General features: G+C 39.6%; 3 protein-coding genes across 3 annotated transcripts; 1 reads left to right on the top strand and 2 right to left on the bottom strand.

Moving 5' to 3' along the window:
- The first annotated feature begins 52,067 nt into the window (after positions 1 to 52,067).
- Positions 52,068 to 89,776, top strand: tmem121aa (transmembrane protein 121Aa). The gene is made up of 2 exons (XM_017708785.2): positions 52,068 to 52,374; positions 87,080 to 89,776. The coding sequence occupies exon 2, from the start codon at positions 87,723 to 87,725 to the stop codon at positions 88,671 to 88,673; it is 951 nt and encodes a 316-aa protein (XP_017564274.1). The 5' UTR covers positions 52,068 to 52,374; positions 87,080 to 87,722; the 3' UTR covers positions 88,674 to 89,776.
- A 3,334-nt stretch (positions 89,777 to 93,110) lies between these two features.
- pth2 (parathyroid hormone 2) lies at positions 93,111 to 96,752 on the bottom strand. The gene is made up of 3 exons (XM_017708786.2): positions 94,400 to 96,752; positions 93,775 to 93,884; positions 93,111 to 93,676 (listed from the first exon to the last, which is right to left on the bottom strand). The coding sequence occupies exons 1-3, from the start codon at positions 94,526 to 94,528 to the stop codon at positions 93,310 to 93,312; spliced, it is 606 nt and encodes a 201-aa protein (XP_017564275.1). The 5' UTR covers positions 94,529 to 96,752; the 3' UTR covers positions 93,111 to 93,309.
- A 3,353-nt stretch (positions 96,753 to 100,105) lies between these two features.
- Positions 100,106 to 118,983, bottom strand: rin3 (Ras and Rab interactor 3). The gene is made up of 10 exons (XM_017708794.2): positions 118,376 to 118,983; positions 116,891 to 117,555; positions 113,036 to 113,150; positions 112,450 to 112,522; positions 112,268 to 112,359; positions 110,229 to 111,683; positions 108,470 to 108,778; positions 103,949 to 104,080; positions 103,143 to 103,306; positions 100,106 to 101,448 (listed from the first exon to the last, which is right to left on the bottom strand). The coding sequence occupies exons 2-10, from the start codon at positions 117,491 to 117,493 to the stop codon at positions 101,110 to 101,112; spliced, it is 3,282 nt and encodes a 1,093-aa protein (XP_017564283.1). The 5' UTR covers positions 117,494 to 117,555; positions 118,376 to 118,983; the 3' UTR covers positions 100,106 to 101,109.
- Between the last annotated feature and the right edge of the window lie 4,223 nt (positions 118,984 to 123,206).

Here is a 123,206-nt window from a genome sequence, read left to right as displayed (position 1 = left end):
AATTTGTATGACATTTTATTTTACTTTCTATTTATTTTTTTCATAAATTTTTATTTGCTTTCCCTGCCTGCTCTAGTTCATCTTTTTCACAATTGACAGGTCAGGCTACCAGCCAGAAATCCTCCTGGTACTCCAGAAGGCAGTCTGCAGTACAAGGACAACATCTATGCAAATGATTGCTGATGTAAAGATGTCATGGCAATGTTAAAATCATACACTTCTCATCTAGAGTCACTTTTCATCCTCTACAAACCATTCTTCTCTCCCAGAGAGCTTTCTTCTTTCATTTTGGTCTCCATCCATCCATGCATCCATCCATGCATCCATCCATTGTCTTCCGCTTTTCCGGGGATCGGGTCGTGGGGGCAGCATCCTAAACAATGAGGCCCAGACCTCCCTTTCCCCAACCACTTCCACTAGGTTCCACTAGGGGATTCTGAGGCACTCCCAGGCCAGCTGGGCAATATAGTCACGCCAGCGTGTCCTGGGTCTTCCCCGGGGTCTCCTGTGGACTTGCCTGTGACACCTCCCGAGGGAGATGCCTGAACCACCTCAGCTGGCTCCTCTCGATGTGGAGAAGCAGCGGCTCTACTCCGAGTCCTTCCCGGATCACCGAACTTCTCATCCTATCTCTAAGGGAGAGTCCAGACACCCTGCGAAGGAAACTCATTTCGGCCGCTTGTATTCGCAATCTCATTCTTTCGGTCATTACCCAAAGCTCATGACCATAGGTGAGGGTGGGAACGTAGATCGACCAGTAAATCGAGAGCCTTACCTTATGGCTCAGTTCTTTCTTTACCACAGCAGACCGGTAAAGAGCCCGCATCAGTGCTGACCCAGCAACAATCCGCCTGTCAATCTCCTGCTCCCTTTTACCATCACTCATGAACAAGACCCCAAGATACTTAAACTCCTCCACTTGAGGCAAGAGCTTATCCCCGACCCAGAGAGAGCTCTCCACCCTTTTCTGCCTGAGAACCATGGCCTCGGATTTAGAGGTACTGATTCTCATCCCGGCCGATTCACACTTGGCTGCAAACCGATCCAGCAAAAGCTAAAGTTCACAGCCTGATGTCCCCAGTAGGACCACATCATCTGCAAACAGCAGCGATCCTTGAAAATTGTGAATAGAATCTGTGACAAAGGTGTCCAGCTGTCACTGGGAATGAGTCTGACTTACTGCCGGCCATGTGAACCAAACTCCTGCTTTGTTTGTACAGGGCCTGAATGGCTCGTAGCAAAGAGCCATGTACCCTGTACTCCCGAAGCACCTCCCACAGAATACCCTGGGGAACACAGTTGAATGCCTTCTCCAAATCCACAAAGCACAGGTGGACTGAGCAGAATCCTGGAGAGGGTGAAGAGTTGGTCCAGTGTTCCACGACCAGGGCGGAACCCGCACTGCTCCTCCTGAATCCGAGGTTCGACTATAAGCCGGACTCCCTTCTCCAGTACCCCTGCATAGACCTTACCAGGGAGGCTGAGGAATGTGATTCCCCTGTAGTTCCCCTGTAGTTGGAACACACCTGGTCCCCCTTTTTAAAAAGAGGCACCACCACCCCAGTCTGCCAATCCAGTGGCACAGCCCCCGATGTCCACGCAATGTTGAAAAGGGTTAGGGTTAGGGTTAGGACGGATCTCATCCACCGCTGGAGCCTTGCCACCAAGGAGCTTTTTAACTATCTTAGCGAATTTGGCCTCAGTAATGGACAAGCCTATTCCCATGTCTCCAGACTCTGCCTCCTCACTGGAGAATGTGTCGGTGGGATTGAGAAGGTCCTTAAAGTATTCCTTCCACCACCCAATGATGTCTTCAGTCGAAGTCAGCAGCACACCATCTCCACTATATACAGTGCTAGTGGCACACTGCTTTCCCTTCTGAGTTGCCTGACGGTTTGCCAGAATCTTTTTGGAGCCAACTTAAAGTCACTTTCCAAGGCCTCACCAAACTCCTCCCACACCTGGGTTTTTGCCTTGGCGACTAATGAAGCCGCAGATCGCTTGGCTTGTCGATACCTGCCAGCTGCCTCTGGTGTCCTACATCAAATCAAATCAAATCAAATTTATTTGTATAGCGCTTTTTACAACGGATGTTGTCACAAAGCAGCTTTACAGAATTTCAGAAAAGACAAAGTTTCAACAGTACTGTAAGAATGTACAGAATGTACAGAAACCCCCCAGTGGGCAAGCCGGGGGCAACAGTGGCAAGGAAAAACTCCCTCAGAACTGAGGAAGAAACCTTGGGAGGAACCAGGCTCACCAGGGGGGACCCATCCTCCTCTGGTCAAACTACCTACAAGTGATTATACTACTAATATTAACAGCAGTAATATTGATATTAGGAATATCTGTGAGTCTATGAGAACATCAGCGTAGGGTGGGCAGCTCATCCAAGGTAGTTGGTGGTAGCTGGGGCGTGGGCAGCTGGTCTGAAGTGGGTAGCAGGAGGGCTCGGCAGTCAGTCGTCCTTCAGTGTCCAGCCGGACATGTGGGCGGTTGTATACTCGGAAAAAAAAAGCAGGTAAATGGAATTAGTTTTGTTCTATCCGTTTGTACATAAACAGGGAATGTAAACATTTACAGAGTGTGGCTAATGACTCCGGCAGATCTGACTATGACATCTTAACTAAAAGGAGAGAACCAGAAGGACACACAGACACGGCAGCACTCTGAAACAGTTCGGCATCCCTCCACTCCACTGTCCACAAACTTGAGTGACCGCGTGCGAGCAGCGGGACGACAGCACCAGTGTCTCAGTTTACTGTAATTCCCTGTGTCCATGGACCCCTGGATCTGCAGCCTTTATCTAAGGGGGAACATTACCTACCAAAAACTAAACTGAACAAGTGTGTTTTCAGCCTAGTCTTAAAGATTGAGACTGTGTCTGAGTCCCGAACAGTTTCTGGAAGATCATTCCAGAGTTTGGGGGCTTTATAAGAAAAAGCTCTTCCCCCAGCTGAAACCTTCTGAATTCTGGGGACTATTAATAAGCCAGCGCTCTGGGATCTGAGTGGTCGTGATGGCTCATAATAAGAAATAAGGTCTTGCAGGTATTCAGGAGCAAGACCATGTAGGGCTTTATAAGTCAGTAAAAGGATTTTATAATCAATACGGAATTTAATAGGTAGCCAATGAAGTGATGATAGCACTGGACTAATATGCTCAAATTTTCTAGTTTTAGTGAGGACCCTAGCTGCGGCGTTTTGGACTAGTTGGAGTTTGTTTAAATTCCTGCTCGTACATCCTGACAGTAGCGCATTACAGTAGTCTAGCCTAGAAGTAATAAAGGCATGTACTAGTGTTTCTGCATCACGCAGGGATAGGGCATTTCTGATCTTGGCAATGTTGCGAAGATGTAGAAAAGCTGTCCTAGTGATGCTGCCTATGTGTTGATCGAATGATAAATCTGAATCTATTATAACGCCAAGATTTTTTGCTGCTAATCCAGGTGCGGCTGGAAAGTCGGCGAGATTTAGGATTAAATCTGGTGATTTACTTCTTGCTAATTTTGGACCCAGAAGGAGAACCTCTGTTTTGTTACTGTTTAATAGGAGGAAGTTGCGTGACATCCAGCCTTTCACATCTTTTACACAGTCCTCCATTTTCTTTAACCTGTGTTGGTCATCAGGCTTGGCTGATATGTACAGTTGAGTATCGTCTGCATAACAAGTTTACGCCATGATTACTTATAACTGTGCCTAACGGTAACATGTATAGTGTAAATAGTAATGGTCCTAATATAGACCCCTGCGGAATTCCAAATCTCACTTTTGAATAACTGGAAGATAAATTGTTTACCCTAACAAACTGATAACGTTCTGATAGGTAAGATCTGAACCATGATAGGGCCGTCCCTGTGACTCCAACCATGTTTTCTAACCTTTCTAGGAGAATATTGTGGTCTATTGTATCAAAAGCCGCACTAAGGTCAAGTAGCACTAAGAGAGATATGTAGCCTTGATCAGAGGCAAGAAGAAGATCATTTGTTATCTTAACTAGAGCCGTCTCAGTGCTATGGTGTGGCCTGAATCCAGACTGAAATTTTTCATATATATGGTTCTTGTGTAGATATGAACTAAGTTGTTGGGCCACAGCTTTTTCTAAGATCTTAGATATAAACGGTAAGTTAGAAACAGGCCTGTAATTAGACAAAACGGTGACATCAAGATTTGGTTTCTTGATCAGAGGTTTGATAACTGCTAGTTTAAAAGCTTTGGGTACATGGCCCAGACTAAGGGATGAGTTTACAATAGTTGAGATAGGGTTTATAATAACTGGCAGTACTTCTTTGAGTAATTTTGATGGAATTGCATCGAGTGTGCAGGTTGTGCAATTTGCAGAAGAGATAATCTTCTCTAGCTCCAGCTGTGGGAGGGGTAAAAGGTTTCCAGACTCTTTTCTACAGCTGTGTTTTGTTCTATATCAGCCAAGTCAGATGGCAGCCAAGCTGGATTTGAATTTGATACTGTGGGTTGAATTTGTTGTCTAATATTATCAATTTTATTATTAAAGAAGTCCATAAAAACTTCACTGGTGAGAGTTGCTGGGATTTCTGGTTCATTACCTGCCTGATTTTGTGTGATTTGGGAAATCACATTAAACAGAACTCTAGGATTATACTTATTATTCTCGATCAGCGAGGCCAGATATGCTGAGCGAGCTTCTGTGAGAGCATTTCTATACTCTATAAGGCTGTCCTTCCAGGCAGTGTGGAACACTTCTAGTTTGGTATGACGCCATTTCCGCTCTAATTTCCGAGCTGTTTGTTTTAAGGTCCGGGTTTTATCGTTGTACCAGGGGGCGAACTTTTTCTGCCTTGTTCTTTTTATTTTAAGTGGGGCCACATTTTCTAAGGTGGATCGTAAGGTATTTTCTAAATAATCGGTTAGTAAATCTAGTTCAATTGGATCTGATGGAGTGGAGACTGGGGTTGATAGTGCTGGGAGATTTTCTATAAATTGTAGGGCGGTAGAAGATTTTATTGTGCGCTTTGTTGAATAACGAGGAGACGTATATATGTTATGGCTAAATCGTAGCTCATATGAAATTAAGTAATGGTCGGAGATCGCTGTGGTTTGCGGTAAGATATTAAGCTTGTCTATGTTAAGACCTAGTGTCAAAACTAAATCTAACGTAGGACTACAGTAGTGTGTCGGCCCTGTTACATTTTGGGTAAAACCAACAGAGTCTAGGATTGAGGTAAATGCCCTTTTTAATGGGTCGTCTACCTTCTCAAAGTGAATATTAAAATCCCCTACAATTATTACTTTATCATTACACACAGCCAGGTTTGCAGCGAAGTCACTAAATTCTTTTATAAATTCAGAGTATGGCCCTGGTGGTCTGTAAATGTTAAATAATGAGAACGCCTTCTTTTTTGTGACCGGATTTGTGACGTGAATAGAGAGGACCTCAAAGGAAGTACTCCACCTCCCTTGCCTGTTAGTCTTGGCCTATGTGCATAATTATAGCCTACAGGCGTGGCTTCATTTAAAGCTAAATATTCATTTGGTCTAACCCACGTTTCAGTAAGACAAAAAAAGTCAAATTTATGATCGCTTAGAATTTCATTTACGATGACTGCTTTAGAGTTTAATGATCTTATATTAAGTAGTCCAAGTTTTAGATCTAAGGTGTTAGTGCCATCATCAGAACATGGATATATGTTGATAAGGTTATTTAAGCGGACTGATTGAGTTTTTCTGTGATTAAATTTAGTTTTAAATTTAAATTAAATTAATTTAAATTTATATTAGTTCCTACAGGCCAACCATGCCCGGTAGGACTCCTTCTTCAGCTTGACGGCATCTCTCACCTGGGGTGTCCACCACCGGGTTCGAGGATTACCGCCCTGACAGGCACCAACTACCTTGCGGCCACAGCTACAGTCAGCCACTTCAATAATGGAGGAGCGGAACATGGCCCATTCTGAGTCAATATCCCTCACCTCCCCCTATATCTGGTCAAAGTTCTGATGGAGGTGTGAGTTGAAGATAAATCTGACAGGTTCTTCTGCCAGATGTTCCCTCACTATATGTTTGGGTTTGCCTGGTCTGACCGGTATCTTCCCCCACCACCTGATCCAACTCACCACCAGGTGGTGATCAGTTGACAGCTCAGCTACTCTCTTTACCTGATTGTCCAAAACACATGGCTGCAAGTCCAATGACATGACTACAAAGTCAATCATTGAACTGCGGCCTAGGGTGTCCTGGTGCCATGTGCACTTATGGACATCCTTTTGTTCAAACATGGTGTTCGTGATGGACAAACTGTGGTTTGCACAGAAGTCCAAAAACTGAACACCACTCGGGTTCAGATCAGAGAGGCCATTCCTCTCAATCACACCCCTCCAGGTCTCACTGTCATTGCCCACGTGAGCGTTGAAGTCCCCCAGTAGGACAATTGAGTCTCCAGGAGGAGCACTTTGAAGCACCCTTCCCAAGGACTCTAAGAAGGCTTGGTACGCTGAACTACTGTTTGGTGCATAAGCACAGACAACAGTCAGGACCTGTTCCCCAACCCGAAGGCGTAGGGAAGCTACCCTCTCGTCCCCTGGAGAAAACCCCAACATACAGGCGCCAAGTCGAGGGGCTATGAGAAAGCCCACACTTGCCTGCCGCCTCTCACCATGGGCAACTCCAGCCCCACTCAAGGAAATTGGACCCAGAGCCCAAGCTGTGTGTTAAGGTGAGCCTGACTATATCTAGCTAGCTGACTATATCTGACTATATCTCTCAACCTCGCGCTCCAACTCAGGCTCCTTCCCCACCAGTGAGGTAACATTCCAAGTTCCAAAAGCCAGTTTCAGCAACCAGGGATCAGAACGCCAAGGCCCACACCTTTGGATACTGCCCAATCCACAAAGCACCAAACCCCTACTACTGTCCCTCCCATCGGTGGTGGGCCCGGCCGGGTACCATGAGTAAATGCCTGGCCACCAGACGCTTGCTGGCAAGCCCCTCCCCCAGGCCAGGCTCCAGGGTGAGGCCCTGGTAGCACTGATCCGGGCAGGGTACACAAGTCCTGATTTGATTTTGTTTTCATTAGGGTAATTATGGATCACACTTTGTCTGACCTGTCACCTAGGAGCAGTTTGCCCTTGGAGACCCTACCAGGAGCTTTTGCTCCAGACAACATAGCTCCTAGGATCATTCAAGCACGCAAACCCCTCCACCACGATAAGGTGGTGATCCATGGAGGGTGTGGACCTAACTGAATGCATGTATATCAGCACACAATTAAACCAATCAATCGTGAAGAAGTAAAGGTCAAGTAAAATTGTTTTATTGTGTTGACTGCGATACAGACAAATTCAGTAGGCTATTAAGTTAAATTTGATGAATTTGACTTCATTGTATAGCCATAGTGTGAGAACAGATTGTGTAATTGTAAGATGGGGAAGAATGCTGAGAACTTGTGCTGGAATTGTGGGTGACTTCTGCATTGAGCTAGAAAGCTGCATCCCTTCTTTTGAGGAATAGAAGTAGGACTGAGAGATAGGACTGAGAAACAGGAGGAAGAGAGGTAATGGTGGCGTTGGTCTCATGCATTCATCATGAACAGTCAAGCCACTGATTTAGTGTCTAGGAATTTTACAGGGTTGAGGTGGCAATGCTAGGTAGCGGTTGGATGTGAAAACTTCATCACAGGAAACAGTAGATTGGAGGAGGAGCTCCATTACATTTATGTATTTTCATGAAACAGAATGGCTTGGAATATAAGTGCATATCAAGAACATTGGTGTGGAATAGACTTTTAGTCCAAAGAAAAAAAATAGTCAAGCCTCTGCAGATGCGGAGCACTCATTGTAACATTTAAAAAATTCGGCAAAGCACTGCAATGCTGCCGTCAGTTTACTCAAAATAAGCTGTGACAAGCAGAGCAAACTGATTGAAACTGCAAGTGCAAATGAAATGCCTTTAATTGATTCATAATTGACTACTGTCTAAGAGAAAGCTCCTCAGCAAGTTTGAGACATAATCAATTCTTTCGATTGGAAATGGGTGGCGGGAAAATGCGTCAGCAATAATTTGAATCGCTGTTGGTTTCAACCAGACCCATAGTTCAGCTCTCTTCACTAGCCTCTTATTCCTCTTCCTTACATCAAAGAAGTGGGATTGTTTTTCATCACTGAGGCACCTGGCTGCCTTTCTTCACTCCTGCCATTCATTTGTAGTCTCCTCTCCCCTTTCCTCTGTAAAGCCATTAATCTGCAAGCATCATCCAGGATCTCAGATGCTTAAAACGTACTACCGTGCAGGTGACTCTCTGGAACCAGAGACTGATCAGTTGCTTTACAAAAGCTTAAGCAGTGTAGCTGCGTTTTAAGCATCTGAGGTCCTGAATGATAATTGGAATTAAAAACATCTCTCTTACTCCTGATTATTTCCATTTCTCAGTTATAAAAATATAATTAAATATATGCATATAGATGAAGCTAGCAGCATGGCTGATTTCAGTGCCAGACAATTTGTTACCATTTATTTTCACATTGCTGAATAAAGCTGCATGATTCTGACATGAAATGCGATGTTCAACAAAACTGTTGGATATACAACATTACGGTACAAAAGAAGCAGAAGATTAGCAGTAGATTCCATATCTTATACTAATGTTAAAACCTTATTGTCTGTTCATATTGCTCTTGTGTTATTGTTTTGGTATCCTTTGTCTACCAGAGGAGGATAGGTTCACTTCTATTACAATAAGTGTTAACTATTGTGCAAAGTGTGCAAAATGAAAATAATGCAATGATTACAGTTAGTTACAGGTTAATTTGTGCTTGCAATATTGCAATATAGCAGTTTGTAAACAGAATTGTTATTCCCTCTACGGCTTTTTTGTTCAGCCCTAAAAAAATAAATAAATAATTTCAATTTATGTCTATTCATGAAATGTTTCGATAAAGTAAAGGGCAATGGAGATACGGAGATACCTACTGCTACCTATAGTGTAAAGTTAAGAAGAACCTATATCAGAAACTCCCAGGCTTCAAAAAAGGAAACAATAATACCTCAAATTTTTCCAAATTAGCCTAGCACACAGGCACTGATTAGATTACAAGGAATGAAAGTTGAGGGAAGATTTTCATTAAGAGTGGAGCTGTATTGTCTGAGCATGGTAGCAAAGACTTTGGAGGACAGCAGAAGCTGTGTGTGTATTAATGTGTCATATGCACACTGCCCGCTGAAGATTTATGACTGCTGCAGACTCAGGAGGCAGGAAATCAGCCCTGGCACAAAAGCTGACAAATGCTCACCTGAGAACAAACAATAAATAAGCTCCAACAGATATGGACAACACGCCAGAGAATTTACAGTGTTTATTGTCTAATTTGTCCAGCCTGGAGCGCACGCTGGGCAACATTAACAAGATTTTGGTGACAGTTAGAGCCAGACCCCTGCACCTTCCATGAAGAGGAGATTTTAGTGTATTGCTTCATTAACATCTGTGACCTTCAGTCACTCCACATTAGCTGAGACACAATCAAAGGCGCTTTTGGTGTGTGGGTGTGCCTATTCCGAACACTTCTATTTTTGTGTGAGGTCATGCCAGAGCTGAGATGCTGTCTGGTTCTGCAGGCAGAATGCAGATGACAAGAGCAGATTGGCAGCGTGCTGGGAAACAATGTCGCCAAAGCAACTTGCACAGCCAGCACGAGGACCTTCACGCTGCTCTTTTGAAATTACACAGATGTTTCCCCTGTCAAAAGAGATTACGATTCATCTCATGAAAGCTGATTAACAAGCCATCATGGCCCAGATTGTTTTAATCTCGCCCACTTCCCCACCTTGGGGCCAAGAAATTAATGGTGAATTATGCTGAGTTATTGACAATCAGTACAATGCTGCTGAGTGTTACTGGATGAGCACTGATAAGATGATCGGACATCCGGTTGCATGCTGGCATAGAGCCTTGTTGACCACTGTTTAAAAAGTACAGCGTTTTTTTTTCTGAGCCAATTTGAGGGGCTGTGTTAAAAGTATCATAATTGAAAGGCAGGACAATGACACAGTGTTTGCTTATTTGTTGATGCGTAGGAAATAAACAGATACGGCAGGCATATTCTAATATTAAATACAAAAGCATAATTCATGGGTCCACTTACCCACCATTACATCATAGCAGTTAATGTTTTAGTCCGACCACAACTTTTTCTCTCACTTCTCCTTAAAGTCAGTCAGTGGCTTTGGCCATGCTGTCTTCCAGTTATTACAGCCCTTCATAAAAATGATTTTGCTGTTTGTTTCCTTAAATGCTGCTCTGTTTGGGCTGGCATGCTGCGCTCAGAACCTTGTGTTACCAATGGGGGGTGGGGGGCAGGTTGTCTGAAGAATGAATGCAGGCATGCCAAGCTAACCATCTGTGTGGGCATTGCTTTTCTCGTCCACCAGCACCAGACGGACAGCCAGTAGGCACAGAGTGGGTCTTTCTCGCACTTAGAACCCAGCCTTCACTTCAAACCTATCATAGCTGGCACATAAAGACAACAGTACAGCCAAGCCAATAGTTTTCTCCAGGGCATGGGTCACAGGTCTGAGCAAGAAAGACAGAGGCTAGACTGATCTTTGTCTTCAAGCTATCAATCCATCTTCAGTCCTGGGAGAGCAGCTGGAGCTTGTTTGAAGCTTGTTTTCTGAATGAGCCTCACATTCTGACTTAGCTTTCCCCCTTTTGCAATGTCCCCCATGACCCAGACGAAAGGAAGGTACTGGCCTGATTCTGTCAGAGAGAGAAGTGGGCCAGGAAGCTTAGCAGGGAGCTCAGAGACAAGACCAAATAGGAAAGGGGAGGAGGCTATACTTGTCCCATCACCTCCAAAATGTAAGCAGGTCTGGAAGTCTTCATTGGGTTTAGATTGGTAGAGCTGAAGTTTTGTCCAAGCACTGAAGAAAAATGTGAAAGACAATTATTCTTCATAAGTGACCTCACCTCTCAAATAAACCAGAGAGGCCTTTTATACATCTTTTTAATGAGGTCTTCAAAATGTCAGAGGTGATCACTGTGCAAAGAAAATGGGGATTTGTTGAAAAAAGAGGCTTGACAGGAAATCTACCACAAGGTGCTGGAAAGGGTTAATGAAATCTTTGTATTTGGGTCAGAGAGTGTTCAGCTAGGGAAAAGCTATTTCATATGGCCACTGTAGCTAAACCACTGATGGAGTTGGAGGGCAAAAGGCCAGAGAGGGGCATTTATTCAGACTGCCTTCCTTCACATGGCAATGAGCAGAATATAACAAGAAAACAACTGCCACTGCAGCAAAATAATGTTACAGGTCAAGCAGACTGATTTCTGAAAGGCTTGGTGAATTCCAGTTTTGGAATTAATCTGTTGCAGTGTTAGTGCTTGTATATTTAAGTCTATAAAAAAACTGTGGCCAAATATACAGTTTTCTTGAAATAGTGCATCCCTACTAGTAAAAATAATTGCTTACTAGTGAGTTGTGTTATTAATTTCTAGCAGTACCTCTAGACTTTGTTTGGACATGAGTTGGTGCTTATGGCCCAACCATTACTGCTAGTGGCTCCTATTGGCTTATGTTAGGGGGCAGTCATGGGCTGGAGGTTAGCTAACTAGCCTTGTGGCCCTTATTAGGAAGGTTACTTGATCCCCTGAGCCGACAGTACTAGTCTGAGGTGCCCTGGAGCAAGGCACCTAACCCCCAACTGCTCCCCAGGCACCATGAATAGGGCAGCCCACCGCTCCAGGCAACTCACTGCCCCCTAGTGTGTGTATTCACTAGTGTGTATGTGGTGCTTCACTGCACGGATGGGTTAGCTTGCAGAGGTGAAATTTCCCCACTGTGGGACTAATAAGGGTCTCTTAATCTTAGTGTTTTCTGAGTCATGTTGCATGACTTATAACTTGATCTAACCACCAGTCATGAGAGACATTGAAAGCAGTATTAGAATTAAATTAAAATGGACTCTGTAATTGTCATTACCATAAAAAAAATGTATTTCCAGAGACATTGAGTATTTTCTCCTAGGTTGTTGGCTAGTTTATTTAGTAGAGGCACATATCTACTCCCACACAAATGCTAAATATACATTGAAGAATATTTCCAGCTGTACAAAAAGACTGCAGGGACAACATCATACAAAAATGTACAGGGATTGCTAGATAGGCTATGAAATGATAATGTGCGTTGAAACCAACCCCATCTCTAACAATATCCACAGGTTGATACTTATAGAGTTAATTTAATATGACAAGATGAACATGCAGTCAGTGTAACTTAAGAACAACTACAGGCTGCTTGAATACACAAACAAATTCTATCCTACTCTGTCTGAGGTCTCTAAACTTTCCTACCTGGCATCAAATCATATAGGTAATATGAATATCATATGTTACCTATATGATTATTGTTTACAGGCCTAGTTACATTTAGGGCTTAAGCTAACAGTTTTCACACTACCATAAGCACACAGAACTTGGGTGTTAAGACAAGGACAACGTACACCTGCAGTTTCTTTTGACAATACAATATATTTATTGATATATTTATTTGTTACCAATTGCTATCTGCTACACATTTTTTCAAGCTTGTAGCTTTGGTAGTAAATATACTACAAACTAGAAAAAAGATCTAATTTCCCAGAACTGTCAGTGGATTACTTCAATATGTATTAAGAGATAACAAATAAGTTTTTCCAGATCCAAGACTGCACTAGCAAGACAGATAACATGCACTAGTTTGGTGACATTACCTGATGCATTGTGTTTGTAACTGTTAACACACTTAGTAACAGTGGGGAACTTGCATCGCCAGTGATTTCTTGGAACAAAACATTACATGTATGTAATTATTCATTTTTATTTATTAGAATCATCAGCCTCACTGCTTTTAAACTTTGCAAGTACTGTATTAATAGCCATATTTACATGATATGAAACAAAAGGATTAAAATCTTGAAAGAGCCAGTGGAAATGTTCCCGTCAGAATTCCAGAAGGACCAAGAAATTGACCAATTGTGTTTTTATTTACAATGAATGTAATTTTTTTTTATTAGAAAAATCATCACTGAGTTTCCTGGAAGTTGTAGATTCATCACTGACCGCACCGTACGACATAAGTGATGGCTGCAGCAGAGGTAAGAGAGACCTTACATGCAGACCTGGTATACAAAAGCTCCTGTTCAGTGCTCACTCATGTACATTCAAGATGGCCTGTGCACGTTGTAGATTTCTGACTTAAGCAATGTAAAATTACATAATGGCCGAGAAATTCGTCGTGTTCATCGACTGCAGCTTGGAAACATGACTAGGCCCAGCACCCAGTAGTTCCAGTGAAGGGTTATGTCAATGCTATAGCATACAAATAAAAAAATGCATATGTCTTTTAAAGCTTCAATTGTTCATGTTTAATTTAGAGCAACCATTATGTGTATTATCTTAGGGCTAGCATACTATTAGAAATTTTATAAGGGCATGGTAGCAGAAATTAGCAGCATCAGTTTTCTACAACAGGGTAAAATTCAAATGTTTGCAAATGTAACTAATATATAAATGTAAAAAAACACCTAGAGAGTGCAAGGAGACATTCTTACCCATCATAAGCCTTTATATGTGTCTGTTTAATTATATTGTTTATGATCATCTAAACAAAATATGCATTGCTCAGAACATATTTGTTTTCTCATTCAACAAGACTGCAGACTTAATCTAAGGATTTTACAACAAGGAGGCAAAAAGGAGTGTGTAGTGTATGCCTAGATTAAGCCTTAAATTTGGCTTTTGATTTTTTTCCTTAAAGAGCTCAAAAATGCCAGTGGAGTACGCATGGGTGTGGTTGAATGCACTGTGAAATTAAGAGCTCAGCTCCCTCAGTAATAGGATTTTAATAAAAATATAAGGCTATGATTCTCTGTTGAGGAAATCACAAGTTACTATATATCACACCGAGCCTCACAGTTACCATCACTGCAGTGCTTCATGCTTTGTGTGATTGCTACATATCTCTCCCTTTATCACATAATTAAAAAATAAGATGGACCTGACCTGTTTATGCTCTTAAGCACCCACAAGAAGAAAATGCAAACTAGGGATGGGTAGAGAATGCTCTTACAAACACCTTTAAGGTCGGGGAGGCACATTATACCACTCTCAATTGAGCTCACTCTCGTCACAACACTACCAGATCATCTGTGCTATGAATCGTTTCTGATTGTGCTTCAGTCCTGGAAAATCCTTCAGATTATGAGATTTGTCGAAAGGCGTTGAGAAAAGCAGATATCATTCAGTTCTACAGTAAGAGCTTGGAAAACATTTAACTACAATCTATTAAATTATGTGCCTTGAGTGCCTTAACATCTGTGGCCATACGTTATAAAAATTATAAAGGCTCTTACTTGCCTGTGTTCAGTAAGCAGCTCTTTCATTCCTGCAGTCTACGGAATACATACATGTCTCTTTGACTTTTTTCTCTGTCCTAGCTCTTTCATTGGTTACTGCCTGAACCATTTTAAAAAACAGGATTTGTCAATATTCTGAAAATCAAACATTCTTCACAAATATGTGTAGGCCTCTGATCACTGTGAAGCTAGATCAGAAGATTAAAGACTGTCTCGTTTCTACATCTACACTGTAAAAAGCACCTGTAAAACCCCATACTATACTATTAAAATACATGCTACAGAAACCTAGCTTAATGGGTCCCACAGAGAATGCTCTTACAAACACCTTTAAGGTAGGGGCGGCACATTATACCACTCTCAATTGAGCTCACTCTCGTCACAATGCTACCAGACCATCTGTGCTATGAATCGTTTCTGATTGTGCTTCAGTCCTGGAAAATCCTTCAGATTATGGGATTTGTTGAAAGGGGTGAATCTGGGTTAAAATTATATTTACTCATTAAACGAGTAAAATCTGCAGAGGTGAAACTGTTAAGTCACTGTCTCATCTATGTAAATTTTTCTGAATATTCCTTAACACAAGAGTAGCTATGAAGCTATGATACAATGTCATTTGTATGCATTGTATTGCATGAAACACAGGGCCAGGAATTTCCCTCTGAACCCATGTACCACATGCATCAGCGTCTTATACCCAGGAGACACACATGTGCACATACACCCACTTTTCCTGATGCTGAGGCAAGCCAGACACACTGGGGGATAATTAACTTAATTACTCAGCATACCTCATTAATCCAGTGGACTCTGGCAGCCTCTCCTATGTCTCAGGGACCCTGAAGTCCATTACAAGCTTTCAGAGGGGTTTCCCATACAGTCCAGACTGCCCACTCCACACCCACACATACATAATACACTCTCAAACTACCACCTATATGTACCACCCAAGATTTATGAAATTCTTATTTTAATTCTACATGAAAGCATTACATTTCCCCCAATTTTTTATCTACCAAACTGAATATATATATATATATATATATATATATATATATATATATATATATATATACACTACTCACAATAACACATCCTAGATCTGAATGAATGAAATATTCTCATTGAATACTTTGTTCTGTACAAAGTTGAATGTGCTGACAACAAAATCACACAAAAATCATCAATGGAAATCAAATTTATTAACCAATGGGGGCCTGGATTTGGAGTCACACACAAAATTACAGTGGAAAAACACACTACAGGCTGATCCAACTTTGATGTAATGTCCTTAATTATGCATTAGGAGAAACCCAGGGCCAACCACACCAGCATATGGTCTCACAAGAGGTCTGAGGATCTCATTTTGGTACCTAATGGCAGTCAGGCTACCTCTGGCGAGCACATGGAGGGCTGTGTGGCCCTCCAATGAAATGCCACCCCACACCATTACTGACCCATTGCCAAACCGATCATGCTGAAGGATGTTACAGGCAGCAGATCGCTCTCCACGGCGTCTCCAGACTCTGTCACGTCTGTCACATGTGCTCAGTGTGAACCTGCTTTCATCTGTGAAGAGCACAGGGCGCCAGTGGCGAATTTGCCAATCCTGCTGTTCTCTGGCAAATGCCAAGCGTCCTGCACGGTGTTGGGCTGTGAGCACAACCCCCACCTGTGGACGTCGGGCCCTCATACCATCCTCATGATGATCCTCACATAACCGTTTGTGCAGACACATGCACATTTGTAGCCTGCTGGAGGTCCTTTTGCAGGGCTCTGGCAGTGCTCCTCCTGTTCCTCCTTGCACAAAGGCGGAGGTAGCAGTCCTGCTGCTGGGTTGTTGCCCTCCTACGTCCTCCTCCACGTCTCCTGGTGTACTGGCCTGTCTCCTGGTAGCGCCTCCAGCCTCTGGACACTACGTTGACAGACACAGCAAACCTTCTTGCCACAGCTCGCATTGATGTGCCATCCTGGATGAGCTGCACTACCTGAGCCACTTGTGTGGGTTGTAGAGTCCGTCTCATTCTACCACGAGTGTGAAAGCACCACCAACATTCAAAAGTGACCAAAACATCAGCCAGAAAGCATAGGTACTGAGCATAGGTAGGCTATTCCATTTGCACAACAGCATGTTAAATTGATTGTCAATCAGTGTTGCTTAAGTGTTCCCTTTATTTTTTTGAGCAGTGTATATATAGACATGAGGAGAATTTGATGTCATCCCTGCTCCAACTCTCCAATGAAACCTAGCAAACCTAGACTTCTGTTTTTCATAATGTTTACATAATTATATCATTAATAAAATAATTCTGGGTGGTTTGATATGAAATGCTCACCTTCTAGAGAAACCGACAGAGTCAGAGTTGTTCACAATGGTGATAGGAACCACGTTTTGGAGACATAAAACCAGGGGTGTACAATCTTGGCCACAGAGGGCTCAATTGGCTAAGGTTTATTAAGTAATACTTTGTTACTGTACTTAAGTTTTTTTTGTAGGCATCTGTATTTTACTCACCTTTTGCTTTAGAATATTAGTAGTTTAATCATTTCTACTAAAGATGATGCTTCAAATGAACTTACAGCAACTTTACATAACAAGCAGTGGTGCTTCTAGGACTGTATAAATTGAGTGGCCATTGGGTGCCTATAGTAACTTTAGGGCTTCCAAAGCCTATAAACCCAAAACTATATGTAAAAATTAAAAATGGCCAAGAAAACAAGATAAAGTCTTTTTGCATTTCTTCTTTTTAATGTAACCCAAAACTGTTACACTGACTTCGGATGAAGGGGTATCTCAACAATAGCACATTTTATCAAGTCCTGTTATATTTCATTTTATTTTTATTATAACTTACTTTGTTAAAGACATGAATGCAATTTCCTGAATGCAATGTGAAGTATAAATACCTGACTTAAAATCATAGCTGAGTTTTAAATAAATCTCCAGGGTCAGAGTTGCAGTACCTCTAATGATTCAGATTAACTGAAATAAGAAATCTTGATAATAGCAATAGAAATCACCAGGAGAAATATAAAACACTTGCTCTCATTTAATTAACTACATTCATATATTATATAGAATATATTCCCATGTTCCCTGTCCACAAAAGGTAAATTCAAGCTTTGAAAGCATTCTAATCAGCCAGTTACTTTTGGGATGGCACCCAAGGTGGCCAGTCAGATTTGAGGCGTCACCATTTCCACCTTGACCACTTCTCTGGCTTTGCCCCAGGAAATAAGTCATTTGAACCTGATGGTTATTGTTGTTCAAAATAAATATTGTACATGTACAATATTGTACATGTACATATACAAAATGTAAATGCATTATATGTTCATGTCTGAAAAATATTTTTTTTTCTTTACATATTAATTCTTTTTACCTTAATTCTTTCATTAAAGTAGGAAGTTGCCAGCTGGGCAATATAGTCATGCCAGCATGTCCTGGGTCTTCCCCAAGGTCTCCTCCCGGGTGGACTTGCCTGTGACACCTCCCGAGTGAGGCATCCAGGAGGAATCCTAATAAGATGCCTGAACCACCTCAGCTGGCTCCTCTCAACGTGGAGAAGCAGCGGATCTACTCCTGGATGACCGAACCTCTCACCCTATCTCTAAGGGAGAGTCCAGACACCCTGCGAAGGAAACTCATTTCGGCCGCTTGTATTCGCGATCTCATTCTTTCGGTCATTACCCAAAGCTCATGACCATAGGTAAAGGTGGGAATGTAGATTGGCCGGTAAATCGAGAGCCTTGCCTTATGGCTCAGCTCTATCTTTGCCACAACAGACCTCGCATCACTGCTGACCCAGCACCAATCCGCCTGTCAATCTCCTGCTCCCTTTTACTGTCACTTGTGAACAAGACCCAGAGATACTTAAACTCCTCCACTTGAGAGAAGAGCTTATCCCTGACCCAGAGAGGGCTCTCCACCCTTTTCCGCCTGAGAACCATGGCCTCGGATTTGGAGGTACTGATTCTCATCATGACCGCTTCACACTCGGCTGCAAACCAATCCAGCAAAAGCTGAAGTTCACGGCCTGATGTCCCAAATAGTTGTTCTTCTCCCTGTGAGCAGGTTGATGGTCTGCCATGCCTTCCGACTACAGTGGTTGAAGTCGATAGATTCCACTACTTCAGTCCACCTGGTCCTTCGGGTGTCGTCCAGCTTCTGCAGTAAGGTTGTTGCTGTGTTCCATTTCTTCCCTGGAGCTCACCTGCTGGTGTTGGCGCAACAGACAGTTGCACTCCTCATCCCAGCCCGGAATGTAGTTCTTATTGTAGCCATGCGGAATGTTGTGCTTTGATGACTTTACAATAGGCAGTGTAGGTAACATCCACATCAGCTACTTCTGGGTCCGGCATGCCAGCAGATCTTCTATCTATTTCTGCCATAAAGAACTGCCAGGTCACCTTTCTGAAGTTCCATCTCCTGACCAGTTTGCCAACTACTGGCTCTACCAGTGATGGTACTTTGATGATGGATGGCTGGTGGTGTGAATGAGAGAACCTGTCCAAGACACGTCTCTCTGGTTTCAGGTCATTACTGTGGCATGTGGCAAAGGCCAGGTCTGGATTGGTGTAAGAGTTCCAGCGTGCAGAAAAGAAGCTTGGGGACTCTTCTGGGTCAAAGAGCAACAGTGCTTCGCTGTTAGATGCCCACTCACTCAGTGCTACACCATCGTGTGATGTGTGGTTGTAACCCCAATCTGTATGTTGGAAGTTGAAGTCACCTGCATAGATGGCGGGAGCAGGTACAAGTGGAAGTGATGCATTAGTCAGTGCTGTTAGTGGGGGCTTATATACATTCACAACAGATGTTTCTTGGATTTTGGTGACCAGCCACACAATGTTGCAGCCAGGTAGAGATTGGCTGGTGGCTGACCAGCTTAATCCTTCCTGGACAAAGGTTGCCATTCCGTCTGATGACTGGTAAGGCCCTCAATGTTGAGTTGGAACACTGACAGTCCTTGGTTTTCGACGGTGGGGGTATCCGCCCATCCTGAGGAGGATGTTTTCTGCCTTGGTCTTGACCTTGGCTTGTACCTTGGTCTGCCAGCATGATGATTCTTTGGCAACATTAGTTTCATGAGTTGGTCTTGCACTATTTCTGACTACTATCAGGGGAGGTCACATGGAGGCTGTCGTCTTCTCCCCTAAATAGTTAGATATGACTCTCAGTCTAAACAAAATAAAAAAGTGATTTTTTTAAGTGAGAGCCCAGAAGGCAGAGTGCCAAGCAATGACACACTACGGCAACAATGTTGTTTATCAGTGTTTTTTATCAGCTGGTTCTGTCATTCTGTCACAACCCCTTTAAACCTTAAAAAAATATATACCCTCGATGGACTTGACGTTGCTTTGCTGGAGTGATGACAGAGCAGTTTGTGTGTGTGTGTGTGTGTGTGTGTGTGTGTGTGTGTGTGTGTGTGTGTGTGGTGACAGCTGGTTGTGCTCTGACTCAGCGAACACGCCTGTCTGCTCATATGTCTTCTTCAGGCTACAGAGCTGATGGGAACAGTTGTATAGTACAAGTTCAGCTCATCCACCTGCCAGCTCCTTCGCTCGCTCATCCACTCACAAACTCTGAAAAGGCACATGAGGTGAGTCTTGCTGTATTAGAAGAGCGATGTGGCAAATGGATAATATGATAGGCTTTTATCTCAACTTACTTGCTCCATTTGGATAAACATTTGCCAATTAATACTGAGCAATTTAGACAAGATTGCATAGTCTTAGCCTGTGCTTAGGGTTTTTCATTCCCAGTGAAATGTACACAGCATTACAGTAAAATGAATTGGATTACATGACAAAATAGACTTTAACCATAAAAGAGATTTAGTGAGTTAGATTTAGAGGTTTAATTATTTTTAAATACTTTACTCTAAATGTACTCTTTCTCTTACTTGGAATAAAAGCAAGACCGGTCGAGTTAGAGTAGTTGCCAAACTAAGTTGCCTTAGCTTCTGCTACTGCCCAGAACATTCTTAATAAGCCCACATAATTACCTTTTGTTTACTTGCTGCAGTGCCCAAGTTTTGTTTACTTGGTGCAGTTTGATTCATTTCAGTATCTGAAGTAAAATCAAATCGCTAATTAGTGCTCACAACATATATTAGACCAGTATTTGATGCTGCAAAAATTAGGGCTTAAGATTACTTCTGCTGGAGAATGTTTATAGAGTTTGCAATGACACACAGCTGGAGTGCCGTGGCACAATTCTGGCAGAATTTTTGATTGTCCATAAATGTTAACTGTGATTTAGGGCTAACACTGATTCATAATGGCATACACATAGTGGCATACACAACAGTACTTTGCAACAGATCCTTTTTTTCTGAATTTTAATCCCTGCAGTGACGTTTATATGGTATTTTGTGAGGGCAGACCACACCAGTCAAGGTTGAAATATGAAGAGTGATTGTAGCACTACAGGAGGGAGTGAACTCTGAGAACTCTTACATCTGTTTTACCCCCTGAAAGACTGAGAGACAGCCATAAAGGTCAGAAGAAATAGGGACACAGGAACATGGTGGGGTGTGAAAATTTTGTCCAAGGGAAGAAACAGATGGAAACCCTAAGTTATCAGTTTATCAGGTACACCTAAGTTGCACCTGCAATCACTGACCATTTTATCAGTTACACCTACCATACAGGTACACTTTGTAAGCTTTCAGAAACTGAATGCAGCCCGTCTGTTGCTGCACAATGTGTCTACTGTGCTTTGTCTATCAATGGAAAGGGGCCCCCACAGCACCACCATGGACCAAATATTATCTGGATGGGGGTCATTCTAGCATAGCAATAACACCAACATTATAGTGTATATTCAGAGTTGGGTATTAAGCACAGTAGTAGAAGAGTTCTGTTTACTCTGATAACCCCTATTCAAGCTGGATTCATTTTTAATAATGTTATTTGTACTGGATTAAATATCTGTGTCATTTCCTCAAGCTACCTTAGGCCAGATCAAAACATCATAAGCCAGTTGCTTACTTAAGCTTTAGATTTAGAGTTGTTCATTAAGCTATTTAATTAGACATAAATAGATCAAAACAAGCAACAAAAACAAACTCCCAGTTAATGTCAGATATATGGTGGCCAAGAAGAACCAACAAACTGCAAATAAATAGACGAGATGCAAAACACATAAAGCAATTTCATTATTCACTACACTAATGCTACATTTCATAAATATGCTGCAAATATAGGAAACACATGCAACTTCTGATAAGCCAGTCACAACACAACGGAAATGAACCACAACCAGGGTTGGGATAGCTACAAAAGCTGAAAACTGAATAGTTACTTTGTAGCTACTTTCCCAAAAATGGTAGCTAGCTACAATTTAGCTACTTTTTCCAGAAAGAGTAGTGGCTACTTTTTAGCTACTTTTTGAGCAGTAGTGCACTATTTTTAGCTACTGTGAATCTCCACCTGACACACAAAACAAGCCCAACTGAAAATATGAACAAGACATTGCATTTAATCCTGTGCCAGAAAGAAACATACAGTTGAAAAGCTGCAAATATACAAAAAGTGTAACCAACATTCAAACTCACACACCCAAAGGCGTGATATCCAGCAAAAATTTAGACTAAAGGCAAAGTCAGTCATTCCAGGTTTTTCCTAACAAAAGTCAACAAAAATAAAAGTATACAAACCAATTTTGTGCAAAGCATTGTTAACTTTTGAAATTAAACTGCTCCAATTTAAACATTTCAGCAAGATGTGTACAGACGTGACATTCAGATTCCTTTGTTAAACCTCAGTACCACTTTAGCCTCAAACATCTCAGTGACCCTGACACTGTTTGGGGTGAGAATCAGGCCTGCACAGATGAATATTCTCTCCACAGCTTCAGAGCTGCTGCGGCTCCACAGTAGATCTAGATTTTTAGGTAAAATAACATAATCGTTATAACACTCAGTTCTGACACAGTTTTCACAATAAATGGTCTTAAACATTAACGCATGGAGTTAACGCATAACTGCTAATTCACCCTTTAACGCTCAAGACTGATGCGCAGACTGCTGGTCACACAGCAACACATGTAACAAAAGGGCACAGAGAAGGATTTAACATTAACATCGATAATTTGGATATGAATGGATGTATTTGCATTTATAAGTAGTCAGCTGGTTTCTTAATACCTTTAATCTGCAACAACTCGCAAAGCTGAAGTCAGTTTCTCATCTTTCTCATTTTCTCATCTAAAATTTTCTCATAAAATTTTCCCATTCCACCTTAAATGGCGCAGCAGCCTCTGGCACCATTTAAGGAGAAACCTGATAATTCAAATGAGAAGCAGGAGAATGGGAAATGACCTCAGCCTCATAAAAAGTAAAACATTCAGAGACATTTTACAAGTTTCCTGAGATGCAAGAAAAGCGGCTACAGCTGACCTAAAGCTTAAAGCAGAGCAAAGTGAGTCGCGTTTTCATTTATTAAATTTTTACATCAGCACATACTGAGACTGAGACTGAGGCAAGAGGCAAATCTAACCACTACCAACCTCATCTCCTTCTTGCCCTCCTTACCTTCTCTACCCCGCTATTACCCCTTGGCCTCCTTTAAGGCCTGACTATGTTTGTTCTATGTACCACATTATTTGTAAGTCGCTTTGGATAAAAGCGTCTGCTAAATGTAAATGTAATGTTAATGTAATGTAATGTAATGAGACATACTTACACCTAAGATAGTAAAACGGACAGAAAATGTTGTGCCTCCCAAGGTGGTTTCATTTTTGTTGAAAGGACAAAGTGGCTCTTCTTAACATTTTGGTTGTGACCCCTGAGCTAAGCCTGCTAGTAAGGGGTGATCAGCATGTGACCGTTTGCTCAAACTGTCTGCGGCTCAGTCAGGATTGCAGTCGCCACCAGCCCAGTTAACAACCGCATTCTATGGTTAGCTGTAGCAAAATTATCATTATAGCTACACAAAAATTTGTAGGTGCTATTAGCTACATTTCTGTACACAGCTGTAGTGGCTACAGCTATTCATCCATCCATCCATTTTCTAAGCCGCTTCTCCGTCAGGGTGGCTACAGCTATTAACTACTAAAATTTGTAGTTAGCTAAAAAAAGTAGCGTGCTACTTAACTACTCCCCTATCTCTGGCCACAACACAACGGAAAGTTGTGTGTCACAACAAACAGGCATTGTCATTGCAGAATCAGGGTCATTATCGAACCACAGGCTGCAGTGACATCTTTTGTTCTGTCTTCTCCATCCTCTATCTATAGATTTGGAGTTCTGCTTAGCATAAATAAGACAGCACCCATGCTTACTTGTTGTCGGGATGTAATTGGATATCAGCTGTTTAATTGGCAAACGCTTAGGCTTCACTCTCACTAATTGCAAAGCCCTAATAGACCCTCCAGCACAGCCACAAGCTTCTGTGTTAGTACTATTGACAAAGAGCGTGGTGAACAGAAAATTGTGCTTGCATCATCTGACTTGCGCCAATGGCTCTTCTGCTGTTGCCACACTATGCTTTCTTTGTCCTTCAATCACATGAAGGATTCCATTGCACATGAAGAAGAACCCAGGAAATATATATCAGGTTGGAAGGGAAAAAAGAACATGCTAGCATTTTTGACCTTGTTTCTCATGGGTTTTATTGTGTGTACAAAGATCCAGGAAAAGCTCACAGAGAAAAAAATTACTTCACAATGCTAGGTCTCCTTGTAATCTTAAAGTGGCACTGAAATTGCAGAGCTACAATAAGGAAAGCGAGGGACAAAGCCAGGCTTGGAGGCTCTTGCATGACACTTGAAATAGAGTGCACAAATGGTAGTCAAATGGTAAGAGGTGTATTTCTCTCAGTTAGGGCTGGGATTTCTTTCTTATAGAGTTCATGCAGTTCGGTTCATTTGAAAGCATCTTTCATTTGGCATATGTGCGCAAGTCTTAGCATGCATGAACCAAATGTGCACTCAGTTGGCACATTCTTCAAAGATGAGTAGAAAACAAATTTTCTGAAGGGTCTCCTAAGGGAAAATGGCTGCATAATTGGAAGTACCAAGATTAGCCTTCATGCATTTAACTACAATTAAAAATCCTCATTACTTCGTGTCCAGTCTAGAGGAAAAGGGATTTTATAATGCTATTCCATGACACTCACTAAGCTGTAAAAAGCCCCTGATCTGCGACACTTTATTCATCTGTTTCCTCATTATGCTTGACTTTTTTCCCTCTTCTCTCTTTTTTAGTCCTAATAGAAGAGCCACAATTAAATTAGTGGAAAAAAGTATGACACTTGTGGGCATTTACCTCTTTACAACAAGGAAATAAATAAATATATGTGTTGCTGTCTTATCAAAACATTTATCTGCTGCACAGTTTGAAAATACCAACTGCCCTTTACCTTGCGAATAGAACAACAGAATTTTTTTTAAATGCTTAAATACTTAAAGGGGTATTCCATTGAATTTAACAAAAAACACCAATTCAATGTGTTACAGGATAGCTGAGTGGAGGTTTAGAAAAACTGGAAAACTGGAAGTTCCGATGCAGGAAGGTTTATTAAGTCCACAGTAAAAAGTGCACGGTGTTCCAAAATCCCAAAAATAATTAAGTAGAAAAAGAAAAATGAAAATAAAGGGAAAACAAAACAAAATAAACTGATCAACTTGATACAAACTCATATCAAAAAATGCCTTCAACCATGGCCTTACAAACAGATCTGCACGCCAAGCCAGCTTTCCCCTGACTAACAAAACATGCAGAGTTCTCCATTTTACAAACCCCTTAACCTATTGGATTCAACCAACCACAGGTAAGTTTGCAGGTAAGTTTTAAAATGTAATTTCAAAAACTCATTTCAAAACAAAGTTATTTCAAATAAATAGGGTCATAGATAAATTGGTCATTATCTACACCATCAGTTGGCCACCCTGAAGAGTGCAAGATAATCACCATTGTTTTTATTTGTTTTGCACAGTCTCAAAAAGGTCCGACTGGTGTTTGCCACGGCAGCCATGTGGGTAACAATAAAAGAGTCTTTAAAACTTTGAGGTTGTCTTGAGTTTTTGTCCATTACACTAGCTCACCGCATGGAACGGACGAGAGCTCCGTTACACAATGATTCAGTAATTAATCATTCAATGATTAATAGTGGAATAATTCAATGATTTAAATATAAGCAAACTTCATTCAAGCTCCATACTAGAAAACCTTACCGTGTCATAATTGTTCACAACAGAAGTAGTAGAAGGAATTAGAAGTCTGAAGTGTTTAATGCCTCTGCAAGCTCCCACTGAAAGCTATTACAATAAATGGTGGAAAATACATTGCCTGATACCTGAAACTTTATCTAACAATAGCGGTAATCTAACCCTTTGAATTGAAATGGTTTTTTAATCCATTCATGGCAGAGAAGTACATGCAGGGAAATTCAAGGTAAAAAAACTATTTTGGGATTTACCATTATTTTACCATTATCAACAGTACACTACCATATGCCCATTTTGAATTTCATGCCAACAGCACATTCCAAAAAGTTAGCACAGGGACAACAAAAGGGTGGTAAAGTTGTGTAATGCTTAAAAAATATCTTGTGGTTAACTGGAAACAGGTGCATAACATGATTTACTTATCAAGTGAGTCTTTCAGAAGTAAAGATGAGGAGGGTTCACCACGATCAAATCAGACAAACAATTCAAGAATATTTCATGCTTTTCATTATCTACGGTACATAATATCACTAAAAGATTTCTGTAAGCAAGGGACAAGGCCTAAAACCAGTATTTGCTGGCCATGATCTTTGGACCCTCCGATGGGACTACATTAAAAATGGCAATGATTCTATAGTGGAAATCATTGCATGGGCCCAGAATCACTTCTGAAAAACACTGTCTATGAAAACACTTTGGTGCTACATTCACAAATGCTAATTAATTAAATTAATTAAATTAATTAAATGCTAAACTCTTAAATGCAAAGAAGAAAGCATGTAAAAACAGGATCCAGAAATGTCGCCACCTTCTCTGGGCCTGAGGTCATTTAAAATGGACTGAAGTGAAATAGAAACTTCTTTGGTCTGACAAATCAACATTTAAATTTCATTTTGGAAATCATGGACACTGTGTCCTCCAAGCTTGTCTTTAGGGCACAGTTAAAAAGCTAGTATTCATGATGGTATGGGGGTGTATGAGTGCACATGACATGGGTGGTTGGCATCTGTGAAGGCACCATTAATACTGAAAAATAGATACATGTTTTGGTAACATATGCTGCCATATAGACAATGTCTTTTTCAGGGAAAGCCTTGATTATTTCAGCAAGACAATGTTAAACCACATTCTGCAAGTATTACAACAGCATGACTCTGTAATAAAAAAAGTCTGGGTGCTAAACTATTAGTTGTCTTAGTACTATTTTCAGTTAAATATTGGGTTTAAATTATTTGCACATCACTGAATTTTGCTTTTATTTACATTTTGCACAGTGTCCCAACTTTTTTGAAAATGGGTTGTAAAACTGTGAAGAAATGTGTAGGTTCAGATGTCATTTTGGATAGTAAAAATGGCAATATCTGTATTGTAGGCATGTGTGACCCCTGGTTCCTATCACCAAACTGTAAAGGAAATCTGATCTTATAATTGTTTTGCAATGTACCATTTCACATCAAACTACTCTGAATGACTGTTTACATCTGAAATTTTAAATTATCCAGAAATTCATCTTTCTCTCAATAAATTACTCAAATATATGTTAAAGTATATTTTAAGATATATTAAAGTTAGAATATTTTTTAATCATAAAATAACAATTCCAGAAGTAGGGGTTTTAGTAGCGTAGGAATCACATAATTTTTTATATGATTCAGAACTCAGCACTCAAACACAACAGAATGAGAAAGGGCGAGTGAGAAGTATGGAACAGAGCAAAGCACATCAATATCCAAAACTCTGGCAATCCATCACCACTCTGAGGCAAAAAATGCCATGCGATGTTTACAGGCGAGTTGTGAGAAATTCAATGCGAAAATGTAAAAGGAACACAAGGAATCGTATGCCATTGTGTACAAATAGCCTCTTTAGCGTTGCTTTCATGCCAGTAAGCCATTGTCTTCTGCCAGATTGTTAGCATGTTAGCACATTTAATTAAAGCTGAGGGGCAATAAGAGGCAAAGATTTGGAACTGCAGCAGAAGATAATTTTTCAATATTTGCCATATTTCCATATGCTGCATTTAGCTAATGAGATTTAAAGGGCATTGGCTCTGACAAATAAGACCAGATATGTTGTGTCCATCTAAGCTATACAGGAGGGTGTATTTGAGAGTACAGTCTGAAAATAAGACTGTGCTTCATACAGATCCAGGAGGTAATTTTCTTATAATGGTTTGGATAAGAAAACTGGTAATAGGATAAGGTAAAAGAGCTAATACATTTTCTTCTTAAACTATGCCATCATGAATTCAAACCAGTACATTTTCAGGATTTATTTGTTAAGATTGTGGCCTGTGAATTGGAATGCATGCAAGCACCTATTCTTTGCTCTGTTATTTGTAACGGATGCTCTAATTTTGCCTTTTTTATTTTATTTTATTTTTTCCTCACCTGCCATGTGGCTTAAAAGTTAACAAATTATACGACTTTAAAAATCGCTCGCCATTTAACGACTTTAGAGTATAACGTCATCTGAACTGAGTAAACATTCTCTCTGCTTTGTTATCAGGCTGTCTCATTATCCTCGTTCTCACATCCTCTAAGCTTTGCATATTGGTCCCTCCTCATTGTTTTCTTTGGAGGAAGAAAATGAAGCATAGATTACCAAAACAGGAAAATAGAGACACCACTTTGTGTTTATGTACTCTAGTACACTGCTTATATCCACAATGTGTAATTATAATTGATCCCCTAAACCGACAGTATGCAACTGAAGTGCCCTTGAAACATTTCAAGGCACCTAACCTCCCAACTGCTTCAAGGGCTGCTGCGGATAGGGCTGCCCCCACTCCATGCAAATGTGCTCACCACCACCTAGTGTGTGTGTGTGTGTTCACTAGTGTGTAGGTGGTGTTTCACTGTTAAATACAGATGTGAAATTTCACTGTTGTGGGACTTATAAGGGTCACTTAATCTCAAACTTGTAGCTTGAATAAAAACCAGTAATACATTGATTCAGTAACACATGATATTGCTAAAAAAAGATAGCTTTGTTTCTTTACTAGGTGCTTCTTGATTTGAGACAAATAAATGCAGAATTTGGTTATTGTATTCTAAAGATCATGGGTGGTGGTGATGTGATGTTGTGTGGGGGGGGGGTTGTCATTGCATCATAAATATGTCTGATAATTTAAGAGAGACTGATATTATAAGGCTAAATGTCTTACATATGCATTATGGCAATATGTGAGCATGTATGCACAAGAAGGGGTACCCAGCAGGGTATGTCAGAAGGGCTACAGGACTGTAAAAAGTTTGGGAACCATTGTTCTAATAAATAACTTCTGCACAATGCCACAATCTGATCTGATCAATGTGAGATTCGGCATCTATAACATTGTGCCATTCCAGATGGTCTTAGGCTTTTATGTAGGCGCCTTTTGTACAGGAGTACTCCTGATCTGTTTTTATCTAGAACATAAAAATCCAGCTGATTTGTTGTTCCACCATGGAATTTCACCACGGCTTTCACTTTGCCTTTGAAGACACCTGCTATTGTGACTGTTTCTTTTTCTGGTGCATTGGGCACATTTATAGTTTTGCAGAGGCTATTTTTCAGTCCTTTTCATTCTGACTTTGTTTTTGCATTCTCATTCTGTGTGCCCATGCCTGTGACATTTCCTCCAGTATTTTCCCTGAATCAACAGCCATTTGCATTATCGGACGCCTTGCCACGATTTGTCCTTCTTCCTGTTTCAGTGACATTTTGTTTGTCTGATTTCCAAGTCTTTTGTCAAGTCTTTGTTGTAATTCAGATGTGTTCTTTGTAGCTGCTACCACTGATATTGTGCTGGAGTTCAATCATGAACTTTCAGCTACTCCTGGCAGTTATGGGCTCAAAGCAGCCTATGAAATGTCATGACTTTTTTGTTCTTTTGCATCCAAATAGCCAAGCGCTATCCTCAGCAGAATTCACAACAACAATACAGTACAAGGTTATACCTTGTATATTTCCCTCTGTTTTTTTAGCATGACCAAAGAGTGACCTATGTGCATTAGAAATGTTGATTTGACTTTTTCCAATGTTGTCTATTCAGGTTCAGTTACACTGGAAAACACAGATTGAATTTTTTTACATAGGTCCATAAATATTTGAACATTTACAAAGTTACTGTATCCCTCAGCATGTTCAAGGTGAAACTGAATAATGAATATGAACTAAAGCTACAGACTTTCGGCTTTAATTTTAGGGTTTTTACATCCAAATCAGGTAAGCACAGTAAGTATTACAGCCATTTTTCATACTTTGCCCCTCCCCCCTCACCTTTAACAAATCAAAAGTATTTAAGCAGTTGGCTGCATAGCTGTTCCATAACCAGATGTGCTATTCACGTATAAGTAAGTAAGTAAGTGAAATAATGCACTTACAAGTAAGCAGACAAAAGGTCTAAAGTTAATTTCAAATGGTATTTGCATTTGGAATCTGTTGCTATTATCTCTCAATATAGCAATAACTTAGTCAATACTCAAATATTTTTGGAACCCATGACTGATGGGTGAATGGCAGAAGTGGTTGCTTACCTGTTTAAGGTACTTTATTCTAAATTTGGATGCCTTGGGAGGTCCCAGGAGAATTTAAAATTTTGAGAACATTTACTAAATCTTCTACAAGTACACCAGTCTTCTCAGTTCATTGCCAGGTGAATTCACAACACATGTAAAGTTTCAATTGTCAGACTTAATCTATTAAACCTAGTCATGCCTCTTGCTTATTTGCTTTACAGTTTCAAACATGTGTGCACAATACGTTGAAACTATACTATATCATTTGTAAGTATTCTATTGACTCAATTGCCTAACCTTCAGTTCAAAAAAGAAAATCTGCATGAATGCAAGATTGTAATTTAGCTATAACCAATATAGTTATCATTCTAATATAGACTGATATTAATTAAATCTGCTTTTGCAGAATAATTCATGACAATGAAGCAAGTCTTAATGAAAAATGGATTAATGAATTAATGAATTAGATCTTTTGATTTTGCATACCTTCTCTTTGTAGTACATAGCCTGTAGCTTTCTGAAATGTGTTTGTGCAATGTGCATGCAACTATTAGGTGCTCCCTTTTAGAGAGAATCTCTAAACTGACTCAGATTCACAAAGCCATTAGAACCAAAAATGTGTTAATGAGCCCAGAGACACAGTACCAGTTCTCAAACATGTATACCTCAATATATCCTATTGAGTAAGTCAAAACAAGACATTTCCTGTCATTTTTAACTGTACATGAACCAAGAATTCAAAAGCGTTGATCCCACAGAACAGTGGTTCCCAACTTTAGGCCTGTTTACCCAGCTCTATACATTGTGGTGTTTTCCCTGCTCCCATCACACCTGAACCAACCAATTAGTTCCAACAGGGTGCATTTTTGGAATGAAAATACAAAAATGTGCAAAAAAGTAGGTACTCTAGGAGAGAGTGCCAGAACACTGTGCCAGAGCACTGTGACCTTTTGAATTAGATAACAGACACATGCAAACATACGATTTTCCAGCCATTTCATTAGCTTTGTTTATCCAGTTCTGTTATGTTAGCACCAAGCTTACTTGTTAACATTAACATTTAAGCTCTGATCTAAACACAGATATTTAATGCTTTGAAAAGAAACTGAAGTAATGTTTTTGATGTTTTCTATTGGGGATTTACAATGTTAGTTATCGGTCAGCCGATAATGTAGTCAGTTACAGAGAATATGAAATATAGACCAGAAAAAGAGAGCTTTAAAAAGTACTTTGGGTTTACTTTTGCAACATAAACTCTGTAAGTGTAATTTTTACATTAGCTTTGATTTTCTCTGTTAAGTAGCCCTGTATTCAGAGAATATTACCCCACATCTACCCCACAGCAACACCCAACTCTCCTACTCTGAGCATGAAAATCAGTTGGAGCTTTGATACATGATAATAAACAGTTACAACAGTTTACAACCACTACTACTACTACTACTACTACTACACACACACACATATATTTTATAAGCCGCTTATCCTTTGCAGGTCGTGGGGGGAGCTGGAGCCTATCCCAGCAGTCACTGGGTAGAAGTTGGGACAGTTTTTTAAACTTTATGTTTATTCCTGACTCCCTCGACCACTTGGAAAGTGGCTCCCAGGTAATTTGAGTTTGAGACCCCTGCTTTAGTTCATTGCGTGCAGTAATGTATAGTAACATTGGATAAATACTTGTAAAAACTAGGTGTTATTTAGTAATCCTAGATAGTTTTCATGTGAATCTACAATGTCTCTGCATACCCTTAGAAAAAAAGATGCCTTTAAAGGTTTGCATATCAGTTTGTCTTTTAAAACCAGCTGTGAAATTTGATGGACTGATCTTATTATATATATCAAAATTGTGTATCAAAATTTTTTTAAATAAAAAGTGTGGTTGGCCTTCATAGTCTGTATCAAAGAGCATTCACTGCATATTCCTAGATGAGACATGTGCATATTTCTCCCAGCATCTAAGATAAGTGCATATTGGACAGACGAGCATGAAGGGAACATTTTTTTTAAGGGGTCATGAGTTTTGGCTGATAGGAAGAAAAGTGTGGAGTGTGGAAGTGTCAACTCTGAGGCACATCGAGAAAAGCCTTGAGGAATGTAGAGAAGGCTTTAGCTTCCACATCTACAGAAGCGATGCATGACTGACTCCTCTCATTACACTTCTGAGTGACAGTTTCTCAAGAATCTCCATCCTCAGCATCTCTGTCAAATTAGATCTGAATCCTGCTAATATGAGCCATTCACTAGTACCCCATCCATCAGATGCAGCCATTTATCAATTAGCCCTCTTTACTGGCCCATCTTTGTCCCTGGCTAGCGGGCTAATCAGCCTGACTAATTCTCCCCATGTAGCCACCAGAGCCTTTCCAGATTGGACAGATAACGTTCTGCCGAGTGTGCATGTTGCCCCAGAGACATCAGCCCTGTGTTCAAGCCTGTCAGGGTGTCTCTTTTTCCCTTTCTCTCCAACTCTTTCCATTCTGTCTTTTCCCTGCCTCTGTCTGCCCTTGCCATACCCTCTCTCTATCGCAAATTATATCTCTATGCTTCAGACAGAGCCAAAGAGAGACTAATGAGTGGCTGCACAGAGGCAGAGTGCTCTCTGCTAGCTGGGAGCCCTGAACACTCTGGTGGAGCATGACTCTGAATCAGTCATGTTCTCTCTCTCTCTCTCTCTCTCTCTCTCTCTCTCTCTCTCTCTCTCTCTTTCTCCCATTCAATTCTCCCTTTCAGCAATGGGAACAGCACAGCTGAATAGGGACTAGGATGTGTCTGGGCATTGACCCCTCCAGGCTAATCAACACGAAGACAGCCAACAAACAAGCTCTTAGAAGCAGTCACAGTAGCAGTCACTGATATGCTACCTCCATTTCATCTTGGCTTCATATAGTTGTGTCATGTTACCATTATTGGTTATTTACCGTATTTGATTACGTCATTAAGAAGACCAAGCAAAATAAACCAGGATGACCACGAGAAAAAGACGAAAAAATATGTCGACAATTTAGGTGGAGTCTCCAGAAAACACTACAAGAAGAATAGCTAGATTGGCGGACTGCACTGTATAGCACGCATTTCTTCAGAGTTCTGAAAATTTCAGTCTGTGAGATTTTACAAAAAACTAATGAAAGTGGCTACCAACACTGCCAGAGCTCTTAAACAGTACACGCACACACATGCATACAGTTTAAGTTTGGTTGTTATTCGCCACCTTCTCATTAGAATTATTAGCAGTTATACTGAAGTGCCTTAAACGTAGAATAATTTACAAAAGTTGGTGAATATGAAGCCAACATTAGCTTACTTCATTAAATACATTACTTTACCTCAATATACTTTTTACTCAGTTTACCTCAGTAAATGCTCCTTAAAAGTGCTGATTGACTAATGGCACCATCTTCTATTCTGCAATCATGATACCAGCATGTTATCATGATCACACAGTGTCGATTTTGTGCTTATACACAAATATGTCATAAAACCGATGAGGAAAAAGAAAGTATAAAATAGATTTTCTGTGTAATGCTTTATAAAAGTGAGTGTGTGCGTGATTGTGTATGTCTGTCTGTCTGCCCTGTGATGGACCTGTCCAGGGTGTATCCTGCCTTCCGCCCAATGACCGCTGGGATGGGCTCCAGCACCCCCCGCGACCCTTAGAAAATGTGTGTGTGTGTATGTGTGTGGTGTGTGTGCTTTATAAAATAAATGAGCAGCGGAAAAAGCATCAGTATAATAACGTGAAGATGTTGAGGCTAAAATATAATTTATAAAAATGTTAATGTTTGTCAGAAAATGAAGGTGATTTCCTTGGAGTATATGAAAAAACGTGTTTTTGGCACAAGAGAGGATTTATACTGTTTGGCCTCTAGGGGTAAAGTTAAGCAGCCAAACTCTGCCCTCTTGTTTCAGAGAACTGGAGCAGCTGTAAGAATGTGTCTGGAAACAGTACAACCTTTATAGGTTAGCAACCATCCAGCAGAATGACTTCCTTTGCCGCAGGCCTTGCCAGACTGAAAGGTCAGCGCTTTTGCAGCTCTGTAAATCCGTCACAGAGCTACTCACCCTCCCTCAAGGCATGGGGTAGAGTATGGGGGGCTGCTATGTACATGTAAAGAAAGGGGTCCTCAAGGGAAGACAGTCATTGCTTCTGCTACAATGCTAGCACTATAGAACTATTCATCATTAACAGCTCCATTCCCACCGCCCAGCTAGACAGAGGGGGAAAAGGAGTGTGAATACATTAACACAGGCAAAAAGACACATAATAAAGTGCTCTCCTGTTAATGCTTCATTACCAAAGACTATGTATTTATTCAGCAGTGTGCACGAGATACGTCAGTATAATGGCTCATTTGTCAGCTCACAGACTGAGATGCAAACGAGAACTGTATCAGCAGGAGTAGGCCACTGCCTTCAAGACCTTAGCTGACCTTAGCACCACCCATTCACTCAAGATGGCATGACATGTTCCACATGCTGAAATTATGAAACTCTCCATCAAATAACTGTAACAGATGGAATTTTATATCTAGCTGCACATCACTAGTCAATTATACTGATGTACAGAAATCTACATTATTAAAGATCAAATTACATGTGCAACCATTATGTTACTGCCAATACTGTTTCTGCTGATTGTTAGGTATATGGTCAACAGCTTTCGTTATCATTCTTGAGAGCAGGTCTTGAGCTCAGAACTGCTGGATTCATGAAGCACTCTGTCACTGCTGAAGTAAAGGTCATCAAGCTATTCTGCAGGAAACAGTGTTGCCTGTAATGCAGCTCCTGAATCAATATCTGAAGTTGTTTTCAGCATGATACAGTCAGCAAATATGAGGAACAGAAACTGGCCTTGTAAAAAGACAATGCCATGCAATAAGTCCTACTGCCGCTTCAAAAGGTCTAGATATGTTACCTGCATTAGCACTGAACTCTGGGAATTGAAGTACAGCACTCTGGAGGCCTTAACCACTAGCACTTTGATTTTGTAAGTGCATAACACATCAAAAGGGACTTCCTTTTTAAGGGAATTAAAAGCCTTGTTGCAATCAATAAAATTCGCTTCATGAGAGAGCTACACTGCATTAATGATCTAAATAGCTAATGTATCTATTTAGCTAATTTATTAAATTAACATTAGCAAGACAATAGCTAGCTGTCTTCATGTTGCTGCTAAATGCAAGATATAACCAAAACAATTACTGCTGAATGTAGCTGAGTGCCAAAATAAATAAAATGCACTATATTTGAAGGGCTTCATTCCAAAATTTGCTTCAAGACATTTCTTTTTTCTCATGGTATACATTGGTGGGAGTGGGCTTTATACACAAGACATATCAATACTATATTATTATTAATGGCCCTAGAGAAAAGCAATTTTAAAGCAGTTCTAGAAAAACGATGTTTTACAGGATGTGATGAAAAATGTGCTTTTGCCAGTAAAAGTCCCATAAAATGTTACACAGTTAAACATTAAACATACATGTAAAAATCAGTTAATAAAGTTATTGAGAGCTTTGTTAGAAGAATGCAGTTTGAAGAACACCAGCTTGTTTCTTAACTTCTCATTGCACTCTAGCAATAGCATGGATTTATTACCCGCTTAAATAGCCAGGGCTTCAAGTATTAATTAAACACTTCTATGACCTTGGAATACCTCAGCCAGTCTGCATTGAAGTCTGTGCACTTACTGAATAACTACAGGTTATTACTTCAACATAGTTATTAGTATGTAATAAGTTTACCAGTTTAATTATTTCATTATTTTTGTTAATATTTTTATTATTCATATTCTTATTCTTATTTATGTATCTTGATATATATTAATTATGCGTATTTATTATTATTTCTCATTTTAATAAATTCATTTATTCTCACCTTGTTTTATTTTGATTAGATTTTAATAACCTTTGCATTTTTTTACATTTTAATTACTGTTTTATTATTTTTATTATATTTTTATTATTAATGTTTTGCTTTTTTATACTTGATTATAAAACCGAGTATAAAAGACCTGATTTGAGTCTTTATTTATTAAATTTACTTTTATGATTTGTTATGTTCTTACACATTATCAAACCCTGGCTCTGTATTAACTCTGCATCATTGTAAATGAGGGCCACCCACAATGTTCTCCAAGATTAAATAAAGGTTGATTGGTTTTTTTGGAGGCGTTAAAGGAACACTCTGACCAAAAAGGTTATCCATCACAACATCTGTTGTAAACATCCATACTTGTCTCATTTATTGGTACCATAGTAGTTTCTAGAGTAAGATTTTATGGTGTAAAGTCTAGGAAAACCCTCTTTAGATTATATTTATTGAAGGTGGGAAGAACCTTTTTAAAAAATACAGGGGCCCTGGGGTGGCATGTAAAGAGTGGGCTATTTGAAAGCCAGACAACTAATAGCACTGGTAGGAAACCAAATATAAGCTCTGTATTTATTAGCCTCTAAATGATTGGCTATGCTAGCAGTCAGCAATGTTATTATTGCTGCAAGAAGATTCCCAATGGTTGTATGATTTGCAGAGTGCATGCTGGGTACTGAGAGAGCACACAAAATCATAAATTCTGTCAAACAGATGAGGTAGAGGGAAATAATGCTGTGCTAAGAATATTATTAAATAACAACATATTAAACGTTAGTTTTAGACTGAAATTTCCCTTCAAATTCCACCATCAGCACATCTGACTTAATTGAATTAATGAAGGATTGATTACTCAAACTAGATATTGGATGGCAACTGTAAATAATGGGCTTTCTCAAAGACAAAATTGAGTTTATTATTAATAGTTTACAACCCCAATTCCAATGAAGCTGGGACGTTGTGTAAAACATAAATAAAAACAGAATACGATGATTTGCAAATCCTTTTCAACCTATATTCAATTGAATACACTACAAAGACAATATATTTAATGTTTAAATGGATAAACTTTATTGTTTTTTGCAAACATTCACTCATTTTGAATTTGATGCCTGCAACACGTTCCAAAAAAGCGTTTGGGAACTGAGGACACTAATTGTTGAAGCTTTGTAGGTGGAATTCTTTCCCATTCTTCTGTGGTGTACAACTTCAGTTGCTCAACAGTCCGGGGTCTCCATTGTCGTATTTTGCACTTCATAATGCGCCACACATTTTCAATGGGAGACAGGTCTGGACTGCAGGCAGGCCAGTCTAGTACCTGCACTCTTTTACTACGAAGCCATGCTGAAATAAGCAGGGACGTCCTTGAAAAAGACGTTGTTTGGATGGCAGCATATGTTGCTCCGAAACCTGTATGTACCTTTCAGCATTAATGGTGCTAAGATGTGCTAAGATAAGATGTGCAAGTTACCTATGCCATGGGCACTAACACACCCCCACACCATCAGAGATGCTGGCTTTTGAACTTTGCGCCTTTTCCTCTTTGGCCCAGAGGACATGACAACCATGATTTCCAAAAACAATTTGAAATGTGGAGTCGTCAGACCACAGGACACTTTTCCATTTTGCGTCAATCCATCTCATTTAAGCCCGGGCCCAGAGAAGCCGGCGGCGTTTCTGGGTGTTGTTGATATATGGCTTTCACTTTGCATGACAGAGTTTTACCTTGCACTTGTAGATGGAGTGATGAACTGTGTTCACTGACAATGTTTTTTTGAAGTGTTCCTGAGCCCATGTGGTAATATCCATTACAGAATGATGTCGGTTTTTAATGCAGTGCCACCTGAGACATTGAAGGTTATGGGCATTCAATGTTGGTTTTCTGCCTTGCTGCTTACTTGCAGAGATTTCTCCAGATTCTCTAAATCTTTTGATGATATTATGGACTGTAGATGAAGAAATCCCTAAATTCCTTGCAATTGCACATTGAGAAACGTTGTTGTACTATTTGCTCACGCAGTTGTTCACAAAGTGGTGATCTTCGCCCCATCCTTGCTTGTGAATGAAAGAGCCTTTCAGGGATGCTCCCTTTATACCCATTCATGACACTCACCTGTTTCCAATTAACCTGTTCACCTGTGGAATGTTCCAAACAGTTGTTTTTTTGAGCATTCCTCAACTTTCCCAGTCTTTTGTTGCCCCTGTCCCAACTTCTTTGGAACATGTTGCAGGCATCAAATTCAAAATGAGTGAATATTTGCAAAAAACAATATACTTTATCTGTTTGAACATTAAATATCTTATCTTTGCAGTGTATTCAATTGAATATAGGTTGAAAAGGATTTGCAAATCATCGTACTCTGGTTTTACATATGTTTTACACAACATCCCAACATCATTGGAATTGAGGTTGTAGTTTTTTTTGGAACAAAAATGTCTAGACTAATAGCTTTATATAATATAATATAATATAATATAATATAATATAATATAATATAATATAATATAATATAATATCCATCCATCCATCCATCCATCCATCCATCCATTATCTAAGCCGCTTCTCCGTCAGGGTCGCGGGGGGATGCTGGAGCCTATCCCAGCAGTCTTCGGGCGGAAGGCAGGATACACCCTGGACAGGTCGCCAGTCCATCGAAGGGCAGACATAATATAATATAATATTATATAATATAGAGGCCACAAAATGAGCTTTAAACCGGGTGAACATTTGTAGAAGAGTCAAAGCAAAGTTTACAAAGTCATGTAGGCCAATCTATTTTAAGACCTTTGCGGGTTGTAACCTAGTTTTGGTAGCACAGGCCCACCTCATGGCTGGTGTTATGCTGAAAGCTGCTGTACCCAAGATAATTACACAAGGATTACAATGTTTATTTTAAGATTTATTTGAATTAGTAATTTATGAAGATTGAGGGAATGTTCAACACAGTATTTCTACCAGAATGGTGTCACACTCAGGCTCTGGATGGCCACTGAGCCATGAAGAGATGAATATTTTCCCTCTTCTATCACACCTAGTTCAACTCAGGAAGGTCTCGGCCATTAGCTGATGTGTTGAATCAGTTATGTTTAATGAGATAGAAGCTAAACTCTGAAGTGCTGTGGCTTTCCAGGACTGGAATCTGACACCTCTGCTCTAGGAACTCATATAACTGAATCTGAAGGCCCTTTCGACAACTATACATTTTTCAGCTTTTTTCAGCTGTTTTGAAAGTTTAACAGAGAAATATTTAAAAACTTTACCTCTATTTCATCTCCACTGCCTAGCTTTTGCTTATATATTTATTTTCAAAGCACTGACGTTATAGACTGAAGAGTCAAGACTGAAGACAGAAATTCCAGAAATCTGTTAGGTATGGGTTAAATTAGAAAACTTAGAAATTAAGAAAATATTCAGGGGTATTATAAACTTTATTGTTTTTTGCAAATATTCACTCATTTTGAATTTGATGCCTGCAATACGTTCCATACGTTCCAAAGAATTTGGGACAGGGGCATGTTTACAACTGTGTTACATCACCTTTCTTTTTAACAACACTCAATAAGCGTTTGGGAACTGAGGACACTAATTGTTGAAGCTTTGTAGGTGGAATTCTTTCCGATTCTTGCTTGATGAAGAACTTCAGTTGCTCAACAGTCCGGGGTCTCCGTTGCCATATTTTGCGCTTCACAATGCGCCACACATTTTCAATGGGAGACAGGTCTGGACTGCAGGCAGGCGAGTCTAGTACCCGCACTCTTTTACTACGAAGCCAGTTCCAAACAGGTGTTTTTTTTTAGCATTCCTCAACTTTCCCAGTCTTTTTTTGCCCCTGTCCCAACTTCTTTGGACACGTGTTGCAGGCATCAAATTCAAAATGAGTGAATATTTGCAAAAAACAATAAAGTTTATCCATTCGAAAATTAAATATCTTGTCTTTGTAGTGTATTCAACTGATTATAGGTTAAAAAGGATTTGCAAATCATCGTATTCAGTTTTTATTTATGTTTTACACAATGTCCCAACTTCATTGGAATAGGGGTTGTAGTTGTGAACCTCTACAGACAGTAAATGCATTCACAGCCTTCAAACTGTATATTTTCACTGATATCCGTTCAGGACATTTTTATCATTAAAATCAGCAGCAACATTAGCAATTTACCCAGCTTTGACTGTTGCTGTAATATATTTCACTGATAATCATGCTGATTACTTCATACAGAATCAGACATTATTACTGCATTTCACAGTTAAACAGCTACACAACCTCTCACAGTTAAAGACAAACACCAAGACAGAGAGAGAGAGAGAGAGAGAGAGAGAGAGAGAGAGAGAGAGAGAGAGAAGGGGTGAGGATAAGATAGAGAGAGAAAGAGAGAGAGAGACAAAAGAAGAGAGAGATAGACAGAGAAAGAGAGGAAGAGAGAGAGAGAGAGAGACAGACAGAGAGAGAGGATAGGGAGATGGGGAGGGATCAGACCTGGCAAGTCAACAGGGCGACAGAATCGATGTCCAGAGTTTATGAAGAACCTGTAATAGACTAGATTTCTTTTAGCCATTCATGACCATTTGTCTTCAAAACAACTAAACTAGGCTGTATTTTAAATGGGTTAACTATAGACTGTGAGCGACAACTATCAACTTAAATCAGTTGACAGACCATTGTAGATGCACATGCAGATTTTAAGTTTCATAAACAGAAGCATTATAAAAGATAGAAGAAACCCGACATTACAGTACCTTTAGCTTGGATCAGCTAGCTCGGCTAATAGTGCCAGAGGCTGGAGCAAAGTTGTCAGGTTTTATGTTTTCTTTAGTTCATGTTGAATGAATACAGATGACCGTTTGGATGTGGCCTGTTCCTCGTGTGTGCTGGTTAAGTTCTCCTCTGTTCTTTTCCACTAAACTGGAAATCTCTGTAGTGTTTTTGCTGCCAGAGCTGCCCTTTTTTGATTGGTGATCTTTTACATTTAACCACGTGTCATTCGTATTGATACGCTATTATGATCATAATTTATTTTTATATTATTATAAATGTTCTAGAAAAATTAAAGTAGTGAAGTAGTTCAAGTAGTTCAAAAGTATAAAATGAACTCAAGTAAAGTAAAAGTACTACTATTTTATTCTGCTCCAAAAAGTACCATTACAAGGAAAACTGTACTCAAGTTCAGTAATTAGAGTAAATGTAATTTGATACTTATACCTCTGCTTAGTGCTAACAAACTATTAGAAATCTCAGCAGCTAGCATAATTTTTGCATTGTCAAAGGGATGCTTTTTTCTGAAGTTTATGGCCTGAACTCTGAGCCTAACTCCCATAGGCACAATTCACCACTATAATTAACTCACCATTTCTGAAAGCATTAAATATCTGTAAAAATGCAGAAGTTGCAGAGTAACTAGAAAAAAAAATACAACTTCTGTTATTTTAATGTTATATATTATTAAAAAATTTGAATGACTTTTTTTCTTCGCAATTTTGCTTCCACAGATTCAAGCTCAAACTTATCTCTAAAAAGAGGTGTGTGCCTGTGTGTATGTACACTGCTACACATGTGAGCATTGCTTGATCATTGCTGCCAGTAGGTATGCATATGCCTAAGCCAAGGACTTTTCTTCTTTACCTTTCATCTCTTTCTCAAGCCTGTCACTGCAATGCCTGAAATGTACTTATAATGTACTTATGGTGCCTATGTGAATGTCTGTGTGCATGTGTGAATTTGTGTGCTGGGTTTTCAGTTCCCGCCAGCCATTCATTATTTGTGTTATCACTTCTGGCCTGAACACAAACCTTTATCACACAGATGATGTGGGAGTCGATGAAAGAAGGATCTAGAAGAAACAGAATGGAGGAAATCGGAATAGTGAAAAGGAAACATATTAGAACTACGGTTTTCTTGCTCTCATTTCTGTGCTCTATTTTTTAATAATAAAACATATTTTCAAAAGTTTACCTCTTGTGCTATTGTCTAAAAAGTCAGCCTTCAGCACTACGTCAATTTTGGCTGAAGTTAATTGTTTTTTTGTTGTTGCTTTTTCCTTTTGTGTGGTTAACTGGATATCTCCTAACCCTTATGAATATTCAGATGTGTATACTTTTTACTTTTATTTTTTCCCTGCAATTGAGTCATGTCATATTCCTTCCCACTAGTTAAATCTCCCCATCTTCCCATCCTGATTGTACTAAACTGGGAGGGAAAAAGCTTTCATGTGCTTTTTCTGAGACATTTGAAGCCAATCATCACGTAGAGAAGTCAAAAGACTTGACTTCATATGTCTCAGAGAAAACAAATGCTACCAAGCTGGGAGGTTAAAAGATGGCATATCAGAGACATACAAAGCCAATCACCACATCAAAAGGGCAATACATTTGAAGGAGAACACAAACTGCCATTTCTGTTACCTGAACTAACAGACATCATAAACAAATAAATAAATAAACAAATACTGCATTTTTATGCAAATTTTAAGGCACAATTTCTAGTTATTTGCTGAACTTAAAATATAAAAAACTCATATTAAATGTGCCCATTTACGTTTGATGAATTTGTTGCATTAATACAGAATCCAGCCGATGTGTACGGCCATATATCTGTATATTGAACATTTTGCAATGGATTAACATGTGGCTCTGCAAACCAGAATTAGTTGGCTGAGCCACTAAGTATTAAGCCAGCATTGGAACAGTCAGTTTTATATAGCAAATCCCATCACAGGACGACATGCAGTAGATTGGGCACTTAGGCAAGAAACTAGCATATTTGCGGCTATGTACAATTCATATTCACCTTCCTGTAACACTGACGATTCTCTACCTAGCAGTGACAACAATCTGAATCAGAATCAGAATCTTCATTTGCTAAGTACAAAGAATTTATCTTGGTGCAGGTGTCCACATAAAATTAAACTCAACGATGAATATAAGTACTGATATATATAAACATACAATAGACAGTACACAAACAAACTGCAAGTAAATGATGTACAATGGGATATAAGTATGCATATATATATATATATATATATATATATATATATATATATATATATATATATATATATATACAATATGTACAGCTAAGTGAATTAGGCAGCAAATATACATGCAAATGTAAACATTAATAAGATATGTATATTGCAACAAGTTAAAGTACATATATGCACTGACAACAGTAAAGGATAGTGGGAAATATTTTTATTCAGAAGGATTATGGTGAAAGATAAACAGTAGTTATAATGTGCACATTTGTGCATTACAATGTTAAGGTGCATGTGCAGAAGTTTAAAGCAGAGGCATATGAAAATGGTCTTTTCTCAGGAAGATGATGGCCAAAGAAAAGCAGCTGTGGAAAGGGCAGTTGGTCTGAGTCTTTAGGGCTCTCACTATTGGTCTCCACCAAGATGGAAACCGCTAGAAGAATAAGGGACCAGGGTGGGTGATTTTCCTCATCCTCTTCCTCCTCTTAGACGAGTAAAAGGTCCTTGAGGGTGTATAGCTGACAGCTGATGATTTCTCTGTATATCGCATCATTTGCTGCACCTTATGCTTGGCATGCAAAGATGCAGAGCTGAAGCAGACAAAGGTGGAGGATGTGATGATGGATTTTATTATGCCAGTGTAGAACTGGATCAGGCGTGCTTCAGTCAGTCCAAATTTCTTCAGTTGTTGCTGGAAATACAAGCTCTGCTGGGCCTTCTTCATACCTGCACTGTGTGTGTCTAATTTGAGATTCTGCTGAACGGTGATGCCCAGGAATTGGTACAGAAAAGGCATTGGGATGAGTTTCATTCTGAACTCAGTGATCATCCCCACAATTGTGTGTTTAGCTCCAGGTTGTTAGCTCTGCACCAAGACACCAGCCTTGCTACTTCCTCCCGGTATGTGGACTCATCATTGAGTGCCTTTACATGCTCAATAGTCCGATCATAATCAGATTTCTACAGTTATTGGATTATTAAGTGCATGTGAACACACTCATTGTTTGAGATGAGCCTGACCAGGGTAATGTTGTCTGAAATTTTAATAGGTTTCACAGAGTGACTGTTAGAATTGCAGTCATTGGTGTAGACAGAGTAGAGCAGGGGAGAGAGTACACAGCCTATGGAGCACCAGTGCTGCGGCAGAAGGTTGAAATGTGGTCGCCCACCCTGACATACTGTTTCCTATTAGATAAGAAGTTGGACCCAGTAGCAGACAGATGTGGGGACATTGAACTGTCACAGTTTATCCAGTAGGAGGTCATGATGGTGTTGAAAGCAGAGCTGAAGTCTACAAACAACTGGCAGGCACAAGTATTAAGTTCCTCCCGGTGTTTAGGGCTGTAGTAGAGCCAAATAATGCATAGATCTGTTAGCTCTATAAACAAACTGCAGAGGGTCCTGAAACCATCAGTCATGACTTTAAGGTGCTGATGTAAAAGTCTCTCAAAACACATAATGACTACATACTGTATGTTAGCATAGGGGTGCACAAGACAGTGTGTAGCAGACAGATTTAAGGTAGACTGAGGCGAAGGGAGAGATGTCTTTTGTATTTCAAAATTTCAAATTGTTTGATGCAGCAGGAGAACCACTGCTCCAGTTCTTCCCTGTATTTTGTTTGGCAGTTTTGACTGCTTTTTTCACTGCATACTTTGCCCTTTTGTATGTATCATGGTGACCACTCCTATAAGCCTCTTCCTTGTCTGTGCACAGTTCTCTCACCTCATTGGAAAAGCAAGGTTTGTTATTGTTGTACATATAAATAATCTTTTGATGGGATTCAAGTCTCCTCACATAAGCTTATGTAAGACATGTTTGCATAGTCATCCAGATTGTTATTTGCAGATTTGAGTCCTACTTAGTCCAGACATTCACTCAAATCCAAGAACATCAGACTTGTGGTTTTAAGCTTTTGCCTTAATAAGGGGATGATATGGGCGGCACGGTGGCGTGGTGGGTAGCGCTGTCGCCTCACAGTGAGGAGGGCCTGGGTTCGATTCCCCGGCCGGGCAACCAGGGTCCTCTCTGTGTGGAGTTTGCGTGTTCTCCCCGTGTCTGCGTGGGTTTCCTCCGGGTTCTCCGGTTTCCTCCCACAGTCCAAAGACATGCAGTCATGTTCTAAATTGCCCCTAGTTGTGAGTGTGTGAGTGACTGTCTGTGTCTGTCTGTCTGCCCTGCAATGGACTGGCGACCTGTCCAGGGTGTATCCTGCCTTCCGCCCGAAGACTGCTGGGATAGGCTCCAGCACCCCCCCGCGACCCTGACGGAGAAGCGGCTTAGAAAATGGATGGAAGGGGATGATATGGAGAAGGGAATAGAAAGAGTTTCCAAGGGAGGCACGCAAGGTAGCCTGGGATGTGTCGTTGATGGTGCTGTTGCAGTGGTCAAGTGTTTAGTCTTCTCTGGTATTTTAGTAATTTACTCAGGTTAGTGGGGTTGAAGTCTTCCATGATAATGATAGGAGAGTCTGAGTGTTCATGTTCAACTTCTATAACCTGGTCAGCCAGTTGTTGTTGTGCTAACTTGGCTTTTGGAATTATATTAATTAATGAAAAATTATTAATTCTATTCTTATATTATATTATATTATATTATATTATATTATATTATATTATATTATATTATATTATATTATATTCAGAGTTAAATTCCTGAGTTAAGTGGAATGGTTTGCAACTGATGATGAGAGTTTCCAGCTCAGGAGAGCACATTCTATAGCCAGAAAAGTTATGTCCCTGCATCATCTCTGGTTAAAGTGAAAAAAAACTCTCTCCTGCCTCAGACTTTTTCTGACTGAGACTGGGGTCAGTGTCTGCACTATGCAGTGAAAAACCAGGGAGTTTAACCACAGCACCACGACTAGTTTCATTTAACCATGTCTCACTGAAGCAGAAAGCAGTTGTAGTTAATGTTTGTATAAACCCCAGGAATGCTGTATCAACAGACTCTCATGTAGTGTCACTGCTGTGTTGAGAATAGTCTACCAAACAGATAATGTCTGGTCAATAGTTGTCCTGTGGTCAGTAATGAGCAGAACAGAAGAGGGCCAACAAATTGTACAGCATCAGATGCACACCTACAATAATGTGCAAAAATAGGGGACCACCCTTCATTTATTTAATTTCCAGTCAAAATTACCATTAAGTACAAATTATTCATTTTTCCATGTCAGGAAAAATGCAAAACCATATAGTACACAGAAGTCTCTACAACGAAATGAAAGTATTTTGTGTGCCCACCCATTGCCTTTTTTACAGCTTCCTTTTTTTCAGAAGACTTGCTTTCAGTTGTCTGGAAAAGAAATCTAAAGCAGGGGTAATTTTACACACCTCCAAAAGTTCTGTCTTAGAAGTTGGTTGTATTTTCTGCTTTTCACAGCCCAAGTAATCCCTATTACATATTTACACCTGTAGCATTGAATTGTCAGATCTGAAGCAAGACTGGGTGTTAATTCTCTTATATCCCTTTGAAAAATCATTAAACATAGTTAATGTCCTTCAGTGTGAATCTAGAGCATAAAACTATACACTATACCTCAAGAGTCACCCCATCATGGCCAGTGAACCCTTACAAAAGGGTCTACTTTATTTTACAGGGTCTGAAACATATAAAATAGTACATGTGGCCAATGGCTGCACTGTTCAGGATGTAGGAAAATCTGGAGGAGCTTAGAATATGAGTCTGTTCAATTATAGTAATAAACTCTCATCTACCCCAGTTCCTCTTACTTAGTTTCTTACTTACTTACTTACTTACTTAGTTTCTCCCTCCTGCCACTGCAATAGGCCAATAAAGACCAATGGATACTATTTACAACACATTTCCAAAAAAGAATATCCTTTTAAAATGTTTTTTGTATTGTTTATCATTAATATTAAGGTACATCAGTCACATAATAAAGACTGCATGTCTTGTTTGTGTTTGTGTCTGTGAGTGTTGTCTTTTATAACGTGTGCTTCAGTAATAGCCCCCAGGTGATAAAAAAAAAGAGAGAGAGAGAGAGAGAGAGAGAGAGAGAGAGAGAGAGAGAGAGAGAGAGAGAGAGAGATGTCATACTCTGTATCTCTGTGAATTTGCTGATTTCTTCTATTATAATTTCACTAGACAAATAGTGAACAGGGAAAATTAGAGCATTCTCCAGTTGAAAATGAATCACAGACCACATAAACTTTCTTTCATGATCTCAGCCAGTTTTCTAAAATGCAGATTTTCACCCATTCCCTTTCAGACCTCTCCTCAGTCATGAACAGTTCATGGTTTTTCAAAGTGAGAATACACAAGAATGAATAAAAGAAAATGGGCATCACAAATAAATAAGTAAGTTAGTAAGTAAATAAATAAATAAGCCATTAATTAATGCTGCATAAGACTTATATGGATTGATAAAACAGGGCAACCAAATGACTTACTAAATGATTTAACCAAATGAATCAATTCAACTCTGATTCAGCATTGTATTTGAATACAATCATGTTATATGAATTAATGTATTTGAATCATATTATTCACATCATTGCTTTTAAATCATGGCATTTGAATTATAGTATCTTAATCATGGTATTTTAAATGCGGCATTTGAAACATTGTGTAAATTGTAATATTTAAGTTATGGTATTTGAATCACATTATCTGAATTGTGATATTTGAGTCATGGTATTTGAATCACATTATCTGAATTGTGATATTTGAGTCATGGTATTTGAATCACATTATCTGAATTGTGATATTTGAGTCATGGTATTCTGATCATAAGTATAAGCGGTTTAGAAAATGTGTGCATGTGTTTATTTGGATCAAATATTGATATGTGAATCATCAGAATAACGTTATTTGAGTGATGTTATTCAAACCATGATATTTAAGTCAAGTGGTATGTGAACCATTCTTTGAATCATTCTATTTGAATAATGTCTTTGAATATAATGCACAAGTAGAACTACAGCTTCCACCAATCAGACAGTGCTATCTGTGTTTGTTGTGCCTAGTCTTTGGACTGCGTGACAAATTACCTAATTATTCAACATAATCTATTAACTGAATAACCCAATTACCTGAACTTTGCAGATAATAGAGATACTTTTGCAACCCCTTGACACGCACAGGATGAATACAAACAGAAAAAAAAAGTTTTCAGCAGCAAATGAAGATGTTAAGATCCACACATACACAACTACTGCTAATGAGTTTTGCCTGTGCTGTGGCAGGCAGAGGCTAATGAGAGGCAGTGTGTGTGTGTGTGTGTGTGTGTGTGTGTGTGTGTGTGTGTGTGTGTGTGTGTATGAGCCCAGCGGAGGGAAGCAGAGCGTGTGAAATCGGAGTGATGTGTAATTAAATCTACATGTCAGTCCGCGCCCTAAATGCTGCCTCCCAGAGTCCAACAGCAGTCACAACTGCTTGCAACAAATGTCCATGGTCCATGCAGCTGCTCGAGAAGGGCCAGTGGGCCACCTAGATACTAGAGTGTGATGTGTTATCCTGTCCCAATTAAAAGTCACAGACTGCACACATGCGTTGATTTAACTGTCATCAGATGTAGGAATCACTGGAGAGTTGGGTGTACTTTAAATTGTTGTGGCCTGCTGAATAATTACATAGAATGTAGACACACTTCATGACATTCAAACACATTCAAAACTTAATTTTCCCTACTTTTTGATATAAAACAGTTTATTATAGTATATAAACATTGCTAAAGTTTCAAAAAAGATATAATTTAATCCTCAGTCTGACACTAAGCTGCAAAAACATCCTGTTTTTAATTAGTTGTTTCTGTGATTTCATAAAAATCAAAACATTTACATATCCATCTATTTAGCCTACAGCAGTTTAGCCTCATGCATTCATGCTGAAGTAATAAGCAATGTTTCAGCCTGGCCTGTTTTTTGAATGAGACACAATACAGTGCATCTAATCAGAACAAAGCTCATTTATGTAGAGCACAGTAACAAAAACATTCAAAAGCCTGTTGAATTCTGAGGGACAGAGATTGGTTGGAAAGTGTCCATGTACATGAAACCCTACTTCATATTATGAGTGGAGAATTTGTGATCCCATTCCTTTAATTTATTCAATTTTCATTCTGCTCTTATCTTACCATTCTTTTACAATTGGACTACAATTGGAATAAGACTTGTGATTGTACTGTGATTGTATTCTTGAAAATGTACACTAAATGTCTAAATGTTTGTTCAACCTCCATTCCTTCTAAATCATGGGAGTTTGTCTTTCTCTTCTGAGGTTTTACACTAGATGTCCAAACATTGCTGTGAAGATGTGATTGCATTTGGCTACAATAGCATTAGTGAGGTCAGGTACTGATGTTGGAAGGTCGGTTCTGGATCCTAAACACCACTCCAGCTCATCCCAGAGGTGAAGGATGGAGCTTCCTCTTTCCAAATAACACAATTTATTTGGTGTCAGAAAAAAAAGCAAAAGGCATATTTCTAACCACAATCCCCCAGTTTTTATCACAAAAACTAAATAAAAATTAAAATATTTGTTATTTATTGTGTCTACCCCTTGCCTTTGTTGCATATTCTATTATTTTTGGGAGACTTATTTTCAGTTTTTCAAAGAAATCTGCAAGGATATTTTTCACACCTTTGAAGTTCAGTCTTAGAAGTTGCATTTTCTTATTCTCATGATTCTCAAGTAATGCTAAATACTTTCAGTGATGTTAAGGTCTGGGCTCTGGGCCTGCCAGTCTATTGTTCTGAGAACACCAGTGGCTTCATTGTTTAATTTACAAATTTCCTTCTTTTTTTCTGTTTCCTGTTTTCATTAATGGCTTCTTGACAACTGTCTTTACAGACTCCCAGTGTTAAGATGTTTTCTCACAGTGGAGAGGAACACCTTTCTGATCTGAAGCAAGAATGAAAATCTTTGATTTTCTCAAAGATGAAAACTTCAAATATTAATCTGATAGTGATGTCTGTCAACAGTCCCATTTTCTCTTGTCTTAAAATAATGTTTGGAAAGTTTTGTTTTTTCACCCATGTTCCTTCTTGGACTGTTTCCTGAAAAATGAATCAGTTGTACTTAATGGCCATTTTGAGTGGAAACGAAATAAAGAGTGGCTTCTGACATCTACACAGTACTGTATCTGACTATATGTTCATAAAATAACCACCAATCAGGCATACCATTATGGTCGCCTCATTTCTATGCTCATTGTCACTTTTGTCAGCTGTGCTTACTATATAGGTGCACTTTGTAGTTCTACAAATAATCCATCTGTTTCTCTGCATACTTTGTTAGACCCCTTTTTCCTTGTTCTTCAAGCAAAGCAGGTACTATTTGGGTTGTGGATCATTCTCAACACTGAAGTGTTAGGTACAAGTGGATCAGACACAGCAGTGCTGCTGGTGTATTTAAACACCTCAGTGTCACTGCTGGACTGAGAATAGTCCACCAACCAAAAATATCCAGCCAACAGCATCCTGTGGGCAGCATCCTGTGACCATTGATGAAGGACTAGAGGATGACCAACATCCAGCAGCACATGAGATACCGTCTCTGACTTTACAACTTTAAGGTGGTCTGACAAGGTAGGAGTGTCTAAAAGATTGGACAATGAACAGTGTTTAAAAACTCCAGTAGCACTGCTGTGTCTGATCCACTCGTACCAGTACAACACACACTTAAACACCACCACCACATCAGTGTTACTGCAGTGCTGAGAATGATCCACCACCCAAATAGTACCTGCTCTGTGAGGATCCATGGGGGTCCTGACCACTGAAAAACAGGGTAAAAGGGGCCTAACAAAGTATCAGAGAAACAGATGGACTACATCCTGCAATTGTAGAACTACAAAGTGCATCTATCTATCTATCTATCTATCTATCTATCTATCTATCTATCTATCTATCTATCTATCTATCTATCTATCTATCTATCTATCTCTATAATGTTTCTAGTCATGCACACATTTAAAGGGAGGATCTAGCATGCCTTCAGGCCACTTGAGAATCCTGCATCTGAGACAAAGTGTGATGTATTATTAATTTAGGACATTGGTGTGAGCACTGCAGAGGTTAGCATTCCAACTCATTTAGCACACCTGATTCAACTCATCAGCTAATGAGGCCTTAAATACATGCAGTGACCATCTAGAACCTGAATATGTAACTCCTGAGTTAAAAGTTGAGAGTTCTCCGGAATGTTCACACTGTCCATATGTGAGGCTCTTTGGGTAACCAAGAGTGTTTATGAGACTGATATATGTAAATGAGCTTGATTTTGACTGGCTTCCTCATTTAAAAAAGCAATCTTGGCATTGAAATATTATTTATAACTTCACTGTGAATGGATGGGGCTAAATACATGGATATGTGTAATTGTGTTGGTTTTGGTGTCTCATGACAAAGACAATTAACATAATCTGGTGTGATTTTTTTTTTTTTAATTTATGAATTTGTCTTGTGATAGCAAAGTATGTTGGAGATTCTCAGCATCCCTTGTGGCTTTATTATTTTCTATTTATTAACTTTTATTTTTTCATCTACAGTTTATTTAGTTCATTTTACAGAATTTGTCTATCAACTCCAAAGATAAGTTTGAATGCAATTTACATGTTTTGTTTTTCCAACCACAATGACATTTACTACTGGAAGCTATTAAGCTATATTTGTCATGCTTGCCTATATCTTTACATGTTGTACTACATGATGTATACAAAAGAGGGCCCTCAGACAGCTGTGGATGCCCAATACAGCACATATGAGCTGTGTTAGAAATACAGGAGTAGATGGGAAAAAACTGTACAAATACAGTAATCAGTTGATTTTTTAGTAAACATTGGGAAACCACTGGAGAAATTGCAGCTGTTTCACTGTATATTACTTGCATGTATATGTCAGTTTAGATAACGTTTGAATCACAAATATGCGTAAGTTTATACTGTAAAGCGGGGGGAAGCAAACGCTGTGCTTTAAACTAATGGAAGCATCCTTTCGTGTAATCGCTGCGCTGTCACTGTGTCCAGTTTCGAAGAGAAATAGCGCCAAACTAACCGCAAGAAACTGATGATCCTTCCAGTTAATTCCAGTTCACACACACACGAATATTGGCGAGTATTTTTTTTCAGTTAGCTGTTGCACTGACCATTGCAAAAGGGCGGAGAGGCAGAGGGCTGACGGTCTCCCGACATAAGCAAATTGCCAATAAATTATGCTCTCTGCCGAGAGGGTGAGGGGAGACTGAAACACTGAATCAGGAGAGAGAGCGAGAGAGAGAGAGAGAGAGAGAGAGAGATTGGACTGGCGGAGACCCGTCCGCTGATGAGCGCCTGTTTCCTCTTTGCCTCTAAACGCAGTGCATAAGGGTTTTAGCACTTTTTAGAGAGATGAGCTGCTGTTTTGTTTTCTATAAGCAGTGTAACTGAGTCGTGCTTCCGTCGTCTCTTCCTCGCAACCCCCAATGCGGATTTAATCATCCTGAAAACGTCAATCTCTCCTCAGAGAGGTTCAGCACATCGGACAGCGGCAGCGGCGAGGTATAGTAGCGCGTGCTGGGTTGAGTGCTCGTGCAGGAGGGTGTTTTTGGCAGGACTGTGCGTTATGTATGTTCTTGGATAGAAAAGTGATGGGAACACTTTAGTAAAGCATGCGCGGTTCGAAACGTGACTTTGACGCAAAAGTGCCAGAAGACGCGTGAGCCATGCAGTTTCTAAAGCTAAAACGTAGTCCACTGAATGTTATTCCAATTACAACAGTGTTTGTTTTACACGTGAAGTAAAATACAGGCACACACACACCAGAGTGATAGACTGATTGTCACCGATTTGGTTACGGAGGCGTGGTACGAGGTGGATCGCTGCGTGGACGTTGGAGCGGAAGCGTTTTGAAAGTATTTAGCCACGCTCCCTTCTTTGGCAAAGCGCGAGCGGGCACACTTTCTCATTCATTTTAACAGTCCGCCACTGACTGAGAGACTATTTCCCAAAACACGCTTAAACCCATTTCCATTTGCACATGCCAGAAGAAGACTTGTGGCCGTCAGAAGTCTAAGAGGAAGGGTGGCAAACGATTCGACCATTCATTCCCATTTACTGCACTGGCTTGCATCCCCCAATCATTTTTCAAGCCTGCTCGCCACACTGCTGCAGTGTGTTCAGAAATATAGATAGAGTACAAGAGCCCCAGGGCTCTGTTCTTCAGGGGCATAAACAATCTGAGAGACCTTCAAGCCCTTTTAGTTTCAGAATGCCTTCCTGTATTTATTGGCACTTTGTCCCTGACCTGTCCTTTAACCTTCCAGACCCTCTCTGTAGGCCACAGACATAAAACTGAGTACTAAATATATATTGGACCACTAAATATACATTTCACAGCACTTAGGATTCGAGTTTCAGGTAATCTGTTGTGGTATACTTTAGCATACTACTTATACTTTATGCCAATACTTGTCTTATTTGGTGTTATCAGTTGCTTTTATTTTATACCTCTTTTGTGTTTCCATTTCCCTGAAGTAGCTTTTGCTGCTTGCTAGATTGTCATTGTATAGAAGAATAAATGTCCTTAATGAATTGGCTGGTTAAATTAAAGGTTAATTTCTGCTAAATAAACTATTGAAACGTAAACAGTCATTCAGAGTGGTTTGATGCGAAATGCTCCATTCTAGAGAAACTTACTTAACCTGAACTGTTTGCAGTTGTGGTAAGAGGCGCTGTCATGGGTTGAAGGTTAGGGAACCAGCTCTGTGACCGAAAGGCTGCTGGCTTGATCCCCTTGGCTGACAGTCCGTGACTGAAGTGCCCTTGAGGCAAGGCACCTCTTTGTTGAAATAGTATTTATAACTTCACTGTGAATGGATGGGGCTAAATACATGCATATGTAGAATTGTGTGGGTTTTGGTGTCTCATGACAAAGACAATTAACATAATCTGGTGTGATTTTTTTTTAAATTCATGAATTTGTCTTGTGATAGCAAAGTATGTTGGAGATTCTCAGCATCCATTGTGGCTTTATTATTTTCTGTTTATTAACTTTTATCTTTTCATTTACAGTTTATTTAGTTAATTTCACAGATTTTTTTTCAACTCCAAAGATAAGTTTGAATGCAATTTACATGTTTTGTTTTTCCAACCACAATGACATTTACTACTGGAAGCTATTAAGCTATATTTGTCATGCTTGCCTATATCTTTACATGTTGTACTACATGATGTATACAAAATACAAAACTTGCCAAGTCTGAACTGTTTGCAGTTGTAGTAAGAGGGGCAGTCATGGGCTGGAGGTTAGGGAACAAGCCGTGTGGTCTAAAGGTTGCCGGTTCAATCCCCTTGGCTCACAATCCATGACTGAAGTGTCCTTGAGAAAGGCACCTAACCCCCAAATCCTGGGCTCTGTGGGTAGGGCTGCCCATTGTTCTGGGCATGTGTGCTCAATGGTGTGTATGTGGGTGTTTCACTGCACGGATGGGTTAAGTGCAGAGGTCTAATTCCACAGTGTGCAAACACAGTTGGCTGATGGTTCTACCTCACAGATAGACACTACACAGTTTTTAAAGTTTGGGCCTAAATGTATTTTTTCAATTTAGGTAGATCTGAGGAGCCATTTTTTACAGTGTAACAGAAATACCTGATCTGCCATTCAGTAAAATATAGTGTAAACCAGAACAATATTTTAATTGATGGTCTACAGAACTCTGCTTATATGTCCATATAGGAAAACTTCATTGTATATTGAATAAGAATGTGTAAACAAGGTAAGCTATTCTCAAACATGCACATTCTTATTATCTCCTCATCCCTTCGTCTGTCTGTGGGACCAAACAGGTTCTGCTCTGCTGCAGGTGCTGAAAATATCTCTCCTAGCTGGGTTATGTAGTTCTAGAAAAAAAAACTTTAAGTAGGTATAAAACTTTTACATGGTTCCTTCAATTTTAAAAAGGCTCTCTCATTTACAAACATGTTTCATCCACTAAAATCTGCTTTTGCAAGCCAAAAGTTGAGTGTAGATAGTGATCTGGATTCACACTGAGATTTTCACCATCCACCGCTCTCTTTTATCACAGCAGCAGAGTGAACCCAGAACTTCCTGCTGGTAACTAGGCATGGCTGTACTGCCCACAGTGCCTGCCAACACCCCCTCACCTCAGCCTTTAGCATATGTGACATGCTACTTTCAGATGCAGGCTGCTGCTGTCCACTTTCCTGCCAGCCCTTAAACCCCTGCTGGCTAATTACTGTCACAAAGTCAGTACAGACAGCTGGAGAGGGCATGCTGTGAAGCAGAGCATTTGACTGTAGCAAACTGGACATAGGCCCTTGCCCCATGACTGCAGTCTGCATATTTGAAGAGTTCAGGATGACTAAACGTCTTGCCTCCAAAATTTGGTGAAGTTATAAAGTTGAGCCCAAAAGCCAATTACAGTAACAATGTTTTCAGGGTCTGTGCTATGTGTATTTTTAAAAATAATGGTGCCAGAAAGAGTTCTTTGGACTGATGCCATAGAGGAACCACTTGTGGTCCTCTAATGAATGATTATTAAAATAACATCCTTTGATTCCCTATAGCACTCTTCAACTGACTTTTGTACATGAGCTGTGTGTGAAGAACCTTTTTAAAACGTAAAGCATCTTCACATAATGTACAATTTCAATAGCCAACTAACGTTTTTTTTTCATACTCTTAAAAAGAACCCTTTGAAGCAGGCTCTCAAAAAAGCAAGGAACGTGTTTTTGTTTCTGTTTCTGTTTTTGTTTTAAAGCAATAGTTCTCAAATCAGTCCACATCTTTCTCAATTCATAGGTGCTGCAAGTTAAAGAGCAAAAATTTGGACTATCTGGAGGTTTCTGGGGACTGGACTGGCTGAGAATCTCTGCCAAAAATGGTTTATGGTGGTGAGAAAAAGGTTCTTTAATGGCATCATGCAAAGAACCCTTTTGACACCTTTATTTTTAACAATATTTATTTACAGAAGAACCATTTAGGAACTTTTACTATAAAGTACTATAAAGTAGTAGCACTAACAACCATCCATCCATCCATTTTCTAAGCCACTTCTCCGTCAGGGTCGCGGGGGGGTTCTGGAGCCTATCCCAGCAGTCTTCGGGCGGAAGGCAGGATACACCCTGGACAGGTCGCCAGTCCATCGCAGGGCAGACAGACAGTCACAGACAGTCACTCACACCTAGGGGCAATTTAGCATATCCAATTGGCCTGACTGCATGTCTTTGGACTGTGGGAGGAAACCGGAGAACCCGGAGGAAACGCATGCAGACACAGGGAGAACATGCAAACTCCACACAGAGAGGACCCTGATAGTAGTACTAACATAATGCTGTAAATGTAAATGTAAAATGACATGCCAGTACTATTACTTAACACACCAAAAGGAGTGTGGCTTCATTTCATAACAAATGAGGACACATCCTTAAAAAAGAAGATCTTTTACAAATAGGGTTTTCTAAATCGTTATCCACTGAAAGGTTTTTTAGAGATCTAAAAGTGGTTCCACTGTGGCAAAAGAACCCTTTTTGATTTAAGACATAGAACTTTTTATCCAGGCCATGGCATTTTTGTACAACATTTTAGTAAATGAGATGTGTGAGCATGGAGAACATTTTTAAGGTTCACACAATATAAAGTTCCATACTTATTTAAGGGTTCGTCCTAGAACCTTTCCTTAAACTTTAAAATGGTTCTTCACACTTACACATCTCATTTACAAAAATGTTTCTTTAAAGAACTGTCCATTGAAAGATTCTTTATCAAACCAAAAATGATTCTTCTATGGCATCACTCAAAGAACATTTTCTGGCATCTGCTTTTAAGAATGCAAGGAAAGACAACCCCCCCCCAAAAAATCTCTTGAATGTGCCAAAAAATATTCTTTGCAATGTATAGAACTACTTCTTTTTCTCTAAAGAATGTTTCAGGACATGTCTCACAGAGTATTTTTTGTAAATGTCACATGCAAGTGTGAAGAACCTTTGTAAACCCCTGCATAATGTAGAAGTTCAGTAAACGTTTTAGGCCTAGGTTTAGGCCTGTTCTTGAACTATATGTCCAAGTGAACAACCATGAGGAACCTTTACTTTAAAGCTCTAGAATTGACACCACACACTAATCATCTCAAGTTACTATAGAATAACCACTTCTGGTTCCCTAAAAATATTTCAGTGCATTCTTCAGATAATAATGTTTGTAAATTAATCACGTGAGTGTGTGCACCCTTTCAAAATAACATCTATATAAAGTCCTACAATCAATTGCTTTTTCTAGAACCATTCAAACCAGGAACCATCAATTTTCTTTACTATAGACTATTAGCACTGGTGTCACATACACTTATTGCCAAAAATATTCACTTACCCATCCAAATAATTGAATTCAAGTGTTCCAATCACTTCCATGGTTACATGTGTATAAAACGAAGCACCTAGGCATGAGGCAGACTACATATATAAACATTTGTGAAAGAATTGGTCGCTCTCAGGAGCTCAGTGAATTCCATTGTGGTACCATGATACAAGCCAACCTGTGCAACAATTCCAGTCGTGAAATTTCCTCACTACTAAATATTCCACAGTATACAGTATTATAACAAAGTGTAAGCGATTGGGAACAACAGCATCTCAGCCATGAAGTGATAGGCCACATAAAATGACAGCAGGGTCAGCGGATGCTGAAGTGCATAGTGTGCAGAGGTTGCCAACTTTTTGAGTCAATCGCTACAGACCTCCAAACTTCATGTGGCCTTCAGATTAGCTTAAGAACAGTGCATATAGAGGTTCCTGGAATGGGTTTCCATGGCCGAGCAGCTTCATCTAAGCCTTACATCACCAAACGCAGTGCACAGTGTCAAATGTAGTGGTGTAAAACGCTGCCACTGAACTCTAGAGCAGTTTGGTGGAGGGGGTTTATGGTGTGGGGTCGTTTTTCAGAGGTTGGGCTGGCCCCTTAGTTCCAGTGAAAGGAACTCTTAATGCTTCAGCAGACCAAGAGATTTTGGACAAGTTCATGCTCCCAACTATGTGAGAACAGTTCGGGGATGGCAAGTTTGGTGTGGAAGAACTTGACTAGCCTGCACAGAGTCCTGACCTCAACCCAATAGGTCAGGGATGAATTAGAATTAGAATTTGGGATGAATTAGAGCGGAGACTGTGAGCGAGGCCTTCTCGTCCAACGTCAGTGTCTGACCTCACAAATGCGCTTCTTGAAGAATGGTCAAAAATTCCCATAAACACACAACTAAACCTTGTGGAAAGCCTTCCCACAAGAGTCGAAGCTGTTATACCTGCAAAGGATGGGCCGACATCACATTAAACCCCGTGGATTAAAAATGGGATGTCACTCAAGTTCATTTGCATGTGAAGGCAGATGAGCGAATACTTTTGGCAATGTACACTCATCAGCAACTTTATTAGGTACACCTGTTCAATTAGTTGTTAACACAAATAGCTAATCAGCCAATCACATGGCCACAACTCAATGCATTTAGGCATGCAGAGGTGGTCAGGACAACTTGCTGAAGTGCAAACTGAGCATCAGAATGGGGAAGAAAGGTGATTTAAGTGACTATGAACATGGCGTGGTTGTTGGTGCCAGACGGGCTGGTCTGAGTATTTAAGAAACTGCTGATCTACTGGGATTTTCACGCACAACCGTCTCTAAGGTTTACAGAGAATGGTCCCAAAAAGAAAATATCCAGTGACGAAAATGCCTTGTTGATTTGAGAGGTGAAGGCAAAAGGGGGTCCAACCGTTTACTAGCAAGGTGTACCTAATAAAGTGGCCTGTGAGTGTAGTGTACAAGGCATCACATGCAAACCTTTTAATAGATAGTTTAGAGAATAATTAACAATGAAGAGCCTCAGTTTTAAAGGTCATGCAAATATTTTATATATGTGAGTGCAAAAAACCTTTTTAAAGAACCTCCACATAATGTTCACTAAATAGATAAAGGCTTGTCCTTGAAGTATATGACCAAGAACCAATTAGGAACCTTTATAAACCTGTACATTCCTCTTGACAAGAAAAGGGCTTTCAAAGCTGTTGATGCAGATTAGAGATAGTGAAAGCAAAACTGGATGCATGCAAATATATTACTTTGTACAGAGATTTGAAGCAAACATTCAGGATTTAAAAGTGCAATACAGTAGTGAGAATAGAAACAGGTGAACTGCCTGACCTCATCACTTGCTTTGAACTGTTATAGCTGATCCACCAACCCCCACCACCATGCCGTTCTGAGTCACACATGTGAATTCATCAGCACTGTCATCGAGTGATTTACAACATTGTTAACAATGCTGCCTTATCCTCATTCTTTAAAACTCTGGCTTCCAGGTTGTTCTTAGCTGATATGCAAGAAAAGTGTTATTAAAAAGCTTGTAAATAGAGTCTATGTGGGCATGTTGAGTTTATTTACATAATGCAATGTATCCAAGCCTGCTTGGGGTCCAAGGTCTGGTTACCATTACACTTTGTCAAACAGCACAATTTCTTTGGCCTGAGAGTGTACACTTTCAATCAGTGGTTGTGACTGAACCACAAAGTCATTTTCAGTAACAGCTTGTTTCAGGGTCGGAACAATGAAGACATTTGCTTGTATACCAGTGCTAGCACTTTATCCAACAACTGGAAAAAAAGTCATAACAAATGTAGCCAAGAAAGTACAACATGTTTCGTTAATGGGTTTTGTACACTAAGCATTGTACTGTGTTTCTTCTCCTATCATGATTGCTGTGACTGTGCACTCTTGAAAATAAAGGTTTCAAAATGTTCTTTGAGCGATGCCACAGAAAACCACCCTTGGTTGTCTAAAACACAACTCTTTTTTTGTGAGAAAAAGAGATTTGTAAGTGTAAAGAACCTTTTAAAGGTTTAAAGAACTTTCACATAACATAAAGTTCCATATGTGTTTAAGGTTCTTCCATCTTTACATTATGTGGAATATATTTAAAATTTCAAAAGATTCTTCAAACTTACATATCTCATTTACAAAAAAAAGTCCTTGAAAGAACCATTAGTTGAAAGGTTCTTTAGGGAATCAAGTGTTTTCTATGGAATTACTCAAACAATCCTTATTGGTAACATTATTTTTGAAAAGGAATTTTTCTAAATTTCTGCATTATTAAATGGTTGAGATATCATCTTCAGTGTGGTCTGATGTGAAATGCACCATTCTAGAGAGACTTGTTCACAATGGTATTACAACCCCAATTCCAATGAAGTTGGGACATTGTGTAAAACATAAATAAAAACAGAATACGATGATTTGCAAATCCTTTTCAACCTATATTCAATTGAATACACTACAAAGACAAGATATTTAATGTTCAAGTGGATAAACTTTATTGTTTTTTGCAAATATTCACTCATTTTGAATTTAATGCCTGCAACACGTTCCAATGAAGTTGGGACAGGGGAAACAAAAGACTGGAAAAGTTTAGGAATGCTCAAAAAACTATTTGGAACATTCCACAGATTAACAGGTTTATTGGAAACAGCTGAGTGTCATGAATGGGTATAAAGGGGACATCCACTTTGTGAGCAAATAGTCCAACAGTTTAAGAACAATGTTTCTCAATGTGCAATTGCAAGGAATTTAGGGATTTCATCATTTACAGTCCATAATATCATAAAAAGATTCAGAGATTCTGGAGAAATCTCTGCGAGTAAGCAGCAAGGCAGAAACCCAACATTGAATGCCCATGACCTTCGATCCCTCAGATGGCACTGCATTAAAAACCGACATCATTCTGTAACGGATATTACCACATGGGCTCAGGAACACTTCAGAAAACCACTGTCAGTGAATACAGTTCATCGCTCCATCTACAAGTGCAAGTTAAAACTCTGCCATGCAAAGCGAAAGCCATATATCAACAACACCCAGAAACGTTGCTGGCTTCTCTGGGCCCGAGCTCATCTGAGATGGACTGACGCAAAGTGTGCTGTGGTCTGATGAGTCCACATTTCAAATTGTTTTTGGAAATCATGGAGGTCGTGTCCTCCGGGCCAAATAGGAAAAGGACCAGATTGTTATCAGCGCAAAGTTCAAAAGCCGGCATCTCTGATGGTCTGGGGATGTGTTAGTGCCCATGGCATGGGTAACTTGCACATCTGTGAAGGCACCATTAATGCTGAAAGGTACATACAGGTTTTGGAGCAACATATGCTGCCATCCAAGCAACGTCTTTTTCAGGGACATCCCTGCTTATTTCAGCAAGACAATTTCTGCACACAGAAACAGCGTGGCTTCGTAGTAAAAGATTGCAGGTACTACACTGGCCTGCCTGCAGTCCAGACCTGTCTCCCATTGAAAATGTGTGGCGCATTATGAAGTGCAAAAGCATTGAATTTGAATTTGAAGCAGAGACCCCGGACTGTTGAGCAACTGAAGTTGTATATCAAGCAAGAATGGGAAAGAATTCCACCTACAAAGCTTCAACAATTAGTGTCCTCAGTTCCCAAACGCTTATTGAGTGTTGTTAAAAGGAAAGGTGATGTAACATAGGGGTAAACTGTCCCAACTTGTTGCAGGAACGTGTTGCAGGCATCAAATTCAAAATGAGTGAATATTTGCAAAAAACAATAAACTTTATCTGTTTGAGCATTAAATATCTTGTCTTTGTAGTGTGTTCAATTGAATATAGGTTGAAAAGGATTTGCAAGTCATCGTATTCTGTTTTTATTTATGTTTTACACAACGTCCCAACTTCATTGGAATTGGGGTTGTAATAGGAACCAGATATCTGAAACATTTAATGCCTTTAACAGCTACTTTAGTGAAGGTATGAAATGAAATAGTTATGAATAATCTGGCAGTTGCCTGAGACATTGTTTTTGGTAGTGTTGTGATGTATTTCAATGTGTTTATTTTAATCAGTTCATGCCAAGATGTTAAGAAAGCTGGGGTGGTGCCCTCAAGGGTACACCTCAGTACCTTTAGTCAGGGAACATAACTATACTCTAATCCATTAAAATGATATTTTCTAAGCTGCTTTGACTCCACACACTCCGTTTCGTGTCCAGGCTTTTTATTTTATTGTTCTGTTTTAAAACATTAGGATGTGAAAAGGTGCAAATGCATACTGTTCACCTGGAAAAAACGTTGGACTTTAAAACCACTGTTGTACCTTTGAGGGCACATTTACATTGTTTGTACCTTGAAGAATGAAAAATGTACCATGCACAGAACCTTCATTTCTAACAGTGTAGTAAATAAAATGGCTGTGTTTGACATTGTGACCCCGGTTCCAAAAAAACACCACTGTAAAATAAATAAGTTGGTATATTTTTCCTACATTACACCATTTCATATCAAACCACTCTGGATGGCTTTGTTTACATCTTCACGATTTAATTATGGAAAAAAAAATTAATTAAGTGGAATTTAAAAGTACAATGTGAAGTTCATATCGCTGTTGTCGAACAAAACCATTTATCTCCAAAATGAGAACTTTACAGTAGAAGGAAAAAACATACTCTACTTTTAATGTAAGTCAATGGAACCAGACCTTTTCCCAAGCAATTTTGGTCATTTTTCATTTTTGTTGGTCATTTCATCATGAAATTTACACACACTGTAAAGGAAATTATGTCAAAAACTGAAAAATGTCCTTTGACTTTCTCTTTCATTATGCGAGGGGATTATCTTATTTCCAATCTCCTATGAATTATCTCCTGAAAAATCAATCACTCATACTTTGCATTACCATATTCTGTCAACACATCTGACCTTGTGAGCCCTTGAGCAATCAAGATGTCTCCCAGCTCTCCAAATAATGCAGGGGAGAGAGGGAGGAAGGTAGGGGATAAGAGAATAAGTGATATAGATATAAATAACATCAGTTTGCCATTATGTGAGATCGCACCGGTTTCTGATGTGGCCCTTTTGGCATCTTTGAATCTCACTGGTCTTTTTCACTTCCCTTTCTTGTCTCCCAGAACTGAAATCATGAGAATTGCATAGCACATGCTTTCAAGAGCATGTTTTGTCTCTCTGGAACATGTTTTAAGACTAATTGCTCTCATATTTTGCTGGGAGTGAGGGAATGGGAGCAAGGCATATCATGCAATGGACAACTGCATTTCAAACTCTGGGATACTATAGAAGGACAAACTTTGTTATAATAACAGAAATGATCTCCTTTAGTGAATATAAAGCAGTCCTTCTTTTGTCAAAAATTTTGAGTATATATTCAAAAGAATGGTAAACAATCAAAATATCTTAGATCATTACTCCCAGCAATAGAAGTTTAATGCTAATAAGCAAATACGTTTAATAACTAATGAATAAACACAGCCAAAAAAAATATGAGCAAAAATATATAGCACATTTTTCCAATGTAGCCATACATACAACAATGAATCAACAGTCATACTAACAGCTAATATGGCCTACACATTTAGGAAATCTGCTGATTTATCTTTGTACAACATAGAACACATTCCTAAAATACAGCCAGAGGTACCTCATTGCTATACGTTTTAGGTATCTGTATTTTATTTATGTATTTCTGGTGCTTAATATCTTTTACTCGCAGCATTTAAAAATCTCTACAGTATGAAAAGTGGCTCATTAGATCTACTTAAAGAAATGACTTCATATAGAAACAAGTAATTGGACTAGTTTTATTCAACTGAAAAATCTTACTTTGGAAGAATTGTTCATTCAAAGTATTTATTTAGGTTGAATAAAACTAGTTAATTTACATGTTACTGCAAGAAGTATTTTTTAAATAGATCTGACCGCCACTTTTTGCAGTGTATTTTTCCTCACTTCATTTTCAAAAGAGGCTCATAACTTTAGTTTTATCAGTCTATTTATTTATTTATTTATTTTATGAGGCAATTCTATTCAGGCACTTAGTGAAGCCAAATCAAAATCCTACTGGATTTGAAATAGGGGAAGGGAAGTGAAGTGAACCTGTGATTTGCTTCTTTCATGGCCCCAGCAGTGAGTATGAGGAAAAAGGAAGAAAAAATAAACAGATGAGACAGTTGAATTCAAAGATTGCTAAAGCTCTGAGAAAGCATACATAAGCACAATAACTCTCAGACAAACTCTAAATGTTATATCCAAGTGTTTACTTGTACTTGTTTAGAATTTAATCCAGTGGCTCTGTTCTCAAGTGATACAGCACCAGTTTGCTGACTGTAACTGAGACTTTATTACCCATTCCACCTTAAATGATGTAGCAGTCACGTTCAGATGCTTGAATGGATGTTAGTGTGCAACTGTAGGATTTCTTTAGGTGGAAGAGAAATATGAATAAGAAGCTAGCTTCAGCATCGAGAGACAAGTGTGACTGTGTGAATCTGGCCACAATATTATCATATTTAAAACTGGCTGACCGAACATACAGCGCTACAGAGTTTATCACATATGCTTTAGTCTTTCAGTTTGTTATAAGCATGCCAGTCTTTGCATTTGAAGTTCACTGCTATAAAAGATTAACTGCTTTTAAAAGTATATCTGCCCTTAAAGTGTATAATTTTCTATGCGTCCAAAGATGAAAACAAATGTATACAATGCCATTGTTGCTGGCTTTGAGAAAATGTCAAAGCAAACATGTTATTTCAGTGTTTTTACAGGTAAGAATACAGGATCCATAAATATGTTTCATGCCCCCCATGGCAATATACTTTTACCTATAATTAGATTTAGGCTTTAAAGACTGTTGTGCTGTTTTTATTGTCTTTGCAACATGGTTGGTGCAGTGTAGTGGTTAATACCTCTGTCTTCTACGCTGTAGACTGGGGTTCAGTCCCCCATCAGGGCAAGCACCCTACACTATACCTATAAGAGTTCTTGGGCAAGACTCCTAACACCACCTTGGCCTACTTATGTAAAATTATCAAATTGTAAGTCGGTCTAGATAAGAGCGTCAGCCAAATGCCATAAATGTAACTTTCCTGTGGTTTACTGTCTGATTTTAACTTGATTTTAAGGTTTGTTGTCTTCTCTGCACAGAAGTAATATCTGTACAGTTGGGGGGGGCTGTACTTTTATATTTCTACTTGAGTAAAAACTGCAAATCATAGTTCAACTTTTAAACTAGATTACTGCTACATTTACTCGAATAAGGGACTTGTGTACCTTGTGATTGATGTAGCCTTTTATACTGGATGCATGCAGAAGTGAGAGCATGCCCAAAGTTTAGCTTCAATTTAAATATCTTTGGACACCTGCCACTATATAAGCATGTAAAAGACAGTGGATTTAATGGTTCATGAGGATTGGTTGGTGGAACATTACCCCACTAAACATGTCTCTGACACCAGGCCTAGGTCTTGGCCTGAACAGATGGTTCTAGGAAAACTTTTAATTGGTCTAAAACTTTCACATTATGTATAATGGGCAAAAATGGTTCTCCACTGAAAGATCCTTGATGAGAATCCAAAGGGGTTCTTCTAAGACATTGCTCCAAAGAACCCTTTCTTGCACCTTAAAGTGTACACTAGTGTTCAACTGGTGGCAAGTTCATTTTCTGCAACCAGTTTCTTTGATCTCCCAGTTCTTCTGGCTCTCTTTAACCCCCATCTCAGCTATGTTGCTGTGCTGTCTGCATGTCATTGTAAGTCTGAGTTGTCAGAGAGAAAAGACGAGTGCACATACTCTCCCTTTCCTCTTAGCACCATGCTGGGGACAGCCGTGTCACTCAGAGATAAAGCATCTCATAGACGTGAGCAGATTGGAAAACACCCAACCTGCCACATCTCCACTGCTGCAATTCTCTCTGTCATCTGAAGCCAAGAAGACTAAAGACAAAAACAGTGAGTGAAGAGATATACTAGTCAGTGAAGTGGAGGAGACAGAGGAGGGGACTTTGAATCTGACGAATTCTCTCTGTAAGCGATTGCTTCTGGGTTTCACCTCCTGCTTGGGTCTGATACTTCAACTGAGATGCATGGAGGAGTAAATGAGCCGGTGGAAGGGGAGTTACAAAGAGGGAAATTAAAAGATAAATCCTCGCAGCAAGACCATGTCTGCATGCTAATGTCTGGAAATTGAATTTGGAAGGAAGGCTCTTGACTGTGTGACCGCGCAGATTCTCAAGCTTGATTCGGAGGCTTAGAGCAATGCATGAGAAATCAGATGGTATCTTGTAAGCCACCTCACATACTAATACATCTCTTATACTCTTCAGATAGTATAGCACTCAAATGGGCCATTTTCAAATGGCAGGCAAATGTTCACGAAGGTCAGGAGGCATAAATGAGCACTAAATGAAAAAGTGGGGAGAGAGTGCCTGGAGGATAATTGTTGCTGACTGATAATCCCTCCTGTGAGAACAATGAAGCTCTAGTCTCAGATGACCTCTAAAAGCACTAGCAAAAAAAAAAAAAAAGAGAAGTTTAAAGGGCAGGAGAAGGGTGGACAAGGACAAAAGGAAAACATGAAAAGATCCCAAGTGGACAGTAAACGGGAAAAAGAAGAGTTTCATAATAATGGAATACTCCAGCATCTGTACACTGTGATGCCACAGAAGATGCAATACCATGCACTCTTAAAAATAAAAGTGCCAGAAAGCACCTCCACATAATGTAAATATTGTAGAAGGACCCTACATTGGTTAAGAACCTTTATATTGTGTGAAGAACCAAAAGTGGACCTTTGGTGGCACCGCTCCTAGAATAATTTGCGGCAGTGTTTTTTAAGAGAGTAGAAGAATTTAAAGGATGTTTTGCAAATCAGATGTGCAAGTTTAATAAAGTTTAATGAACCTCCACATAAAGGTTTTGTATGACTATGTCAAGAATGATTTTAAAACCTTTATTTTTGAGAGTGTAGCACATGGTTGATTATCACGAACAATATTTTTCTCTGTATTATGTTCCCTGCATTACTGTGTTTCCCTTTTCTTAGTAAAAGAACAGAAAACCTGTTAACTTGCTTTTGCCCACATTGTACAGTATAGTTTGTCAGTTCATAACTTAAAAAAGTTACTTTATGTGATTACAAGCAGTTTAACTGTTTTCAAATAAATCAATCAAATAAAAAATGTTTTGCCCATCAAACCTCAAAAACTATTTCAGAAAGCTTCTGCAGTGTTAGATTTATATATTTGGCACTCTCATCTAGATGTAGTGTAATTTAAAAATGGTACTTTATAAGATTTCTAAGAATTACTGACATTACTGAGTCAGGAGGAGAAAACAGCTAAAACAAGATGTTTATGTGTTACTGCAAGTCACTTTGTAAAGCCTGAAAGAATTCAAAAGTCAGAGGTGTTTCGTGGGAGTTTTTCAGACCACATCATACTCTTTAATGTATTAACATCACACATACAGGCTTAGGGTATGGCTCGATGTTAGGTTTTAAAAGCAAAATCAACATTATATTGATGAGGACATGATAATAATAGTAGATAATTCACTTACATCTTTGGACGACACGTCTTTGTCAAGGTTTGACTGAGCTCTCCTTAAATATTCTTTGAACACGTTCATAATCATCAACTACTAGTTGCAACAACAGATCTTAAGTAATATTGTGTTAATTGTTAGGTCAGTCATAGCTATGGCCATTATTCAGAAAGGACTTTATACTCATTGCAAAAATCATATATACATAACATTGACGGTTGCTAAGCAGCCTAGGTTACAAAGCAAAACAATTGTGTTTGCATACTTGCTACTGGCAAAACAAAAGCATTTCATCAACAATGAAATTTGCCTATTGATAATGTTATAGAGTGTGCTTATAGTCACACTGATGAATAAACATCTTAACAGCAAAAAAAGGTCAACATGGGCTGATTCAGGAGGACAGCACTCAGTAAAATAACATTTCTCAACTAACTCTACATAGAAGCCAATATGAGTCAATAGTAGGGGAGGGCAATTCAAACTCAAATTTTAATCTGTTCAGATAATAGCAATATGGTATCATGATATAAAAAGTGAAAACAATTATAATGGTAACAGTAGTAATATCAATAACTACACATTGCTATAATAATATAATATAAACAATAATATATATAGTTGTTATTAGCACTATTATTGTTGCTGCTGTTGCCATTCTTCTTCTTATTGTTGTTGTTGTTGTTGTTGTAGAAGAATTAGCAACTGAAAAGTATTCTTCATTGTGTAAATACTAGCACACTGATAGCTTCTTCACTATAAAAAAAAAGGTTTTAATGGTTTAGTAGTGATGGGGAAAGATCTGTTTCGTCCAACACAATGCCATGGCTCTGGTCCAACAGGGCAAAACAAAAAAGCAGTAATCAGTAGTTAGTTTAATCTAAAACGCCATGTTGTAGAGCTTCCATCCATCCATCCATTTTCTATGCCGCTTCTCCGTCAGGGTCACGGGGGGTGCTGGAGCCTATCCCAGCAGTCTTCGGGCAAAAGGCAGGATACACCCTGGACAGGTCACCAGCCCATCACAGGGCAGACAGACAGACACAGACAGTCACATCCAGGGGCAATTTAGCATGTCCAATTGGCCCGACTGCATGTCTTTGGACTGTGGGAGGAAACCGGAGAACCCGGAGGAAACCCACGCAGACACGGGGAGAACATGCAAACTCCACACAGAGAGGACCCTGGCCGCCCGGCCGGGGAATCGAACCCAGGCCCTCCTCGCTGTGAGGCAACAGCGCTACCCACCACGCCACCGTGCCGCCTGTTGTAGAGCTTATAATAGTTATTTAAGCTATTCATGCTCATGTTTAGTTTGCTAAACCAAAAGTGTTTGGGCTTGTCACGGTATCCACAGTATGGCAAAATTCATACCATGAGAACATCATACCAGTATTCTTTATACTGGTGTACCCCCCACACCTGGTCAATGGGCTTTCTTTTCTTTTTTTTTCCTTTTACTGAGTACAAGGAAACAAACTGCAAATGCTGTGAGTGTCCATTGAGAATTACAGATGCAGTAGATAGATATTAGTATTGTTAAATGAAAGAGTTGAGAGTAGATTAAACTTGAATGACCCATGGAATGACTGAAAAAGCAGATATGAAAGAAAAACAGAACAGAAAGCAGTGAGATGAGGTCAGAGCAAGGAATCTCAAGCACATTAGATTTGCAGAAGTAGGTAGGTAAGGATAAAAGTTCTGTCTCACCGTCTGAAATGTAGAGCCTACAGCTTTATTCTTCATGTGCCATCAGATCCTGCTCTAAACCAAGGCTATTCATGACTCTTAATATCGGAGCAGCAGTCTTTGTGTAGCACTCACCAAAGCTAAAGAGGATCACATGGCATGCTTAGCCTTTTCCCCCTGACATCATCTTTTTTTATCCTTCTTTACACTCTGGAAGGCATAACTTGGCACAGTGGGGAATCAGCCTATTAAGCGAGGTGCATGTTATGGTCACACTGTTTTCTACATCCTTTAGAGACTAAATGGTAGTGCTGGGTACAAAGAAGCAAGTCATATAGGTCAAAATACAGGATGCATAGTAAGTTGAGGCGCAATCATTTTTGACAAAACCGTACAGTGAAAATAACACTGTGGTTAACAGCCTGCTGGCACTTATAAGAGCCAAATACAGATCCTGAATTGCTCAAGCTGCAAATATAAAAAATAGACATGAATTCAGGTCTGGTTCAGCCAGGAATCGTTTGCTTCATGCTGAAAACAAAATGCCACTTATGTTTTTATCTTAACTCTGCATGATTTTTTTCTTCATTTTCTTAAGTGTTATTAATTGACTTAAGGACATGTCAATTTCAATAGCATTGAAGTAGTTTGGAAACTAGGGGTGACACTTTATTGGTGGAGGGTCTACTCAAACATTAAAAATTAAATATGCATAAAATTTATGCTGCACATCTCCAATTTAATATTTCATCATTTTTGGCAAATTAGGTATTCTGGGTAACATGAGTGATGTGGCAGTATGACTTCTACTGATCAAATCAAACCAGTCATTTTATTTTGCTTAATCAAAACATCATTTGTAAAAAATGATCGTGTTGCATTTGTTTACCCTTAAACATTTTCTGACTAGGCAACCATTTAAAGCCTACACCTATGTGAAAATGTTTATTGCTGTGGCGAACCATGACGATTAGAGCTAGGGCTTTGGTTTGGGCAATTAATGTAAAAACTCAATCAAAACATGAGGAAAAACAACTTCTCAGTGATAATACTAACATCCTTGTAGTATGCCAGTAGTTTGTTAGCACTAAGCTAATATCGATTCATACGAACACTTTCTGTTGAGGTTAAAGTTAGCTTCTTATTAAAATTTTCCATTCCACATTTACCACCACAGCAGTTTCATTCTGCTAAGTTTGGTTTGATTTGCATACATATTTTGGACATTTTGATAGTTAATATTCTGTTTGTGGATTTTATTATTTTATTTGAATTTTTAGGCACATAGATATTTATAGATTGTATGTGTGTTCAAAGTTGTGTTTGCAAACCATGTACTGGCTAGTATGTTTGAAATATGCTCAAATTGAGCTAAAATTATTATCACCAAAACAGTCATGAGCAAAGCATTTGGTAAAGTTTCAGCAGTGATTGTTACAGTAGTGACAAAAATAGAATAATTAATCATATATTTTAATAAAATAAATACAATTAAGACATAAGGTCACTCAAAGAAAAAAGGATCTTAGTCTGAATTCCTAGTATGTTAGTCCGAAATGAACTAAGTCAGAAATAGGTAAACTGTAAGTGACCCTACGATCTTGCAGTAAGTCTGACTCAGATGAGCATGAGATATGACAGAGCTAAGCCATTAAGAGATTTGAATGTCCCAAGCAAAGGTTTGTAGTGTTGCAGTGCAAAATGTAACAAGAAGCCAGCTTAAATAGAATAATGAATCATTAACATCAAATTACACAATTATTTTGCTGCTGCCTGCAATATCTGCAACTTCTTAGGGTCAATATCTGTTAGTTGTTCAGCTTCCAAAAGATGTTGAAGTATGTTTTTTGCATCTCTCTCTAAGTCTTCATCTCTCTGTTGCAAGGTCACCTGCAGGCTCCCTGCAGACTGCCAAGCAGGTTTGGCCTAAGCCCAGTAGGGTCTTACTTTGATTATCTGAAGAGATGAGGAGACTCTTGTCTATAAATCCTGCAGTGGGACCAGGGTCTTGCTCTTTTGGACAGAAAATGGGTGCCTTAGGCCAGAAAGGGAGATTTTGAAACTGAATTTCTCTGTCCAGTGCACAGAGACGTTAGCTCTATTGACCTGTCCCAGGGTGTTTCCTAATAGATGGCACGGCAGGCTTGTGAAAATACATGTAACTCCACTCAGTCGCAGAGCCACCATGAGGCAGCTTTACTAGCAGACACAAAGCCAGAAGCCAGGAGCTTAAAGGACAGGATGAATGAGGTCACAGCTGCGAGAGGGAAGAGGGAGTGGTGCTGTGGGCAAACCCCCGACCGCCTCAATGTTCCCTCTTTCACACTCATCTCTTGCCCACACTTGGTGGTGTGAAAAGCATATTGAGAGTGCCGGGGCATGCTGTGCCAAGTTGCAGACGCGTTCCACAAAAAACACAGCAGCTGGGCCTGCTTCCTGAGCCATAACTGAGAGCAAGAATGGAGCAGGGAAAATGCGACAGTTTGAATTCTGATACTTTAGGGATTGGAAGAAAAATTGATACAACATAGTATTGCAATACCTTGGGTAAAAAACAGTATGAATATATAGAAGACTATTGTTAGATAAAAGGTTGCATTATATTTCATTTCAACTATGACTGTCCAGTTTGACACCTGCTCATCATTTTTTTCCAGTATCTGAGATATTAATGCAAAGTGTAATGTCAGTCTCTTCTCCTCTGGGAAGGCTTTACAATACATGATGGATCTTTGCTTTGGGGATTTTATTGCACTCAGTCACATGAGCATTACTGATGTAGAAAGATTAGTTCTGGATCAGAAACTCCAGAGAACACAGTTCCACTACTCTGCAGCCAAGTGCTCGGAAATTCAGAATTCTGAAGGTGCACTGAAGGAAGGGGTGTATTTGTTTAAAGCACTAATTATCCAAAATGTTAGTTGGATGATAAATACAAATTTTACTGGACTGCAAGAGAAGAAAAATTTGAAAATAGGGAAATGAACAGAAAGAGAGAGAAATCAGAGAGAGAAACACAACCTATATAATACTGTATTAATGGGTGCAAATAAAGGCTTGCTGTCCAGAAAAAAAAATTGCACAGTACTGTATTGTTAATATAGATCTGTGTGATTTTTGTGCTTCTGGAGGATTAAAAGCTATATCATCTGGGGGCGGGTTAGCACCCCTGGCCAGCAGGAGAACACCTAAATACATGGGGCCAGATGTGAATACACATCTTGGGACAACCTGTTAAATTATTGGTGCTGGATCACAGTGAAATCCACCGCAAATACTGCCCCTGTAAAACCCATCCCAAAATTCCTTTAATATCTGGAGTAAATAAGTAATAACACAAGCATAACAAACTAACTGTATTTTGCCACATTTAATCTTCTTTAATCTTTAATCTTTAATCTTTAGTCTTCACTGCACATGCAACACATATCTAAATGTCTAATTTTAGTTTTTCAAATCAAATCAATATCAAAACAAATCAAATCAAATCACAATTATTGTCACATCACATTTGTTCACATTCCACAGGTGGAAAATGAATGAAAATGTTAGGTGCGTAGCTCCTTACAGAATTTACATACAAAAAAATTATATAAATGTCTGAGAAGAAAACAAAATATATATACACCGACTCTGAATATACACAATATACACTAGTATTGCACTATTCCAATGTACAGTTGTACAGTAATAAGTTATGAAATAAAACTATGAAATGTGCTGTTGTACACATTCCCTATGTGCAGTTAGTCTAAGGTAGATAGTAAATGAGATGCAGGTACACAGGGATAAAATACTGATATAGAAATCTTCCAGGTTGTACGTGATGGATAGAAGATGTACAAGATATTAATCTATATGTGTAAGTACAGATTGGGGGGATTTTTTTTGGGGGGGGGGTGCGGATTTTCGCTCATACTAACTTATATTGCACTCATGAGCTAAAGACAGGTTTTTGTGTTCATCAAACAGTATTGTCTGTTGGACACCAACATTCCCTACTTTGAGTTTTGTCTTGACAAAGTGTTTGGCTTTTGTTTTGAAACATCACATTCAGTTTCTTCCCACTGTACTAAGTCTTCGTCTCACACACACATTTAGCGTAACGTTTTCTGGTTGTCCTGAGATGTTCTCAAAATAAGGTTACATCTGGCCTCACTACACTACGAAACATCTTCCCCGATCACTTCTTCTCATTTTGCACCTTCATCCTGCGCATAGAAGTTCAGAAGTTAAATTCTCTATAAAGGCAGAAATGCCACTTTTATACTATTATGTGTACCTGGCCATGACTCACACAACATACACCTACCACTGTGAAATGGTTATGCATGCTCAATTTCCTCATCATTGCTTTGTCTTCTTCACATTTACACTTCCTTCAACAACAAATATTGAAGTTAGATTAACATATTGTAGACCTTATTAGATGCAACACAGAAAGGTTTCTTTTGACATAAGTTGTAACCAAAAGTGAAAGTAGATCTCCAGCTGCCACAGAAGAACCACTTTTAGATCCATAAAGATTGAGCTATGTGAAGGGTATCTTAACTGTAAGACTCAATATGGTATACGTGTAAAATACTGTTGAAAAATGTTGTACAAACACAATACTTGAAAACATATTCTCAAATATTAAATGACAGCATGCAACTCGAAGTTCTGTCATGCTTTTATTGGATACAGGTGCTTACTCAAGGAACCAGCTAGAATACAAGAGGACTTTGATGAACCCCAGTGTGAGGAAGACTCTCCAGACTGATTAGAATCCATAATCCCGTTTAATCCAAAACATAAAAACCAGAGTCAGAGTCAAAAACAGTCCAAAGGTCAAAACACTAGAAAAATCCAAAACCAGCAATAGCACCAAAGGGAGATCCAGAAGCAGAGTCAAAGAGTACAGAAAAGGATCAAGGCAATCAAAAACCATCAACAATGAGGAGACAATGCTTGGTATGCAGGTAAACTGGCAATACTTCACACTGAGTCAGTGTACTGGAGGTCCTTAAATAGTCAGGTGAAATGAGCTGCAGGTGAGGGATCAAGGTGCAATGAGGGAGAATGTCAGTATTTGGGTGAGGTGGCGAGGACAGGTATTACACTTCACACCCAGAAAAATTTAATAAATGCCTGTTAGCTCTATAAGTTCTAGGAACCACCAGAGCTTGAGTGCTCACTCAGAAAACAGGTCATCTAGGAATCTAAAAGGTGTCACGATCGGCCCCTCCCAGTACTCCATGTGCTTTTGTTTTGTATTGGATCTTCTCCATGTGCTTTTTTTATTTTGATTCTTCTCTGTCCTGCCCCCTTGTTTCTTGACTTGAATCCGTGTTGTCCACCTGTGTATTGTTAACCCTTTTTGTTTCCCTGCATTTAAGTCCTGTGTTTTCCCCTGTGAGTTTGCTGGTCTTTGTATTGTTTTAATTGTTCGATCCTGTAGTGTATGTACCATTTGGTCCATGTTTGCTATTTTTTTCTTCCGGCCTCTGTTGTTTGTTTATCCTGTGTTTCTTTTGTTGTGTCTGTTCCCCATTCAATCCATGTTGGCTCTCTGACCATGGACTGTCTTGACCTTGAAAATGGATTTGCCCCCAGTAAATCTCGCTTCTCTACGCATATGCGTCCGCCTCATCATCGTTCTCACAGAATACACAGATACAAATACAAAAAATCACAGATACAAAAAGAAGCTAAATAATCATGCTTGATGGAACCCAATGAGGTAGGCAGAGGTTCCTGCAGGAGCATCAGGGGTTCCTCTAGAAACTACATTATATGTGAAGATTTTTGAGTCATAGAAAGTGTTTTTCAGTTCTTTGAGCATCCTATTAGATATTCAAGGTACATTTAGTTTTTACAGTGTTCCCTTTAAAGAATAATCCACTGAAAGGTTCTTTAAGGAACAAAAACAGTTCTTCTGGCATCATGTCAAAGAACCTTTGCACTTTTACTTTATCTGCAAAAATCACAGCAGACTCATTCATGGTTCTGGTATCATGATGTGATATAGTGAGGCCGCTAATGATTCCCTACAGAACAGTAGAATACAACGCACACACACACACACACACACACACACACACACACACACACACACACACACACACACACACACACACACACACACACTTTTACTCACCCACCCTCTCATTCATTCACTCAAAAAGAAAGGCCTGACTGCATCTGTAGGCTACAGGAAATACAGCATTATGAGTCTTCCCAGCTGAGCTCAGATTGCTCCTGCTGATATAACTCCGTGGGGAGCTGTTGTTCACAGTGCTTGACAGCCTAGGCGGACATGTTGATATGATTGCCCAGGCTTGCATCCGATTCTGCTTAGTTTCCTTCCATCCAGCCCTGTCTGTCTGGGCTGAACTAGCCACAGTGTCCCCATCACATGCTCAAATGATACGCATTCAAGTCCAGTGTACACTGTTGGGCAGTGTGGCGCTTATACACAAGCATGTTTAGAAAAACAGCCTCATTTCCTTAGCGAGGTCTCTCACATTCTCCTACTCATTGCTTTAATTAAGGAAGTGAGGGGGAGGAACTTAGAGGAGAAGGCAAAAGGTCAATCAATGAGAAGATGGAGGGTTTGAAAAGAAGATGGAACATGCTGGGAGGAGAGTGCTCACACAAACCAGTGGAGGAAGAAAGTGATTGCTGATGAGGAGTACGATGTGAGAGACAAGAAGTTGGTGGGTGGAGAAAAAGGGGTGAAACAAGGATGTCAGGCAAGGAATAAAGATTAGACGATGGAGTACTGCCAGAACAAGATGAGTGAGATACCACTAGCTATTACACTGGAAAACTTTCTATGACTGTAATCCATTATTCTGACTGTAGTTCACCTCATATATTCTGTGCATTCTCAAACTATAATCAAACCACATTCCTAGCCTATGCTCATCAGGAAGCAGCTAAAATTAAGGAATATGAACAAGAAAAAGTTGCTGTTAGGAAACTCTGCATCTCTGAAATGGAAACTTTATAGGAGAAGGTGAGAAAACCATTCTTAAAGGGGCATTCTTCTCTAAAAATAGAGTTTATTTGTCAAGTTATGCAGCATGCTGTAGCTCTTTTTTTGTCTCTCATCCGCATCAGACACAAGTCACAATTATTGTTCTGATGTTTTTGTTTAGCAATGTTCTTTTACAATATCCAGCACACATTACACAAATACATCATACAGCCACTGGAAATGTCAGTGGTATCATCAATTCTGATTGCTACCCTAGGCACTAAGCTAGAGGTTAATAAATACAACCAAGCTAGCATTAGTGTAACTCTCATCTTGGCCTGCAATCAAAATCTGGCATGCTGGATATTGTAGTAAAGAAAAGAACGATTCTATCTTTATTCGCAAATGGACATCAGAGAAAAGGAGTTTTTTTTTGTTGTTCTACCATTTAGACATAGAAAATGAGAAAATGGCAAACTGAGGTACACAATTAGCTAGGTAGCTGTCTTGTCATTTTTTTCTCCATTGTAGTGACATTTTAACACATTTACTGCAGTCATACAGCTGCAATACACTGTAAAAAATGGCTCATTAGTCATTTATTTATCTGATCTGACAAGCCATTTTTTTACAGTTTATGATATTCAGCTTCCTAGCAGTAACATTGATTATCTGGCATCCTTCAGCATGCACCAGCCCACCCTCAAGAATTCAGGCCGAAGTGAATTGTTCTTCTCACCATCAACATACATAATCAGAAGGTATATTTCCTATTATTAAACCTGAAAATCTTACAATAGATACTAGTGTGGCACTGCTGTAGCAGAGTTAAAATGTTTATCACAGATGTAGCGATGGTTACATTTTTCATTTTGACTGGAGTGTTCATTTAGCTTTAATGTGTGTCAATTGAATGAGATGTTGTTCCAAATCATCTTGGACTATTTCTACTATAGAAAAACACTTTTGGTCCTCTAAAGAACCTTTTAATGAATGCTTTTCAAGAACCCTTTCTGTAAAGTAGGAGTATGATTATTTTTTTGAAGTTTACAGATCCTCCACAAAATATAAAGGTCAAGGAAACCTCACATCACGCTTCTTTAAGCCTTTTTTTTTTCATATTTTTCATATTCCTCAATTCAAATATGTTTTTTTAGGGAAATGTGTTTTTTTAAACAAAAGATGCTTCTTTAAACATTCAAAGACAATGGTTCTATGTATAATCGCAAAAAATTTGTGCACCATGAAATGGTTCTTCAGATTAATGAAGAATATGTTGAATGTGTATATGGTTCTGAACCTTTTATATAGCATCAAATAGCATTCTGTATTGTTACAATGTCAAGCTTACAACAACTGAAGAACCCTTTTTGGTGCTAGACAGGACCCTTTTGAAAAGCGTTCTATACAGAAACATATACAATATATTCTCCATCAATTAATTCTCCATCAATTTCGCAAGGCAAAAAATCCTTTAAGTATTCAGTTGGTTCTTTGAGTGTTTTTGGTTCTATATAGAACCACTGTCTTTACTAAAGAAACCTTGAAAGACCACCTTTTTTAAGAGTGTAAGGCATTGCTCTAAAAACCTCTCTGTGGATCCCCTTTGTAGAGATAGAAACTGTTGAAGACTCTGTGAAGATATATTGAAATTCTGAAGTTTTTTAAACACCATATCAGGTCACAGAAATCAAGCAAGAACAGAAATATCATCTGTACTCAAGATCTCAGAGCATCTTTATTACAGAGGGAACCCACAAGTTTCAGTTATTATTGTTTTCTAGTATTGAAGAGTCTGGCATATCCGTCTGATGAATGCCTGTTACCACAGCAACATGGCCTTCTTGCCAGTGTGTACTTGAACACACACACATACATGTGCATTCACTCAAGCACACACATCCTTCCCTTATACTATGCTGTCAGTGCGCATGTAACAGACCAGTCAGCTGCATTCAAAAGAACTTTGTTCCTCTATTTGTTAAGAATGCATGAGAGATTAAAAATTAAACCAATTACCGTCTAAACACTTCGGGGAGAAGAGATGTGTTTGCTATGTGCTCACTTAAAATTGATGAAGTCTGCAGCACAACACAGAATGCAAATCGCCTTGAAATGTAAACAGTTTAAGAACCTTTTCTTACACAAAGATAGCAGAATCTTTTGGTTCCATTGTTCTGGATTGTGTTCAGGTGCTGGCCTTGATTTACTCTTTAATGCAAATATATCATTAGCCAGGACACACTGTCTATCATAGTCAGGACCAGGACAGTGCAATTACTAGTGACTAGCAATTTATAATCTTTATATAAACAGCAATCTATAGTTTAGTCTTTCATAAGGAAGAAGCTTAGGTTGTCACAAATATGACAGTTGAAAAGTTTTCGCAAATTCAATATGTAACAAAAATGTAACATATTATGTATGTAGGCAGCACGGTGGCGTGGTGGGTAGCGCTGTTGCCTCACAGCAAGGAGGGCCTAGGTTCGATTCCCCGGCCAGGCAACGGGGGTCCTCTCTGTGTGGAGTTTACATGTTCTCCCCGTGTCTGTGTGGGTTTCCTCCGGGTTCTCCGGTTTCCTCCCACAGTCCAAAGACATGCAGTCAGGCCAATTGGATGTGCTAAATTGTCCCTAGGTGTGAGTGTGTGAGTGACTGTCTGTGTCTGTCTGTCTGCCCTGTGATGGACTGGCGACCCATCCAGGGTGTATCCTGCCTTCTGCCCGAAGACTGCTGGGATAGGCTCCAGCACCCCAAACGTAAAAAGGTAAATGAAAGTAGGCATAGACAGAAGCAGAGCAAGAAGGTTATAAAAGCCTCCCTTCCAAAGTGCAGTTCCCAAGGCCTAGAACAAAATTTACCATGGGCACTGGCCTAGAGAAGAGACAAGGAACAGAAAAGAGATTGGATAGGGGCTGGACATGTGACCAGACTAGGGATTATATCAATACGGATATCAGTGCTGATACTGTTTATACCAATGTTTATTGATAATCTGATTAATACTAATCTCCATGATTTAGTGCAAAAAACAGACATAGCATGAAAAAGGATTGAAAATATTTGATAAGATTTAAAATGAAAAGATATGAAACGACTTGGTCATTTCCCTCACATGAATATATTAACAACCATAAGCAATACAAAATTAGTTGCCCCTGGTTATCAGGACAGCTTACACCAAGTTAAACTTAGGCTACCTAGCAGTCAAGGATTTATGATAGCCACTGAATTCACTGTATTCACGGAATTCCACTTGTACTTCTCTCCGATAAGCTGTTTTAGGCTTTCAAAATATCAAACTATGCTACCTGTAGATTTAACATAAGGAGAAGTTGGCTTCTTATTCACCAGCTTCTTGTTCTAATTTTCTCATTCCATCTTTGAAAAATTTGACCTAGAAGCTGACAGATACAAAGCTGATTTCAGCCTTGTAGTTTAAATGCTGGTAGCATGTATGATGAGGTGATTTAAGCTATCAAAATACCTAGGGGTACAGAGCTATCTATAAATATGCACTGTGGTAAGACAGTTCGACAAGGTGGCACAATTCATCAGAGCACTGGAAGGCTGCACTGAATATGTGTGTGCAGCAGCTGCTTTGCTAAACCAGGCACGCTGCACTGCTTCAGATTTATAAAATGCTGCATTATAGGTGTTTTATGGTTTAAGGTTTCTGGTGTTACCTCCTTTACACGCAACTACCGCTTTACATATATTGCATTTAGCTGCATTATTATTAAATTTAGTAAAGTGAGCCCACACTTTTGAATGTCTTACCCTTTCAGTCATGACAGGAGCACAGAACGATGCTCAGCATTTTAAATGGTTAAGGTAGTCAGAGGCCTGTGAACAATTCACATACAGTGGAGCACTCCTCCCGCTGATCTGAATGAGTACCTACCATGTGAAAGTGCCAGCTATGTAGAAGTCTGGCTGGCGGGCCAGAAGACTCTGAGGACACAGTCAGGGCAGGAAACTCAGTGGGTAGTGGAACAGGACGGGAGCCAGCACTGGAAAAGGACACAGGAGTTTCTCATGGACTCCTAGCTATTACTACTACAACCCCAATTCCAATGAAGTTGAAATGTTGTGCAAAACATAACTAAAAACAGAATACAATGATTTGCGAATCCTTTTCAACCTATATTCAATTGAATACACTACAAAGACAATATATTTAATGTTCAAATGGATAAACTTTATTGTTTTTTGCAAATATTCACTCATTTTGAATTTGATGCCTGCAACACATTCCAAAGAAGTTGGGACAGGGGCAACAAAATACTGGGAAAGTTTAGGACTGCTCAAAAAACAACTGTTTGGAACATTTTACAGGTGAACAGGTTAATTGGAAACAGGTGAGTGTCATGATTGGGTATAAAGGGAGCATCTCTGAAAGGCTCAGTTGTTCACAAGCAAGGATGGGGTGAGATTTACAACTTTGTGGACAACTGCGTGAGCAAATAGTCCAACAGTTTAAGAACAATGTTTCTCAACATGCAATTGCAAGGAATTTAGGGATTTCATTATCTACAATCCATAATATCATCAAATGTAATCTCTGCAAGTAAGCGGCAAGGCAGAAAACCAACATTGAATGCCCATGACCTTCGATCCCTCAGGCGGCACTGCATTAAAAAACAACATCATTCTGTAATGGATATTACCACATGGGCTCAGGAACACTTCAGAAAACCACTGTCAGTGAACACAGTTCGTCGCTCCATCTACAAGTGCAAGTTAAAACTCTGCCATGCAAAGCGAAAGCCATATATCAACACCACCCAGAAACGCCGCCGGCTTCTCTGGGCCCGAGCTCATCTAAGATGGACTGACGCAAAGTGGAAAAGTGTCCTGTGGCCTGACGAGTCCACATTTCAAACTGTTTTTGAAAATCATGGACGCCGTGTCCTCCAGGCCAAAGAGGAAAAGGACTGTTTGGATTGTTATCAGCGCAAAGTTCAAAAGCCAGCACCTCTGATGGTATGGGGGTTTGTTAGTGCCCATGGCATTGATAACTTGCACATCTGTGAAGGCACCATTAATGCTGAAAGGTACATGCAGGTTTTGGAGCAACATATGCTGCCAACCAAGCAACATCTTTTTCAGGGATATCCCTGCTTATTTCTGCACGTGTTACAACAGTGTGGCTTCGTAGTAAAAGAGTGCAGGTACTAGACTGGCCTGCCTGCAGTCCAGACCTGCCTCCCATTGAAAATGTGTGGTGCATTTTGAAGCACAAAATAAGACAACGGAGACTGTTGAGCAACTGAAGTTGTACATCAAGCAAGAATGGGAAAGAATTCCACCTACAAAGCTTCAACAATTAGTGTCCTCAGTTCCCAAACGCTTATTGAGTGTTGTTAAAAGGAAAGGTGATGTAACACAGTGGTAAACATGCCCCTGTCCCAACTTCTTTGGAACGTGTTGTAGGCATCAAATTCAAAATGAGTGAATATTTGCAAAAAACAATAAAGCTTATCTGTTTGAACATTAAATATCTTGTCTTTGTAGTGTATTCAGTTGAAGATAAGTTGAAAAGGATTTGCAAATCATCATATTCTGTTTTAATTTATGTTTTACACAACATCCCAACTTCATTGGAATTGGGGTTGTACTAATTTATTAATACATATTAGTAGTATAATAAGTTTGAAGGTAGTTTGACCAGCAGAGGATAGGTACTCTCTTGTGAGCCTTGGTTCCTCCCAAGGTTTCTTCCTCAGCTCTGAGGGAGTCGCCCGTGGCTTGCTCACCTGGGGGTTTTTACATTCATGTCAAAACTTTGTCTTTACTGGAACTCTGTGAAGCTGCTTTGTGACAACATCTGTTGTAAAAAAGCGCTATACAAATAAATTTGATTTCATTTGACTTGATTTAATTTGATTTGATACTGGGAGGCTGGAACTGTAACAGGACACTCAGAGGCCGGCATTGGAACAGGACAAGGGATGACCGTCGCTGGTGGAGTAGTCCTAAAAGCCAGTAATTAAGCAGCTCGAGGGGCTGGCGGAGGAAGAGCTATGCTAAAAGGCCAGCATGTCATGGAACTTGGTGGGCTGCAGGTCAGGGAATGCGCAGCCAGGCAGGTCAGAGAAGACTACACCAGGAGCTGAAACTGGAGCTTTAAAAACACGACACAATGTGTACACTATTTTAGGTTGATTTGTTACAAAATTGGCTCTTTTTTTTCCACAGATATTGGCATGATGCTGACAGCCAGAATCAGACTGGTCCCATCTCTAACAAAAACAGACCAATTAAAACACATGCATGCATTTATCCTGGGATGGCTCCCAACCAAAAACAAAAAAAAATGCCTACATTTAGCTACTGAATCCATTCTGTAGTGGTGGCAAGTAAAACCAGTAGTTAGCATCTACAAGTTCAAAAAGCATTTGCTGGCACAGGGCACATTGCACTGGTCATATTACTATGTTGAAAAAGCTGCAGGGAATATTTGCTAACACAAAGACAGAGGCTTGTCACTGTACTTCTGATGGGGGGAATGTGCCCTTTGTGTGCATTGATTGGCCTGATGAGCTCAGTCTGCACAGCTCCAGTGCAGATATGCAACGACCCCAGTGCATTTTGCCATTTTAATTAAACTCTTGATTTAGTCTCTAAAGTCTCTACTCAACAATCCTCTCCACAGAGTACAGTAGAGTGGGGGAAAGTATGTGAGAGCATGTGTGTGTGTGTGTGTATGTGTGAGTGAGACTCATAGACAGAAAGAGATATGGAAAGAGAAATTTGTAGATATTTGTGCATTTTGAATGCAGTAGACTGTTTCTCTTTATGTCTCTAACCTCTATAAGTTATGAGCATGCCCATTGATTTGTCTCCAAGTAATGATTTACTAAGTGTAACCCAATTCATTTTCTCTGACATAAAAATCAATCACTTCCTGAGACATGAGTAAATAGAATCTCGTTGTGTATTCTTCTGTGCAATATATCAAACGCAACAAATGTGGACACAAGCATACAAGGAGGACTCTCAAGACTTGTTCTGCTTTACAATACCTAGCTGTGCTTTGATGTTCTCTCTGGCCACAAAAACCACAATAGCTGCTCGCCACCAGCACAGACACTTTTGTTTGCTCAGAAAAGTATTTAGTCAGAATGAGAATCAAACCAGTACATTAGTGTTTAATTCAATTAAAGCTGTCAGTATCCCTTATAGTAGTGAATAAGTAATCTACTTCTATGGCAATTAATGAAGTAATGAATTATGGACTTGATGGACTATATACAACAAACCATGTATATATTTTCAAAGGTTACAAAATATATCACTTGTAAAAAATGGAAATTCTGTATTTATTTACTTTATATATACTAAGAGTTGGTTTCCTAGACAGGTATTAAGCATAGTCTTAAATTATAATTTCCTTTAAGTGGCGAATCTCCATTTAGAAACCTGAGCTGGCAATGGCTAGGTTTAATCCCTGTCTGGGAAACTGTAAATGTATCAATACAGTCATATGGAAAAGATTGGGCACCCTCTGCCAAAAATATATTTTATTGATTTTGTAAGTGAAAATAAGCACACATACTCTACACTTCTGCACAATTTAATTAACATTCACTGTTCTTTTGCTGAATTTAAGATATTAAAAAAAGTTCATGTTGAATTTTTCCCTAATATGTTAAGCCTAGCAAATACATAGAAATTGTGCACTAAAATGAGTGGAAATGCCATGTTGTGTTTCATGTATTGAATTACGTGTACTTATTTTCACTTACAAAATTGTAGAAAATATTTATACAGTGTGTATATACACACACACACACACACACACACACACACACACACACACACCTACACACACACACACACACACACACATATATATATATATATATACACTGCTCAAAAAAAATAAAGGGAACACTCAAATAACACATCCTAGATCTGAATGAATGAAATATTCTCATTGAATACTTTGTTCTGTACAAAGTTGAATGTGCTGACAACAAAATCACACAAAAATCATCAATGGAAATCAAATTTATTAACCAGTGGAGGCCTGGATTTGGAGTCACACACAAAATTAAAGTGGAAAAACACACTAGAGGCTGATCCAACTTTGATGTAATGTCCTTAAAACAAGTCAAAATGAGGCTCAGTATTTTGTGTGGCCTCCACGTGCCAGTATGACCTCCCTACAATGCCTGGGCATGCTCCTGATGAGGTGGCGGATGGTCTCCTATGGGATCTCCTCCCAGACCTGGACTAAAGCACCCGCCAACTCCTGGACAGTCTGTGGTGGATGGAGCAAGATGTGCTCAATCGGATTCATGTCTGGGGAACGGGCGGGTCAGTCCATACCTTCAATGCCTTCATCTTGCAGGAACTGCTGACACACTCCAGCCACATGAGGTCTAGCATTGTCCTGCATTAGGAGGAACCCAGGGTCAACCGCACCAGCATATGGTCTCACAAGGGGTCTGAGGATCTCATGGCAGTCAGGCTACCTCTGGCGAGCACATGGAGGGCTGTGCGGCCCTCCAAAGAAATGCCACCCCACACCATTACTGACCAACTGCCAAACCGGTCATGCTGAAGGATGTTGCAGGCAGCAGATCGCTCTCCACGGCGTCTCCAGACTCTGTCATGTCTGTCACATGTGCTCAGTGTGAACCTGCTTTCATCTGTGAAGAGCACAGGGCACCAGTGGCGAATTTGCCAATCCTGCTGTTCTCTGGCAAATGCCAAGCGTCCTGCACGGCGTTGGGCTGTGAGCACCACCCCCATCTGTGGATGTCGGGCCCTCATACCATCCTCATGGAGTCGGTTTCTAACCGTTTGTGCAGACACATGCACATTTGTGGCCTGCTGGAGGTCATTTTGCAGGGCTCTGGCAGTGCTCCTCCTGTTCCTCCTTGCACAAAGGCGGAGGTAGCGGTCCTGCTGCTCTCCAAACTTGTCACGAAATTTTTTTTGTTCTACAATTGGCACTGCTAGAAATTCTTAAGAGTGAAGTCTAATTAAGTCTATTTTCATTCATATTTTATTTTTTTTAGTTCACCTGCATGATTAGGAACACCTAATGGTCAGCCATGACTTCCTGATTCACTAAGGAATATATATAAGATGAAACACAGGCCAAATTCTCTCATTGTCCATCACTAGAATAATTAAGCAGATAGCAGATTAATTAATAGACTGGCGACCTGTCCAGGGTGTATCCTGCCTTCCGCCCGAAGACTGCTGGGATAGGCTCCAGCACCCCCCGCAACCCTGACGGAGAAGCGGCTTAGAAAATGGATGCAACAAGTGACTTTAAAAATCCATGACGAAACCAAACTCCACAGGTCAGCAGAGTGTGACATGCCCTTTCCAATCAGCCTGGATCTCATTGCTAGCTCTCAGGTAATAGACGATAAGAAGATAAGAACCCCGAAATCTTGTAAATTTGTATACAACTTTAGATGTACCTTAGGTGGCCTTGTTGAGAGGCTCGCCTGATGATGCACCCATTACTGACACATCCACACATGAGTCAAAGGTCCCCATTCTCAGTGCATATGTCAACTAAAGGAGTATAAAGCTCCTGTGAGAGCAGTGGAACTGCATTCTCTGGAGTGATTCAGTACCATCAAATAACTTTGGGATCCAACATGTGTGCCTGACTTCACCAATGCTCTTGTAGCTGAATTCAGTAAAATCCTCAATGCAGTGCACTAGTATCTCATATAAAGCCTTCCAAGAAAAAGTAGATGCTGTTATTGCAGCAAAGGAACAAATTCCCAAGTCATACCCTGGATTTCAGAAAATATGCTGCATGAACTGTGTATGTATATATATGCACACACTATGCTACACACACTACATATAGTGCATATAACATTAGTCTCACAGCCTGTTCCTGGAGAGCCTTTAGCTGCAGCCTGCATCCATTAAGGTGCTCAACACCTTACTTAATTCTAATAGATCTTATCCAGCCAATGAGGGACTTGGTAAGTGGATGATTAGCTGGAGCTGGTTGGGAAAATTGGGCTGGAACTAGGCTCTGCAAGAAGGTAGCTCTCTAGGACAGAGACTGAACATCACTGGCACATATAAACACTGTGTGGCAAGAAACACATATAAATGGATCCATTAAGTCCTGCTTCATATTTTGAAATATGCATTATGATAATGCACATTTCCAACTAATAATTCTCAAATGGTTGGGAAGGTACATTTGAATCTTGAGTAGTCAAATTAAATCAAGTACTTGTCCCCAACTTCAACTAAATCCAGAATGTAGTAACCCAGTGGTTATTTTGGATAGGTGTGCCTTCACATGACACGTACATGCAGGAAAAGTTCACATGCTTGAATCAGTTACTTTGCATACAGTTTGTGAAACACATTCATTGTAATGACAAAACTGCACCTATCATGGGCACCTTAGGGCTTAAACTTCTCTGCACTAAATAATGGTCATTGTCTTTGTCTCCGTGCCACCTCTCACATAGCAATTATAGTCAGTGCACAGCCTCAGTCTCACACTCAGCGAATAATCTCACACCTCCCAGAAATCCGAGGGTCCCCCACTGCTTTGGGCTCATCATCACTTATTATCGCCTTCTTAATAGAAGTGGTTGCTATGGAAGCCACCAGTTCTGAGCCTGAGGACAGCATTAGGTAGAGATATTCCTGTACCAGACTCTATCATTTCTTAGTGCCTGCACTGCAGCACTAGGGATCTACCCCTGGAGTACAGACTAACCAGTGAGGCTTGCTAAGGAATTTTAACTATTACAGTGTATTTTTAAGTTGTATTATTAGAGTAGTTGTAACATTAGAGTAGTTAAGTATAAATTGCCTTAGTTTGTAAATTGTTGAAATCAGGTGATACAATGCAGATGATCCGCTGTGGCGACCCCTAAAGGGAGCAGCCGAAAGAAGAAGAAGAAGAAGGTGATACAATGCACTTTTATGCAAGGAATACTCAAATTACTTTTTAAAAGGCTAAAAAAGTTTCATATGGCAACTAGGTTTAATTAGTACCTTCCTAAAGGGCAAGATTCAACTAAGCTTAAGAGATATGGGGTAAAAACAATTTGAAGGGGCACTGAAAATGTGTATTTTGCCATGCTGATAGAACCACATTACACTAGTGACCCCTATCGTTTTGTGCTGAAAGTGCACTTTGTAGAACAAGGTCTTTCGAATACTCTGGGCTCAGTGCATCTGACTAATTTCTCCTTTTCTTATTCACAGACTCTGTCAACCAGCAAATTGAAAAGACAACCTGTGGCTTCCTATCCAAGCATCGTCATTTACAGGACTTACAGTCTCAGCTAGGATCAGTAGCAGAGAAGCTGAACCAAGTTCTTTAGCATACATTGCAAGCTGCACTTCCTCACTGTTAAGTCTAACTGTGCCAGTGTGACCCTGGGGCCTGCCAGCTCAGCCATGCTGTTTATCTGGGTCAGCTGACACAGATGAATGGGTCTATGTCTGTCAGATGAGGTTCAGGCAGACGTTGCAGTTTTCTTTAGTGAAAGATACATGTGTGCAGATACTCCATTGCACCACCTCAGAGGTGCTGACTGATGTGAAAGGCTCAGCCATGGAGGCTCAGAGCTGCATGAAACTGTCAAAACACTGAAGGAGTAAGAAGGCACACCCGACTCCATGGAACTCCGCTGAAAGTGCACAAGGGTAGCATTGCATCAACAAGATTTATCCATTTTTCATAGTACATACTTGCACCATCATCAATGGATAATTAAACTTGGTTGAACATTAAATAATCCTGTATTTACCTTTGGGCTTTAATAGGAGTACAATTCCTGTTTATTATTCCTTTTTAATTGGGTAAATTAACACATTGTGTAGTGAGAGCAGAGGGACCCTCACCATGGTTTTGCCGCCCCCTGACAAGCGGCACGTGTGTCTAACCACCATTGTCATCATGACTAGTATGGCTTTCATGGATGCTTACCTGGTGGAGCAGAACCAGGGTCCACGGAAGATTGGTGTTTGCATCATTGTCCTGGTGGGGGACATCTGCTTCCTCATAGTTCTCCGCTACGTTGCTGTGTGGGTCGGGGCTGAGGTTAGGACTGCAAAACGTGGCTATGCCATGATCCTCTGGTTCCTTTACATCTTCGTTCTGGAAATCAAGCTTTATTTTGTGTTCCAGAACTACAAGGCTGACCGCAAGAGCCTGGAGACTGTAGCTCGAAAAGCTTTGACTCTGTTGCTTTCAGTTTGTGTTCCAGGGCTCTATCTTGTCCTGGTTGCCCTGGACAGCATGGAGTATGTTAGAACTTTCCGTAAGAAGGAAGACATGCGTGGTCGATTGTTTTGGGTGGCACTAGACCTTTTAGACGTGCTAGACATCCAGGCCAACCTGTGGGAGCCACAGCGAACTGGGCTGCCCATCTGGGCTGAAGGGCTAATGTTTTTCTACTGTTACATACTGCTACTGATTCTACCATGTGTGTCTCTGAGTGAGATCAGTGTGCAGGGTGAGCATGTGTCTCCGCAGAAAATGATGCTGTACCCTGTGCTCAGCCTTGTCACCATTAACATTGTCACCATTCTCATCCGTGGGGTCAACATGGTACTGTTCCAGGACAGTCGTGTCTCCACAATATTTATTGGCAAGAATGTAGTTGCCATAGCCACCAAGGCCTGCACATTCCTGGAGTACCGGCGACAAGTGAAGGAGTTTCCACCACAAGATCCTGCAGGCATTGCTATGGAGATCCAGCAGAACTCAGTTCCGCATAACCAAACTCTGCCAAACACTACAACGAACCTGCCAGAAGAGCCATCACCACCCCGTGAGGTCATTGACACGTGACCAAAGCTGACATAGACATTATACATTACCTGGACATCGTAAACTGACTATGGCTTGGTCTTTAGGCAGGATGAAATAAACCATTATTGACTGTTCTAGTTCAGGGAATAGCTAAGGAATATTCTTGACTCCTTTGGACTAGATTAGCTTGATGTTCAAAATTAAGATTCCTTTTTTAAGAGTATTTTTATCTTTTTTGTTGTAAAGTTAATGCTCAGTGACAAGTCACAGCCAAATGAAAGTGAATCCTTGAAATTTGTAAGTGAATCCACAATTTTTCAAAAATTGTTTTAATCATGTTACATGTGGGATGAATTTTTGATGACCCCAGAAGCATTAATATTGCACACAGAATTGAATGAGAAGAGCAAATATGTCCTGGCCTGGCTGGATATGCAGCTATTACTAAAGCGTCAACTATGAAGATATGTTAACATAAACTCTTAAAAAAGATCTAGAGGGGTTTGTGGGGTTCCAGACATAACCATTTAAGAATGGTAGGTTTTTTACCTCTTCAGTCATGACTTACAGTTCTTTGTAGTATGTGGATGTGAGGATCTATGTCATCATTACATAACATTAATATTTAAAGAATTATTAAGCATTGAGAGAAACGGAACCACTTCTTGGATAATTCTGTATGGAGCTATCTATCCTATTCCTACACTTTGATGTATGTCCTGGAGGCTACACAATGGTTGTTGGCCATCTTTACCAACATAAAAATAATTCTGAACTTCATACAACAACACTGGCATAACTACTGGGAGCATTGTGGGTGCCCCTCATATTGGTACTGACACAAACACTACACAGGAAGTCCTGATGTCTATTCAACTTCCTTTTATTTATAACGCCATCAATGGTAGTGGCCTTACAACAGCTCCTTTACAACATACAACAGGATTATTATTTAAAATTACAAGAAATCTAACATAAATATTTAGGTTATGTGCTACGTGGTAGTGGGTAGAGTGCCAAATTGTTTGAAACATAACAATAGCAAGTAAATTGTCAATAATGCTTCATGCTTCCAAAGTGCCAAGAATTTGTCAATCTATATATATATATATATATATATATATATATATATATATATATATATATATGTACACACACACTGCTTGGCCAAAAAAAGGCCACCACCTGGATTTAACTAAGCAAATAGGTAGAAGCCTCCATTGTTTGTTTCATCTGGCAATACATTATTTAACCTTAACTGATGCAGTGAGTAGCTTCTCATTTGTGAAACAACCATGTCAAAAGACATCCTGTGGTTGTGGAAGAGATGTTGATCTGTTTTAGAAGGGTCAAATTATTGGCATGCATCAAGCAGAGAAAACATCTAAGGAGATAGCTGAAACTACTAAAATCAGGTTAAGAACTGTCCAAAGCATAATTAAAAAGTGGAAGAACAGTGGGGAAACATCTTTGAGGAAGTAATGTGGTCGGAAAAGAATCTTGAATGATCGTGATCAGCGATCACTTAAATGTTTGGTGAAATCAAATCTTAGAAAAACAACAGTAGAACTCAGAGATGTGTTTAATAATGAATGTGAGAGCATTTCCACATGCACAATGGGAAGGGAATGAGGTTAGCTGACTACCTGAATATACTGAATGATGAGATTATTCCATCAATGGATTGATGGCATGGGCATATTCCAAGATGACAATGCCAGGATTCATCGGGCTCAAATTGTGAAAGAGTGGTTCAGGGAGCATGAAACATCATTTTCACACATGGATCATCCACACCTGAACCCAATTGAGAATCTTTGGGATATGCTAGAGAAGACTTTGCGCAGTGGTCCAAAACCCTCATCATCAGTATAAGATCTCGGGGGAAAAATTAAGGCAACTCTGGACAGAAAGAAATGTTGTGACATTGCAGAAGCTTGCCGAATCAATGCCACAGCGAATGCGTGCTGTAAAAAGCTAAAGGCGGTCCAACGAAATAGTGTGTGACCTTTTTTTGGCCAGGCAGTATATATAAATTTAACATTTTGGAGACACCTTGCTAGTCAAAGGTTGGACCCCTTTTGCCTTTAGAACTGCCTTAATTATTCATGGCATACTTTCAACAAGGTGTTGGAAACATTCCTCAGAGATTTTGGTTGGTTATTTGAGTTACTGTTGCCTTTCTATCATCTCGAACCAGTCTGCCTATTCTCCTCTGACCTCTCACATCAACAAGGCATTTTTATCCACACAACTGCCACTCACTGGATATTTTCTCTTTTTCAGACCATTGTCTGTAAACTCTAGAGATGGTTGTGGGTGAAAATCCCAGTAGATCAGCAGTTTCTGAAATACTCAGACCAGCCTGTCTGGCACCAATAACCATGCCACATTCAAAGTCACTTAAATCACATTTCTTCCCCATTCTGATGCTCAGTTTGCACTTGAGCAAGTTGTCTTGACCTCCTCTACATGCCTAAATGCATTGAGTTGCGGCCATGTGATTGGCTGATTAGCAATTTGTGTTAACAAGCAACTGAACAGGTGCAACCTAATAAAGTGGCCAGTGAGTATATATATATATATATATATATATATATATATATATATATATATATATATACACAGTATATATTATATATACAGTATACTCACAGCTCCAGTATATATACATTCTCACAGCTCCAGAGGAAAACTATAAGCTATTCATAATCTCTTAAAAGGAACAGTTCCACATACAACCATTTTGGTGTCAGGGAAAACCCTCCCAAAATGGTTGTATGTGGAACTGTTCCTTTTAAGAGATTATGAATAGCTTATATATATATATATATATATATATATATATATATATATATATATATATATATATATAGTTTTCCTCTGGAGCTGTGAGAATCTAATGCATTCAGCAGATATTCAAAATGGTTTTGTTTCCAAATTAAGGTTATACAGTAAAATCTTCAGTAACATCAGGATTGAGGCTTAAAATAATTCCTGCAGTGTTCACAGTAACACACTTGTGTTGAAAGTACACTGGGATTTCACTGTGTAAATGTGTTACAAACTTTATGTTTTTGTGTGTCGTTGTGAGAGACAAATAGAAAAGTAAACCTATCTGAGAGAAATCTAACATATTATAACAAATCCTGAAAAAAACTGTCAGTGCAAAAAGGTTAAATATTATTATTATCATTATTATTATTATTATTGTAAGTTGTTTTTTATTTTACAATTCTTTATCATTACCCTTCAACTGTGACATTTTAAAAGTTATTATTAAATGCATTTTGGTAACATCTGAAGCTTGTTTTGACACTTATGATCACATGGTAAGAAGCTGATCCAACAAATATACAGCCGTAACACACCATAATTTCCATAATTTCAATTGCAGTCATAATATATTTGTTTAGATATTTATACACATGCACACAATCCCACAAACTCACCCCAAAAGACCAGCATCCAGAAGGGAGTGTACAGTGAAGATTACTTTTATGGGCTTTGGCTGATAGGTAGACTCCACTTTACACACCATAATTTCCATAATTTCAATTGCAGTCATAATATATTTGTTTAGATATTTATACACATGCACACAATCCCACAAACTCACCCCAAAAGACCAGCATCCAGAAGGGAGTGTACAGTGAAGATTACTTTTATGGGCTTTGGCTGATAGGTAGACTCCTCTTTACTTTGTTTTAGAGACCTGTACTGAGGAGACATCTACAACACTTCTACTTCATCTGTGTTCCTAAGCTTAGCCTCCTCAGCTCATCATTGTCCAAAATATTTAAAATATATTATTAAAATAAAAAATCCTAATAACTTTTATGAGAAGTGGACCTAATGTTAAGTAAAGCTAACAATCTATTGTTATGTCTAAAATCTGACATATATATAAGGGCATAAAAACAAATGAAATGCTTAAAGTCTACCTCTCACTATCACACAAGATGAGATATTTATAGTAGCACATGACCTAAGGCCTTAACAGAACATTCAGTGCATTAGTTGCTTTCTAGCTCTGGGAATGAGGTTAGGTGGATAGTATGGCTGTGGTCTCATTTCATTTTCATCTATATGTTTCTTAAAAATCATTTAAAGCACACATACATGCTAAAATGGCTTTAGCACAATAAGCAAATTTTTTCACTCTCTGACCAATTTACTCGAAGAGATTTCAAAACATGAGGTGAAGGCCATGCCACCAAAGGGAGATAAACAGTCTGCATTAGAAAACAAGGAACAAGTGAACCATTCTGAAACATCTACTTTGACGGCCAGATGTTCGGAGGCGCTATTTTACTTAAATTCTGTCCAAGAAATTGGGAAAACAATATTGTATGGTTTGTGTTCCTGTATTTGACACTGTTGTGAACAAATGCTGTCAGACCATGTGTGTGAAATTTATTGTTGGAATGGCTGGATTTTTTTTTTTAAGAAAAAAATAAAACCAGACAGATTAACTTATCATGCATTCTTCTGCACATTTTAATCTATTTGTAACCTGACACCACAAACAAACATCTTACCATAAAATATAAAGATTTTTTCTCTTTTACAACATTTTATAAAGATCTTTTTGCAACAGTCAACAGAGACGTCACACAGCTAACATTCAACATTATTCATACACATAATGTACACCCTTGAGCACACTATTCATTCATTTTGAGTTGACCACCAGCAGTTTCTGCATGTAGGAATTCAGCCATTTCTGTCTCTCCATTGCTGTAAGAAGCTTACTTTTCTCCCTGAATGCTGCATCATCTGCCACCACAATGTTTCTCTTTTCCTGGTTGCTCGTTCTTTGTGGCCAGTCAGCTGGCCATCCCTTCTCCAGGTTCTCTTCCACCTGTGACTGGCTCAGGGGGCTCCACTCATTCACACCCAGCTGTCCTGTCCTGGGCTTGCCTTCACCAAAGTCTGGGGCAGACAACATCTGGATACTCCAGTCGCGGAGTGAGATGGAAGGATAGAGGACCTCCCATTGTTCCTGTTTGGAATCGTCTTGACCAACCAGAGGGGAGTTTCTGTATACAGGTAAAAGAGTTCATACTTTCGTTTCTTCTGTTTCTTTTTTCACAGAAAAATCTTCTGAAGGCATCAAAGCTAAGCAAAGCACACTTACCTTGGCAGTGGTTGAAGGTGGGGTTGGGGAAAGGCAGAAGTCACCAAGATTATACTCATTAGAACAGTGAGCAACAGTGTGGGACGAGTAGGCAGGGTTAGAGCCACCATCTGCAGCAAATGGGTACACACACATAATCCATACAGTTCATTTAAATGATACAGAAATCAAATAATAGAGCTATCTCAAAGATTAATCCAAGACCATCAGAGTTTAAAACCCCATAAATATCCGTTTAAATTAAAATTCCAATTATGATTAATGGTTATATATATTAATGGTTATAAACTATGTTACATCATTGCAGAGTTGTGTAAATATAACTCATGCATATTGCAGCTTGGTACTAATCTATTTATCATGCGATAGAATCAGATAAGTCAGAAAATTTTATTGCTCATTTGTTGAGGATTATAATGACCTTTGCATATGTAGAGCACTGCATTTCCCAAGAAAAATCTAACATATCCTTGTTACAACCTATGCCAAAAGCAACAAAATTAGAAATGTTAGAGGTGTCCTCAATACTTCAAGAGGGGCACCACAGTCAGTGGACCTCCTATTATTTTATAGCTTTTCACTGTTAGCTGCATATATGTGTTATTTATAAAGATATCTTTCTCACCTTTGTAGAGTTATTGGTCCTTGATAATATTTGCTGCTTCACTGCAGCACTCTGCCTCCAGAGAGTGATGTTGGAAAAGAACCCAAGGCTTTGGTCTGTGGAGTCCAAACTGGTCTGCAGTTCTTCCATGTAATACGTTGGCAGGTACGGATTCTTCTCCAGTTGCTGTTGTGTCCCTCTAATGACTGGATGTTTTTGGATCACCTGCAATGGTATAAACTTCACAGCTAGCTTAACCAGGTGTGTTTAAAAGTACGTCTGTCAAAGGTGCTGGAGAGAATGTGCTGGAACCTATGTTTGCAGGGGCTTATATACACAGCCTTCCTCTGTCAGAATGTGTAAAGAGATGGAGAAACGATGAAAGGCCGTGTGTCTCTAGATGTCCTGTTTGGCTGGAGTCTTAAAATAGAGTAAGGAATCAGAGGAAAGATGGGAATCTGTTTTGACGTCACAGAGTTTAATGATGTGTCAAAAAAAAAGTATGAGTGGAAGAGACAAGCGCCCACATCGTTAGATGATGAAAACATGCTGTTTCCTCTCCTTGTTCCTATGTGGAACTGATGCCCTTTGACCTTTGTTGACTCAACCTTACAACCTTCCAGTGATCACTGAAGGGGCGTAATCTATAAGGACATATATGGTGAGCTTAGGTAGGTAACAAGGATTCAGTTTCCAATTTGAATTTATGTCTTTGTTGTCTTCCGGCAGCCTACGCTCATGTTGCGATTCTAGGCTATGTAAGGTGTTATTCTCGTTAAATTTGATAGGTTCTTTAAGGCTGTTGACAGAATCGCCCACAACAGGTTGTGTTAGCATGATCATATTGAAACAACCATAACCATGCACGCACAAGGCAAAGTATCAATGATGATTGAAGAGTACACAGATGCTTAAAAAGAACTACAATATAGAAGAATGTGTTTTTCAGTCATGTGTCATGTTAAAGGCTTTGGAAAAAGGGAAACACATACGGAGCGGTCTGTTTTTAAGTATAAGGGGGCTCTTATCCTCATATTTGTTGTATACGTTATATACTGCAGTATACGTAATTTGCTGCACAGCTAGCCAGATGGTGTTACAAGTCATATTTTTTTTTGAGTCAATAGGTTTCTGTTTATTTACAAGGAAGAACATCAAAGTTCTTGCCTATGATATTCGATTATGTGCTACAGAACATGCAGGTTGAGATTAGCTTAAAAAAAAACTGCAGCTTTCCTTTAATGGCCTGAGTTCTCTCTTTCTGAGATTCCGGATGCTGCTCTGACTACTGCTGCTGCTTTAAATGTCAGCGTAAGGAGCAGAAGAATGACAGAAGGCTGCAGAACTCATTGTCTCTCTTGTTGAAAGCCGCATCTTTCCCCTTAAGGACGGCACAGTGGTTTGCATAGAGCGCAGGAGGCCTCGTTACCATAGGGCAGCTTCATTTGGCCCTCATTTAAAATAATGGGCAGCAGTGTAGTGCACAAGCATCAGACAAGAGGGTGCTAACATTCATTATAGAGTGTGTCAGTGGTGACACGGTCTGGACAGGCCAGAGATGAAGCCGATAGGCAGAACAAGTGAAAAAAAGAGGTACAAGACAAATGAGGCCATGGTTGCAAAAAGAATTTGTGCTCGAGCTCTGATCTCTCAGTATTGTCATTGCTATAATAGAGATGCTCATACACACCCATGAGTCATACACATTTTTACACAAGAACTCTCACTTCTCCTTTTTGCCCACTCATCCGCTTTTCTCATATCCTTATCTTGACTTCAGTATATATTGTTGTGACAGTAAACAGTAAAATGAAAAACTCTCATAAGTTGCCAAACTGGACTGCAGAAAAGAGTGTTTCATTTCTTGGCAAGACTAAGCTAAACAATGAAGTATAACCTTACGTTTATTAAAGCTTGAAACAGTTCACCCTGATGCAAGATTAAATCATGATATCCTAAAGCCATTCACAAGGTCATGATGCTTATCAGTGACAGTTTTTTTTTCTTTTAATTAATTTTTGTCCCAAAAATCAGCTTATCTCACTCCAGCCACATAATACAGACAAACGCATTCATTTGTGGCCCTCATAGTGTATGGAATGATTGACTCAGAATGGGCCATGTTCTGCTCCTCCATTGCTGAAGCAGTTGACTGTAGCTGTAGCCGTAATGTAGTTGGTGCCTGTCAGGGCGGTAATCCTCGAACCCGGTGGTGGACACCCAAGGTGAGAGATGCCGTCAAGCTGAAGAAGGAGTATGGTTGGCCTGTGGGACACCAGCTGGCAACCCGTGTGTGGGAGAAGTTTGGTGAGGCCTTGGAAAGTGACTTTAAGTTGGCTGCAAAAAGATTCTGGCAAACCGTCAGGCGACTCAGAAGCAGTGTGCCACTAGCACTGTATATAGTGGAGATGGTGTGCTGCTGACTTCGACTGAAGACATCATAGGGTGGTGGAAGGAATACTTTGAGGACCTTCTCAATCCCACCAACATGTTCTCCAGTGAGGAGGCAGAGTCTGGGACCATGGGAATAGGCTTGTCCATTACTGAGGCCGAAGTCGCTAAGGTAGTTAAGAACCTCCTTGGTGGCAAGGCTCCATGGGTGGATGTGATCTGAGTTCCTCAAGGCTCTGGATGTTGTGGGGCTGTCTTGGCTGGCATTTTCTTGGCCTTTTCAACATTGCGTGGACATCGGGGGTGGTGCCACTGGATTACCCCAGTCTGCCTCTTTTTTGGACTACCCCAGGTGGTGCCTCTTTTTAAAAAAGGGGACCAGAGGGTGTGTTCCAACTACAGGGGAATCACACTCCTCAGCCTCCCTGGTAAGGTCTATGCAGGGGTACTGGAGAAGAGAGCTTATAGTCGAACCTCGGATCCAGGAGGAGCAGTGCAGGTTCTGCCCTGGTCGTGGAACACTGGACCAACTCTTCACCCTCTCCAGGATTCTGGAGGGTTCATGGGAGTTTGCCCAACCAGTCCACATGTGGATCTGGAGAAGGCATTTGATTGTGGGCATTCTGTGGGAGGTGCCTCGGGAGTACAGGGTACATGGCTCTTTGCTACGAGCCATTCAGGCCCTGTACAAACAAAGCTGGAGTTTGGTTCGCATAGCCGGCAGTAAGTCAGACTCGTTCCCAGTGAGAGTTGGACTCCGTCAGGTCTGCACTTTGTCACCGATTCTATTAATAATTTTTATGGATAGAATTTCTAGGTGCAGTCAGGAGATGGAGGGTGTCCAGTTTGGTGACCTCAGGGTCACATTGCTGCTATTTGCAGATGATGTGGTCCTATTGGGGACATCGGTTTGCAGCCAAGTATGAAGCGGCCGGTATGAGAATCAGTACCTCTAAATCCGAGACCATGGTTCTCAGGTGCAAAAGGGCGGAGAGCCCTCTCTGGGTCGGGGATAGGCTCTTGCCCCAAGTGGAGGAGTTCAAGTATCTCAGGGTCTTGTTCACGAGTGATGGTACAAGGGAGCAGGAGATTGACAGGCAGATTGGTGCTGGGTCAGCAGTGATGCAGGCTCTTCCCCGGTCTGTTGTGGTAAACAAAGAGCTGAGACATAAGGCAAGGCTCTCGATTTACCAGTCGATCTACATTCCCACCCTCACCTATGGTCATGAGCTTTGGGTAATGACCGAAAGAATATGACCGCGAATACAAGCGGCCAAAATGAGTTTCCTTCCGCAGGGTGTGTGGACTCGCCCTTAGAGATAGGGTGAGAAGTTCGGTCATCCGGGAGGGACTCGGAGTAGAGCTGCTGCTTCTTCACATCGAGAGGAGCCAGCTGAGGTGGTTCGGGCATCTGATTAGGATGCCTCCGGGACGCCTCCCTCGGGAGGAGTCACAGGCAAGTCCACCTGGGAGGAGACCCTGGGGAAGACCCAGGACACGCTGGCGTGACTATATCGCCCAGCTGGCCTGGGAGCACCTCGGAATATTGGCTGGGGAAAGGGAGGTCTGGGCCTCATTGCTTAGGATGCTGCCCCCGCGACCCGAACCCCGGAGAAGCGGAAGATAATGGATGGATGGATGGATGGATGGATGGATGGATGGATGGATGGATGGATGGATAGTTGATTTTCTCAAGGAGTACCATAATGGGGGAATTCCAACCTTATTCAACGTTTTTTGCATAATTCAAGTCATTGAGACAGGTTTGGTTTTGATGCTTTGTTTTAGAGAAATTAAACGAAGGTTAGTTAAGATTTTGGCCTAAAACACATTTTTTAGTATATTCATGGTGGATAGCTCCATGCTATGCCTTGGATATTAAATAAAATATATATTTGCACTGTAAACATCAGAACCCCTCGCTCCTATCGCCACCACTCTAAATAAATATGAGCTAGAACATTTCTGTAAAATGCACCAATTCACATCAAAACACTTAGTTTAGATCCCAATGATTGAACTAAACATGGGATATCTTTGGAATCCCTCTTTAAAAGTGAAATTTACAGTTTTCTTGTTTTTGCATGAGCGTTCTGTGCACTGGCAGTTGACACATAGCAGTGTGTTGCCTTGTGAGCCACAGTGCGAGTATGTATTACTGGGGTGCTAAGTGTGTTAGTCATTAAGTCATGTTTAAACATGACTGAGGCTTTGTTGACCCTCAGGCACAGCTAGAAAATGTCCTAGACATACTGAGTCATGAAGTGGGAAATATCTGTGGTTTTCAAAAATATTGACGTTTATCTGTTCTGTCCTGATTTATCGTTTTTCCAAAATTGTGTATTGTCTGAGCTCAAGTGCAGCATGTCGCATACTGTGCAATCTACATTTTCTTGTACAGCAGGAAACATATTATGAATATTATGAGTACGAAATAAAGCAGATGTTAATTAAACATGTAGGCTCCAAGTCACAATCATGCAACATATTTTGAATTTCTCACATAATGTGCAGAGGCATAAGTGAGTTAATGCTCAATGGATTCAAACTGGAACATTGTTAACTGACTTTTGGCACTGTTCACAACAATTAATCCCAAAAGAAATGGAAAAGAAAGAAAACAATCCAGTCTCTATTATGTCTAATATTATTGCTTGCGCGCCACATAGTGCTTTGAGTTGTTATGGTTGAGTTGAGTTGTTGAGTCCTTTGAGGGAGACACTTTATTACAACACTACCACAGTGTTTACCATAGGCTTCAGACTACAGATTTGACCATATTACCATTTCTTGTTTCTTTTTAGCAAATATTATTGGCAACACATAAAGAATACATGGATTATTAACAGCACACAAAGAAGAAATACCTGAATTGTATACAGCTATAAAGCTATGGCAACTTGCTTGGGTTACATTTAAAATGTGTACTTTGGAAAATACGCTACATTGTCCTTCTTGTGTCATACATACAAACAGTATTAATGTATTTATAACTTGGAATACAACCTAAAATCTTGCAATTAAGATAAAATATAAAAAACAGAAAATTCAAAGTAGCAAAATGCATTTAAATTTGCCATGTAAATACAGAACATGCAAAATAAAGACAAAGTAGGTATGTGAACTCTCCCAGCATAGAGCAGACTTGGGCTTATGAGGATTTTCAGTGATACCTTAGTCAAATATTTATTTAACATCCCATATGGTCACTGTCAGAACAAAACCTTGTATCTCTATCTTTGTTGTTTTTAATATTTTTACACAATATGAAAATGCCAGTTGCCCTTTAAAATGTTTTACAATTTCATGACAATTGAAACAATAAAAATGAAAATTACTTGGAAATAAATATTCTTCCATTCACTTTCATTTAAAATTAAGAACATTTTTCCTTCTCCTGTAAATGACCGTTTTGGAGATACAAGATTTTGTTGCGGCAGCAGCGATGTTAATGAAGAGTGCTGGCCTAAGATCTGTTGTTGTTGGTAAGATCATAGAGTTTAAGAGAAGACTCTGATCTGAAATCAGCACCCCTGCTCTAAGATTTATGAATACAGGCTTAGGACTGTGCTTGAACCATGTCTTACAAAGAGTGTTATCTTTTGCCAATTCAATATAAAACATTCAGTACAAATCAGCACCAGAATGACGATATGGTCTCTGTCAGGATCAGTCTGCTGGAAACTGCTTTACTTTCCTGCTTAACTAGACAAATCACTGTCAAAATTTTAGAATGCTGCTGTGTTGCGTGGGGGAGCACCTGATGCCTAGAAGTGGATGTCCATAGAAGAAGCCTCTTTCCATGAAAAAAAGATCTGACATGTAGCCATTAAAGATTAATACAGAGTAATGAGTAGAGTGCTCCTTTGTCCTTGTTGACATTGTCAGCTTCTTCCAAAGCGAAAAATAACTGTTTCAAAACATTCTGACATCCTTGTTGTAGTTAATATATCAAATGGCAGTCTTGGTGTAGCTTGTAAGTGGTTGTCTATAGAAGAAGTCTTTTTTTAAAGCAGGGTTTTATGTATGGAGTTAAAAAATATTTGATATATAGCCTTCAAATACAGAGCAATGAGTAGAGGTACTCAGTGCTCCTTGGTCCTCATTGACATTCTCAGCTTCTTTCAAAGCAAAGAATGACTGTTTCAAAACATTCTTACATCTTTGTTGTAGCTCCTAATAGATCAAATAGCAGTCCTAGAGTAGACCAGGGTGGTGCCAGAATGACACTACTATATTATTAATGATGTAATTTTCTGTTAAGCTGTTATGTTCTCTTCCAGCAGCAAGTAGTTCTTTGTGTAAACTACTGTATCCTGCTACTTACTTTCATAAGTTTCTCAAATCAAACTGTCCTCTTGGGCAGGTAGAGGCTCAAGTGTAGATATTGTCTGGCCATCAGGCTCCTGTCCTGGCCAGCGTCCATGGCGGTACACAAAGTAATATTCCTTGCGTGGCTCACTATGGTGTAGGTTGGACTTGATAGCAAGTGGAAACTCCTCAGGGGTCAGGGGCTGGTAGTGGCCATCCACTAACAAACTCAGACAGTAGGAGTCTGGCTCCAGCACTTCAAACTTCTCAGCACACTGCGCCGCTAGGTCTCGAGCAGTGGTGTTCGGGCGAACACCCAGAGTCTTAGTGTTGGAACCAGCCTCCAGGAAAGAGACGTTGATGAAATCCTGCAGACAGGAGAGTGGTAAATATATATATATATATATATATATATATATATATATTTTTTTTTTTTTTTTTTTTTTTTTTTCCCCCGAAATAAGCAAATAATGTTCTATAGACTTTCCTCCAACAAAACTTTGTTTTCTCAAGATAATGACAAAATGAAATAATTTAGGATCTTGAAAAGACAGGCCTATATCTGTACCACTATTGTGACTGACCAGTAAGCTCCCTTAAATAATATCATTATCTAAACAAAACACATTTTTGTTTGGTCAAAATCTAAAGAATATTATCTCGGAAAAAAAATTTGCTGTGTCATAATAATCTCTAGATAACAAAATTTGCCTGTTACTGAAAAACTGAGTAAATAAAATATGTGAATAAAATATCAAAACTGTAGCAAATACATAAATTTGTCATGTAAATACAGAATATGCTAAATAAGTAGGTACATGAACTCTCCCAGCATAGAGCAGACTTGGGCTTATGGGGATTTTCAGTGATACCTTAGTCAAATATTTATTTAACATCCCATATTGTCACTGTCAGAACAAAACCTTTTATCTCTATCTTTGTTGTTTTTAATTTTTACACAATATGAAAATGCCAGCTGCCCTTTAAAATGTTTTACAATTTCATGACAATTGAAACAATAAAAATGAAAATTACTTGGAAATAAATCTTGTTCCATTCACTTTCATTCAAAATTAAGAATATTTTTCCTTCTCCTGTAAATGACCGTTTTGGAGATACAAGATTTTGTTGCAGCAGCAGCGATGTTAATGAAGCTTCTCAGAGTAGGAGTGCTGACCTAGGATCTGTTCTTGTTGGTAAGATCATAGAGATTAAGAGAACACTCTGATCTGAAATCAGCACCCCTGCTCTAAGATTTATGAATACAGGCTTAGGACTGTGCTTGAACCATGTCTTACAAAGAGTGTTATCTTTTGCCAATTCAATATAAAACATTCAGTACAAATCAGCACCAGAATGACGATATGGTCTCTGTCAGGATCAGTCTGCTGGAATCTGCTTTAATTTCCTGCTTTGCTAGACAAATCACATTTTTGATCTAAAGAAAATTGTCTTGGAAAAACCTTTGCTGTGTCATGATAATCTCAAGAAAACAAAATTTACCTGTTACCACCAAAAAACTGAGAAAATAAAATACCGGGCTTCCATACCTGCGTGTTATGTGAGTAACTATATCTTGGTTTCTAAATATTTGCTACAATTGCTGTGCAATATGAAGTTTATTATTATCATGTTACTGGCACTTACAAAGCTGATATTGCAGAAGACTGTAACATGCAAATGAGCACCAATCTGTGTGCTCTGAGCATCTTGACCACAAATCCAAAAAAAAGTGTTTCTGTAGCTGTTCTAATAAATCAAGATATGATCCAACAAAAGTAAAATATTGTGGTCAAAATAATATGATATGCCAGTCTAACTGATTCACCAGTCAGTTTTTAATGTGTATTGCAAGGTGAATCACATTTGCTATGTATAGCAATACAATCACTGTACTAGAATGCTGTCCATTTTATACAGCCTTAATATGTACTAACAATAACTAAATATATGCACAAACATGTTTCAACATAACACAATTCGAGACTCCTGGTCCCAAAGGAGTATATTCAGATAATGTATTCCTGTGTATTGGGACACTGAACATGCTATCACACCCTACCTGTACAGAGGAGCGTGAGGCACGAGCTTTGTTGAGAGTGCGGCGACGCTCCCACCGATGAATGGAGTCCTGGATTTCCAGACTCAACTGCCTGGTCATGGCTTGCTTGTCATAATTTTTTATGTGCTCCAGAGCTCCATATGTCGTGGTGAGATAGTATGAGCCTGAGAACACAAATAATATGTAATTAATTGCATGGTAAAATGCTAAGGGTGCATGACTAGAATAGAATTGTTCCTAACAAAATTTTATTTGATAATAACGTATAGCAATTTAATGAAGCAAATAGTATGAAACAGTTAAGTATACAGTTGCTGCAAATCATAGCTTTTGTAATACTTTGGCAAAAATTAGGAAACATTTGGAAATAATTCAAACCTATGTGCTCCTTTGTTAAACACCAAATAAACAATGTTATCTTTGTTGCCTGTTGCCTTCAGCAGGTCTAGCTGTAAATAAATCAGAATCTGTCTGAAACTTCATTCTTCATGTATTCTCCATGTTTAGATCCTTGTTTAGTTCCCCACGTGTTAATCCGTGCTTGGCAGATGCATTTCTGTTCATGCATTTGTATACGGATAATGAAAATGCATTCTGTGTACGCTTGTGTTAACCATGTTCAAGATCTGTCTCTGACCACCTCCAAATGTGGTTTGTGCGAATCTGTCAGCACAATGTGTCCTGGGGAGTGTTTACACCTGGCTTTTCATGCAGTCAAGTGAAATCCGAACATGATCTGATCATCAAAAACACGTTTAATGCAAGGTGTAAACAAGCCCTATGAATGTGCATGTCTGTCTTCTCACCCTCTCCTAGCTGTAGTGCAGGGTCCATCAATTCCATCATGTACTCCACATCCAGCAATAGTGCAGTCATGTTGCAGCGAGCCAGTACGTACATCAGCACAGGCAAGAAGTCATCTGCACCATGGGCCTTCCCTACACAACCAAACATATCCTATTTTATTTATACACACAGCCGTCTTAAAAGATAGACAACAGACACAACAAAGTGTACTTCAGTTATATGACTTTAGCCAGACTTTAGCCATGAAAGAGACTGAAACCAACCCTCCAACAATAGACAGTTACCATAGGCTTCAGACTGCAGCCCACTGTTTCAATAAAAAACCAGTGCAAATGTGTTTGAACATGCCTTATTTCAACTCTACACTTAAGGCTAAAGCCTGTTTACTTCACTTCAGGAAACCAGTTCTGTTAAGGCCAAAAAAACCTGTATTATCAGGTAATTTTCAGGTATCAGGTATCATTTTCAACTGACTTTGAAGCTAATTTTGGGGTAAAGAATTCAAGCTGAGCAGAGAAACAGCCGTTGAACTGTCTCTCTCTCTTTTCTGATTATGTATGCATTGAGCTTGGATGATGATGATGTAAACATAGACAAATAATTATCATCTGCAGAATTATTGTGCTCAACAATATCATGATCCAAATTCAGTTAGAGAGCCTTACCCTCTAGCTTGCGGTAATAGTAATATAATAACCACATAGTGACTAACTTGGATAGCTTTTAATGTTACTTGATAATTTATAATCATATTCAGTGGATGTATGCATTTGATTGGTTGTGAATGAAAATACCACCAAACTAGTACATTAGCACCCTCTTTCTGAACAACTGTGTCCATTTTACTCTCTAAAATGTCCTCAAGTTGTTTTGTATGTACCCCAGCAATCTTGCCAGACTGGAAATCTATGTTAGAATTTTTCATGTAGCATTCAAAGTATGCATGTGTGTAGTTAATTAGTTGGTAATGTTCTGTTTGCATAGCCTGTCATTAAGTGCAGTCTTTTCTATTGTATATCATTTTAACTAAGCATAGACTAGAATGAGCTACAGTGAGCTACTGCTTAAGCTGCCGTTACTGTTTTTTTGGTTTCCTACAAAAGAGATTTGTGAATGTGAAGGACCTTTTAAAGCAAGCAGTGGGTTTAATAAGGCAAAATGTCTGTAGTGCTGTGGCCCACAAGGACTGGAGTCTGACACATACACAATGTTAGAAATCTATACAAGAGTTCTTTCCAGAACCTTTACAATATGTGGATATTCTTTAAATAACAAAAAAGGTTCTTCGTATCTATTTACAAAAACAAATCTCTCAAAAACTCAAAATGGTCTGTGATCAGTGCACTGCATGCATCAATAAAGAACAGATTTAAACTAATTATAGAGGGCCTATAAAAAACCAGTGTGTAGTAACTGTATAAACTACATAGTAAGAAGTACAACCCAATTCCAATGAAGTTGGGACATTGTGAAAAACATAAATTAAAACAGAATACGATGATTTGCAAATCCTTTTCAACCTATATTGAACTGAATACACTACAAAGACAAAATGTTTAATGTTCAAACGGAACTTTATTGTTTTTTACAAATATTCACTCATTTTGAATTTGATGCCTGCAACATGTTCCAAAGAAATTGGGACAGGGGCAAAAAAAGACTGGGAAAGTTGAGGAATGCTCAAAAAACACCTGTTTGGAACATTCCACAGGTGAACAGGTTAATTGGAAACAGGTGAGTGTCATGATTGGGTATAAAGGGAGCCTGAAAGGCTCAGTCGTTCACAAGCAATGATGAGGCAAGGTTCACCACTTTGTGAACAACTGCGTGAGCAAATAGTCCAACAGTTTAAGAACAATGTTTCTCAAAGTGCAATTGCAAGGAATTTAGGGATTATCATTATCATTTTTAAGAACCAGGGTGATGTGCAGAGCTGCAGTAACTACAGAGGTATAAAGTTGATGAGCCACACCATGAAGGTATGGGAAAGAGTTGTTGAAGCAAGGCTAAGGCGAGAGGTTCAGATCAGTGAGCAGCAGTTTGGTTTCATGCCCAGAAAGAGTACCACAGATGCAATTTTTGCATTGAGAGTGTTGGTAGAGAAGTACAGAGAAGGTCAGAAGGAGCTACATTGTGTCTTTGTGGATCTAGAGAAGGCATATGATAGGGTGCCAAGAGAGTGAACTGCGGATTGTGAGACAGTGGTGAGGTGTGCAGTTGGAGTGACAAATGGTTTCAAGGTGAAGGTAGGGTTACATCAGGGATGAGCTTTGAGCCCCTTCTTGTTTGCAATGGTGATGGACAGGTTGACAGATGAGGTCAGGCAGGAGGCTCCATGGACCATGATGTTTGCAGATGACATTGTAATCTGTGGTGAGAGTAGAGAGCAAGTGGAAAAGAATCTGGAGAGGTGGAGGTTTGCACTGGAGAGGAGAGGAATGAAGGTCAGTAGAGATAAGACGGAATACATGTGTGTGAATGAGAGGGAGGCAGGTGGAAAGGTGAAGATGCAAGGAGTAGAGGTCGTAAAGGTGGATGACTTCACATATCTTGGGTCAACCATCCAGAGCAATGGACAGTGTAGAAAATAGGTGAAGAAGAAGGTGCAGGCAGGATAGAGTGGGTGGAGACGGGTGTCAGGGCTGATGTGTGAAAGAAGGATAGCAGCAAGAGTGAAAGGGAAGGTTTACAAGACAGTAGTGTGTCCTGCTATGATGTATGGTTTGGAGACTGTGGCTCTGTCTAAAAGACAGGAGGCTGAGCTGGAGGTGGCGGAGATGAAGATGCTGAGATTTTCGTTGGGAGTGACAAGGATGGACAAGATTAGAAATGAGCAGATCAGAGGGACAGTGAAGGTGGAACAGTTTGGAGATAAAGCCAGAGAGGCCAGGTTGAGATGGTTTGGACATGTGTTGAGGAGGAATAGTGGATATATTGGTCAAAGAATGTTGGAGATGGAGCTGCCGGGTAGAAGGAGAAGAGGTAGACTTCAGAGAAGGTTTATGGATGTAGTGAAGGTGGACATGGAAATGGTTGGTGTAAAAGTAGAGGAGGCAGTGGATAGGGCAAGATGGAGGCTTATGATCCGCTGTGGCAAACTCCTAAAGGGAGCAGCCGAAAGTAGAAGAAGATCATCTGCAATCCATAATATCACCAAAAGATTCAGAGAATCTGTAGAAATCTCTGCAAGTAAGTGGCAAGGCAGAAAACCAACATTGAATGCCCGTGACCTTTGATCCCTCAGGCGGCACTGCATTAAAAACCGACATCATTCTGTAACGGATATTACCACATGGGCTCGGGAACACTTCCGAAAACCATTGTCAGTGAACACAGTTTCTCGCTCCATCTACAAGTGCAAGTTAAAACTCTGCCATGCAAAGCGAAAGCCATATATCAACAATACCCAGAAATGCTGCCGGCTTCTCTGGGCCCGAGTTCATCTGAGATGGACTGACACAAAGTGGCAAAGTGTCCTGTGGTCTGTCCACATTTCAAATTTGTTTATGGACATTGTGTCATCCGGGGCAAAGAGGAAAAGGACTGTCCGGATTGTTATCAGCACAAAGTTCAAAAGCCAGCATCTCTGATGGTATGGGGGTGTGTTATTGCCCATGGCATGGGTAACTGACACATCTGTGAAGGCACCGTTAATGCTGAAAGGTGCATACAGGTTTTGGAGCAACATATGCTGCCATCCAAGCAATGTCTTTTTCAGGGATGTCCTGCTTATTTCAGCAAGACAATGCCAGAGTGCAGGTACTAGACTGGCCTGCCTGCAGTCCAGACCTGTCTCCCATTGAAAATGTGTGGCACATTATGAAGCGCAAAATATGACAATGGAAACCCCAGACTGTTGAGCAACTGAAGTTGTACATCAAGCAAGAATGGGAAAGACCTACAAAGCTTCAACAATTAGTGTCCTCAGTTCCCAAACGCTTATTGAGTGTTGTTAAAAGGAAAGGTGATGTAACACAGTGGTAAACATGCCCCTGTCCCAACTTCTTTGGAACGTGTTGCAGGCATCAAATTCAAAATGAGTGAATATTTGCAAAAAACAATAAAGTTTATCCATTTGATCATTAAACTTCTTGTCTTTGTAGTGTATTCAATTCAATATAGGTTGAAAAGGATTTGCAAATCATCGTATTCTGTTTTAATTTATGTTTTTAACAATGTCCCAACTTCATTGGAATTGGGGTTGTAGCTGACTAGATGTAATCTTATTTTGTTATTACATCTTATTTGATTAATTTTACATTTTTATTTGTCCTCCACTTCTTTATTAAATAGAAAATGAATCACTGCATTCATAGCATAAATTTTTATATGTGGTACTTTTTTGCTGGTCCATTTTGTCCATTCCAACTTGATGGTAACATTTTTATAAAACCAATAGCGTAATACATATTGTGTATTGCAAAAATGTTAAGTATTTTTAAGTTATATTTTTGGCATATTGCACAACTTTAGATCACATATCTAGCTCATAGGTCAAGGTGAGCAACAATTTCTCTGACCTGGGCAGCCTACAGACATGGACTCATAGATGATCTTGCAGGTTTTGAGGAGCAGGTCTATCTTCTTCTGAGGTGAATATTCCTGATGCAAGTTCCCCAGCTTCACCTGGATCTTTTCCATGACTGGTGTATCAGGGACACCAGTGGTTACTCCCAAGTCTGTGGTTGTGGTGCCCAAGACTATCTGCTGGTTCTCTTTCAGCCTTTTCAGAGTGCCTGCACGGGAGTGGATGTCTTTTAGCCCATTATATATGGCCTCCCTCAAAGGCTTCAGAACACTCTTGCACAGTGCTGCCTCAATGACGACCTCTGAAGAGAGGTGAGAGATGTGTTAATTCAAGGAAGCAAATCAAATCACTCAGAGGCAAAATCATCAAACTTCACTCAACCAAAACACTGCCACAAACACTGCCATTATTTCTTCATACATTACTGTGTAATAATCCAAGCAATGCGGTGGGATGATTGAAATGCTCATAAGCCATGAGGTAGCTCTTTACAAACTTTACAAATTTTTTTTAATTAGTCACCCTCATCTTTCCATAATGCTCATGTAAATACTGCAGGCTTTTGTGTATGTATAGGGGCAGTGTGAGAAAAAAATCATAACTCCACATGTTTTCCCATTACACTTCCTTAAGCATGATAAGACTTCAGTAAGAAACTTTGACCACTTGCCTCAACAAGCTGTAATAGCTATTGTTATGAAACTGCACTGCAGAGACAGGTGAGAATTCATTTTGCAAAACTCAGATTCTGTAATAACTTTCTGGTGAAGGTACATAATAAACAGAGCTCTGAGCTCATTTTAGCCTTGCAGCACAAGAACTTTGCACAAAAAACAAGGGTATTTCAAAATAGACAGGTTGAATGTTCATTAGGCATGGAGGGCACTATACAAGTGAGCTCTCTTTGCTGTAACATTTGATTTAATCAATTAGCAAATTATAAGCTGTTTCATTAGCTCAGTCAGATGTTAACTGTGCAAATACCAAACTGTGAATAACTGTTGCTCTTCAGAATAAAAAATAATGAGCATTACTTTTAGAATATGCTCACACTAAAAGCTCTACTGCTTAACTCCAGGTTTTTACTTGATGTTCTGCATTTGTATTTTTAAGTGATCCATGTCTGTCATTATTGTGAACAGATCTGTACCCTGAAGGTTCCTGCATGCAATTCAAGATCAACAACCTCATGCGCATGACTCAGATGTCCACATGTGACACTAGATGATGACAACAGTGATACATGCATGTCCAGTGATGAGTGATGGAAAAAAACACATGATCTCTGATCTAATTGTTCTCATTATGGTTTCATAGCCACGTATCTCATGAGAGACATATGAAAGCGGCTCAATTCTAATCTGAAAAGGCCAAATTTGTGTATACACAAAGTTTTGGAAGAATTACATCTACGTCAAAAAAAAAAAAAAAGAATTTGTGCCACTTTGACTCTCTAATGGGAAAAATGAGGCAAAAAAATGAGGCACCTAGACCAATCTGAAATACCACATTAATATCATCTCAGTGGTCAGCAACCTTGCTCTTGGAGTTTTACCATCCTGAAAAGTTCACTTTCAGCCCTGATTGAACACATTTAATCTAGATAATCAATCCACTTAATTATTTGGATCAGCTGTTTTACATTTGGGACTGAAGCTAAATTCTGAAATAGGGTAGATCTGCCAGTGCAGGGTTGATGAGCACTGTTTTATTTTGATGCAAGCTGTTATGGAACAATGTACATAAATTACCCAGCTTCTCCTCAGTGTAAACAGCTGACTCTTGAAGGTTCTGCAGCTCCGTGCTCTGGATCAGGTAGCTTTTGAGCTGGGTCATCATTTGTCTGATTTCTTGAAGCATCTCAGTACTTGAGGAGTGCCTTCGCATGGTGTCCAGCGTATAGGCTCTATAGTCCTGCACCAGGTTCCCAAAGTAGGTACTGCCATCCCGAGCCAGCTCGACAATTCGTTTCTGCAGCTTGCGGTCAGCACTCATGAAATTTGTAAAGACAGTAGAGAAGTTCACCATTGACAGACGCTGTTTTGCGCGGTCCAGCATAACGGTGGGCGTTCTCTTCACTATAGAGCCCGTCATTGTTGTGTCCATCTCCTCTTCTGTGCTGCTGGTGGAGTAGGAGTCGTGGTCTGGCTGGGCAGCACCTCCATCTGGAGAGAACAGCGAGACGTCAGGAACTTTGGGGTGACCTGCAGTGACAAAGCGGTGTATGGAAGTAGGAGTGCTTGAGGTTTTCGAAGTGAAGGAGGTGGATTCTTTGGTGGTTCCCCCATTGGCATTACTGACATCTTGTGAAGCTGTGGTCACAGTCTGAGAGGGTCTTTTTCTCCTAGGAGGTGGTACTGGCGGACCAGGCCTCCTCACCTCAGCTGCTGACAGTCCAGTGACAGCAGATGCTCCATTCGATATCTTGGAGTAATCCACAAGGGCTTCATCCTGCTGTGACTGTGACTCGGGGGCATCCATTGGCTTCTCACACTGTACCATGCTGTTGTCATCCAGGCAGATGAGAGATGACATGGGAGCTCCAGGAACTTCCCCCTCCATCTCTGCTGGTACAGAGTTGTTGGTACTTGTACTGTTAGACGGTTGTTGCTGGATTTCGTCTCCTGATGGCTGGTTCTCTGACAACCTGCGTCGAAGTGGTAACGGAGGAATCCTGTGCAAAGACACACGGCTAGCCTGCTTTGTCGCTTGGCTTGGAGGTGGTTGGGCCACGTCTGGTTTAGCTGCCTCCGCTTCAACGCTGGGGGCTGTTCCCTCTCTCTCTGGACATACATGCTGGCTTCCTTCCTCTTTCTGAACCACAGGAGGACAGCTCAGCGAGATCAGAGTACACTCATCTGACGCAAGATCCTCTCTGGCTGGCTTAGGTGTAGCCTGAACCAATGCAACTTCCGATATGCTAATTGGACGTGGAGGCAAGGGTGGGGGTCTCTTGTACTTCAGTGGAGCCTGAATGGGCGTGTTGAGGCTCTGGGTTCTGAGGATGGGTGGTGGGGGGCTGGATGGCAAACTGCTGCAGTATTCCTCAATGAAGATGGGGTTGACATACCACAGACGATCATTGCCAGCAGAAAGTTGGATCTCACAGGAACTACTGTGGTCTGCTGCATTCTGAGTGCCACCACTGTCTGCAGATTTACTCAAATTGTCCTGAATGTGGCTGTTCAGGGTTGAGCTCCAGAACTCTGGCAACAAACACAAATTAGCTTACAAGGTACCTATAAAACACATGTAACAAGACCTCATGTTGTATCAGAAGCCATGGTAATGCTGCATACTTTATACATTAATGTAACAATATGTTTTGGATACTTTCTATTGGGGCCTATTCATCATGAAATATGAGAAATGTTAAAAAAAAACTTTCTGGTTTCAATGTGGTTCACTGCCAGAAGTTCTGGAAACTGTTTCTGTTCCACAAAATCTAGTTTGCTGCTTTTATTTAGTGATTGCATGTTTTGAGAGTAGGACAGAAAAGAGTTTTGCTGAGTAATGTGATGTAGCTATTTGAGACAGAAGCCACTGACTCACTACGTCCACACATTTCTTAGCAATTGTACAATTTAAACAGCAATCACAGCTTCACAGAAAACCAGAAACAGGAACAGATACTTGAATTAGAGGGTAAGGTAATCTGGCATTCCCCATGGATTAATAGTTATTAAAAATAAGTCAAAATGTTTTCAATACCTATTGTACAGGAAGGAAAATGTCCCCAGGGCTTTGAAGACCCAAATGTACCATGTGAAGCTTGTATACAATTTATTACCTAAGCCAAGGGTGGATATCACCTCCATGTCTTCATATTTACTTGCTCGGACAATGGCTTGAGGTAACTTAAGCGGGAAAGGGAGGATGTCCCTGGATAAAGATGAAAATACTGCTTTTAAAATGTGTTCGGTTTTCTAGCCATTCACTAAACACATTGGTCTCAAAGCTTCAAAAACTTACCGGCTAACACAATAGAATGCAATGAGTTTGAAGATGTTGTCAAAGACCAGGACAGAACCCTCAAGATAAAGCACTATGGAGGAAAAGGTGGATGACAAAACTATTGTTGGTTATAAGTGTGTAGGATTCCTCATGTTCATATAACAGCTACACAATTTTAAGCAACATTAATATGAGCTTACCAAGACTTCTTGAGATATAAAGGCATATAAAGAAAATGTGGCTGAATCAGTACAGTGACAAAGTTTACGTGTCTATATTATGCTGGCCTTCGATCAGACTTCAGATAGTGACCATATTTAGAATACCGTGACTAAGACAGAGAAAAAACCCCTGACTTAGTTGCACACATATACAGACAGAGACAAACACTGAAACAAGCAGGAGGAGGGGGGCAGGAAGTCCGTCACACAGCAATTCAGGTCTGAGAACAGGAAACTTATGGTCAGCTCCCCTCCTCCACAGACCACCACTGGCCTCTGCAACACCTACCCTGTATGAGTGTGTGTGCATGCGCGTGCATATGTTTCTAAATATTTCACTTGTACTCTTGTAATAGCTTTCCTAAATACAGAGCTGAACTCACAGGCCTTTTCTTCTTTTACATGATACTCCTGGACCTGAGGCTCCCCCTGGTGGTGCTGGAGACGCACTGACACAATCATCAACTTCTGGCCGGTGTTCCTCCTCACTAAAAAAATCTGTGTAAATTGGAACCATCACAAAAATCTGTTTTATTGATGCATATTGTGTAGTCGAGATGAGTTTCCTGTGTAAATTCTTGTGTAAATTCTTGTGTTCAGATTTCTCTTGCTATATTAAATGCAGTCATATGCCATGATCAAACAACATACTTTGTGAAAATAAGTGAACACATTCTCTACAGGAAACTAACTTAATATGATTTTTTTCCAGGAAGTTTTAGTGCACAGTTTCTAAATATTTGCTTGGTTTAACATAGAAATAAAACAAAGTGTAAAATGTGATATAACACATTTTTTTTGTTCAATATTAAATGCAACAAACAAACAAAAAATAATTGTGCATGAAAATATGCTAAATTGTGTTCTCTGTAGAGGATATGTACCTATTTTCAAGATAATCAACACAATGTAATTTGGTCATCATATGAAAGGTTAGAGCTGATCGGTATAAGGATATGCTATTTTTATCATGATCAATTACTTCACAGTATACTTTTCTGACTATATGATGGGTATCTATGCTGTAAAAAGTGGCTCGTCAGATCTCTCTAAAAAAATGACTTCATGTACCATCAAGCAGTTTAACTAGTTTTATGTAACTTAAAAAAACTGCATTGATTGAAAGAATTGTTCATTCAAAGTATTTATTTAGGTTGAATATAACTAGTTAATTTACTTGTTATCACATGAGGTAATTTTTAGGTAGATCTGATGAGGCATTTTTTACAGTGTACTTCTAGAACTATGAACAATTGCATTTTTCATAGAAAAGACTAGATTAGACAAGTGTGGCCAAAGACATCATAAATTATCACAGTATTATAAAGCATCACAGTTTTATCAGTATGATTGCTGTAATAAAAGAGAAAATAGTCATATAGTGAAATTTGCAGAGGACACCTGTTGTTGAACGTTTCCTGTATAAGGAAGACACAGGTTACTGTCCTGTCGTGGAGAACTTTGTTAAATCATGTGACAAAGGCATTTTACATATTAACGTATCAAAATACCAAAGACATGCTCATTGATTTCAGATGAAAATCATATCTGTGATAGAACTTTTTTAAAAGCAGGAAGGTGAAGAGTATCGATAAATGTAAGTACACCATTGTACAATGTACTGTCACTTGAAGCTCATATTGAGTCTAATGGGCCAAAAGTGTTTGTTTCGTTTTGAGGAAGCTTAGGTTTTTTAACACTAAATGAACTTTGTATAGGTCTATAAGTACTTTTATTATGTCTGTCCTGTGTATTTCAATGATCTACTAGTTTTGTAATGAATATATGAACAAAATCAAAAGTCTTAACAGAATTACTTATGAAGATAGCAATACCATAGGTGTATGGTAGAAGAGTTTGTTTGAACTTTAAGACAGACAAGCTAAAGGCTGTAAAGGCTGCTCTTTTGGATCGTCCATCTACTACACTCTGATTTTCTTATTCTTCCATCTGGAACAGACTATCAAATCAAACAATACAAACATTCTTTTATTTAATTCATAATGGGTTTATGTTTGGGGGCTATATTGTGTTGTCTAATTGAATGGTTTCATTCCAAAATGTTATACATTTTAAATATATTTTTGAAGAGAATAACAGCTGTTGCTAATGGAAAACAGAATTTTATTTCTCTAATAAAGGCAGTATTTTTGAAATACAAAACCCTTCAGTTACTGTTTGTTTTTACACCACGTTCCAAATTATTATGCAAATTGGATTGAAGAAATAAAGATTCATTTTTTTGTTTCTCAATTAAACTCATGGATGGTATTGTGTCTCAGGGCTCTTTGGATCACTGAAATCAATCTCAGACACCTGTGATAATTACTTTGCCAGGTGAGCCCAATTAAAGGAAAACTACTTAAGAAGGATGTTCTACATTATTAAGCAGGCCACAGGTTTCAAGCAACATGGGAAAGAAAAAGGATCTCTCTGCTGCCGAAAAGCGTCAAATAGTGCAATGCCTTGGACAAGGTGTGAAAACATTAGATATTTCACGAAAACTTAAGCGTGATTATCGCACTGTGAAGAGATTTGTGGCTGATTCAGAGCACAGACGGGTTCGTGCAGATAAAGGCAGAATGAGGAAGGTTTCTGCTAGGCAAGTTCATCGGATTAAGAGAGCAACTGCTAAAATGCCATTACAAACCAGCAAACAGGTATTTGAAGCTGCTGGTGCCTCTGGAGTCCCGCGAACCTCAAGGTGTAGGATCCTTCAAAGGCTTGCTGTGGTGCATAAACCTACTATTCGGCCACCCCTAACCAGTGCTCACAGGCAGAAACGGTTGCAGTGGGCCCAGACATACATGAAGACTAATTTCCAAACAGTCTTGTTTACTGATGAGTGTTGTGCAACCCTGGATGGTCCAGATGGATGGAGTAGTGGATGGTTGGTGGATGGCCACCATGTCCCAACAAGGCTGCGACGTCAGCAAGGAGATGGCGGAGTCATGTTTTGGGCCGGAATCATGGGGAGAGAGCTGGTAGGCCCCTTTAGGGTCCCTGAATGTGTGAAAATGACCTCGGCAAAGTATGTAGAGTTTCTGACTGACCACTTTCTTCCATGGTACAAAAAGAACAGTGCTTTCCGGAGCAAAATCATCTTCATGCATGACAGTGCACCATCTCATGCTGCAAAGAATACCTCTGTCTCTGGCTGCTATGAGCATAAAAGGAGAGAAACTCATGGTGTGGCCACCATCTTCCCCTGACCTCAACCCTATAGAGAGCCTTTGGAGTATCATCAAGCAAAAGATCTATGAGGGTGGGAGGCCGTTCACATCAAAACAGCAGCTCTAGGAGGCTATTCTGACATCATGCAAAGAAATTCAAGCAGAAACTCTCCAAAAACTCACAAGTTCAATGGATGCAAGAATTGTGAAGGTGATATCAAAGAAGGGTTCCTATGTTAACATGTAACTTGGCCTGTTAGGATGTTTTTGATTGAAATAGCTTTTGATTTCAGTGAATGTGACCTCCTAATGCTGCAAATTCAACAAATGACCATTTTCAGTTCTTTACAACCTATAAAATGTTTTGAAACTCTGCTGTGCATAATAATTTGGAACAGTGCATTTTTAGGTTTTTTTATTTTTGAAGAATATACTGTTATCATTGGGAGGTTTGTTCAATAAAATTCAATTTATACTCTGACGGGTGATGACTTTTATTATACTGACTCATTTGCATCGACCATTTAGGAAAATCAGGGAAAAATATCATTTGTATAATAATTTGGAACGCGGTGTAAACATCTTCTGAGATTATAATACATTGAATTTGAAGAGCATAATTTGTCCTCTTTTGTTGGATTTTTGATATGTTCTTTTTTGCCAAACCATGAATGAACTAAATTTTGTGACGCATATCATGTACAGAGAAAATACCTTGAAGTACCGTCATTTTTTCCTCACTCACCCCTAATTTAGACCAATTTTACAGAGTTTGTACAACAACAGCCAATGTGTTAAACTAGTAACAGGTAGCTGCGTGGACGTCAGCTTATTGTACTGTGATCTTTATGTGGTAATTATATTAAACGGTTTATTTTTTCTTTCTACTTTATTTTTCCAAAATGTTGAAAAAAATAGAACTTTTTCATAGGCTTTTTAAGAGGCACTACTATGCTGCTGGTATCTTTTCCCTGCAAACCATCATAAAAAATGAAGCATTGTGACACACCTTCATTAAAAGGGCTTCAAGTTTTGTGACATTGTGTTGATTGTTTATAGTCTCACCCCGGGTGACTCCTTGTTGAGTATACGAAAAGCTCTTTCTTGCGTCATTCCCAGCTGCAGCCACACTGGACAAGTCTTGATCAGCTTGTCCAGGATGCTTATGCTAGGAGGGGCTGGTTTCTGGGGCTGCTCAGCTGGTGTTGGTGCTGGTGTGACAGGGGACTTTAAGACAAGTGGCGGTGGAGGTCTGGCTAGAGGTGGGGAGGAAGGCTTGGAACTTGGACGTGGAGGGGGTCTGGGCATGGCTGCGGAGGAGACTTTGGGGATGGCCGATGGCTGTTGTACAGGGAGAGGTGGGCAGATGGGCTTGGGCATTTGTGGAGACATGGGTTTCTGGGCAGAAGGGCTGGAGATTTTGTGGTTAAGGGGTGAGGAAGAAGTTGGAGAAGGAGAGATGGTTTCCCAGTTTGAGAAAGGAGGTGAGAGAGATACTGGAGGGGAGGTGGACTTCAAGGCAGAGTTGTCAACCGAAATGTCAATCAGTTGTGGCGGTGATGTAGAGGTTGGTGTGGGAGAGCAGTTGGATAACAAAGGAGAAGGGGAGCTGGGGGAGGTGGGTTTTTGGAGGACAGGAGTTGCTGTGGCAGGAGCTGAGGAGAGCATGATGCATAATGATGGATAAGGAGAACAGTACTTTGCAGATTTAGAGCAGACTACAGATCATCCTGTACAGAGACAAAAGAACAATACAAGTATTTGTTTAAAAACTCAGTGAAAATGCAACACATCAATTCTGCTGCAAGCTGTGAGGTGACCGCGAAGATCTTATGTAGAGAAGCAAGAAATACAAACAGAGTCATTGGCATTTACTTGTTTATGGAAAGTAAAGCCCATGGAAATTCATTTCCTGGCTAAAAATTGTGCTTGTACTACGTCATTTTGAAAACACTTTTAAAAATAAAGGTTCCTAAGTGGTTCTTGGCTTGGACATACTTTAAAAACTTGAACTTAAAAAAGTCACACTTTCACACTTAAATATCTAATTCTTCAAATAATTATCAGGAATTTCTTTAGGAAACCACTGACATTTCTTTGGTGGCATTGCTCCAAATTTTTGAGAGTGTTGCAAGCTGCTATTATATAAAAGGGTAGGTCGTTATTATATTCTATCCTTACTACATCTTGATGCTGTTTACTAACTTGACCTCAAGGCTAAATTTCGACATTCTCGTTTTCTTAGCAAGAAGTGTCTTTTCCTCCCCTTCTCCTAGAACGCAAATATGTTTCGCAAGGATACAATGTCAACACTGTTTGTTCAACTTACTGTTCTTTTTGTTCCTTTTTGATACACAGTTTGCGAGGAAACATACATAAGTAATGTTAATACCCAATCATCTTTGGATAGAAAAGATGTAGAAATATAGGAGACAAGTAAACATTGTAATGTCTACTGCTGTTAGTGAAAGTAGACAGTTATAGTTGTAGACTAAAGCAATGCTTTACAAAAGAGAATGTATCTGAGCATGATTGTGCTTGGCAACTCACCCACTAGATGTTCCACAGTCTTGGGTTACAACAGCTGTTTTCTTCATCGCTTGCCTTTCACACACCAAACTTTTTCTTTCAGCCCTCTTTCGTGTTTCACTTAATCCCTCACGCACAAAGCCTGTCCACTGCAAGTAGAATTGCCCATCTATTTCCTTCTGCTCCTTCTGTTTTCCTTTTTAATGAAACTGATATTTCTCTTTTCTACCTAAACAGCAGTAAGGATATGAAAAAATGTCCAGAAACAACAGACTTGCTTATCCTTCTCTCTATCTTGACTTCCTGTCTGTCTGTGTACAGCGGTGTTGTCAGGAAGGGGCTGTCCAGGGTGGTCAGCCAAACTCTTACATACATACACACAAAGTCAGACTCTCAAACATGAACAAATACACTTAAAACTTTAGAACTTGCCAAGAAAACCTCACTTGTTGTCTCTCCAGTCTTTCTCTCTTTCCTCAAGAACAATAAACCTGAGCTCCAGACGTGTCAAACTCGCCAAAGGTAAGTATGCAAAGCATTCAAGAGCATTTGTGAGCAGTGGATCCCCCACCCCCTACTTCATCCTAAGCAGCTCCAGATGCCGAGGGGACTCTGAAAAATCTCCACAAAAAATGTAAGGCAGCATGTAGTTTCTCTCACTGCTGGGTCCCAGACCCCACCCCAGCCCAGCCCTTTCTGCTGCAGCTCATCGTGTTCATAATATTTACAAAGCAAGTCTGTACACGTTCATTTTAGCTCTGTACATGGCTGTGGTATCTGTACTAGGAGGTGACATCTCCTTTGCATAGCCTATCACAAAGGCCTAATGCATGTATATTCCTTCAGAACATTTCATCTTCTTATTTGAAACAAAGCAATAAAAACTGCACAATTTTACTGTACAGTAATACTATTCAACTTACTACACATGTCTCATGTCATTAGCCTTTGGGGCAAATCAGTTATTACTTCATTATAGTGCTCTTCTTGGTGGTAGAATATGTATTAGGAGCATACAAGTTTGTATGGCTTTACAGGGGCTCTTTTTATGGTCTAAAGACAGCAACTGTGTTGTACCCGCAGATGTTTCCTGTTAGTGAGGTGTGACTTCCACACTCCACTGAGTATGTGGAGAAAGCGAGGAAGAAAAGTGTGATTTGAAAACGGCTGCTTTCACAAAAAACACCCAAAATGCATCAGTGAGTTACTACTGCAACTTTATAACACCAAGTTATGATAGTGTACTTTGATTATTTCTGTTATTTATAGGCCAGCAAAATGAGGTGAGAGGCTAAATTCATTGAGTAAAGGACACAAAAACCACCCTGTGTTGCTTAACTTATTTGGAAGTGTAGAGGGAAGTCGATATGTGGTCAAAGTATTACTGTGAGAGACCAATGATGACTATCATGGAATCTGAAAGGAAGGAAGGAGTGGGGAGGGGGGCGGGGGTTTGAGTCAGTCTTCTCATCCAGGATGGTCATGTCATACTTTCCACCCCCCACCCCGCCTAATGCTGCCAGGTCAGCGGCAACACTTCCTTAAATCACTGCAGCCTTCCCAACCAATGGAATTCTACACTCTATGATTTGTCGGTTTCCATCAAACAAAAGGACACATGGTAACAAAAACTCCTCTGATTGGATCGTGGAAGACTAGACGCATTTTTCAAAGTATCAATTTTTTTACCCTTTGTTTCAAGTAGACAGCCTTCCTTTATAAGTGGAACAGCTGTTTGTAAAAATATTTTTTTTAAATTTTATTACATTTACCTAAGGGGTGGCTAGTATAAATGGCTAGTAGGGTAAAACCTTCCTCTCTCTTAAAGGAAAAAGAAAATCAAAATAATATTTACATTTCCAGCTTTTGTCAGACTCTCTTTTTAGAGTGACTTACAGCATTAATCACATAATAATACAAAGGTAGGCAAATGTAGCATTAAGACTTAACAGCCCAAAGAGCCTTTCTGATATTGCACTGTGTGCTTGCTCAGGCGAGGAATCAAACTACTGTTGCATGGGAAGCAGCTGTGTTACCCACAACGCTTCACCAACCTGCTTTAACTGTTGGCATCCACATTCTTTTACTTTTAAAAATTACTAGAAGCTCAATATTTTGTACTTCTGCAGCTCCTCTGTGACCCATAAGGAGAAGCGGCTTAGAAGATGGTAACCATGTGTAATGAAACCGAAAAACTATTTGGTGGGGGGAGGTGAGTGATAGTCATTAACAGAAGAAGAGGGGGGCTGCCGGGGCTGTAGCCTTCCTAGACTGTAGCATCTGAAACTCAGCAGTAACTGTAAACTCTAAAATTTTAAACAAAAAATCAAAAATATATAAACATTGTGTAGAATGGGTTTACATGGAGTTGTAGGGATGTGTCGAAAAGTATATTTAATTTTTATTTGTTGAAGAGACTCTTCCTCGACCGACGAAGCCACATGAAATTTCCAGGCATAAAATTTAGCACAGGAAACTTTGAGAGATGATTACAACATGGTTGGTTTAGAAAATGGCAATGTTGCAGAAACAGACTGTGTTTTTTACTTTATCTGCAAAGCAAAGAAAACTAAGCAGTGGTGAAGGGATTAATGCACCTCCAGAGTGGCAATATGCTCAGGGAGGATTTAGCAACTGGAAAAAGCAAGAGAAATGTTTGTTCAACAAAGGGTGAACCTGCAGTCCGACTGAATGCATGCATTAGCTAATGTTACACTGAAAACAACTCCGGTCAGTGCAATGCTCCCTGCTTTAGCAGCTCAGGATTATAATACTGCCAGGACCATGTCAGATGTGCTTTCGGCTAAGAGGGGATGACGAAAGGACATAGCCACCAAGATGGCGTCCTTTGGCAGTTTAAGCTGGAGAGGACACAGATACCCCTGAAAGCTAGAGAATGGCTTTTACGCAAAGACAATTGTATGTCAGATACAATCCAAAACAAAAAACTAAAACCTTGAAATATTTGCTCAAGCCATACAGACAGAAATCTTCTCTTAAATGTCACTTGTGTTCATTAGAACTAAGTCATGCCTTGTTGTTGTGTTATGGCAGGCGGCCTAGTGAGGCAGGAGTGATGTGCCATGCTCTATACCAGAGTTCACCAATAGGCGGACCGCTGTACGAGTCCAGACCCAGACGCTGTCCTGGACCTACAACTGATAAACTGTGGAGAATTAATTAATTTTGATGGGGTGGTGCTATTTTAATCAGCGTAACATTTCTAGTCATTATCAATCATCCATCCATTTTCTAAGCCGCTTCTCCGTCAGGGTCGTGTGGGAGTGCTGGAGCCTATCCCAGCAGGGCAGAAGAAGGCAGGATACACCCTGGACAAGTCGCCAGCCCATCGCAGGGCAGACAGACAGACACAGACAGTCGCTCACACCCAGGGGCAATTTAGCATGTCCAATTGGCCTGTGGGAGAAAACCGACGCAGACATGGGGAGAACATGCAAACTCCACACAGAGAGGACCCCGGTCACCCGGCAGGGGAATCGAACCCAGGCCCTCCTTGCTGTGAGGCAACAGCGCTACCCACCACGCCGCCACAAAAACAGGGATTGGCATGACAAAGAAAATAATAACTATATTTAACCATTTTAAATTAAAAGAAAATTTTAAATAACAGTGAATAAAAGATAAAAATAGATCAAAATAAAACAAGGTTTAAATGATAAAAGAATCAGATCAAAAGAGGATAAGAGATTAATAAAGTAATAATACAATAATACAAATTAAAAAGTAATGATACAAAACTATTAAAAATAAAATGAGAGAAAAACAAATAAACAAAGTAATTAATTTATTATTATTAATTAATAATTAATAAACAAACAAACAAATAAATAAATAAATAAATAAATAAATAAGAGAAGAACTAAAACAAAAAATAAAAGTTACGAATAAATAAGATTAAGTAAAACAGGTTTCTGAAGGTGGTTAGATATTAAAAGTTTAAAATGACTAAGTGACACGAGTGAGCTGAGTTTTAGTGTTTCCTGTAGGGAAGTCCAGCTGGCTGGTGCACTGTAACTAAAAGCTGATTTTACCAGTTCAGTAAAAACTCTTGGTACCTGGCAGCTGATCCAATTACTAGAGCGAGTCTGATAATTACTGTTATTTGTATTCATCATTATGGTAGCGTTAGCAGCCCGGGAGACTTGTAGACCAATCGCATGCATTGTAAATACCACATGTGATGCTACTCAGCCAATCAGACTGTATATTATGATGAGCACCGAGACTCGAGTAAGTGATGCACACGCTGGGGAGGGACGAGGCAAGACACAGCAGCCAGAGAAGAAAATGAGTCAGAGGGAAGTTTCATGTGGTGTGCTTTAAAAAGAGAAACCTGACCATAAATATTGTTGAAATATGACTGAATTGTACTTTATTTGAGTAAATAGTTGTTGACTACATAAGATGTTGATATACAAAAAAAGTTTTGAGGAAATTTTCTTCAACTGGACCTTACTGAATTTTAATTAAAGAAAAGAAACAGTGTCACTCGTTTTACATTCAGTTGGCATCATCTCCTACTTAAATCTTCCTATGCGCAAGTATTTTTTTCTAAAACGTGAAAGGTGATGTCCTAAAATATACACCGTAACATACATAGCTTTTTGTACAGGTATGGCATCTGTCTGCTGCACCCAGCACATTCTGGAATTATCTTATCCATGCTAGGCACATCGGTCCACAACAAATGTTATGTTAAAGAGGGAAATCACATGACCCATAATAAGAACTTTAGTTATGTTTATTTTTGTGGCAATTCTAGCGTCTTACTCCGATTTGCATGAAATAAAATGAATTAAATAAATGAAGGATGGTAGTAACTAAGTGTTTA

Source organism: Pygocentrus nattereri, chromosome 10 (genome assembly GCF_015220715.1).
Source record: "Pygocentrus nattereri isolate fPygNat1 chromosome 10, fPygNat1.pri, whole genome shotgun sequence".
In the NCBI taxonomy this organism is placed as follows: domain Eukaryota; kingdom Metazoa; phylum Chordata; class Actinopteri; order Characiformes; family Serrasalmidae; genus Pygocentrus; species Pygocentrus nattereri.
Note: the sequence above shows the minus strand (reverse complement) of the source record. Positions and strands in the feature narration are given on the sequence as shown.

Bases quoted from the DNA above. Each gene is read 5' to 3' on its own strand.
- tmem121aa (XM_017708785.2), top strand. From the start codon at position 87,723: ATGGTTTTGCCGCCCCCTGACAAGCGGCACGTGTGTCTAACCACCATT.
- pth2 (XM_017708786.2), bottom strand. From the start codon at position 94,528: ATGGAAGAACTGCAGACCAGTTTGGACTCCACAGACCAAAGCCTTGGG. The intron at 93,885-94,399 runs GTGAGAAAGATA...CATTTGCTGCAG, and splicing joins GGACCAATAACTCTACAAAG to ATGGTGGCTCTAACCCTGCC. The intron at 93,677-93,774 runs GTAAGTGTGCTT...ACCTGTATACAG, and splicing joins CACCTTCAACCACTGCCAAG to AAACTCCCCTCTGGTTGGTC.
- rin3 (XM_017708794.2), bottom strand. From the start codon at position 117,493: ATGCTCTCCTCAGCTCCTGCCACAGCAACTCCTGTCCTCCAAAAACCC. The intron at 104,081-108,469 runs GTCAGAGAAATT...TTGGTTGTGTAG, and splicing joins CATGTCTGTAGGCTGCCCAG to GGAAGGCCCATGGTGCAGAT. The intron at 103,307-103,948 runs GTGAGAAGACAG...TTGTGTTCTCAG, and splicing joins TGCACTACAGCTAGGAGAGG to GCTCATACTATCTCACCACG.